This window comes from Etheostoma spectabile, chromosome 18 (assembly GCF_008692095.1).
Source record: "Etheostoma spectabile isolate EspeVRDwgs_2016 chromosome 18, UIUC_Espe_1.0, whole genome shotgun sequence".
In the NCBI taxonomy this organism is placed as follows: domain Eukaryota; kingdom Metazoa; phylum Chordata; class Actinopteri; order Perciformes; family Percidae; genus Etheostoma; species Etheostoma spectabile.
The window spans coordinates 8,165,249-8,298,771 of NC_045750.1; the positions used below are offsets into that span (position 1 = coordinate 8,165,249).

A 133,523-nucleotide genomic window follows, 5' to 3' on the forward strand; every position below is an offset into this window, starting at 1 on the left:
AAATCATACAACCATTCCAATGACTCCGAAGCTGTTCAAAGGTAAATTAAGCTAAAAAAAACTGCATAATTCCACTTTAAAACCTGGACAAATAAACCAAAACTATCTGTACGGCCACATAGATACCACAACACTATTTTGTTTTTGGTATTTTTGTGAACTAACACTCACTTCAATAGGTTTATTTCAATGTTCGTTTTGTTTTCCTTGGCTAATTAACATTTGGATTACAATAACATACTTAGACAAAACTATGAAGTATGAATTTAATTGGATGGTGATGATGATGATGTTAACAATGTAAAGGCTGATTGTAATGTTAACAATAATTGCAGCGTGACCTTTGTTTAAGCTGAGCACTGAAGTTTTCTTGCAATAGCTGATTGTTTCATTCGTGCTTTCCAATCCCTTAATCAGCTGTTTGGCTACCAGCTGACCAGTCACATCCAGTAATATTCATGCAGGTGTACAGCGCAGCCATTTTGGCCTGACATTGCTGACAAGCTTACACCAGCATGCGTCAGGTCCCTCCATTTCCACCTACTCCTCACATTAACGACAATGATGATAATGATAATGGTGATGATCATTACGAGATTGATGAAGATGATGATACGCTGACTGCGATAATGATGACGGATGAAGAAGGTAATAAGGTTTTTAATAATAATAGGTCTATATATGAGTTATTTTGAGGAGTCCAATGTTTGCCTGACTCACACAGGTTTATTTCTGACCTGCACCGGTTTGGTATTTCAGGGATTTGACACAAGCATGACTGCAGCAAAGTGAGAGGAGGCAGTGGGGTTTCTTATTTGCTATTTACTTAGTTTGAGCTACGATATCAGAGTGTTATATAAAACTAGGTAATGTCTGGGACTGTTAAAATGTAAAATCGTGACATAGCTTAAATTCTGATCTTTTTCTGGCCACATGACACATGCATGACACAGTTCTTTTACCCTTGTAATTGGACTATGACATCTGTGAAGTGAATTAAACCTGTTTGGCTATAGACTAATCTCCTTTTTGATTTTTGAGATGACGCTCTTGTGACACCGACATCACAGCAAACCGAACATAATATACTGTATCTTAGTGAATGCACAGATTCTTGGATTGATGACGGTTGGCAGTCACCCCAGGAAATCTATGTGGATGTTGTTCAGTCATAAAAAATCTGAGGTCGTTTTGGCTTTAGGAGAACAATATATATATCACTGTACCACTTTTGTCTAACTACAGGAGGGGTGTTAAATGTGCAGTAATTAAGACCTTGTCAGCATTGCATAGAACTTGCCAATTTATGGTTATAAAGTGACAAACTTGCAACCAGATTAATCAGATTAAACACTTTAATCACATTAGGTACCATTTAATTATTTAATTTGTTCTCCACAAGGAAACATGTTTGCAGAGTGCTTATATTTACAGATGCTGCATAAGAATTTTAATGGAGATCATTTTATTATTAGATTATATTTTAAATGAAAATTTGATTCTTTTGCTTTCCATTTTCTTCCAACCGACTACATTTCAACAAATATTGTGGTATGCAGGATCTCATGTTATGGCATTTAAAAAAGTGAAATCCTTCAAATGCAGTATAGTTACTGTGCACATTTACAGGTGATATGCCACTGGTGGCTTGTTTTTCAAGGAGACCGCAACATTTTCTTGAATAAATATCTTCTGAAAAGGAAAAAATCTTTACATAATTAATTAGGATATTTTGCGCACAACAATGTAATACTTGATTGTGTCATCATGACCCATCCATACTTTTTCCTGTACGATAATTATGACCTATAGGTTGTTGCTGATGAACAGGAGAATCCTGGAGAGTGGACGATTAAATGGGAAATATGATGATGATAATGATAATGATAATTATGAAAGTGGCTCAATGAATGACATATTGAAGAGTAAAAATACCTACAATAATGTCTAAATCAGAGGGAACAGAAATAATGGCAGGCTAAACTGAATGGAGGCCATTTTGTGTCTAAATAAATCCTTGCAAGACAGCAGTGGATCATTTCCATGTCAGAGAAATGGCACTAAAAGGCTGCTCCCTCACAATTTAAAAAACTAATATGGAAAGCTGAAAAGCAACCTTAGCAAAAATGTATCTCAGTACAAAATTACTGATGGCACAAGAGTCCAACTAAGTTACAAAGCTTTGATTCATGCTTGCATTTAACTAATTTCCCACTGAATTATCATCCCAATTTGTGGCATTCCAATTTGACTCTCTTTTTAAGGGATTCATTGGGGTTCTGAAGCAGGCCTATTCATTGCAGATATGCATCTCCAAGAAGACAGATGCTGCGTTGTTTGCCTCTCCGAGGGCTTCTAACCCCCCACAGATGTGTCATTTCCCTAGGCAAGGGGAAATGTTATGCCTCTGTGCAGAATTTGGACATATTCCCCACTAATAAAATAGAAATACACCACTAAGCAATTCAGCTGGGGACAGATTCTGTCTCATTTGGCAATACTTTTGTTTATATGTATACAGCTCTATGACTCTGTGTCCGTATGTCACTTTTAAGTTCCAGTGGTAATTAGGTTGAAGTTAGAGGAAAAACACCCCAATGTTGTCCATAGAATAATGTCTCAAGGACTTTAATGAATGTGCAAATGTGAGTCAAATTGAAAGAATAACCGTGTCTAATGCACCTCATCTGCCATTGATTGTGGTTTCTTCGTTTGGCCGTAGAAATTATTTTTCTAGAAGTACAAAGAGAGAGCCGCTGACCACAACCTTGCCCTGGGATACGCTGCCAGCAGAATAATAATAAAGCACAGGCAGAAAATTGAGAGCAGCCTCTCCAGTCTCAGGTCAGGTCTTTCATTTGACAAGAGTCAGACAGCAGAACACGTTTGTACTATTTTGTGAAACCTAAATAGATGAGAGCAAGCCCCCAGTACTAAGGACTTTGTTTTAGTGCAAAGAAAGGAAGAAGGAGAATTTAATATGAATATAATGAAAGTAGCATTTGCATTGACTGTGTTGATTGTCCGTAAGAGAGGGGTTTAGAAGAAGCTAGGCCAAACTGAACCACTGGAGTGAGCTCTGGGGATAATATGAAGGATTAAGGGGAAACAGAAGAACAGGGGAATGTGAAAGAAGTTTCGAAAGAGAGAGAGAGAGAGAGTGAGAGAGAGAGAGATAGAGAGTGAGAGAGAGAGAGAGAGAGTCTATACCGTGCAGAGAAGGTGGGCGAGAAATGAAGATGAAGTGAGGCAGAGAGAGAAAGGGAAACCGTCTCGGACGTGTTGAGACAGAGGATGAATGTTTGAGGCTCTAGCTTTTAAAAACTCCAATACAGCCAGCTGGATCCTGGCTGCATTGGAAAATGGAAACGGAGGCTTTGAGTGGCGAGTCCAGAGGCCAGTGGAGCGAGGTGGGGTCCTGTGAGGCCAGGCAGCGGGGCAGCCTTCCTTTTGTGAGCAAGAACTCATTTACAATGGTTAAGTCAGGGTGAGCTGCACTTAGCCAGGCCAAGACAGAACTGCAGCTTTCATCTGCAGCCTTCAACACAAATCTAATCCATCATGCGCTTGTTTGGGAAAAACCGGATATTCACAATATGCAGTTATTCTTTATATTGCCACAATATGAATATAGGAACAATTTCTTTTGTGCCTTTCCCTTTTACCAGCTCTATGCATGACTTATATACAGTACAAAGCATTTCCTTAAAGCAGCATGGGGTGAAGTTGTAGAGGAATTGAGCCTGCTGGGCGATGATATGAGTAAGAAGATGCTCTGCTCACAGTAAACAACAATCCTACATGCAATAATGACTAAAGAACCCTGCTGTGGCCCCACTGCCCCCTCCCTTCCATCTTCGATATTTACATAAAGTCAGGCAGAGACAGGGAACACATCTGATTGTGAGATTTTGTTGTTCAACCTCAAATATGAAGATGTTGTCTTTGAGCCAGTGCTTCCCAACCTTTTTGGCATGTGTGATCACTTAATTAAATTAGCATGTCTTAGGTTGAAGATAGGGGGAAAACAGCTGGCATGGGTCTGTTTAAAGTGATAAAAATTCACCAAACACCTCTAAAGCTCAGTTATTAACACGCTCTGTGTTGTTTGTGTTGGTGTAAATGTGACAATTTGTAGTTTCAGTGAAGTAACATGCTGGAAATACTTTTAGGCAAATTACATCAAGTTCTGTCTTCACAGCGACATTCCCAGGTTTCAGAGACCTTAATCAAATCAAATGTGGCAACGCATGAGCCTGAGATGCTGCAGAGAAGTACTGAGCACATCAATAAACTGTTTGTCAAGCTGACATTTAAACCTGGAGTTAAGGTAAATGGAAAAGTACCCACAACAAAGGTTTTGATTTGTAGTTCAGTGTCGCAGCACTAGACAGTTGTATCATCTTGCTTTGATTATATTCCCCACAGTAAATGTGTTTACTGCTTTCATTTACTTTGTAATACAGAGTGATGGTAGACTAAGGCATACCTATAGAACTGGAGATAAATCTAGATAAGTTCTGAATAAGAGACTACTGTGAAATTGTGCAACAGTTTACTCTTTTATTCATTGCTGGCGATGATCAGGAGGTTTACAGTGGAAATGGCATTGCTAAATGTGTGCTGCTGAAAGGATAAGACTTCCGAGTTCACATTGTTTTACTCTAAACAACCTCTACTGGCATCAGAAACTTGTAAGAAAAACCCCAAGCAGCCAACTCACCAATAAATCAATCAATTAATCAATCTTAGGTGCCATACAGCCCAGACGTATAACATTTTGAGGAGGTGCACACTAGCCTATAGCTGTACCCACTTAACAAGAAACCATCACTCCAGAAACTTTAAGAAAGAGAGTAGAACTAGCAAACTCTTGAACTATTCCCGTAAAATAATTCTAATTCGACACAACGACACATACATCTATGTTTAAAACCAGGTCATAAGGAGATTTTCCTTTTCTGTTTTATTATTTAGAGGCTTGAAGAGTTAAAGTTATTCAGTGATAGACAAAAAACAAGCAGAAAACTAATATTTAAGGAATTTTGTATAGCATAAACGTTGTATTGCTTTCATATTCTATCAATGATCTCACTACATCTAGGTTGGGGGGTGTTCTAGCTGGGAAACAGTGCTTGTGTCAGGAATCTACTCTTAAATTGTTTTGCCATGATGATAAACCGCAAAAAAATGGTTTATTTTTGGGGCATGAACACAGCATTATCCAGACTGAAAGCATCTCCTAAGGGCATAATCAGGGGGATCTATCCCACTTTAGCTCGCAAGTGAAAACGGTAGTGAAGTATCTCTCCATGGTCTTGTGTTCTTGGCAACAGGGCCTTTTCACAGTGATCTGCAAACAGAGCAGGTTTCATGAGAGGAACTGCCATGGCTGGTGCAAAGCAGTGCAGACAGAATGAAGAAACACTGTATGACTGAGAACATCTACAGTGCATGAGTCATAGTGATGTTGCTTTCACAAGCAATCCGATTCTTTTCAACAGCTCTTTGTAACAAGCGAACGGAACCGAGACGATCCTTTAATCGTAATACTTTATACTTGTTTTTTTATTGTGCTACTAAAGTTCTCTAATATTAAGTGTTGCATGAGTTGCTTTCAGGGCAACGCAACAGTATTTCCATGACACTATTCACACAGAGGGTCAATTCAAAGTGGTAAATATGAGGCATATGTTATGTTGTCTTAAATTTAAGATGCAGATTATTGAAATTAGGTCTAGAAAAAGAAAAAGTAATGAAGTGCTGCTAAACCAAGACTATGCATGTCAAATGAAATTATATAGGGATGTCCAAGTTTGAATCTGATCCAAATATTAGCATATCATGATTGACTATGTTGCAGATACCATATCCACGTAAAAAAGAAAAGAAAAACTGAATGACGAGAAGGAGATCCGGCTCCCTTTAAAGAGCCTTAATTCCCACATCACTAGTGAGTCAGTGGATTTGGCACGGAATTAAGAGCCTGTGCCCATTGAGAGATGGGGCTCACTTCGTGGTTACCCATAAATCCCAAATGCTCTCATTATTAAGTGAATTCATCTTGTCAGAGGCCGGGACGTGGCTCAATTTCGGCTCCAGATTGCCATCTAGTTTTATTGAGTGCTCTGTCGATTCAGTCGGAGGGAGGAGACGCTCTTGCCAAAACGAGCTTATAGCTTCATCCTCCACCGACTTTGCATACGTTTACACCACATACCCTCACGTTGTGCTGAGTCACAGTGATTTGGCACCAGGGATTTGTTTTGTTATTGGTTAAATTGTGTAAATGTGTGTTTGCCCATTTATCATGTGGAGTTATTGTTCCTTTTGTTTTTGGCAGTAAAAATCCCAACAAAATGACAGCCAGTCAAGTTGCTTTGATCATTTGAATATCATGCTGTTGTTTGCTTTCCCTGCAAATGCACCAGCATCAAAGTCCAGACACACAAGTATACAACTCACCATCCTCGTGTGTCTGTAGGTGGCTTGTCATTATTCTGCTTTGCGTCCTACACAGCTATCAGTGGGAGAGACCAGCCCTGTCTTCAATCCTGCTGGTTAGCAGACTGAAGCCAGCATTGCCACTGTTGCATCCATGCTTTTTTACTCTGGGTGTGTTATCATTAATGGAAAGCAGATAGCAGGAAGGAACGAAACACAAAGCCACTCAGCCGTCGATTTGGCAGCTGTCTCTCTCTTTCTCTCTCTCTTTCTCTTTCTCTCTCTCTCTCTCTCTCTCTCTCTCTCTCTCTCTTTCTTTCTGCCTGAAACTGTTAGGCGTGTTTGTCTTAGTGTCGTGGAATGCAGTTTGTTTTATGGTTGCTCCATGTTTTTTTGTGATAAGCTTGGGAAAGGATTTATATGTGAGTGTTTTTTGTCTTGGGTCAGTGTACTCTGCTAGCAGAAAATCTAATTCAATTTAGTTCTGTTCATTGGGGCTCAGCTGGCCATTGGGTTAACTCCATGAAATAAGTTAAGGGGGTTTGGTACGATGAATGTTGTGGCCAGGTTTAAAGGAATGGTTTCTGCTTGTCTAGAGCAATGATTCTCACAGTGGAGTTGTGACACTTTGCCAGGGGGTCCTTGGTTTTTTCACATAACTAAAACTATAGAAGTTTAGAAAAGATTAAATTATTCCAAGGATCATACATGAGGGGTCCCTGGTATATTCTTAAAAGGCTGAAGAACCTCTAGTTTAGAGTACATATAAGATGTTTAAGACTTGAGCAAATGGGTTTTTAATAGTTTTTCATACTGTAGGAGCAGATGGTATCTCCTAAATGTACCCTGTGAAGTTTTCTTGTAAACAAACACAGTTGTATGTATTTAGTGTTTCTTATCAAAGTGCATTGTGTGGATTATTGTAGCCTAACAAGGATCACAGTGAAATCATTACTTTTCATCATAACACATTTGCAAAGCAGATTTGTTTTTATGTATTATGAAACCTGCACTGTGTGCATGTTTCAGAGTAGAAGTCTTTGTTTCTTCGTTTTGGTGGTGCATTGCTACCTTTCTTTGCGCTTTACCATCACCAACTGCAGGTAGTGGAATAGTGTGAAACCAAGGGAGGCGATCATTTCATCACATTGTTGGAGCCCTTTTCTAATTAGTAGATGCCATGTATGAGTTATCAAAGTTGTCTCTAATTACAGTCCCTTTCCACCACAGGAACCTTTTCAGGGGCTCAGGAACCATTTCAGGAACAAACCTTACCTGCACTTTGAACAGGATCTGAATTTAGTTCCTCAGCCATTGTAGATCCAGGGAAAGTACTTTCCAAGGGTCAATGTTTTGGTCAAACACAAGACCTGCTTTCCTGATGCAGTAAGCAAATGAAAAGCAGACTTTTAGGACTCTTTCATAGCTGTAGTTTGGTATTTGGTCCAACAATTTGCTGCATCTTTGTACCAAAAGATGGATTTATTAGTAGTTTAGCTTTTGAAATCATGCTAAAATCACATTTCTACTATCACAAAAAACCTGCCTCCACATTAAGGGTGGGACGATCTTTATTTGCATTTGGATGCTTCTCTCCAGAATGTTTGAAAAACTGTGAAGAAGATTAAAAGTCAAAGTCACTCTCTTTAATTCTTCCACACTGTCTTTACTAAACACAGAGCATTTTGAAGTCCCTGAAAATAAACATACTATCTACTCTCTGTGTGCTTTGGAGTTTGCTCATATAGTCTACAACCTGCACAGGCATGCAGTAAAAGCTGATACCTGCCACACACACGGAGAGCACACAATACCATGTCTCTCCAACCATTCACTGCCGCTGCACCTCCCATCGACAGCATGAGATCTCCCAGATAACCCACTATCTCACAAATTAGAATAGTCACTCAGCCAGCTCCTCTTCAGCACATTCTTTAATGGCTGCAGATTTGTGACAGTCGCAACCACCAGGATTCAATTTAAATCTCCACTTGACATGCTGAGTATGAGATGGTACTTTAACACAATCTTTCTTATGGAGGTGACAAGGATTTTCCACCAAGGCAAATCTTGGAATACAGGACCCTATTTGGAAGTGCCCTTACAGAGTTAGACCTTGCATTCTTGTTTTACAATGCAGTTAAGTTGGTGGCATTTTCAAGCATTTGTAGACTGACGAGTTTCATAGTTACACAGCTTTATTTCCTCATAACGTCTAAATCTCAGGCGCTGCCACAGATGGAAGAGCTTAAGTCCTTCAACATATAGCTCTTGACAGTAAACACAGGTACTGCCATCAACCATGGTGTGTTACAGGCATAACCATTTGGGAGCAGATGTCAGCTTGCCAATGGAGAGCTCTTGAAATCACCAATTATAAACATTGAACTCTCTCAACTTGGTTAAAAAAACTGAAAGTTGTTGATCTCGAGGTATTGTGGAGCAGTGTGCCACTACAGTCATTCACTATATTTACTCCGCAGTGCAAAAACAGCCATGTGACTCAGCAGCTTTTATGAAAAACAAAGGTGTGAATTAAATTGGAAATGCTGGAAAGTGAAAATGAACAAAATGTACATTTAATGAACCCTCATGAATGACTTGTGAAATGTCTGACAAGCTACACAGTAAGTGTGTGCAGCGTTTCACTTACTTAATACAGGAGGGGGAGAGAATGTAATTTGTTTTCAATTAAAGTTGCAGCTAACATTATCAACTTATCTATCAGATTGACTATTTTATACTATTCTGTTTGCAAATTGTCAGAAAATCTTAATAAATCCCATTACAATCTTCCAGAGCCCAAGGTGTGTCTTCTAATTGTTGCTTGTTGTCTTTAACCAACAGTCCTAAAACCAATGAGAAAAGAAGCAAGTTCCAGCTTTATTACATTCCAGAAAAGGAGAAAAAAATTGCTTTGGGTTGTTTGCATTTCTTTAAACCAATCACAAGCGTCTTGAGCGGTGCTAAGCTCCGGTCGCAGAGACGGTTACTCTGCAAAATGGTCTTGGGAAGGAACTTGCATCCTGCAAAAGGAAACTCCACATCGAATATTAAATAAAGTTAACTGTTCACACAATACAGTAATGTGAGCTATTTAAATGAGCTGTATAATTGGTGAAACGTAATTTGCTCTAACCAGTGTATTATCGTGTGTATTTTGTCTGTGGCAAATCCCTGCCGATCGGCTCCAAAATGTCTGTTAGATAGTAAATGCTGTAAAATTAACATATTCTTTTTAAATCTTTACAATCATTCCCCAAAAACAACCAAGCAGGCCTGCTTTGTTGCATGATATAAATTGTCTTCAAATTTTCAGCATCTAGCTTGGTAGCTTGAAGTTTGTTGTTTTTTCCCAGCAGTGAATGGAATTAGCAAACAGCAACACACATAGCCGGAACATCTGGGATTATCCAGGAAATGAACTGTTCCAGACTAATATGTGAGTTAACTAAATGTCTTTTGGTTTTGGACTGTTAGGCAGACAAAGCAAGCTATTCGAAGATGTTATCTTGAGTCTCTGTGAAAAAGTGATGGGAATGTTGAATGATGTCTGACCTTTTTCCGGACAGATATTAACAGAATAAGCGATTATGAAAGTAATGGTTAGCTGAAGCATATAGTTAAGGGTTTTCAAAGTGACAGTCTCTACTTCTTACCATCTTGCCTATGTCATTGCACCTCGGTAATCTTGCAATCTTCGTACCATATGTGCAGTAAATGTTGTATATGCCATCATGACTCACATAATTTGAAAGATGACAATGATGATGATGATGATGATGACGATAGTGTTGATGGGTAGTGGGTAGTGAGAGTAGACAAAGATAAAGACATGTTCACGGATGTGTGGTGGAGACTGCAGTGAGAGCTATGTTGATGCTTCAGTGACACCTGCTGGAGGCATATACCCCCGAGAGGGAGCCTTCTGTCACTGCAACATTTATCTTATTTTGACAGTAAGGTGTCACTTTATTCCCCCAGTTATTCAAACCACTAGCTATTCATATCCCAGCAGCAGCCATGGTGGGGTAGTATACGTGAAACGGCAAAATAAACAGGGATTACGGAGAGTGCGTAATAAAAGCAAGGATTGGATAATCAAGGCACACAGTCCAGTCCAGCACCTCACACAATTGAAAGATAAAGACCAACATGTTCAGAGGCTGCTGTGGCCTGCAGGATTTACAGTGTGATGCAGGATTGTGAGTGGGCTGACGCCATGCAGACATGATGTAGCACTGCCATCTACTGTTTAAAAAGTAAATGTTACTCCAATGACTTCTAAATGACATGCCATGTAATGACTCTCAAGTGACACTGAAATGTGGACCAACCCCAGAGGCTCCAAAAGCTTCGTTGCATTTAATTAAAATGTGTTGAGTACATATCATCTATTTTAATTTATGCTTACCCTCTGCTTTATCATGTACTGTATGTTTGTGTGTTATACTTTGTTGAGTAATACTTATTTTAATAATACTACTAATAACTAATATTAGTAACCACTAATAATATGTAATTACTACTTTTGTTTTATTTATCAATAGTTATTTATTTATTTTATTTTTATTAACTTTTCCTAAAAATAATTAAAAAGGACTAGATAATTATTAAATACTTTCTTTCTAACATGTTTTATCAGAGTTCAAATTTACAAGGTAATATTTTGCAGATAATCGTCTTTGTTATTTATTGAAAACTGTGCTTTTAGAAAAGGCTTTAACTAGTGTTACGCTTTAGCAAACAAGTTGTCCTACTAAACTGTACAGGCTAAATTAATGTTGCATTTATATGTATCGTGATATGCATAAAATGTTAGCCTGGCTCTGCCCTCTTACCTACGTCCGTCTGGGTTTGCGGTATATTCTTGGGTTTTCTACGGTCAAATCTTTACCGGTCCAATCAGCGGACAGAGGGAGTGGCTGAGAATGATGACATTGAGGTTGTGCGCCAGTTTGAGTTGTAGTTTCGTAACCAGAAGTTAAAGCACGAGAAAGAACAATCTTTGTTAGTGGTGGAGTGTGCTAAAGGGGAACTCTCTGTACAAATGAAATGTACGAGAGTCTGGTAGGACCAGGCTAATTAAATGTACCCTAGGGCCTAAAGTGCCATGGGATAATAATACAATATAATTAGTGTATCAATAGTAGAGTCATTTTGCAATGCCTGGAAAATTCTCTTATGAGATACTAGGGAATATGATGTGTATAAAATGCATTTAATGGCATAAAATCCTTGAACACAGTGTATTTGATTTCATATTGTGATCTTGATGGCTAATTGTATACAGGCCCAGCTTTACTCATACATTTAGGGGTTAGGGTTGGGGTTTAGGGTTAGGGTTAGGGTTGGGTTAAATGCCATTTGCCTAAAATGCCATGGGATAATAATACAATATAATTAGTGTATCAATAGCAGAGTAATTTTGCAACACCTGGAAAATTCTCCAATGAGATACTAGATAATATAATGTGTATAAAATGCATTTGATGGCATAAAATTCTTGAACACCGTGTATTTGATTTCATATTGTGATTTTGCTATATGTATGTCAACATATAAACCCAAACCTCACACAAATTGCAGTTTAGTGGCATTCAATGCTCAAGTGTTATGAAAAAAATATCACACACATGCATGGTATGGCATCAGACAAATCTCTTCACACATATAAAACAAAAAACCTTGATGACTGATTTCCAAATTCTATAATCACAATTTACTTGGATTAATTTAACAACAAGAGTTTGTAAAACACTAAATACAAAGTTGATGTACAGTAACATTGGGTTATTTTGGCTGCCCTTGATGGCTAATTTTATACAGGCCCAGCTTTACTCATAAGCATCTGAATGTCAATACAGGATTGTATCAGCTGTGATGGGAGAACATCACAGTGGTACAGCCTCACTCAATGCACACCGGTGAATCCATCACCATACATCTGTTTCTGATAAGTCCTAACAACTGTTCTATTCATCCATTCAAATCCATTAGCTTCGCACCTATACAAACGGAATTACACGACCTGGCAGCAGTAATTCACACACTGAAACTAAATAGAGGACACTGCTTGCAAACCTATTAGCATAAGATAAGACAGAATCCCAAACTGTTGCACTGCTCATTAAACCAGCAATAAACATGAAATATGTGATTACAAACCGAGTGAGCTGTCTTACCTCGGGGCAGGGGTTTGTTCTGTGTGGAAGCAGACATAAAAATTCTGAGGCACCGAGCAGATTTATTTTCTGGTATTAGTTCACCCTTTAAGACAAATGTCCCAACTTTCTGCCTAAGCCTACATGTTTAGACCTCCCGACTTGTGCTCAACATCTGGATTTTAACCATCTTCCTCAAGTCTTTTTATTATTTTGCTTCTTGTTTTTACAATAGACTTGTAAATTCATTTCAGTTTTCAACCACTTCACTTTTGGCTCATTCCAATTCCATTTCTCTGTTTTGTCTGCCATTTGCCTTTGTACAATTAGTCTTTTTTCTTTGGCCTTTGTACAAATGGAACAAGCTCCATGCTCTTTACTCAGTGTGTGCAGCAGTGCCACCTGGTGGCGGCAAGAGAAAATACATGTGGAAAAAACATTCACCCTAATAAATGCCATGCCACTTTAAAGTAGAATGAACAGAGGTTTAGCACCCTTTACACCGATGCGTCAGATACCACATCCAACCTTAGTAACAGCTGGCTTGACTTTTCGCTCTGCACACTTCATTATACAAGTCATAATAATCCTTCAGCCATGGGAATTTGATGGTTCTTTTACTGTAATTTGCAACAGCTTTGTTGCAGTCTTCCTCTTACAGTGGTGCAAATACGTTTTTGAACCCATGCTAAAGTTGACTAAAATGAGGAATGAAAAAAAAAATCATCTTTTGGAAGTTGATCTTAATTAAAAATATTAGGATGAATCCAACCTTTAAGGACACCAATGTTGTGTTTCGTTTTTTTATCCTGCTTCTTTGTTCTGTTTTCTGTTATTTTCCCGTGTCTCCTCCCTGGTCTTGTGTGGTTGTTCCTGTCTGGTGTTTTCCTTTTAATGTCTGTATGTGCTGTTTCCTGTTTTATTTTGATAGGCTGGTTTTCTGTGCTGTCTAATCTTTAGTTTTACTTCCTGTGTTTTCCCGCTCATTTGATTACCTGATGTTTTTCACCTGTTTTTCACCTTGTGTTTAATGTGTCCTAATGTTTCTATTTTGTTTTAAACTGTCTATTCATGTGTTTTATTGGTTTTTAATGCTTATGATTTTTAACTGTTTGTACTTGTGCTTTATCTGTTTAACTGATTTTGTGTAAAGCACTTTGAATTGCCCTATTGCTGAAATGTGTTATACAAATAAAGCTGCCTTGCCTTGCCTCGCCTTACCTGTTTCCCAGCCCTCTTGTCACCTGCCTCTCCTCATCTTGTTGCCCAGTGTATTTAGTGTGTGTGCTCCCTTCATCTCTTGTCAGATTGTTTTGTGTGTTGGTGTACTGTGTGCTTGTTCGACCTTCTGGCCGCTCCGGCCGCTCCCGTTGACCCGCTTTTGGTCCCTTCCCTGAGGTATTTTTCCCTTTGAGTTTTCCTGTTTTCTCTTTGGCCTTCTTTGTATTTTCCTTCCCTCACAATCAGCAACCCTCTCTCTCTCTCTCTCTCTCTCTCTCTCCATCTGCTGAAGGAATGGAAGGATATAACGGTACAATAGCATAAAGACAGCTAAAGTTAAGCAAGTAAAAGTCATAACGGTTTCACTCTGTATCACTCACTGTGTGCAGTAGCAAGTTCAGACCAAAGATTCACAACAAGATGAATCCTGCAGCTACTTGTAACGCACCGTCCTGAAAGCTGTCAGTTTACACCATGGATGTGTTTAGAGAACTGGTTACAGTTTGGCGGTAAGCCCCGTACATTCCAATGAGAGTGCTCAAAAGTGCGTAAAGCAGTCATGGAGCTTGGATCTTCCGCGTTAACTGGCCCATGATGTCATGCTGGGCATGCGCACTAGCAACAGTTTGTTTGTGTTGTTGTAGCAACCGGTAGCAACATGCTTGTTCATGAGCTTCTCTCTCTCTCGTGTCTTTTACAAGTATAGCTAGTTTGTTGGTATGCAAGGCGTAAAATGACTAGATTTCTCAGATTAAATCCAGGGACATTTTCAGCTCAGAAGCGTAAACATGGCAGCACGGTGGCTAAGTGGCTAGCACTTCTGCCTCACAGCAAAAAGGTTCTTGATTCAAGTCCAGGTTGTTCCGGGCCTTTCCGTGTAGAGTTTGTATGTTCTCCTCGTGTTAGCGTGAGGTTTTCTCCGGGTGCTCCGGTTTCCTCCCACCATAAAGACATGCATGCTAGGTAGGACTACAGTTAAAAAATAGCAGATTGGCTAACACTGGCGCATGTGCGTTGACCTAATCAAATAAGTATTTTCAAACAAAACAAGACTATCTTGCCCCTCCCTCCTCCTCATCCCGTCCCCCCCTAACTTCTGTGCTTCCATGCACTAACCCCCCACCCCCAAATTCCTTCTTGTCGGATATTAACGCTTGTGTATGCTTTGTGGTGCAGGTGGGCACAGTTTATTTTTGTTGCCGTTTGTAGACCCTGGGCTGTCTACAGAGACCGTCTTTTTTATTTGTGACAAACAAATGTTCTAGCCTAAAACACAAAGGACATCACTTAGAGCGCCTTTTAATGTTTAAATGCATCATCATCTGGTAGCCTGGTCCTACCAGACTCTTGTACATTTCATTAGTCCAGAGAGTCTGGCCACTCTCCATTGACATGTGCTAACTTCCTTGAAGGCAGATACTCTGTTGAAGTTTAAAACTATTGGATCTGCACAGAGCCACTCGGGATCTGCCACAACCAATCGCTAATGTTTGGTCGTGAAGGCTTAGCATCTGTAATGGAGTGAGCTGGAAAAACAAACTTTTCCCGAACCCCGAGGGGAGGAGGGCCACAACATTATGGCCACCAACAAGACTCAGCAAAAATTGTTCTTGCTCGGGCTTTAACTTGTGGATATTCGGCAGCGTTGCCACAACGGACCGAATGGCGTCGCTCCCATCTTTGTCCGCCATTAGTACAGAACTAACCAAAGGTTACCGAACCTCAACATCATCGCTCTCAGCCACTCCCTCTGTTCGCTGATTGGACCGCCAGTTATTTGGCAGGAGAAAACCCGCTAACATGCACATTGGGGGCTCCTCCAGGACACAGATCAACAGCTATCATGTGAAGGTCAATTCTATTTAATCTTACAGTGATAAACATTTCTATTGTTCTTTAGTCTCAACACAGCAGGGGTGGCTCCCAAATGGTTGGAACAGCAGTTACCCTTCCTGTGAGGCAAACGTTTTCTTTCCGTACATTCAATGCCAGACATGACTTGATCAACATCTTTTAACTTTTTTAAAATACACTAGTTAAATAAACAATGGATTTATTTAGCTAGACAACCAAGGAGATGTAGCTAGATAATCATCATAATCAGCTACTAGCTAGCTGATAGCCCCGGCAGTTTGGGAAACGCTAATGAGGTTACATCCACATTACAGGCTTTACAGCATTCATACATGCATCCATATATACCTCGAATGTATCATAAGATAATACCATGAAAATATTTATAGAACACATGGCGAATTACAACCATTGGCCATATGAGCGTGCGCAATGCAGAGACCAGGGCGCAGTCCGCCGGTATGCTTGTGTCCATTATGTACGTTCATCATGCCTAGTTTAATAACTCTGGATTCGGCTACTAGTGAATGTTTTAAACAATTTTAAAAAAAATTATCCGCTGAAATATTGAAGTTTCTTTCGCCATGTAAAGTCTATGTGAGAAGTCTTTCTGGGCCATGGGGTGCAGTACCACACTTATCCGCTAAGCCCATGGTGGTTTTCAGACGGCGCTCTTCTTGGGGGCTTGGGTTACACCAATGAGACGAGACAAGACGGTGTATCATCTTCACAGCCACTGACTCTTTGTACTTCTGTCTAACGTTTGACTTTCTGGCTTTTTGTAGTTGGATATATTATTTGTTGTTTCTAAATATCCATCCATCCATCTTCATCTGCTTGTCCGGTCTTAGGTCGCGGGGGCAGCAGCTCCAGCAGGGGACCCCAAACTTCCCTTTCCCGAGCCACATCACCCATCTCCGACTGGGGGATCCCGAGGCGTTCCCAGGCCTGGTTGGAGATATAATCCCTCCACCTAGTTTCTAAATATGAATGTGGATAACGTATAGCAATAGTGAGACGCTTGCTACAGTTGCATGTTGAGTGAGAAATCGGCAAAAAAGTTTTATTTCTCTGATTTACTGCTTTTGTAACCGGGTTAAAATTATATCTTTACTTTTACGGTTGAAATGTCACCAAATCCTGATGAATATTGTTTTGTATATGTTTAAGAAGTGTTTTATTGCCTATATTTATGCCTGAATGTTATATTCAGACCAAGGTGTTAATACCTGTACTGTCACTTTAAGAGCTCGCAGGCCTCGTGCCGTCATTCAGGCGCTTCTGTAAGTTCCCGCCAGACCAGCTGAGAGGTGAAGCTTGAGACCTGTGTGCTGTATGCATGTTACAGAGCCTCATGTGCTTTTCTCTTGATTTGTACAGACAATTCCACTGTTCTGCCTTCACTAACCAGCAGCTGGTCCTGGTCCTGGTCCTTCCTTCACTCAGCACAATATAGAACACAACGCAGAATATGCAAGAGTTAATGCACGTGCATCCAGCCGAATATGAAACTGTTCAACTTTGTTTTAAAGGCACTCTCTCTCTTCAGTCACATCTCCACCTCGCTCGTCCACACCCCGTTACGTGCACCCAAGTGCTCATTAAACCTCTGGCTTTGCCTTTTCCACCAGTTCGTGAAATAGGAAATAAATTGTTTTATTTTTTGGGGGCACTTAGGAAGATTTTGGGGTGGGTTCAGCAACCCTAAAATAGTCCTCAAGCGTAGGTTTGTGTACTAATGTCATAGTTTATCTCAGTGCCTAACTCTACAATCAATCCTAAAATTGTCACAGTTGGATAATACTTTACATTTCAATCTTTTACAGCTTCACCAGGTATTAAATCTCGGACTACCAACTCCAGGAGCTGAATTCAAGCTTACAATATCTTGCTTTGCTAACATTGTCTCTTGAATGTAGAGGATCTTATTACTACCCCCCCAAAAAGAAAATCTACTACCACAATGCTCCCCGGCCAGAATTTAAGTAGAGATGTTGCAGTTACATGTTATGGATCTATAATCTGAAACTACTTTTAATACATTTCTTGTTTTAGGTGCCACACGTTTCCTGAAATGTTTTGCATACATAATACATCACAAGTATCATGATGATGCATTCCTTACCAAGTGTTACAAATGAATATGCTAATGATACTCTCATGAGATTTTAATTATTCTGTTCCATTTTGTTTCTGTTTGATAGCATGAGATGCATTCCGTGAGGCATGAAAAGTGACACTTGCCCAGATATGCATTTGTGTGAGCCTGCTTACGGAATTGCTGCCCACATCTCTGATCTACATTTGCATACATAATGTGGCATCAGATGCTTGGTGCTCCATATCCTCCATATTGGTTCTGTGCTATTCAACTCCAGCTTTTGCTTCAGGTGAAAAGAGTTCACATGTTCTCTTTTAGAAAGCCTTCCTCAGTGTCTCAATCTGAAAAGGTCAGCAAATACAAAAAGGTCAGGGGTGATCGACCTGCCTTCGCCCACGCAGAGAACAACACTGATGATGATATCACAGCTGACTGAAGAAATTCTATTGTGTGTGTGTGTGTGTGTGTGTGTGTGTGTGTGTGTGTGTGTGTGTGTGTGTGTGGTTGGTAAGGTTGTGGGGGTCGGTGTTTTTCTGCAGGAGTGCATGTACGGTTGGTGTCCTGCATGCGTGTGCCTGCTACAATTATTGGTGACCCTTTTAAACCATGAGTCATGAGATCAAGCCTGGTTGATATACTTAAACTGACAGCTCTTCTGAGTCATATTTCATCTTTAAACTAACACCTACACTCAGGAAAATGCTTCAGAGTGGTTTTTTTCCCCCCTCCCTTATCAGGGACAGTGCACTGGGGCCTTTGCACCACATGAAGGCGCTACTTCATCAGCTTTAGGAGTCAAGACGGCTAAGTGAGAATGGAAAATATGTGTGCACCAAATGTAGGAGGTGGTTGTTATTGTGATTCAGCTCCTCGCCACGGGAGTGAGACCTCTCAGAGGCACGCTGGCTTTTTTCAAAGATGGATGGGAACACAACAACAAATGAAAAGCCTTTGGGTATTATGAATTTGATTTAGTGGCTTAATTCTCAAGTGAGACTAAAAAAGGCGGATAGAAAAACATCCATATGCGGTAGTTCACAGAGAGTGGTACAGTAAATTACATGTTCAAGGGCAACAAATTACTACCTGGAAGCCTGTTTACTGTTTAACATAACCCATCCACACACACTTACACACACACAGTCCTTGGCTTTCCTTTTGCTGGGAAACACACTTGATCCCAACTGGGGTTAATTTATGATTTGTATGTTGTGGAAAAATACATGAAAAAAAGCAAATGTGAAACATCTTTGAGTCAGTTTCAAATTAATAATCATTTCTGTTGTATAAAGTTGAGCAAATTAAAATGAATGTCATATAATCTGAACCATGACTGTGAATTACTGATTAAGCAGGTCTCCACAGGAAGACTGCTCAGCTCGATTATGTCTGGTGATTTATAGCTGCGTAACTGATGACTTGTCCAGAAGCCCTGTCCACTCAGTTACACTATTTACAAATGTAAATGACACTTTGCACCAGGTCTTTGACAACATATAAATAATCAACCCCTCAAAAAGCTGATCTGCAGAACTGTAAATTGCATTATGTAAAAAGACATTGACTGGCATTCAGTACTCATCCTATAACTCATACTTAACTTATCCAGGGAAAACCAATGTACTGCTCTTAGATTACTTTCATATTTTTCATTCAAATTGTCATTGAAAGTAAATATAGTTATTACAGTTATTAAGTAGTTAATTAGTTATTGAGTAATTGCTCTTACAACATATATATATATATATATAACCTTCAGAGGTGTCAAAAGTCTTCGGATTCATTACTCAAGTCGAAGTATAGATACTGGGGTTTAAAAAGACTTTTGTAGAAGCTTTTCACTCAAGTAAAAGTGTAAAAGTACTAGTTTCAAAACTACTTAAAGTGTAAAAGTAAAAGTAATGTAAGGGGGAAAAATAATATCAATATGCTTTAGACGGCGAGTTTGGGAAACGATTAGCTCATGATATTTGTGAGGGAAGAGCTTGCAGAGCTTTTTAAAGGAATTGTTTTTGCATCCAACCCTTTTGAAAACTTCTTCCAGGTATGGCCAGGGATGTAGAAGGGTTGGCTGGTCTTCCTGGCTACCCACCTCCTCGCTGATGCTTGGCTGGGACATTTTGCTCGAGTTCTCACTAGGTAGGCTACATACGTCTTCTATTTCCTATTCCATTTATGTGGAGAGGTTTCCGGGTTTGAACGATGACAAGCCAGAATGAAAACAAGCCGAACTGAAATTGGCGTGACAAGGCTATTTTTAAAATGTAAAGAGTAGAAAGTACAGATAATTGTGTGAAAATATAAGGAGTTGAAGTAAAAAAGTCTGCTGTAAAAATAATTACTCCAGTAAAGTATAGATACCCAAAAAGTAAAGTAACCAAGTATTTGTACTTGGTTACTTGACACGTCTGATAACCCTGCAAAGACTTTTGCTTTCACTTGGGATTTCTGACATCACCTCAACACAATGCAGGTGAATGGAATATTGCCAGGGGTTCCCAACATACAATAAATGACACATGCTTTCCTTGAAACAAGAAATAGTAATTATAAAAACCCTTTCACTTTCTGTCTCTTTGTAATACTTCACACGTTGTTTTGTTTTTTGTAATTGAGTGAGCATTGCAATGATGTTAATTCCATGGGTATTTACCCTCAACCACTGCATGCCTTTACCCTAAACAAAGGTTCTTTACTCTGATGGTTTTCCGCTAACGCACCAATTTGTGTGTCTACATAATTATGATGTGACTATATGAGTACATTTTTGTCCCCACAATATAATTACAAGTAGTCCAACGCACTAGTGCTATGCAGTATATTGATGTTATATCGTGATATGACACTAGATACTGTCTTAGATTTTAGATATTGTGATATCGTAAATGGCTTAAGTTTTGTCTTTTGCTGGTTTTAAAAGCTGCATTACAGTAAACACACACACACACACACCACACACACACACACACACACACACACACACACACACCACACACACACCACACACACACACACACACACACGCCCTCCATCGCCCCAATAGCACAATAGCATCAGGTCTGTATGACTATAGCCCGACTGCAATACAACAACCTGACACTGGTGCGCGCACTGCAGCTTCCACGCCATCCTACTCATGGATGTATAATAAGAAAAGTCGAGTTAGCCAGTGAGAGTCATGCACAATGAGGAAATCAGACCATCATGCCTTCAAAATAAATTACCCAATGATTTAACACTAAAAAAAAGTAGGTAATGGGGGTAAAACAGACTGTTTCAAACGAGTCCCCATTAAAATGTCTGAATCTGGACATGAAAGTCAAGTTAAGTTGTATAGCCATTTTGAAACAAAGAGTCGCTTTTACGTATTTGCACAGCGCATACATATATTAAGCTATTTAGACATTTATGCAACAAATAAAATAAATCAAATTTAAAAAAGAAAAGGATTGAGAAAAAAAATTAAAGTTCTACAATTGTGGTAGAAATAGCCCCAAATGTATCATGTACTCATATAGTCACATCAAAGACGAGACTTAAAACTCGGGGGGACAGGGCCTTTTCTGTGGTTGGACCTAAACTCTGGAATGCTCTGCCCCTCCATGTCCGAACAGCCCCAACAGTTGAGTGTTTTAAGTCTCGTCTTAAGACACATTTTTATTCTTTGGCTTTTAACTCCATGTGAGTTGTGTGGTCCTCTGATGGCTCTTACTGTTTTATTGTATTTTAGTATTTATTATTTTTATCTATTTTTTTTATCTTTTTAAACCAGATGCTCTTATTTTGTTTTTACAATATTTTACATTAATTGCTTTGTATGTTTGAGTTTTCTGTGCAGCACTTTGGTAACTTTGTGTTTGTAAAATGTGCTATACAAATAAAGTGGATTGGAAGTGGAAAGGAAATAAGAACTTATATTGGAATTAGTATTATCTATTATTCGGTTGCCTACGTAGGCCTATCAGAAATACTGCTAATATTAATTAACTACTGCTGTTATTAATTTACTTAAACCTGTCACCAAACGCAAAATGGGAATACCAAATTGTCCAAACATTTACCATAAAGATCTCATTTAGAGCACAGCTATTTGTCTTTATTTATAGTGTTAAAACTATAATTAGAATTGAAAAAAAATACATAATTCCCACACAGCTGCCACAGTCAACTGCACCTTTCTAACTAAATTCTATCTGTTGATAGCAGAAACAATGAAGTTGCTTTCCTTAGTGACCACAAGGAGTATTATTTTGAAAGGTTATGACCGGATATGAAGTTTCCCCCCACTCTGGTCTGCGTTGACACACCGGCCATCCAGCAGATCCCCACAGAGCAGCCTCGACAGCCGTATTCAGAGATCCCAGCTCTCCTAGTTCCTGTTTCCGCCGCAGCCTTTCCACTCAATTTTCTGGAGCACAAATCTCGGCTGCCGCCGCGTCAGACCTCAGTCTCCACAGCCCCGGTCGGATGCCGCTGGTAGCCGGTGTATCATGTCAAGGTAGGTGATAATAATCTTGCTGCATGGCGGAAATGTAGGAGCCACGGAGGTTGAGCTCAAAGATTCCTCCGCTACATCCCGGCCTGTTGACTGCGTCGCTGCTGAGATCACGGCGACGAAATAGCGGGCACGGTAGGTAGGAATGTCTGGTCCCGTTATACTAGCGCCGTTACTTGGATTTTTTTGCTTGCTGTTAATGGATGCTCCGTTGATACTTCGGTTCGTTCTGTCCAAATAAACTGCCTCGCGTTCTCCTTTTGTTGCTTATTCACGTTGGGTAAAGCAAGTGGGTATGTTCAAAACAATGCACAGTGTTTCCGTGTAACGACCACGGCAGTTAGCCTGAAGCCTTTTTTAAGACCGCAGCATTACCTAGCTTGACCGTGCAGTGTAAACGAATGGGTGTGAAAGTAGTGTGCCTTATTCAAGGCTAAAGGGCATCAACAAGGCTAGAAGCGTGTAGCTTGTGTAAGCTAACTGTCTGTCTGCGTGCGTTTGTTTTCTGCTTGTCGTTCACTCGCAACGTGAAAAGTAAAGACACATGACATGGGGAGGTGTCTGACAAGTTTGTGTATCCTTCACTGTCTGACATGAAATGTCTTTTATGTGTGGCGAGCAGGAAAAGCAGCTGCCTGTGTTTCAGCTTCGGTGCACTGCTGCTAGTGTCAGGAAATTGCTTTGTAATAGTCATCACCACAGCCAGGCGTGCGTTTGTTTTCAGTATCTGGAGGTGTGGTTAATGTGTAATAATTCCTTCTCATATGTAATTACGATATGAAAACGGCTGAGCTCAGTCCAAGCGTCATCTGCATCACATCTAGGGCAGTCAGAGGGAGCAAGTAGGGTGAGTTCTGCTTTCCTCCTCAAAAACACTTTACAGTGCTGGTGATAATACAGCACAGACGGTCATGTGGTTCTGTGTTCAGTGTAGCTCAACTGATAGAGTCAGGCGTCAGTGCTGGTAAGGCTAGAGGTTCAATTCCCCATCAGGGGCACCCATTAGAAGATGTACGCCTTAATAGCGTTGAAAAGTGCCAACAAATACCTTGTGATGATTCTACACAGCTCAGTGTGCACTCTTTGGATGGGTGTAAAATTTCCATGATCTCAGAACTGAAGCTGAAAGCATGTAAAGGAGCAGTATGCTATAATGCTCTTTTTTGATCTTAATTGATATGACAAAGCCAATGGAAAATAAGTACAAAATGTCAATGCTTTCACATGAAAGTGATTTGTCATTTGACTGTCGCTTAATGTCTGCAGGTGTTATTACAAGACATATTTCAACTCTGTGAAGCACATTGTGTTTTTTCTTTTTTTTTCTTTGGCGGCATATTGTCTGATGATAAATTATTATCTCATAGTGTTGTATATTGCCACAATTATTCCTAAGTTTCTATCCATTTGCAGCCAATATCCACTGTGTTCTCATTTGAATTATAGTTGCTGACAAGGGAGAAACTCAACACCTACAACTAATGCATCATTAATGTTATCTAATAAAGTCAGCCTTGGTAACTGGAAGCAGATTGATTGAGTTACCCATTCATGAATACGTAAACAGCCGTGTGTGTGTATTATATATATATATATATATATATATATATATATATATATATATATACACACACACACACACACACCACACACACACACACACACACACACACACACATTTTGGGAATGAATAGGCATAGCCATGGGTGGACCCATTTATATCAGTGCACATAATTACATTAGTGCAGTTCATTCCAGGCTGTGTAATTTTGATAAAACACTTAAATTAAATAGTAGTGATAACACTCAAACTAACCCTTAAAATTTACTTGGCAGGTTTTGAGTTTTTTGCAGAGTGCTTCCCAGATAGTGTTGTTTTTGCTTGTTGAGTTGATTGCATTGGACAAATGTTGCATTTGCTACCATTTTGCTGCATATGAAGAATGTGCTTTCTAGAGAGGCAGCCCCCCTGCTTTACTAAAGCTATTTTCTCTCTCTCCCCCTTCCTTCGTTTCCCTCTCTCTCCCTCTGCCCTTTGTGCTTCCACCTTCCATGCCTCATGCCACTGTCTGTCTTCATTTTTGACTAATGAGTTCATTAGACATATTAGTGTTGCTCTGCCAAAGAGGTTAGATGCGGTGCGGTGAGCAAAAATGGGCGGTGACTCATTTCATAGTTTTATCTGTATTTAACACTGTGCACATTTGTCACGTGGCGAGCTCCATTTCTCTGTTTAGTTTAGCACAGCAAGCCACTGCCAAGTGGAGTTTTATTTAAAATAGCAGTTTGATTTGTTTTTCATTTCAATTCTGTCTGCAATACCAGCCTGTCACCTGCACAGCAAGTGCCTCTGTTTGCATGTAAAGCCATTCTAATTTCAAGCATCACAGTGTTTTGGCTCACTGTACAGTGTGTGTGTATAATGCTTGATATTGGCTTCAGTGTGCTGTTCATACACCCCTTTTTTGCACCCTGTTGTCCCAGATATATCCTTTTTTTTTTTGAAAACGTAAGATGGATGAGAAGAGAAGGCTAAATAGAGCTATGGAGGAAACAAACAACACATTTTGAAGACATGTTCCCAGTTTGAGGGCCTCATGCCACAAACAAAAAGAACATTGAAGTGTCTATGCAATACACGGCGATGCTTGTAGGGAGCTATGTAACACTGTTACCAAAAGAGGAAGGCTCATCTGGAAGCATTGTTTTGTTGGTTTTGTTCATCTCTGTGCAGGGTATTTCTGCTCCTCGATTCCAGACAATGTAATGTAAATAGAGCAGAAGCCATTGAAAAGAAGTGTGTGCCTTTGTTGTATCTTCTTAGAAGAAGGGAAAGACTGAACTTATTATGTATGGATACATAGACACAATTTAATTTCTGAGTCTTATCAAACACTTGGTTTGCCAAGACAAGAAAGATGAAGAGTAGCTGGTTCATGCATATGGTTTAAAAAACAATGTTCAGTGTTGGCATTTAGCTGTCATTTTTCACGTGAGAGTGGTGTTTAATGTCTGTTTTCTGTCTCCTCTACCCTCTAGGCTTTTTGAAGACCCCAGTAAAGAGATGAGAAAATAATCATTAACCTCTTAAGAGGTTAATGACTTTGTGAAGAATCTTAATGACATCTTTTGTATCAGAGTAGGGTGTGTGGAGCTAGCCAACTGCACGCCTTGTGCAGGAACATACCCGTAGTCTCTACGTTATTGTAAGCTCGCAGAATGCAGCCTCTCTAAAGGGCAACATCTGCAGGAAAAAGGTATTTCTGCCATCACTCTTCTCCTGCTCTCATCCTACCAGAGGGCCGTTATTATCTGTATTGTAAGACGGAGTGTCTGTCTAGTGATCATATGAGCCAATCACAGGGTGAGTGTGGGGCAGGTTTCCATGGAGAAAAGCCAGCCGGGCCATGAGGCTGCTGAAGCTCAGCTTGAGCAGCCTAGCCTGATCTAGGCTGATAGCATTCTCCGGCAGCAGAAAAAGAAAAGGCCCCAGCAGGCCTGCCCTGCTGTCTGTCTGTCTAAATGTCTCGCTGCTTGTCTACCTGTCTTACTCAGCTGAATGTCTAAAGGCAGGGTGGAAGAAAGGGAACTCTGAATAGGAATTCAGTCAGACAGGCACAATAGGAGTTTGGCCCAATAGCTATGTGGCATCAGATTGGATTTGTGTAAGAACTGGATCTAGATCACATAGTGCCTTAGCCACAGCTGTCTTAGGTGGGTTTGGAAGATGTGTGAATGTGTGTTGGGTTTGGGTTGAGGGGTAGACCAGTCAGAGATCCTGACCTGAACTCCCCCTCACAGAGAGTGGGCTGCCTCACTTCTGTTTGGCCTTGCGGGGAGGCTGCCCTGCCCGCAGTGCACTCCCATTAGACAGGATGTGTATTTGTGTTGGTATGTGCGCACTTATGCGTGCTTGCTTTTGCTGTATCTCGGGGAGCTACTGCTGCTGCAGCCTGAGCCGGGAAGTGGGTCTTACGACATTTCTTCTTGGCTCATTGGAGCCGTCCAGAAATAGGCATGTACTCATCCACATGCAACGCTTAAATTCTCTCCTTCCCCTTTTATCTCCTGCCCATTGTTGCGCAGCCTTCTTTGTGCATTTCCATAATGTGGGTCTATGTATACTCATATACTGTATATCTATCTGTGTATTTATTCTAGTTTTAACCATATCTCTGTGAATACTCAGGACCAGAACAAAAAGAAGGCAGTGAAGTTTGTGGCATCTTCTCTGACTGAGGAACCATATTCACATGGGTATGACAGACACTGAGAATTTATAGCTCATGAGAGGTTGCTGAGGGACTCACTGTGGGACACAAACAGCCCCCCTCTTCCTGCCAACACCAACCACCCACCCACCCACCTACCCACAAAATCCCCTGATGCTCAGTGCCTATGGCCCGTCAAACAGCCTTGTCAGCCCCTCTGAGTCCCCAGCTCAGGCCAGGATCACAGCACGCATGGAGGGCTGGAGGGATTCAGGGATGCTACTAAAAAGGCTCAGCCGCATGACAATATACTGCACTGTCTGAGTCTCATGCATCCCACAGCGTCAAACTTAAAACAGGATCTTAACTTACTTCGGTCTCTAAAGGGCTCTTTCTAGCATGGGAGCATCCTGGAAGTACAAACCCACACTAGTGGCATCTATAGATGGAAGGGACAGAAATTTGGAGTGTAGAAGAGGCAGATGGGTACGGAGGGGAAATTAGGAGAGAAGAGAGAGGTAGTAATTGGGACAGCTGCGCAGCTTGAGGCGTAAGCAGTCAGATCACCCACCTCACTCCCAACCCCCACTCTCCCCACCCCAAAATATAAAAAAAAATAGCGCCAGAGAGCCAGATGCTGGCCATTAGGATCACAGTGACAATAGCCCAAATTCATTCTGCAGCCAGAACACAGAATGCACAATCCCACAAAGACACACACATGGGGATGGAAAAGAACAAGACTATGAGCTCATCTGACAGAATGGGTGCATTTCCCACACTTGGGTAGAAAGGTTGTGTGACAGCCTTGCCTCTGCATGGGGGTTTGTGGATAATATTCTGTTTTTAACAGGACGCCCAAATTCCCAGCAGCCACTCCACCTCTACCCACACACATGAAGACTATTGAATGGCCTCCATTTAGCCAGTGGTATCTGATCCAGTACTGGCCAGTACTGGGTTGCCTGTGTGTGACCTCCACACAGGTCCAGAGAGGATTCAACCCCAGGTCCCTAGAAGGCGGTACCTGGACCGCGACAAAAGGCCTGCGTTATCTTTCTCACAGGCAGGGGCTATTTTTGTCACTGGTGCCAGTCATTCTTCCTGGAGGGTTTGTTTGCCATGATGGGGGGGGGGGAGTGTTTGTGGATTTTTGCTGTTACAATGTTGATCCCCAAGGGATAAATTCATCTCTGTGACCTCAATTGTGAGGTCAGAATGTAAGGTCAGCTACACTGCAGAGTCCTCGCAGCTGTAATGGACTCAGTGTTTCGCTTAGCAGTAAGCCCCCCAACATCTGTACCAGAGGAGGCGAGGTGGTTAATCTGCATGTGTCCGTCTCCATAGCTATCAAAGAGTTCATTGTCTGTGTGTGTGTGGCAAGTGCAGTGTGTTACCGATGGTTGGCGGTGTACGACGGCGGCTGAGAGGATTGTGTGGGATCGTAGAGGATTGGCCTGATTGGATTTCCGTTGCAGGAGTCCTGTCACCTGGCTCAGCATGGCACTCTGGAACACAGCAGGGCAGCAATCAGACAGCACTTGGCTACCGTAGCTCTGAAGCGGGTAGTTGTCACAGCTAATACGTGCGCAAATGCCAGGTTGACAATGTCAGTCTGTTGGTGAAATCACCAACCATATCAATAGGCTAAAGCACCGCTTTCAGCCCGTTTAAGGATTATTGTTGGTTTTTGGTATTGATGGGCCCGCCAAACCAGACTCTAACTTTCAGCGGGCCAAAGTGAAGTTGACGGTGAGACCCTGCTCTAATGGTTTGCGGTCTAGCCGGTGAGCTGCCAGGGCTTCAAGTCGGTTTTATTAATAACGGCCAATATCACAAATCAGAAATTCTTAAGGGGCTTCACAACCTCCACAGCATACAACACCCTCTGTCTTTAGACCCTTGATTCGGACAAAGAAGGAAGACGTTGGTTAAATTCCAGGTAACACCTATAGCTAGGACCTGAGCCACTCAACCCTTTCAACCTCGTCACTATGGAGACCTGGGAAGAGGACAGACAAAGCTCAAGCACACCTTTCACAGGAGAAAGGAAACAAACAGAGGGACGGACGGAGGGAGGGAAGGAGGGAGGGACAAGCATACAAGGGAGAGAGAAAGTATTCTCGTTTGCAGGACAAACACGGACTATAACTGCTAGGGTTAATAGATTCATTGACACAGAGACTGACTAACCAAAAGGATAACGTTATCAGGTACAAGGCCCAACGTAATTAAACAATAAACAACTAACTGATTAAGTTAAGCTAAGTTAAGGTGGAAAGATGTGTTTTATGTCTGGATCTAAATGTCTGATGTGAGCAGGGAGGGCATCCCAGAGGCAGAAACATGATAGGAGAAGACCCTGCAGTCTGCGGACTTTGTTTTGGCTGGACCGGGGAGGCCAGCCCTATAAATGCAATAGTGTGCCACTTAGTGAAGTTACACCATTGGTTAAAGTGAGAGAAGACGTCGGTCAAGTTGAAGCTTCTAAATTGTCTGTTGCTGTTTCACAATACAGTACCACGCAAAGTCAGCTAGTAACGGCTTTTCCTTGCTTCCGCTATTGCTGATCAACTTTCTAAGTACATGGTTGTTTTGTTGTTGTTGCCATCGCCGCCGTTAGTTGTGTGTGAGCTACGACTGGGATGGGAAGATAGACTACCTAAATGACCAGGAGTATATGAAGAAATGAAAAATCCTCTTTTAAATAGAACCATCTGAAATTAGTGCAAGGAAACAATGCCAGTGGAACTTAAGTTTCTCTCTCAGTTTCCACATCGGTGCACCCCTGAAGAGAAAGAGATGGTGGATTTGGAGCAGACAGATGTTGGCAAAGGGAGCTTAGGAGAAATAAACGGTAGAGTTGTCAGGTGGACAAAAAATGTACAGTGTAGATTTTAGTTTGCCCATGTTTAAATGCTGCAGTTCCTCACGACTTAACATTTGAGGCTGTGGTTTATAATCGTCATAGGGGGGAAAACCCTAGGTCTGGTCTGTTTAACAAAGTAACATTATTTACACAATTACACTTCAAATGAACTATCCAGAACAATATTTTGTTGAAAATAGCATGATTATATTGTTCAATTAAATTAAAGCAGTTTTTAAATATTTGATTCAAAAGTAACTTAACCTTGTCATGTGATATGCTACAAACAAACTGCTAGGACCGCTACAGATGAACATTTAATATACAGGAACTAATGTATAGACACCACCACTGGCGATCTCATTAACAATTTGGCCACAATTAAGCACATTGAATATACACCGTCCAACCACATGCTAGGTTTCAACCTGTTTTTTTTTTCTTTCAGGGGACAGACAGGTGCCTTGTGTTGTGAGAGCAGAGTGCAGGATGGAATAAGTTTGAGGAGATTAGACCGGTATGAAGGGCAAGCACATTTACTTAAATGATCAATGATCTCTGGCAGGAATACATTGTTAACCAGACTGATGCTAATTTCTCCAAGTTCTCCAAGTAGCCTCAAAAGACCAGAATGCAATGCAGCAACAAGACATTTTGTGTTCTAACTAAAGTACACTGTTCTTGACTTAAAAACAACAACAAAAAACTCTGATATGCTTACTATTCCCCCCCCCCCCCCCCCAACCACACACACACATACACACACACACACACACATATAGGTCTACAACCCATAGCTGTATAAAACAGCCTGTTCAATTGAGCTTGTCAGGACTTTTCTCTGGGGGCTGTTGAAATGCACTCTGGGAAGTATAGGAAATCACTAAGTGAAGTCAAATTAGATGAGGAAGGCTGAAAGAAAGTGGGTACAACAAAATCGTAATTATAACAATCACAGAATAACTCCTGGAATGCATTGTTACCACATATTGATAATTTTCAACAGCGTAAGAATATCTGAGGGTGGATTGTTCTCTTGATTTCTTTTCTCACAACTTTTCCGTAGGGCTGAGGTGGATTTAATTGAGGATGTCAGGAAAGAATCAGGGTGGTATTTTACAAAGAAGGAGTAGAATTTTAACCAGATACATGTGAATGGTGTGTTCATTTGCAGTCATCAACGTACGTGACTGAAACCCAACATTTTAGGTCTCAAATCAGACAGACAGACTCAAATCAGTTTCATTAGCATATAGCAAATACTTGTATACTGCTGTTGGATATACCTAATCTTTACATGTAACAACAGTACTTTGGTGGACAATTCTGGTGTTTCTACTTTTGTTCCGTCCAATAATGAAGAATGAACGTAATATGTGCAAAAGGAGGGATCAGAGAAGTTTTAAGGAGCAGATTATACCGTGATCCTCCCACAATGATTTTATATTAATTCACACCTCTGCAATTTGCTCACCCAAAGACAGAAGAGTACCACAGAGAGCTAGACTTGCAAAATGTCGACAAAAAATCACATCAGCATTATTTTGACATACAGTATATTGCAGTTGCAGTGCATTTGAAGAATTGATTTAAGGATATATTCACTTAATGGATGTGACTTGAAACAGTTCCCAGAGCCCTCTTTGGATGAATGTAGTGATGTCCAATCTCTTGTTGCTTAATGATATTTCAGTGTTCTGTGTGCCAAGCAGCGTCTCATTCCCAATGTTTCAGTTATTGATTGAGTAATAAAATTAATTAATTTTCATGTTGCAGACTTTTCATTATTTATATATACACACTGCAGTATTGAGATGTACTTTCAACCCTTGTGCAATGCAGACGGCAAGCGTTTTTGACCGGGTAGTCCACATACTAAATAATGTCCTGTGAAAAGTAACATGCTACTTCTCAGGACAACACAGATCTTATTGGCTACCAGGATTTTCCCTCAAAAAGGAGGAAATGGATTTTTCATTTCCACGTGACTTCTAAAATAAATAGCTGCAGATATGAAAAGGGCTGGTGCATTCTTGTGATAACAGTAACCATTATGGTGAGACCAAATTGAGCTGTGCATCTGCTAGAAACCTGGGTGTAGGTTTGACTCATTATCTTTGTCACATGCAACCCTCTGGCCTCTGCCATCTTCCTGTATTGTCACATGTTGCAGAACCATTGCTTCACAAATAATGTCTAAGAAACCGATGTCTTCCTGTGTTATAACAGCTTTTGAGTGCAGTGTGTGAAGTCTTCAATGCAACTTTAACCATCTGTCTGCAGGATTGTGTCTGTGAGCCTAGAGCTAGTGCCAGATACAGGGTAGGGTTAAGTGTTGTCTAGTATCTCTGAAGCATCAGTCGGACATAGTCCATCCATAGTTTCGCTTGTTGCATGTGGGGAGAAGTGTGATTTTTACCAGCATGAGCCTAAGCCTCAAGATTTTGAAGAATCTGTCTGAGGGGCAGGAGGATAGTGTGGTCTTTTATCAGTTTGGGATCTGGGAGGTACGGTTGCTGCTTCTCTTTGAAGCTTGTTGAGGCTTCATGGTGCACAGAAGGGGTAAAAGAACAAAGCACTCTCTAATGCCTAATGTTTGTTTTTCCCCCTTTCCTCCAATTCGACTTTGTCCGTATTCTGGTGAACCCTCCAGTGCTACACCCTTGTCCAAACCCAACACCTTCACTTAGCTCCCAGATTCATACAACCTTTGCTTTACTACATCAGCACAAGAGTTGGGGATGCGGTACCATTCTGTTGAATCCAAATCCCTCCAAACCCCTCATTGTTTCCAAGCATACTAAAGCTGATAAATAATGATAAATAATAAGGAGAGAGAAACGGTTCAAAAAAAAATCTGTTAGCATCAGAGTAGACCTGCCCAATTAATTGTTTTAAAATTGCAGAAATAAGATTACAATTCACCCCATGTAATTTTAAATAAACATCAGAGCTTAACATATCCGGGTTTTTGCCGACTAGGACCTATTGGGCATTGTTCTACATGCCTCCCTCTGCCTCTGCAAGCTTGTTGACACCCCTCAGTCCTCCTTCAGCATTTGTGCGAGTGGCAGCACTGGCATTCACTTATGGCAAAGCCCTTGGCAAACCAGCATGAGACCATTAGCATCTGATGTGTCTGTCGTGTAGCCCCAGGGGTGTTGCATCACACGGTGTCAGCACCCTCTCCTTCATCTCTTTTCATGTTGTCGTGGTACCATCCTCCACCGCAAACCCACTGCACCTCAATGCCAGTGCCATCAATGCAGAGGGGACTTTAAAGGGCCTGCTTGGCAGACCCATTCCTCAGTTTTAGCTGTGGTCTCGGAGAGCAATAACAACATGCCAGTCAGATATAAGAGCCCCTAATAGGACTCAATGAGATGACACAGCAGTCCAAGGCCTATTATGCTGTTGTAGCTGTGGGACAAACGGGGAGAGGAGAGGAGAGGGGAGAGAGAGAGAGCAAGTGACTGACCACATGCCAAAGAAATCATGAAACATTCTTAATGGAAACAAGAAAGTGTAAGACTGGATGGACAGGATGTAGGTGGTCTGTACCAATGGAATCACAGGTCAAATTGGGCCAGAGAGTACCGGAGCACAGCTCCCCCTCCTCAGGTCTACGACACACCCTGCCAGAGCTCAGCTCCGTCCCCTTCAGCAGCAAACATTTTGCCCCAAATTTATTTTAAAAAGTTGACTGACAAATATGAAACCTGACGTCGCTTAGTGTCCATTCTCACTCTAAAAAGCGGTGCAGCTTCAGGTTTATGGACACGCTCTGCCTTCGACATGCTGCGGCAGATGTGTCGTGTTTCTGTTCCGTGTATTTCTGCCGTAGTTCCAGTTTTTAGAGCAGCGTACAGCTACTTCCCTAAACTTTGTCTCATTCAGAGACCAGAGATCCAAACAGGCCTCTGTGTCTGTCTGCAGGTCTGAGATCTACCGCATCACCAGAGCAATCATGTATTACACAGCAGACCATAGTGCAGGTAGATTATTGTCTGAAATATAGTGACTTAATTATTGTAATAGCCAATTATAACTTTATTTTTCACAAAATCGCTCTACTCAATCCTCAGAGAACACAGATGGGATGAGTTATATTTTGAATGTGCTCAAAGTTTTGGACATGAGCAGAAATCTTGCTCAAACACATCTGAAATATTACAGTCCAGGGGTTTATTAATAAATTAAAATGAATAATGTATCAGTGAGGTGAATAATTGTCATGCACAGTTAAGGAGGTCACATCCCCAACAAAAGATGCAAAAGAGGGGAGAGTAAATGATGCCTGAGCTATGTGTGCTGACTCAGATATTATTACATAGAAAAGTCCATCTAAAGGAGATTAAATACAAAGCAATACAGAATGCATGAGAGCCTTACTGCAATATATTCCATTATGTTTTATATTCGGATTGTAATGCTTCCCTTTTACATAAAGATATTTCAGGCATATTGATTCAGATAAAGATAGAAATAGGTGCATAAACAATTCATCAAAATGCAGGAAATGAAGTGCATAATGCAAAAAAAATCCCCCCCCCATCATAAGTCACAGTGATATTGAAATTGTCCCTGATTCTCTTAAATCAACATGATTTTCTTGTTTAAAAAGATGTTTACACATTTGCCGACCAGTATTTTCATCTGTTTTCCGAGGGGAAAATCTGTTACCTGCCTGTTAACATCAGTCTAAAGGCAAAAAAGTAAATAATAAAGTAAGTGAATTGTAATGCATGTATGCATAACTCGTGTGTAAAACAACAAGCTCTTACGGCCGATTATAATGAAATAACCCCGTTGGTGTAAACACACAAGTCATTTTACGGCGCGATTTTGAATGATGATGATTCACCGTAAATAAGGGCTCCCCCTCCCTACGGAAAGCCAATTTACCCACTGAACGGAATGTATGCTGTCTGTGTGTCTGTGACCCAGAGCTAGTTTTGACGAGGATGGAAACGACACTCTTGTGATGCCAACCACACTACCAGGTTTTCAAATATGCATCTGTAAAATAGCTGTGTGACAAGCCGCTCCAGAAAACAGCCTCCCCTAGCCTGGTTCGTACTTTTCTTTGATCTTGTGACAACAGCAAAGAATTGAAGTTGGCACATCAACTCAATGAGGAGCTCTAAACACCCGGCGAGGGCTTTGCCTCCTCACTTTGATTTGTGGAGAAAATGAAGGATTATTATAGATGAATCCAGTGTTATGGTTGTCCTCCAACTCTTGATGTTTAAACAAAAACTAAAAGAGTGCAACCACCTGAACTGCTGTGCTGTCACATTAGAGGATGAATGAGGTAAGCCATAACCACGTATGGCACACTTATCATTATTCTACATTCACAGCATAGAGAACATGTTCATTCAGAGTCATAATGGTACCCTATTGTCCCTGTCTGTATTTTAGAGGTAATAACATGTACTTGTACTAGAGAGTGGGGGAGTCTATACAGCATGGAGAGGGTCAAGCCTGGCCAAGGCCAAGCTGTGAGGGTCAAGCTTCATCTGTAGGCTTACCCTTCTATTGGAAAACTGACCCATCCACTCTGTTGAAATAACAAAACACCTGCTATGAACTCCTCTTTTTTCGTTCGTAGCAGCTTCACTGGCCCTTACCCGGTCTTTGCTCTCCTCTGGCAATTGGCGCCCTAATTGAGGCACTCTTGAGCCATGTTTATCACCGTGGCAACGTTGCCCTGCAGATAATCATTGTCTTGTGGATTAGCATAACAACAGAGGAGAAGCTTTGCTTCAATTCCACTAACGCTGGACCAAGGTCCTTTGTGTCGGTTGCCTGCCGGGCTTGTCTTAACTAGGATTAGAAGCATTGGCTCTAAGCACCACCAAGCCCCCACATTGTGCTCCCAGTGCACAGTGAAACCCTATTCGTGCCCTTGGAAAATAATAGATATATATCTATATAGATATATATATATATATATATGATATATATATATATATATATAGATATATATATATATAATATACACACACTATATGCTCACACATATGCTTTAGCACTCTGTTCCAAAACTTTTAATTACTCATGTCCATCTACTGGCGGAATAGTCTGCAGACGGTGTCTCGTGCAAAAGAGAGGGAGTAAGAGCGGCCGTGAGAATTTAACTAAACCTTTCATACGTTTACGTTCTAACGCTCTTGTTTCACTTTGGTGATCGTCAGTCACCAAAGTAAAACAACTGAACAGATGTCCAAACCCTGGAGGCTTTCCTCGGCTCCTCACACCGGACCAATTCCTGCTTGAAATGGGCATGTTTTTCGAATTGTGAGTTCCAAAAAAGAATTTCAGAAATTGTGTCAGACAATCCCTTTAATTGAGATTTGGAAAGGTATGAGGAAGGGGATTTCAGAGGCTTTTTGATGCACCAACAAGCACTTTGTTTTAAGCACATTTACACCTTAATCTTTATTGGAAATCATAAAGTATTTGTCACCCAACTGTAACTCAAAAAAAGAGATTATCAATTAAAATCATGTCCATGTGGCATTTTAACAACATTGAACTGGCATGCAGAGCTGTCTGGCTGGTGTTCTGAGGAACGTATCACAGTTGGTAGCGAGTGGGTTTGGTTGGCGGCAAGTTTAGAGAGAGGAGGCAAGCCTGTAGCAGGAGCGTGCCATGCTGTCCCATCCTGATCTGTCAGTGGCGTGCAGTAGGGGCTCCGCGGGAGACTGGGTGTAACCACGTCTCTTTCTGCTGGCAGAGGGGAGACGGGAGCTAGAGAGAGGCGGAGATGTGAAGGGGAGAGGAATGGCGGAGGATGGAGTGGAGGCAGCAGCTAAACCCGTAAACACATAAGATTAAGAGGAATAATATAAAGAGGTCTTGGCAGTGCTTCCCTAATATGCACGGCAAGTTAAAGATGCAGTCCCTTTCAGGATTTCGTGGCCTTTTTTTCGAGATGGTTGCAGGCCCAAAATGCCTGATTTTACAGCAGCTTTGTTAAAAAAAACAAAAACAAATTGCGATTTTAAAAAGTTGCAATGTCCTCTGTATTTTACTTGCGCTGAAATTGCGGGAGACAGTGAGAATGATTATACCTTTTTTTTTAAATGAGAAGGAAACTTCTTTCAGGGAGAAATAATCTACTCTGGGCTGAGTTTTCCTAGTAACCTTTCCAAAAAAGCTCAAGATGCTGCAAATGCCAGTATAATATAATTAACAGCAGGAGGATTTATGACACAAAATAATAAATTAAATGAATAATTCTTTTAAAAAACATATCTGCCAGTGGCTGGTTAGTGTCTGCATTGTAAAAGGTTAATTTCCAATCCTGGTCTGGGATACATTCACCTTTGGTCTGATAAAAAAACAACTTAGGGCATTTACGAAAGGCATGTAAGGTTTTTGAACTTACAATAACAATCGTAGCTGTCCTCAACTGAAGTCCGCGTCTTATAACCGTCTCATCTCCGGTTTCTCCTGCATCTACTATACGTGTGTGTGAATAACTGTGTGTTTAAGCCACGGGGAGAACTGATCAGCAGCCCCGCCCACTGCAGAGATCAGACAGGATTGAAACAGCAGTAGCTTTTAGCGACTTAGGAGGCACAAATAATTACAGTGTACTACTTTGGTGTTAAGATGTGCACAGATTGGCAGGACGGTTGTTGTTCTGCAAGGTCTTTAACTGGATGTTTTGTTGGTAAATGTGAGGTGTCCATGTCCCACACTTTTCACCTTCATACCAGTAACAAGGAAATAAGGTAGGCGACGTACAAGTGTTACGTCGGCCGTTTCACTCCCGCTTGGTCAGTGGCTCTTAGTGTCAGACACCGAGGGAAAAGTCTGGCACGGGGGACTGCTGTGATTGGTGGAAGTCGCGGGAAGCTCCAGTTATTGGTCAAAGTTGCAGTGATTGGACAAAATTGCGAGTTGCACTAAATTCACAGAGATTGGTTGTATTCGCAATGGTGGTTGCAATCAAAAGATTGCAAAGTCCTAGATGGAAAAGTGTGTGTGTGTGTGTGTGTTGTTTGGTGGGTGTGGGGGTGTGGACGCACACGTCCACAATCTCCATGGAGGATTCCTGTGGTAAATCATAGCAAACAAGTGGTGAGGCATGCAAAAGGAATTTTTGGGCCCTCTCAAAAAGATGACCACACAAGTGCAAGGGAGCTCCTTTTGAAAGATTAGCAGTCTATATGCTCTTGCCACAAACAGACACACATACAAGTACACACACTTCTTTGTCTCATATTTGATTTACTTTGTGGGATGGTGGTTTCACACTTTTTTCTTGTGGCTGAAATAATCTCAGTAGTTGTTCCTTTGCCGGGCTTCTTTCCAGGCTAATTTGCTGTGTTTAAGGCCACCAACCCACCAGCCAGCAGTTTAACTTTGCAGTGTCAGTACTTGGCAAGGCCATGGCAACATTAACATAGCCAGCAGCCCTGGATAACATTTCTCTTAGTTAATCTGAGCGACTTGTGCTCATTCTGTGACCCATGTTTGAATCTGAAAAACAATATGACAGAATCCAAATAACTAACAACACTGCAGGCCACTTGTATCCGCCTCCAGTGTAGTGCTGTTTAGAAGTGGCGAGGGGGGGGGGGGAAGTGGTGTGAGGCAGGCTGCTGGAGCAGGTGACATCTGTGACCCAGCACAACAGCGGTGCATGCCGGACACATGCTTCTTCCTCAAAGGCTACTGGCACCATTTCTGCCTCATTGGGCTCATGCCATCACACACATGCCCTTAAACACACACACATTTGAACTGCTTAATCGGAATGAATCCACTGTACATAATCTTATGTTGAAATTACCATGATTCAACATGGCTTTAGGATATAAAGGCAATACAAATTTCCCCCATAGATAGTCTTTTTGTCCATAACTGAGACTGGAGAGAGTCATGCTTTCATTTTAGACGGTTGACCTACACTCTACAAGCTGCTAACAGCTACTTTGTGAACGTGTCAGACTGCCAAACATCAGCGTCATCGGTTTATAGAAAATGACCTCTCGATATGTACAGCTAAGAACTGGACAGTTTTCCTATTTCACACAAACATCTAATGGAAAAAAACAACATCTCAAGCATGACTGCTGCGCTCAAATGATACAGCAGCACACACACATAAGTTCACACACGCATGCGAACATACTCCACATCAGGGCTTCAAGATATTTTGTTTTTTTATCGTCATCTCAATATCAACTGGCTCAATATACACATCACAAAAGGCTGCAACATATCGCGATTGACCCAAAACAGATTGTTTGTGTTAGTTGAAAGAAAATATCGGTAGAAAACTGCACTTTAAACTGTAACAGCCATTCTTTTTTTCTTTTCTTTTTTTTTAGTAGTACCTTTTGTATATTCAATATAATGTTCAATTTGTCCATAAAAGAATGTCGGAAATAATTTCCTAATTTTAAAATGGGAACAAAAGAAAGGACAATTAAAAAAAATATATTTACGTATGTATCATATCATTTTGATATTATATTTATCTAAGAACTTCATGTCTTAATGACTTTTTTTCTGAATTTCATTAATAAAGTGCATAGAAGTTGGCATGGTTCCTGACCATTTTTCCTATGGATGTGGAATTTTCCAAAAATAATAAATAAATGTATAATGTACACCATGTCATTTTCAATCTTATCTTGGCAAAAATATAGCATCATATCAAACATATTTATTTCGATATTGATCTTAAGTTTCCTTTTTAGAAATGTGTCCACCTTAAGAACATTCTTGTGTATATAAAGTGAAAAGGAAGATGGGAAATACTCTCTTCTTCTAGTCCACAGAAATCCCACATATAATCAATATCTAGTTTGAATCTTTGTAACACAAGTTTAGCTGGGTAAATTCTACATAATATCTGAAAAGACACTTCCTTAAACATGTTATTACTACAGTATTTATAACAAATTCTCCATGCCCTATCATTAAATAAGGAATACCAAAAACATTTTGATGACGGGACAGTGACATAACTATGTGTTTCTGATATTTTTTGTTAGAGCACTTTTCTTTCAATAGATCAGTTCCACCAATATAAATATTTTCCAGACAATCTTCAACATTGAAAGGTAGACGTACAGCACCAGTTTCGTAGAAGTATAAGGACACTTTCTGGTATAGAATCGACAACAATAGCATACTCCTTTGGTTTTTATAGGTATTTTAAATTAATCAAGCAATTCTTGCAATCAGTCAAATGGTACTTGGGTATGATTTTCTTTTAATGGAGCTCTATGTAATTTTTGAACTCAGCTCTCCCCCTCCATATTGCCCTCCACCTCTCCCTGGAGGGAGAGCGTTGCTCCTCCTGGTTTCTCGTTGCATTCTGATAAAGCAGACTCTCCCTCTGATGTCTCTTATCTCTTCTCATCTCCTGCAGTTAAGACGGTCTCTGTTTGTTTTACGCTTTCTGACAGTTTTTTTCTCTTTCCATTCATTTTTCTCTCACCCCTCTCAGGTGTCACCCAGTGCCTTTCCCCAGTACTGTGTGCAATGTATCAAAAATTGTCAGAATAACTTAATGATGTGCTGACCTGCCCCCTGACCCCCTGTTGTTTATCAAATTCTATCATATATTGTAGCGAGATACCCCCTCGCACACTCTCCCATTCTGTGAGAGGTATAGATTTGTTGCTCCGTATCTCTGGCAGTGCAGTATTCCTGCTTGCTTACTGCCGTTGACAGAGTGTGTGTCCAGTGCTGGCTACGCTTGGCTGCATCAAGGTAATGCTGCTGGCTAGCTCAGACCCAGCAAACAAACAACATATATTATATTGAAGACAAGGAGAGTGGTTCTGTAGCCAAGGGGCCTCACTGTGTATGCATACCTGTGCGTTTTTATACAATTGTTAGTGTGCACATTGACCTACAATGTAGGCAACACTGCAAGAAGCAGTTGACCTAGAGCCTGCTCTAACCAGGCCTAGGCAGTAGTATAATAACAGCAAAGTTGAACTTGCCAGAAGTAAAAACAGTCAAACACATCACAGCGCACACATATGTGTAAACTTACTGCTTCGCATTGTTTGTTTGTTTGTTTGCACTCCATGGAATGAAACCAGGAAATAAAGCTGAAATAGTTAAATGAAAAATTGACGGAAAATTGAGAGACCTAATATTATGTAAAGATGTGCTGCTTTGCTTTGTTGTATTTGATCATGAACATAGTATTTGGAAATTCTGTTGGGCATTTATCTTCTCTGTTTTCTGACATTTTATCGACCATGATCTGAAATTCAGCAATTAACATAATTGTCAGTTGCAGACTTGAATTTAATATCTTTGGGTTTTAAGATGTTGTGAAACAAAATAGGCTGCTTAAAGGGGACTGAAATATAGGCATTTATTGTATTATTATTGTGACACTACATAACCTAAACAATCAATTGATTGATTGATTGATTGAAAATAACTGATTAAATATAATAATTGTTCCTTTATCGTTATTTGCCGCACTACCAGATAGAGCTTAAGTCTATTTTACAGCTACACAGTTAACCAAAAACCTAAAGAAAAAGAGCTGCTCTGGTGAATTAGCAACGTGGGCAGTTGAGGGAATACTGGCGGCCATAAAGGTAAAGCTATCCTTTTAATAAGCTAAGCAAATAATGCCCCAAAATGATTCATTTTGAAAAAGCTGACTCAAGGATATTGGCAAAGAGAAAAGGGAGGGGGGAAAAAAGCACTCAACCTGAAGGAAATAGAAAGTGTCTGCAAAGCAACATTTTATATTTAATAGAGGTACATATGAACTATAAAAACAACCCGAGTATTTCATTAATAGATCAACTATTTGGATGAAAGTGTGCATCAAAGAAATTAATTCACAAAAGACCATACTGTAAGCCTCATAAATTAGATTTTTAACTAATTTATTTATTAAGTATTTTCAAATGGGGGGAACTCATGAGGACATATAAAAAGTATCAATTCTGGTATCTGAAACAGAAAAATGTATTTTCTGATGTATGTATGAGTATGAAGGTGCCTTATCAGCACCAGTGTTGTAAGTAATGTTACAGATACCGTTGGTGCACTTCTGATGTTTTAGTCCAGTTGCACTCTGGCATGCAGCGGGAACCTGCTTGCAAAGGATTGACTGGTCCAGCCAGCCTGCCTGCCTGTCAACACTGTGGAGTCTAACTCCTATACAGGGCTTTGTTTTCCTTCCCTAACCCTAACCCAAATGCCACCTTCCGTCCGTGAAATTATTTTATTTTACAGTAAGTTTACCATTGGCTTTGAGAGGAGTGAACTCTGAATCCTGCTCCAAAATTAAGGCGGTGAAGGATTTTAGCTAGTTCTCTGTCCACCCAGCCATTTCATTTTTTGGGCATTTTTTTATTTTCTCATCCTGGAATTTTCCCTTTCCTGCTACACCATTGTATCCTTCCCACTAATAATATTTGTCATTGTCGTACTTAGATGTTCTGTGGCACGTGAACACAAATGGAAGAACAGTAGTTCTGCTTCAAGACACCCCTGTCAATACGATCTGACACACTTATGATATCTCATTTTCCGTCCATCTGTCACTGTTCCTCAGGCTCTTTCTATTTCTCAACCCATTTTCCAGGCAGCTGACAAATATGTAGAGTTGTATTAAATGGCCTTACAAAACCACCCCTCTTGATATCTGTAATATTCCTTGTACTCAATCCCTCCCTGTCGCTCTCTCCATGCACCCACTTGCACAAAGACAGACACTGGCCTGAGATCAGGTGTGTGTATGAGGTAACAGTCTGCTCTCACTGTTAGGTCCTCATCTCCCACTAGCCTTCCAGATGGCCATGGTGTAAGCACCACGCCTTTTGCCCACATGACACTTCCTGCATCTTTCCAACCCCCACCCACACCCGTTGCTCCCCATTACATAGTGCGCAATTTCAATGAATTGAAAGACGTCTTGTACAGAAAGTATCATTATCATTAATCTATCAATGATTACAGTTTAGGGATTTCTGGCAAAACTTCACGTATGTCCAAGGTGCACATAGAAGTGAAATGGTCTGAAGAGGTCAAAACTTGTACAACTTGTAGTATGAAGAAGTAATTTGTTCTGAGACCAAAATGCCCCAAACACGCTCATAATATAGTTGATTTTCGCTACTGTAGATTGCAGACGAAAATATATTAATATGTAAGTTGTGTGTAAATTGTCTGGCATGTAGCCTGACATATTAGCAGAATTGAATATAGTAGCTAGTCTGTCACAACATGGTGTCCCTCTTTAACGTGAAAGAAGAAACTAAACAAAAAGCAAACATAAACCCCTAAAATTGTGATATATATATATATATATATATATATCACATTTTTTTTTTTTTTTCAATTTTCTTCACACAAAACTGAGAAGTCTGCTGACCTATTTCAATTTAATAGTTTGGCCTTACTGTTTTTTGGCAAACATGTATTTATCTTTTTAAGCAATTTGTTTAGTTGACTAAAAATCATGGCAGACACTGATTTGTTTTACAAGAGTAAATAAAATGGCTTGAAAATGCGTATAGACTGAAATGCCATGGCGTTGTATCAGTCAGCAACTGAAAATAGAAAAACAGACTTTTATTTCTTAAAAACACAGATCATTAAATTATTCAGTGAAAGTTTCCAGATGATGTGCACTCTTTTCTTTCTGCAATGCCCTGTTTCGCATTCATGCAGCAACTCCCATTCGCTGGGGGAGTTCTGCAGGACAACCACACATTTGATTTCTTCTTATGCTACAGGAGCAACTACACTGGATCCGACTGGACAGCGTGTGCTTTGCTTGGGATTTAGACGTGGGTGTTGATGGGGGGGATATTTATTCTCGGCCCGGCCCTTTCTGGTCATCTCTTTGACGTGTTGCTGATTTCAACTTTGATTCAGTTGACTTGTTTGTCTTTCAACTCTGCTCCCATCATCACGTCTTTCAGTCATTACTGCTGCGAGGTTCAGCTATTGAAAAGGTGTATTTCCATTCGCTCAGCAGCACTCCCTTTTCAGTAACGTGCTTCATTCACTCCGTGCTGTTCTCTATTAATACATACCTCCTTTCACCCCCCTTGGTGAACTCCCCTTTACTGTATAAACTCCCCATTTGTTGTCCCTATCATGATCATCTCTCCCGCTGTCCTCTCTTCCTCTTCTTCCTATGCCTCTTCCTTTCAGTCTTACTTCTCTTTGCCATGTGCTCTCTGTATCCTTCCTCCTCCTCTCCTTGCATTGCTGTGTCTCCCTGCCTGCCTCCATCCTTACTGCAGGGTTGAATCATCCTCGTTTCTGCATGCCTTGTCACGTTTGGCCCCCCCTGCGCGTCTGTCCAGGCCTCATCAAACGGCGATGTCGCGAGCCGGGCTGACATCTCGCCACAGCGCTAAGGGGCTCTGATGTCCGTGACGCTAGTGCTGACCTGTCCCTCACTTCTCAAAGCACTGACATCATCAAAGGGGGTGGGACACATTTCTGCTCCAGGGGCTATTGATTGCCAAATTTTGGTGGGAGACATATTTTCATCCATGCCATTTCCAGATTAGAAGGGGAAAGAGATGAGGGAGTTTTACGTCTTTGTCTTTCCATTTTCTTTGGTCTGTTATCAAAGAGACATTCTAGCTGGCTTCAGGTTTTTAGGCCTTTTTATGTAGTTTGTATCCTGCTGTCTTCTCGCTTGGTACTATCTGGCTGTTGTCGGAGAGAGGGACCACATCAGCACTATTCTCTTCGCAGCTTTCCCTCACAGGGGAGCCACTTCTTCCCCACACACTCTGCTTCAAACGGCACACCTCAGATCACACGCACACGTATGCTCACATGCACGCCTTGAAGTGCACAAAAATGAAAGCCCCAGCATCCTCCTTGGTGGAAAATTGAGTCATGGTCCTTCTGCTTGCATAAACTGACAGACAAGCCAAGCGAAAAATTGAATCAAAAATGGCCCTATATTGGGGACTGTGTGTGGGCATGAGCAGTGGCACTGTGTGATTTTAAAACAAGCACATGCAAATCAAGTCAAACCAACCCCAGGCTCATTAAATAAAACATGGGAGTAAGGACAAACGGCTGCTTTCTACTGCAACCTTGCATATTCACAATGAGCGCTCTTTCCTAATGTGGAGTGGATGGATGTAACGCAGGTTGACATTATGTGGCTGGCTGCTTCTTTGGTGTGTGCCGTGCAGACTCTGAGCGGGATGTAGTACAGGGTTTTTCTGTTTTCAAATTTTTCAAGACGAGGATGGAAGACTATGTCACACTTGTTTCGACTCGGAGTGGTATCAATACAACAAGGATCTTGACAATCCAGAATGGTTGATCTTCACTAACTTTTTTCTGTTCAGGCTCTAGCATAGAATCAGACAACTCCCAATAACTTGCCGTGTTGTAAACAAAAATGTATTTACTGTAATTGGTCTTCAGCCAAACTAAATGCACATAAATGCAATGACTATTTTACATTCATTTATAGCAGAGGTTAGTATACATTATGGCACTCAAGAGTACTCAGTGTTTTGGTATTATTCATGAAACAAAAACAGACTTCATTTTAATTGATTGTCGTTTCCCTGGTTCTGGAAAGGAATAATTTCATTCCCTTTAGGAAATGGTTTGGAAACAAAAATATAACCCCAAATTAAAATAATTAGAGTTGCTACGATGTGAGTAACACAAGGAAGTAATGCCAAACTTCTTAAATTTACATTAAGTGGAGATGTTCATAAACCATCAATATTTGTAGACCTGCGCATAGTGTTGTTGTTTTTTTAGGAGATTGTGGCCCTAGAAAATGAGTTACAGCAAGCACACTGTAATTCAATGAAGTCAACTAATAGCTGAAACAATGTTGTAATAACACTTGAAATTGTATGTGTGGATCAGCAACATCTGATCCACTTAATAAGGTCAACCTCGGTGTGGATACTGATCTGGTTCATTGTTTAAGTGCATTCCTGGTTTTGTTTTTCCCATCAGGCAATACAAGTAAATGATCACATGTTGCACTGGCGTTTAGTCTAAATCCTGAAGAGCAAATAGACAAAGAATGCAAATTTTAGTAGATCAGATTATTGTAGCACATGTAGAGACATTTGGCGGGCCAATGTCATTTTCCAAACTTGAAAACAGAAAAATAAACGCACTTTGTTGGGCTGTGTCAGTACCAGAAGGTTTGAGGCTCAGTTTACTTTGGTCCTGATTTTGACTTCAACACTACCGAGGTAGTTGTATCAAACACTTGAGGGAGCTGGGCAGAGAGGCCGGTGAGAGGCCAGGATTAAATGCCTCCACAGATCTCGGTGATCCTCATCCAGCAGAGCAGGCAGCGGAAGGAGAGAGAGAGAGAGAGAGAGAGAGAGAAAAGTAAAAGAGAGGCCATTTAGATCCGGCTACGCTGATCCATCGCCCAGAGTGATGGGTGAGCGATCTGCAAAGAGGACTGTGACTGTGACAGGCAGTGTTCATTAATGTTCCAGCCTCTGCTGTAGAGTCCAATCAAGGGCCTCCACACACAAGCACCCTCAAACACTAAAGCTCTCACACACACACAAACGGCTTTCCAAGCAATGAGACAGGCGGGCTGAGCGTGGGCACTGATGGCTTCACTGCCTCAATTGATGGGTGCTTAGAGGGGAGCTGGAGATACAGGGCCAGAGAGTCTGAGCGTGAGAGAGATGGAGCGGCCGGTCTGCTCTGTCGATGACTCTCTGATAGCCTGGGTTTAGCCCTACTTCTGCTCAACATGCAAAGCCATTACGTTAATCCACATGCTGCCCAGCTGTTTCCATTAAACGTTGCGGTCCTGAAAATCTCTTTAACTGTTGCCAGATACACTACAACCCTAATTAAGCTTTCTCACTTCCAGGTGCTGAATTATACTGGTAAAAAGCTGTTATATTTTACAGAAATTAGGCGTTTAGCCAATGGTTGTATCCAGAGTGAGTCACATGGAGGGCAACGATAGAAATTAGTGTATAGGCGTAAATTGCCAACATTAGAGGGAACCAATATTGCATAACTATCAGTCTCTACAAGGAACTGGCATAGCTGCGTTGTAGCAGAATGCGCTTGTGAATCTACAGATGCTGCTGTGTGACAGACTCGGCAAGGCACCGAGCGGTGTCTGTCACAGTACTGTGTCTGTTTGTACTGTCATTCAAATGTTTACCTCCCAAATACCCATCTGAAATGTAATCAGCAGCGTGTGCATTGATTGTAAGCCTGTTTGGTGGTGTGATTGACTCAAACGCAGGACAAACAGGCAGAGAGCCTGCGAGCATTTTCCTTAGATAAAAGGGACAAATGCTGACTGGAGGCACGTCGCCCCTGATCTGTCCTTGACCCAGCTGGCAGGGGAGACAGTGAGAAACCCAGATTGCAATGCAGAAAATGAGAGCAGTTTGCTTCATTCAGGGAATAAGAGCCTGGATACATTTTTTTCAGGAATCAATTCCAGTTTCATAGTTTTTCATGTATCCCTGCATTGCTTTACCGTTTTAAATCACCAGTCATTTTCTTGTTTTTTTTATCATATAATGAGATGTTTGCTACTTGTTTCAATTTTTTCCTCCACTGTCAGTATGTAGCATCAAATTCTGCATAAATATCACAGTGAAGAGCCACTGTGGGTGGCTATTTTTAAGTCGTAATTATGTAAATTTAAGCGTTACTTTTAAAAACTAGTCTGTGAAAGCGTGTCTCTTTGGCTTCTCTGTTGGCCTTAACAGGAGGTAGATACAGAGATAACCACAAAAAAACATTTTGTTTAAAAAAAGACACAGAAAGAGGATGCAATGCACTTCCCCCTCCTGTCTCATATCAGCTCTTCATCGTTCTCAAATATGGGCATTAATATGAAACAGAAGCCGGCGCTTCTGATAAAAAAAAAAAGCAAGTTTATAGCCTGATGCAATTTTACTTATTTTTAATGGTTTAACTGAAATTCAAAGTCTTGAGGGTATTTTATTTTTGACATTTGGAATGAAATGGCAATAAGGAGATGCAATAAGGAGATGTTGTTAACTGATGATGTTAAACATATCTCTATCGAGGGTGCATGCATGGAAAATATTTCAAACTTTATTTTACACGTAAAATATGAGCAAGCCCTCAAATTCCCCAGAGAGCACTTAACAGCACCAAAAATAGTTTCCCAACGAGTCAGACGGCTGCCTTCCCCCCATTTAATAAAAAAAGAAAATGTTTTCAGTTTTCTTATTGGTGACTATTAACAGCCTTCACCGTCTCATGTTTGTTGCTTTGAATCTGTCACTGACTCCCATTCTTTCAAAGGGCTAAGTGAAATGTACAAATTAAGATTATCTCGCGCCGGCTTCCTCTGATTGGCACAGGTCATGCTTTTTTGTGCGGTCACATGAGACAGCAGGAAGCACAGACGAGACTTATCAGTGTGATTAGATGAGCCTGTGTGTGTCAACTGTATGTGAGTAGTTTGAGTCTCTGCTTCCCAAAGAGTGCGTCCCTTTGAGCACTTGGGAATGAAAACAGATCAGGTTTTGCTCCATCAGGAGTGCAGCGCCGAGCGGGGTAATGAATTCCAGGAGGCTGAGCATGCAAACGAGTTCATTATTCCAGCGTAGTTTAGGAGTAATTACCATTTTGCATCCACAGCCATTCAAGACTGAGTTGCTCTTGTCAAATAAAGCCAAGTGTGAATTCAGATAAATATTTGCATAAGCGCAAATGCACAAGGTGGGCCTATGTGACGGCCAAAGATTTGCGTGGCCATTTTGGATTTCTTTCACACCCTCACTGGTGAACTGATATCCACCTAGAACTGAGGAGCAAGAGGCAATATCTCTGATTGGCTGATAGTTCCCAGGTTTATGATCTGATAATGAGAACAGCACTAAGAGGCCCGACATGAACTTGTAACACCCTTCCTTTCATGCATGAGATTGATATGGCATCATCTTAATAAGCAGCAGTGCATGGAGTCTACATCAGATAAGCATACTCTTTAAGGTCTCAGAAGAACATCATTTATTATGAAAAAAAGAACAGTCCCCTCTAGTTGTCTGTGTTGGTACACTTATTCTGTGACTTCCCTAAGTGCATAGTCACAAATGTGCAAATGTATCCACTGCAAGCACAATAACTCTCCTGTGCATAATTAAAACCTCTTACAGAAGTTGTCCAATCTATTTTACTGAAAGGATAGATTCAAGTATATCCCAACTGGTGTGTAGGAAGAGAGACCAATGCACTACAATGTCAGTGATTTACCACTTTCTTCTGCGAATGTGTAGCACGGACAGCAAGTTTCTTGCTAAAACTGGTGTGTTTTGGCCTCTTTCTGTCATCAGGGTTCTCAAACAATGATTGCAAATTCGAATTTGCCAACATACCATCTTCATTTTACAGAGACCAGCATGTATTGCTAAAATATTGATAGTTTTTGCGCTCAAATTTGCAGCTCATAACCTCAAATTAAAAATGTGTCTATTAACTAGTTATTAATTTTCTTTAATGTATAACTTGTACCCTCAAATTTGTAATCTTTGTTGTTTCCTTGTCTTTTTTTTCATTTTCATTATGTGTACAATAGTTTGTCTCTACCTTGTATGAAGCCGCACTACTGTTGTACCCATGATTAAAGTAAATTATTCCTCCGCAACTGTTAGTAACAGATGCACAATGTAGCGGCTAAGAAACATGCTGTTCAGAAGAGTACAACAAATGAGCCATCATCACTGTTTTTCTCTCCAAAGCTTTGAGTTACCAATCTGCATAAAAACATACTTTCACAAATAAATTGTTCACATTGCTGCCTATCGCATGAGACGCATCCTGCAGTGGTCAGATACACAGTCTGACTGGTAATGATACATTACCGCAGTGTTGACTGTGTACATTGTGAGTCCCCACCCAATGGTATTTATCACAGAGGGCCTTTGTTGTCTTGAATAAATAAACATATTACTGGGAGTCCAGAGTTCAGCCCACACTGCCTTCCTGCCACAGGCACACACTCAGTCTTTAAGGGAAAGATATGTTCATTGCTCGAGCATTTGGACGGGAAGACCACAAGTTATGACAACGTCGTAAAAATAGTCGAAATGTAAAATTTCCTAACAGAGATATTATTTATTTTAACAAAGACAACAGCTTTGACACAAGGATCACAAGAAGTTAAGTTTTTTAACTATTGCTTAAAATGAATAGCCTGACTCCGCCCTCCATCGTACTTCCACTCAATTTTCATTTTCCTTCAGTACACCGTCTGGGCTTGCCGTAGAGTCTTGGGTTTTCACCGGCCAAATTTTAACCGATCCAATCAGCGGACAGAGGGAGTGGCTGAGAACGATGACGTTGAGGCAGAGTTGTAGTTATGTAATGGCGGCTGAGAAAGATGCAAGCGAAGCCATTTGGTCCGTTGTGGCAACGCTCCAAAGTAGGCAGAAATTAAAGCCCGAGCAAGAACATTCTTTGTTGTTTTGTTGGTGACCATGATGTTGTGGCCCTCCTCAGTTTGATTTCTCCAGCTCACTCCGTTAGTGGTGACGGAGTTAGCTAAGGCTTTAAGCCTTGTCAATCTCCCCTCTTGTTGCACATGCGCATGCCATACAGTACGTCACGACCAAACATTAGCAATAGCAATTTGTTATGGCAGATCCAGAGTTGCTCTGGGCACATCCAATAGTTTTAAACTTCAACAGAGTATCTGCCTTCAAGGAAGTTAACGCTTGTCAAGACTCTCTGGACTAATGAAATCTACGAGAGTCTGGTAGGACCAGGCTAATGTACCAGAGTCTGGTAGGACCAGGCTAATGTACCAGAGTCTGGTAGGACCAGGCTAATGTACCAGAGTCTGGTTGTACATTTCATTTGTACAGAGAGTCTGGCTATGAAATGAACACATTTAGAAGTTAAGTCAAGCAGTGTTTGACAGACAGTACATTCTGGCTTGTGCATCTCACAGGTCAATAAAAATCCCTTCAAGTTCAAATGCTCTTTCTAATTTAGTATTGACTTAACATCATCATCTGTAATGTGGCGTTAATAACCGGTACCTTTGGTTTGTTATAGTGGTTATTAGCACTGTTCTAATTGGCACATCTGCCCTAAAATAAATGCGTGGTTGCTGCCACTGTTTCCCTCTGTAGTTGTGACGGAGAGTTGTGCATGTCATTTGAAGAGCATACCACTGCTTGTGTACCACAGGGATTTGTAAACTTGAAATCACAAAGATATCTTTTTTTCTCTCTCAGAAATGTGAAACTTGGAAAGAAATAATAATATAGCGGATTTCTGCAGACTGAATATTTTGTTGCTATGCAACAATTTTTGGTATTTGATAGGAACCCTCAAGTGAAAGAAGTGCTGAAAGAGCCTTGCAGGGTTGTGTTGCGTTTGCGGCAAAACGGAAACATGAGTGAATCAAAATAAGCTGTATGGACAAAATGGCAATTTCCCCAGGCCTGAAGTGGCTATGTTGTTTTGACAAATTGGCCCACATGCAGGACAGTTGTTCACCAAACCAAGGCCATTTGAACAGTGTGGCCCACCATTATTGCAGCCATTTTAGAGAACACTTATTTGGAGCCCTAAACTTTAGAAATAATTTTTTCTTAGATTTGTTACAGTGATAACGCTGCGTTTTAAAGTGCATGTAACGGTTTTGATTGCTTAAATGTAGGGGGTCTTGCTAGACACAAAGCTGAAATTTTGTATCTTCTCTTTGCGTGTCTTTAAAATTGATTCCTCACAAAACTCCCCCAGCAGGAACTATTGCTGTCCATGTAAACTCTCTCTCACCATCGCTGTTTTTCTTTGTTCCTTCATCTTTTGCTTGTTGTAGCCTCTATTTCCCCTTTGGCAACCAGTGAAGAAGTCCATGACATTGATGCAGGATTTTCTTAACACGGTTTCCCATCCGAGTCCATTTTCTTCGTCAGATTGGGAGTTTGGATATTTATAATCTTGGGGCACCAGCTAATGGTATTTGCAGAGCAAAATCAGTTTAGCCCGTGTTTTTCAGTAATGGCTTTGACTGCGTGGCATTGCCAGCGGCCCTGTCTTGAATGGTGGAAGGATGGCTCTAATTTGGGCTAATGGGTGACTCAGCCGTCATCATCATGTGTCCCTCAGTGGGCGGCAGACGGCTGGTGAGCCATGGGTGCAGCGGAGCCACCGTTGTACACACAGCACTACACAATGCATCAAGTCAGTGACACATGCAGCCAACGCTGACATTTGTAGAGCCGCATCTAGTGAGATAGGGCGGACCGGGGGGGGGAGAGATGAAATGAGACTTGCTTAGCTATAGGTGCACAAAACACAGAGGAAAAGGTTAATCAGTGGCCAAGCTAATCGAATCATTTGTCATCAGATTAGATTAAAGCATTGAACCTCCCCTTGGGCAATCATCTAGGGAGATAGTTGTGGCTGTGCAAGGCACAGGTTTCAAATAGCTGTGAAATGATGATGCATGGTAAGTGACTGCTCGCTTTTGTTCAAACTCTACTTATCTACACATGCTTGAAAATGGAGACAAGGCAAGCGAATCACCGTGGCAACTGGAACGCAGGGTGGGTGCTAGGCAGGCAGTTTTAACAGGGATGGCGGCCCTGTGTGCTGGATGATCTATGTGATGGGGGGGGGGGCATCGAACACCGGATTCCCAGTGGGGCAGCGTCTGACTGAGGCCAGGCAGGAGTGCTGCAGTGGCTAGTTTACATTCCACAGAGTCGGCTAAGCTTCACCAACCTCTGTTCTGCTTACACACACACACACACACACACACACACCACACACACACACACACACACACACACACACACACACACCGCGCGCCTGATATATTTTCAATTTCTCAGAAACATACATATTTGCTTTTCCTGTATGCCTCCATGACTTCAAAATTCCTATACCTCCATCAACCCATCACTACCTATAACACCAGGACACAATCCCATCATTTTGTCTCACATCAACCATGTAGGCCGATAACAAAAGCACCTCATCTGTACTACCTAACCCCCGCCCCCTCTCATCACCAAGTAACCTAGGCAACAGCGTCACTTCTGCTTAATTGCGGTGGAGGGTAGAGATGGGAGGGAAGGTGATGGGAGCTTGCATCAGGTCAGTCCCAGGGGAGGGTCCAGCCAGTTTACATCTGTACAGAGCAGGATAGTCTTGGCTCCCCCCCACCCTCACCTCCCCTCAGAGACCCATTACCAGGGGTCAGAGCTCTGGACTTGGGGCGGCTCTGCGCAGGCCGCTGTGTGCAACCTGCCAAAGATCAGCTGCGTGACCTGAGTACATATGTGGGGCATGCCTGGATTGTGACTAGGTAACTGGTGTCTGCTGCGTATCACAGGTGTATGAGCTACTGAGGTAAACAGGAGGCTAACACCAGCTGACATTAATCCACATAGTAAACTGAATTTTGAAAAGTTATAATAAACACAATATGAAGTTAAATGCTTCCAAGTAGCTAGGTTTTTTTTTTGTTTAGTGTAGGTAGAAGTGTTGGATATGGTTCAGTCATTTTTTGAGTCATATTGTGCTTCAAAAGAGTTTTAACTTGCTAATGTGTAATAGTACATTTTGTATGTTTGTAAGTTTTCAATCATCTTTTTTTTCCTCACAAATCCCAACAAAGATTTGTTTTGAGCAAACAGGCAAAATCCATGTTTTCACTAAAACACTGACAACATCATGGAATCCAATCCAGTACCACCACAAACTACAGCCTCAAAAATGACTACAGAGTTGTGTCAACACATCTCTGACACACTGTCAACAAAAAATATTACAACGTTCAAAAGAAGCACATATAGCAGGGCTGTTACATTTTTACATTATTGGTCTTGATTTAAAATGTACCAAACATATAGTTTTTGTCCACCTCCTGTATGGAAAGAGCTGTCATTAGGCCATGCATTCAATACAGTGATGTTTGAACCACAGCCTGTACAAGATGCTGTGGAAATAATTGATGGTATATTTGTTTCAAAAAACTTGCGATGATCAATTGGGAGTATAGTAGTCCAGTAAATTTGCATGAGCAAGTTAGGTAACGCTTTTGTCATAAGCTTATAATAGAGTGAGAGACTTTTGTGCCTGAGCAAAGATGAGATATTGAGCTGACTAAATGAAATATCAACAAAAAATGCTGCCAAATTACAGCCCACTTCAATATGGACACACTAAGGAAAATTGATGAAAACAACTGTCAAACAAGTGGTGGGCTGACAATTAAGAGTATTTTACAAGTCATCAATAAACACATCCCTTGCCTCCCTCTGTCCCCCATCACTGAAACTGACTGCCAACTATTGGGAAACACTACACGCTTGTGGGCCTTTAGGAAAGCAGAATGTTCCTCAGTGTGTGTCTGTGTTCGGGGAGATGTTTATTTTTGTGAGCATTTGCGCCTGTGTTTTGGCCGGGGCCCTGTATGCTTGAGTGCGCATGGGCTCTATGAGTCCTGTCTCACCCTGTGTCGCCCCTGGCTCTAATGGAGCCACTGGAATCAAATCAAGGCTAACTCATTACCCCCCCCCCCCCCCAACACCAACAACAAAGATATAAGACGACATTAAACATGAGTGCAACACAGAATACATGCATGCACACACACACAAGCATCCCAACATGAAGATAATTAAGGTGGTGACATGGGAAAGGTTGTGCACATACTGTTCCTTTCTCTCTACCCCTGTAGTCCCACACTGTCTAGTTGAAAGGAACTATAGCCCAGCGTCTTCTTTCCAAGAAGACAGCATATAATGAGAAAGCACCAATATGGGTCCAGCAGGAGCCTGTGCCTCTGTGCTGCTGCTGCTGCTGCTACCACAGTTACCCATGAGGTCTTTCTCTTTGTTAGTTAAGGGGAAGAGCAGGCACTGACGTCCCTTGCTCTCTGGTTGTTAACCAGCAGTAATGACTAGGCTGTGGGGAGCCAGCCTACCAGGCCAAGACGCTGGAAGCCAGTTCCCCTCTGCTGGCCTTCAGCTCACTGACAGGAAGAGGAACAGAAGCAGACACCACAGAAGACACACTGGGAGGATCAGATCCGACAGACTGAAGAGGCAGAAATGGAGTGTGGGGGGGGGAGAGAAGATTTCCACCCCTGGACAGACCAAGCTAGACCAGTACGGACTCCCACACAATCACCTGGGACCCAGCTACCACCCCGGCTGTTCACAGACCTGGTAGTAGATCAATGCTAGCTGAGCAGCGCTAAGATCAATGCGTACTTTGTACAAAATGTGCCTCGTAGGTTTTCCAGGATCATGTATTCACAGGGATGTGATTAGAATTTCTAAGCCAAGCGGCTGTTTGAATTGGAGAACTTTGTAATAGGCAACGTCTCAGCCGAGGATCTTCCACCACAATCAAATAAGACTGGCTTTTATCTCAAGATACAAAATGAAATAAAAGCAAGCTCTGCCTGTGGTGTTTTAGTACATAAAAGAAATTTGCAAGTGCATTTCACAGTTGTCTTGTTTCTATGATCTCATGTGTTTAAAAGTTTCCAGATGGTCTATGTTTATCTATGATTAGAGATCTATACACACTCATATCCTGTGTGCTGTGATAGAGCGGTATTATCACATTGGTTTATTGTGTTTGCGTTACACATGAGCAGATCAATAATTTAACTGGAGACATATGAGCCATCTGCATTACAAGGCAATATAGCAGCAATAACACAGAATGGCCTGTTTGTCACCATGCCCATTAAATGGTCACCAGGAAAAGCAATGGGAATAACTCTTTTGTATGCCGCTTGGTTAATAAATATGGGCATTAAAATGTTTAAAACTATCCATACAACATCCATATCCACACAAACAATGATCAGTGTCAAGGACAAAATTCCAAAGACAAAAATGCAGTCAACTGCTTTTTTGCCTGCAAAGGTTTTAGTTTGCAGATTCTAAGATGAAACCATCAGTGCTCGTTGCGGGGTGGATTAGCTGTTGAGGAAGCATTTAGTTTCTTAGCTTGACTGGTATCGATAGGCTGTAGCAGGCATGTAGTTGTGAACCAGGGCAAGAGAGCTGGGAAAGAAGTACAAAGACGGGCACAAGCAAGACTTGTATTAGCGGTTTATATCAAATTGAATGTATCAAATGAAGTATTTATCACAGTGTGAGTGTATCAGGGAAGATGGTAGTGCTTTTATCTTTATTATTATCAAAAGGTGCTATCTACTGCCTCAGCCCAGGGCAATAGTCTCCATCCCTTTTGGTGAATTGCGGATCAAGTGCAACGTTGTGTGATGATTCACAAACAACATCTGCAGCAGTGGCAACCAGGCACTCCCTCTGAGCCTCATTCTCCTGCCAAGTCCGCCCACGTTCGCTCTCATCTGCTCAGGCCACCATCTCTTCTTCCCCTTCCTTGCATTTTTCTGCCGCCGTTGAATTCGAGAAGACTATTATTCGTCTGGACTGTTGACTTAGCACAGGCTGGTCCGGCACTGTGGCTTCACTTGAATGCAACTGAGCTGAGCAGACTGCAGTGCAGAAACACAATAGGCAGTGCATTATTGATTATGTTTGTGATCTAACCTTGATGCTCAGGACTACCACCCTCCTCCTCCTCCTCAATGCATAATTTTTGCAGCAAAGGGTTGCATTTTTTCACCCCTTAATAGAAAGTTGGGTGAACTGTAAGAGATTTCCATTAACTATGGATTCGGCATTCAAGTTCAGCTCCCTCAGTTTACGCAGTGTTGGATTCTTGTTCTAGGCCTGTCAAAGGTCAGCATGGCAGGCTGAGAGAAATTGAGAAAGAGAGTCTGTACAAGAGTGAAAAGAGAGTGCTCTGTTATAAATAGATGCCATCAATCAGGGGAATGTCCTTCATTTGGCATGCGTCAGTCCTGGAGGGAGAAATGTATATTCAATCTTGAACAGTGAATGTCAATCACACCACTTTCAACCAGACACATGACAGCTGTGCACAGTGGCTGGTTACACACTTAGAGAATAGGAGCTGCAAGCAAGTGCGTGGGTGAAAGCCCAATCACTGCACAAGGGAACTGAGTAAGCAAAAAAACTGGTACCCTCTCCAGAGAAAGATTGATGGGTCCCCTGTGCTGTCTAGACAGAACCGATGTTAAAGACGACTGACAAGACGCACGCAAAAGATGGCATATATGGAACATTGATGTGATGCGCTACTTGGCTGAGCGTCCGAGAGCTCGGTGAAGGAGAGCAACACCGCCCAATGAAATGTCTCTCGATGGATCCTTAGAACCGGAATGGGGGCAGTGTGTTGTTGGTGCATTAATGAAACAAGGATGCAGCTGCTCCCAGTTGGATCACAATGTTCAGCCAGCAGTTGAAGTGTTTAGTCTCTTCCTTCACTTACAGCGTGTTACAAAGTCATGTTGTGTAAACTCCTGCTCTGGCTTTACCAAGTATTAATAAGGCTTTAGCTGTGTCTGCACTGGATAGAAGGAAGGGTTGGAAAGAAATGCTCTCTTTTGTGTCAACGCGTGATTTTTATTTCTCTATTTTCCTGTGCAAGAGATGGAATAGAAAAGGAGGGATTGTTTTTGTAGGTGTGATTGCATCAGCTCAGCGTTAGCACTGCCTGGCACGCTGTGTAGTGAGTTTTTTCATCTGCTGTTAGTTCATGTGATTTGAGCAACAGGTCCTGCTTGGTGTCAGGGTGTGTGGAGAGATGGCTTTTTTTCTCTGGATCCCTTAATAGGGGTCAGGAAAGACAGTGTGCCAGTATTTTTCTTTAATCGCATTTAGGAGACTTCATCCCCTAGAGGTGAGGCAAGATTTTGTTTTTCAATGAGTCTTGTGTCTTTTTTATTGTCCTCTGGAGGAATGCAGAGTTGAACCATTTAGGGCCAAGCCCGAATGACTACACTAAAAAAGCCTCTGGTTATAAAAAGCCACAGAGGGAATGTTTGCACCGTAGCCTGTAATTGTCATTTTCCTTACACTCACTAACAAACAATGGTATATCCGAGTCAAGGCTGAACGTAGTGGATGTGATTAGTGTCTCTTAAAGCAGAAACCCTTCAGCCTCATCACAGGATTGTTTTCCCACAACACCAAAATAAAATCTTCTTGAACCGGTCAAAGGAAATCACGCCAACCATCGCTACAGTGCTATATCTCAGAGAAAAATGACATGAGGGTTTACACATGGAAGTGTTACACAATCTATACATTAACTACAAAAGACATACAAACAGGTCACATCGAGTCGAAGGAGCATCCAAGCTGAAGCTGAAGGCCTGAGCAGACACCCAGTGCCAGACGTAGAGCCGGAGTGGAAGAGACGGAGGAGAAGTCAGGCACGGACCCCAAGCAGAAAACACAACCTGACAGGGACGAGGAGTTCCGTCAATATAGCTCGTGTTGTGACGCACGCAGGCTGCTGTGGCGGAGGGACAGGGAAGATGTGAGGCTCTTTAAAGAAAAATGGAAGAAGGAGAGGGGTAGTGAGTAGGGCTGCAAAATTAATCAAATTTTAATCATGATCACGATTTAATAATAATACATTTTATTTGTAATGCACTTTACATTTAAACAAATCTCAAAGTGCTACGGGTAAGATCATAAAAGCAAGGTAAAAAACAACGATTTTGGCTTCCCACAATCAAATTTGCGTAATCGAGCGATATTTTAAATGTGTCATTCCGTTCATAGAACGCTCCGAGTTTTTTTTTTTTTTTGCAAAGCCATTCTACCACTCCGTAAACCACTGTCTGACCATGAGCCAGTCAGTTGTTCCCTGCACCGACAGCTTAGTTTCTAGATGGAGACAGTCACAGAGGACAGAGAAATGGGAGGGAAATTCCACAACAGATAGCATTCGGTCATGCGTCAGTCACAAGGTTTACCAGTTTACCAGTAAACGCAACATTGTCTGCCGTCTGTGTTGTTTTTCAGACAACAGCAGTGACCAGTGCTAGTTAGTGTCTGTTAGCTCACAGGGCTCTAGGGTGCGACTAACATTTTTCCTCTAGGTTGCACCGGTGCACCTAATGTCCTTGCTGCTTCTCCACAAACAAAGCAATGTTGTTTATATCAATATGGTTTAATTATGCGTTACATGACCCATTTCTATGGTAAAGCGCCTGTGCCTGTGTTCGGGCCTCTCCTCTTACTCTCCGCACCCCCCAATATTCATCAAAATAATCGTGATTATCATTTTGGCAATAATCGTGCAGCCCTAGTGGTGAGCATAGGTGTGAAGGTGCAATAATAAGAGCTGTGCCCAAGCTTTCATTTAATTTCTGTCTAATCTACAACCAAACTCGGTCACATCCAAACCCCCTTAATCCCAACGTTGCAAAGTAATTTCTCATCATTAAATTACAGTAAGAGTATTTTAACATTTTTAAACAATCCTGATCCAAAGCAAAGCAATTTAATGGTAAATTCAGTGCAAACTTACCCAAGGCTGTTCTGGGCAAATCCCAGTCGGTTTGGGTTTTAATGTCAAGCTTTGACAAAAATCTGCAAAGATGAGGAAGAGGAAATGGAGTTAAGAGATAGCCAGCGACCAGAATAAAGCAATATGGGAGTGGAGCAGAGCTGAGAGGAGGACAGCAGTCGGGCAGGAGCGTGGCACAAAACACCCATCTCAACTTGTCAATTATTAATTTCTTAGTCTGCTTCAACATTTATTCATGCCAGTCGGCAGTCCATCACAGGGCCAATACAGACGGACTAATGCATGCAGCTGTGGGCAATTTTGAGTTTTCATTTCATCTTCCATGCACGTCTTCGGAGTGTGTGAGCACCTGCAGGAAACTCAAAGGGAAGAGCAAACATGGAGGGTGAAGTCGATGCATAAAAGACCAGTGAGCGGAGAGTCAGGGACTTCTTGCTTGGAGATGACATCCTGACTGTCACTGAACCACCAGGCCATTTTCCGTATTTGCACAGCTGTCTTAAAATGCATTAATTAAAAGACAAAGAGTCATTTTAAACTTTTTTTTTAACATCTTACGCAAGAATTCATTTAGAGCGGTGACGTGAAAACATAGGGAATGGTGTGTTATTTGAAAAGGAAGGCATTTGTTTCAACAAATGTTATAATCAACGGCCTCCTGCATGTTCCAGGTTTTTTGCCTTTCTTGTCTTGGAAAAGGGAAGATTTCAAGGCAGAGCAGAGGATGACTAGACATGTCACCTGTCTCACTACTGACGTGTTTTTGATGTGTGGGGATTTAAGGTCGCGGAGCAAAGGTGCTAAGGGTTGAAGACAAGAGAAGAGAGGTAATGTAACAGACAGCAATGAATCGGTGGGAGCTGTGTGTTACTGCTGTTTATAGAACTCCTCTGTATGTGTCAGGACTCGGGAGCCTCTGGGAACTCTCTTCGGCTCCCCCTCTGTCTCTGTGTCTACAGCCGCCATATTTCTTCCGATTACCACCTCTCTGGCTCCCACTTTTCCTACCGCACTCCTGTTTTATTTTTATTTTCACCCTGTCTTTCTCTGTCAATGATTTTCTTCCTTGGTTTTCTTGCTGTCTGGGCATTCTTGTGCTGTTTACTTTTTGCTCCTCCTTGTTTTTTGTCTTCCTCCTCTGCTGCTGTCTGGATCTGTTCTGCCACAGCTCTCCTTTCCATTTCTTCTTTTCCCGTGGCATTGCTTTGTCATTCAAGGCTCGGCCTCTGAGAGGGCACTTGCCCCGAGCCAGGGTATAATTGGAGTTAACCGCTGGCCGTAAATTCTGTTGCAGAAGATAAGTGAGGTAGGGAGTGTTCAGGGTTGGGGTGCACTGCCTATTGTGTTGGAAATGTAACGTATAGCACAAGAGACCGCCAATCCCCCTGCTGTAGTCCATCTTGGCTTTTATTGGGAGATTGCGATAGGAGATCAGGACAATTTTTCATACTGTCTTCTTCTTTGGCTGTGTCCACTAAGACACATTCCTTCTCTGACTGTTCTCATTGCGTTGCCATTTCCTATTTTCTCCCTTTACTTTCATGCCAGCCCTGTCACTTGGACTGTGGTTACACCTCAGGGCATTTCAGTGTGATTTAAAAAAAAAAAAAAAAAAAGAAATCTGATCACAAAGCGTTTTACATAGTTAAACATAGCTGCGCATCTGCCCGGCGCAAATCGCCTATGGTTGTAAAAACTAAAATGTTTTTTTTACGTTTAGAACACCTCCACATCTTTTTATGTTGCTCTCATGGTGGATTGTAGCCAGATTACATAGAATTGTAATCACAATGTGAGCCTGACCACTTTTAAGTCTTGTTTCAAAGGTCTGATTGTAATCCGAGCAAAATCCATATTCAGTGGATCCAAGCGTATCTCATAATGCTTCACTGCATATTCAGATGATAAAATCATACAATTTAGCACAGTGTAGAAGCAGTGAACAGTAGCTGTTCTCTCTGGCTGTCCTCTTTATTCCTCCTCCTCTCTCTCCCTCTCTTGACCACTGATTTTCTCATATCTTTTCTTTTCGCTCTCTATTTTCTCTTGTGTATTCAGTCACTCATTAGGCCACTTTAAAGTAACTGAATGAAGGTTGGCACCCTCTGTATGGGGTCATCACAGGCTCATCCACCATCCCTCACTGCCCCCACCTCTCTTGCTCATCCCTGGCACCCTAGGCCGTGAAAGGTCAGCTGTCATCGGGACTCATTACGAATAACAGAAACTGGAATAGACTGTGACTGTGTGTGTGTGTGGTGGGTGTGTGTGTGTGTGTGTGTGTGTGTGTGTGTGTGTGTGTGTGTGTGTGTGTGTGTGTGTGTGTGGTGTGTGTGTGTCCGTCCAAGAAGCAATGTAGCTCAAGGTAGATGGATAACTCAGACCTTGAGTTTCCCCCTTTCTGTTTCTTGCAAATCTTCAACTCTGCTGTGCCTAAAGTAAATGATCAATATGTAATGATGTTTAGCCCCACAATTTCTCTGCAACCCTCCCAAATAAACACTTGCACCTTTTAATGCCCTTTCTGCTCCAGGCATGATAAATGCAGCTGCTTGAGTGGCATCGACTTTGGCTCTTTTCCCTTCTCCCTCAAACACACAGACACACACACACACCGTTGCAGAGGCAGTTCATCACCCTCACTGACACGGTGAATTTACAATGCTGTCCTTGACCATGTCTGAGCCCCGAGATCCACCTTCACTCGTCAGGAGACAGATTGGCTTGGCAGTTGGGGCCTCCGCCCAGGTCCTCGTTTTATTTGGACATAAAAAGTAATAAACAAAGGAATGATTGGTGCTTTTTTTTTTTTTGGATCGTTTTTTTTTTTAAACTGCAAATCATATTTCCCTCCATCCTAATTAAAAACTTGTTTGCATAACCAGCAGCCCAAACATGCCCCCCGCCCCCCCAAACACCACCATCACCAATGAGGTGAGTGTGAGTGTGAGTGTGAGTGTGAGTGAATGTGTGTGTACTTATCTTTGTGTCGCCGCGTGAGTGCATGTGCGTGTGTGAATGCGTGTGCATGTGGATTCTGCTGTCAGCGAATTCTCCACAGAGATAACCTTGAAGGAGAGGCTGTGTGCTTAACTCTGATACTGAATGCCAAGCTGTAGCGGGCTCAGCGCTTGCGTGGCTAGAAGTTCTCTGAGACCTTTAGCCACTTCTGCGAGACTTAATCTCAAAGTTACGAGGAGGTGGGCTGCCTTCGGTACTTTCAAGTGGAGGCCTCGCTCAGATAGTCGGTGCTCAGGGATGGAAATGTGTGTATGAACACTGTGGCCTCCAAGTTAAGTCCCATTAAGTCAAGTGCAACCAGTACATCAATGCTGTGATAAAACTATATGTGAGTTATGATAATTTGATTAGATAGAAATTACGATGCATTATGTGAGCACAATTTCAACTAAAATATCAATGGTTGTAAATATAGATTTCGACCTATCGGGTGCTTCTACAAAATCAAGATAGGCTGTGTGTATGTATGTACTGTATGTATGACCTGCACAAGCTCCAATGTGCTCATAAGCTATTACATGTTGAAAATCACACATCTTAAATCCTACATGTTATTTTCCCAAAGTCTAAGTTTCATATACACATATTTTGTACAAATACATATACTCCTCTTTTCTTTTTCTTTGAAAACGCTGGTGTATGCAGGGCTGTATAGCCAGAATTTTGAAAATGATTTAAAAAAAAAAAAAATACTTGTACTTAGGTCATGAGACCACCACAAGTGTTCGATTGGATACCAAAAAAGAATTGTACATTTATTTCCACTTATTATTTCATTTTTCTTGAGTTCTGCTTTTGTAGATGCTATCTACCTACACTATGGTCGAAATGCTGTTTTAAAGACGTCTCTCTACTAGAAATATCATTCTGGTGGAGAACCACTATATCTTTCTATTTAATTACAATTAATCGTAATTGTTTTGCCTAAAAACTGTAACATTTAAAGGTATTGACTCCACAATCAGCTTTTTTTTCTGTGTGTAGGTGTGTGTGAGTGTGCGCAAGAGAGCCGGGTGACTACCGCACACCCACGGTCATCTAAGCTTGAAGCTAACCAAGAAGAGGGTACAGCCGCCGGGAGTGGGAGCACTCTGCTACTGAATGAGTCAGATGTTTGCTGATAGTCATATTGATAAAGTAAAAAATAAGACTCAAAATGTAATCCTAACATTGTTTTTTGAATGCAAATGGCAGGAAATAAGGGAGAAAACATTCAAGGTTATCAACCTCCTTGAATAATTTGTGTTGTTCTTCCATGTTGCTGCAGCTTTTTGGACTAAATACATTTGGATCTGTTTTAAGTGCCATCCGCTGATTCAATTTTTTTTTGTCTTTGTTAGAGCTACTATGTAGTGTCTTTGGTTCTGGTACTTGTATTTGAAACTTGTCAACCCCTGTGTTCCCTGCATCCATTACTTGGGAACTGGGGTAGAGGCTGAAAGGTTGCCAAATTGAACCTCCAGACCAGCTGAGAAAATAGCTGGAAAGGCTGCTCAGTGGCTATTTGTACGAAACTGTGGCCGCACTAGGCAGCTATCAGGTGAAAATAAGTGTAGCTTTATGGCTATAAAGAAGGCTGTTTCGCAAGAACAGCTTGCTCAGCAAACCATCCCTGGATAAATAACAGTTAGAAATTGCTGCCAGAGTCGACAGAGTTGATATTTCCTTTGCTGCATTTCTGTAGTCCAAACACCTGCAAGCTGCCCCCTCTATTGTGCTCATAAGCTGACAATGAGATGCAGACATCTCAAATCAAACTGGTCATATACTGGGCTTGAAAATATATTTCAAACACTTTTGACAGTATCAGCATGAAAATGCAACTCCTGTCCAATAATTTTTTACCTTTGGTATCCTTTCAATGATACATTGCATTTATTCCTGATCTTCTCCTACCTGTCTGTTTTCCAGACAGATCCCATCTCTGCCACTATGCTACATGCCATAACATGTAATACATCTTGCATATTCCTCTTAAGCCGCCTGCACATAGGTGATTTGCTCTCTGCGCGCTGCTAGGCAGGGCACAGAGCAAAGTGCAGAGATCCAAGCGCAGCACAGGTATTCGTTATCAAGGGTGGCAAGGAAGCTATTTCCTGTTGCTAGGTTACGACAGCTGTTATCTCATTGGTTGCGATTTCGAAAGGTCAGTGGCAATTACATCCAAGTTGAAATAATTTGAACTTTGAGCGCAAAGCAGCAAATCCGAGTGGCGCGCAACGCTAGGGGTAGCACAGTGCATAGTTGGGCGGCACCGCCCTCCCCATAGAAATTCAATGGAACAGCCAGCGCAACGTGGATTTGCCGCCTATCAAGTATAGGTGGTTTTAGGGTTGCCCCTAACAACACATACCAAAACACCCTGCTGCACCAACATGGACGAGAAATGACATATCTGGTACAAATGCAGTCCCATCCAGTTGTCCCAGAGCTGGAGTGGTTGTGTTGGTGTAATAGAAGCCGTCGTCAGCCGAGCCCCATGCATAATTCAACAGTATCCCTCATCGCGGTGCTTATTGCTTGGAGACCAGAGCCGCTGATGGATGACCTCTGCTGTGGCGTGAGTCATGTTGAAGATTAACCAGCAGGACTGAAAACAGGTCATCTCTGCTTACCCCTCAGGCTGCTGCATGTTGCTGCAGCACACAGGGATTTTGTGACAGCGGTGACAGTCCGCCCCGCAGTGCCACATGGACCACCAGGGGCGTAGCACAAAATTCCGAGGCCTGTAGAAGGCATTTTCTATGGGACCCTCCCCGTATCCATAGTAGGGTGCGGATGCCTGACGGGACCCAACAGTACCCGACAGGCCGGGGCGGGTTCGGACAGATATTTAGAAATGATGTTCGGGTCGGGCTTGGTCACATCAGCGCAATAAGGCACTTGTTGTAAAGTGCTGCAGCTCCTTTAAGAGCGCTCAGTGTGTGTGTGTGTGTGTGTGTGTGTTGTGTGTGTGTGTGTGTGTGTGTGTGTGTGTGTGTGTGTGTGTGTGTGTGTGTGTGTTGGAGAGAGAGAGAGAGTGAAGTGGAAAGAAGAGAGAGAAAGAGGAAGCAGACGTGTAGTTGCGACCGGAGAAGAGTTGGTGGAATAAGTTTAAGTTTGTACGCAGTGTGTGCGGTGTCCGAAATAAACCCCAGGCTGAAAGCCAAGTTCATCAATTTGCTACTTTGGATTTTAACCCCCATGTTATTCATTTTATAACGTGGGCCCTGGAGGTATCGAGTCTCCCCTGGTTTTCTGACCACGGTCAGAAACAAAACAATCAGAAAGAATTTAACATTTCAAATTAAACGGCTTATTAACGTGCGCTTGTTGCTCCGTGTGCGCTGATGCGCTTATCTGTTGGCATTTCCGAATGCCTTCACTGATGCTTAATAAAAGCAGACTCTGCACACAAACGTAGCAAATGTAGCCTACATGTGTCATTAGTATGCGGGAAAAAAAAATAGATTTTTGTCGGGCTCAGACATAAATATCTTAATGCCTGTCGGGTTCGGGTTTGGTTACAGCTCGGATAGAAATATGCGGCCCGATCAGCACTCTAATCCACAGCTATTCATTCTAGCATTTTTTTAGGCCCTCCTCACATGGGGGCCCTGGGTACTCAGTCCCCTTTTTCCCCCATTCCGAAACCCCTGTGTAACACATCAGCCTTTACCGGCCAAGCAGCCCCTTCGGTTGCCGCGACAGCTAAGTGATACATGTATGTGGGTGAGTGATGATGTTTGAAGTGCAAGGTCGAGAAGAAGATTTGGGGAGCGAGTGTGAAGGTGGAGCAGCCCATTAATAAACAGAATTCCTTCTGTTTATAAAAGTAGGATGACTGCACATTCAAAAGGAAGCTGTGACATATTTCATTTCGTCCATAGTAGCCAAGACCTTGCAATGATGCTTGCATTTGACTGTAAAGAGGAGGAAGGAGGGGCTTGGAGGAAGGAAGTGGAATAAAAAATTTAAAAAAAGAGGCCCTATATGGCCAATTTGTCTAAATTCCCACTGTCAGCATATCTGTCCGACAGTCCAACTTAGAAATGATTGTGCCATGGTAGGGAACTTTAATTTATTCTTTTAACTGTCATTATTATAATTTCCATTTTTTAGGCCCCCAGTTCATGGTGAAGGGCAAATGTGAGAGGTTTGAGAAAATGCAAAAATCTTCAACACTTCGCCTCAGTAATATCGCTCATGAAGTATTACACTACCAGATCTTCATCGGTGGAATAAATTGTAGTAGAGTATCATTTTCTCTCTAATCAGGCCACATTCTGCTGACACGGGACTCAATAGAGGTCTCCTCATTCTTTTAGTTAGAAAACACAGCGATCTATGAATGTGTTTCTTTGCCACTGCATCACAGCCAAGGCTAAACTAAAAGGCATGTTGAAAAGAAACGGTTAAACCATCTTCACTCATTTTCTGAAGCCATTCACTAGATTTGATAATTGTCATAATATGCAGTTAGGTAAAATGGCTTTAATTTTAAAACGGAATTAAGAAATTAATCCTGCAGATTGATACCCTCTGAAGTCGAGTACATCTCTTTAATAATGATTATTGGGTGCTTCCAGCATTTAATTGCAGGCAGTTGATCTCAGGTTCTGTTACCTAACCTCTACACACTGAGCTAAGGTCACAATATTCAGAGAGCACACTCTGTATTAAAACCTTTAGTCAAACAGTAGGGCGAATCTGCTTTGGCTATAAATGTTGCACCAAAAGTGTGAGGTCAGCAGACTGAAAATGGTGCCATTTCTAACAATCAAAAACCAACATTTATGACCTTTTAGGGCACTATTTTAACGATCTAAGTGCACGGCATGAAGCGCATGGCACAGGTGTGTTTAGGGTGTGTCCAAATCCACTTTTGCTAGTTTGACGGTGGAAAAAAGGGTCTCTGCGCCAGGCACATGGTTCAAAAGGGTTGTACTTAATGTCTTCATTAATTCATAGGTGTAGAGCCCAACCGATTTTTAAGGGTTTTCATGCTGATACTGATACGAATATTTGGTTATTTAAAAATGCGATATGCCTATATATATAGTTTGTTGAGTTTGTTAAATCGTCCATTATAAATACCAATAGATCAGGAAATACCTAATATCGGCTCGCCGATATACATGTATCTGCCGGGCTCTAAATCAGAGTGTCATCTCCTATTCCCTTTAAAAGGCAGGTGCGTTTGTAGCTTGGCACATTGCTATTTTGATGGTGGATTTGCATTGTCATATTTTGTGTGTGTGTGTGTGTGTGTGTGTGTGTGTGTGTGTGTGTGTGTGTGTGTGTGTGGTGTGTGTGTTCAACAAGCATAGTGTACGCGCTGTGCATAAGCCTAGGCACATTTTACTAATGCGCTGTTAAAATAACAATCATTGGGCTCTGTTCTGCGCTGCACCGGGTGCAAGATAGGGCCCTAAGTGTGATGGATGTTTTTCTATGTGCTTTGTCTTTGATTACGCTGATCCCTGTTTTTTACATTGTAAAATTATGTTTTGAATTTTAAAGCTATTAAATGTGGTGCTGAAGCAATTTAGAAATGCACTTACATAAAGACGGTGTGGGGCTTGCATAAGACAAATAAAAAAGAAAAGAATCAAAAGCTAATCAAAGCAGCAAAAGTGAGATTTTCTGACTTTTTGTCCCCAGTAGGAAATGCTAGACCCTACAATTCTCAGTTTTTCATTGGACCTTCCCTCAAGTCACAAGCCAAATTGGAGACAATTGATGACAGTATCAGTGCCTTGATGACATCATCAGCACCAGTAAATACAACTTTTCCTGCATGTGTTCAGGTGTCCTGAATTGATATCACTGAGAAAGAGTGTCCCATGTAGGCAATTAACTGCGAGGACTTCATCGTAATTTTCCCAGAGTTCTGTTAATATGCCATACATATATTACCAGCTCAGCTTGATGTTCAAGTATAAAGCCAAACAACTAGCTAGAGGTGTTATCTCAAAAAAATGTCCCATATCCTATTCGGCAGCAGTTTCCTGCTTCATCTAACAGTTTTATTTTTATCAGTTTTAGTCTACTGAGCACAAACCTCATTATGGCTCCTCAAACACAGTGACAAGGGTTTTTGTAGCCTGCCTTTTAGTAAAGTCCCGGTGGTGTAATAGCTGGTTGAGTATTACCCTCTTGCAGCTCTTTTTTTTTAAATAATAAAACACAGCTCAGCACATCCTTGTGCTGCATGCATAAAGAAGAGCCACCTATGTGTCAGCCTAGGTTAGTCACAACAGGAGCACCAGCAAGGAAGTAACGTCTGCACAAATTTCAATAATCCCATATCAATAAGAAATGAAGGAGAAGAGTTTGCACCTAATTGTTCCAATGATCTCAGCTCAGCTGTTACATTCTGGGCAGTTTGCGCCAGCGATCCATGAACAGTCTCTATGGTATTACAGCATGACAGAATACATCCTACCTATTAACTGTGCTGCCATGGTAAACATGAGGTACTGTTAACCTACTTCTGTGCTACCAGGCGAACCCCAGCAGGACCACTTTCCTCTGTCTTGAACACTCACAGGCAGAGGCACCAGTGATACTGCGACATGTCAATCAACCACACCCCACTATTGCCAATCACAGGAAGTCTAAGATGCTTGCCATTATTCCAGCACGCTGTGGTACACACTCTGAGATGATAGCACACGTACACACTTGGATGTCGTGTGCACCGACACACCTGCCAGTCTTCATCCCATCACACGACTAGTCTCAGTTGCGTGGCAGGGCTTTGTTGGGGAGTTGACAGCGAAGGTTGCTTCTTGAACCCGGCACGCAATCTCATGTCCCCCGCTGCTTCGGGATGAAGGGAAGTGATGATCCAGGGATTTTTCTTTTCCTCTGCTCCAGTGAGCTCACCGTATTACCTTGACAATGTTGCATTCTGTCACGGAGGCTACGGGGATGGCAGCGGGCATTTGGGAAGGAGGAAAATGCTTGTGGAGAACTTTGTGGGTTTTAGCTGTCTTCAAATAAATCCATTAACTGACAGGCTTAGTCATGCCTTAACGTACAGTGAGAGCGAAAGTGTTGGAAGTGGGTTGTGGTAGGATGTGGTTGAAGATGCGGTATGGGAAGTTGAGGAAATAACTAAATGTATTTGTGTGTGTGTGTGTGTTTGTGTGTGTGTGTGTGTGTGTGTGTGTGTGTGTGTGTGTGTGTGTGTGTGTGTGTGTGTGTGGAATGCAGGCAGGACCCGTAAAGTTGAACATCCCTGTCCTGCCTCAACAGCAATGCAGCATAGTTCAGGAACTGCACATCGCTATGTAAATGCAAATTGCACTGTCATGGTGATCAATCCTGTAGGCTGCTGAGACAGGGTTGTGTCAGGACCCGTCTGCAGCGTCTAAGTGTCGGTCTGCCTGCCCTGTTCTGTGCTGTCTGTTTCTGTGTGGCATTATATGAGACGTGTCATGCTTGGCTCTCCTCTTCAGGAGTATTTGTCTAACTGGTTTTATGATTTTAATTTGCTTCAAGCACAAAAAGTATTTGCAAGTCAAAAGAAAATGCTCAACTAATTTCCATGTCTTTCTTTGTTTTACAGGAAACAACTCCAATAAAAGACTCCTGTGTGGACTGGAAGGAAACAGCAAGGCGGTGTGGGACAGGCTGGTCAACACGGAGCTGGGTGGAGGGGAGGAGTCATCAAACGGGACATCGAAACACAGACATCAGAGCATGCTAGCCATGCTTTAGCACACGCAGGAAAGGCTGGTTGATCGCTGGAGAAACACCGGCTGCCTTTTCTTACACACCCCTGAGCCACAAACATACGCATCGCCCTCTCATCTGTCATTTTCTGTACACCATCCCTGCAAAGATGCCGATGCCAAGGGTGGCGCTGTGGCACTTGTGGTGACAGGGCCCAGAGCGTGTGTGCACATCCGGCAGGCAGGCCGGTGGGTCGGTGGGTGTACAGGCACACCAAGAGGCATTTCTGGGTGGGCAAGGTTGCACCATGCGGCCCTGGGCGGGTTCATGGCGTTGGATTACCCTGGTGCTGTTGGCCTGGGGCACGCTCCTTTTCTACATCGGTGGCCACTTGGTGAGGGACAGTGAACACCCAGAGCGGTCCAGCAGGGAGCTCTCCAAGATCCTGGCCAAGCTAGAGCGGCTCAAGCAGCAGAATGAAGACCTGCGGCGCATGGCCGAATCGCTCAGGTAACAAGCTGTTTTTTTTTTAGAACTGAGTGGATTGACTGTAACAACACCAAATGTAACTTTACTAAAATAAGTGTTTATAAGTGGAAATGTGCATTAGTATTCTGTTTATGTGGTTACAGAAATCATATCCTAGTCTCAGATAACTGGATAAACCCATACCTGGCTTTGAGAAACCTGAATACGCTAGCTGGATTACTGTGATTGAAACCAGTATACGACATGTGAGTCCAGGCAGCCAGAAACCAAAGAGACTTCATCATCAACCACAGAGGAGGCTCCGGAGAGCCGGTGCAGAAATAATAATGTGGCCTAGATGTCGAGGAGTGAAAATGACCTGCATGCAGACGGAGTTCAGAATCCTTGACACTGTTAAAATCCTATATAAATTACAAGGTTTCTCCTTCTATTACTATGTAAACGTACAGTACTGTATATATTTGGGATATGGCCACAAGTGATCAAAACAAAGTAAAAAAATAAAAAATAAATTAGGAAATCCATATTCAAGTCAATGTATTGAAAGTTAAGCAAGGTATTTAGAAACAAACATCACCAACAGAAACCGCTGAATCACTGTCTTCCTTTTCCATTAAAAATCTACAGGTCAGCATATCCATCTGCTCGGCTCTGGCAAGGTCTTGCTTGGGCCAGTCGATGTAACATCACAGTTTGAGTGCTTTGGTAAAATGCATCAGTTCCCAGAATTTAGTCACTACTGGATCTGTTGATCTAAGGTTTTGCGCAAAAGCACAATTGAGCAAACAAATGATATGTGCCTTTTTTTGTTTGCCTGGTCAGTATACTTTTGTTTTTGAAGTTTGAAAAAAAAAAATAAACTATGGTGCAATGCATCATTCCCTTAAGTTTCTGAAAAGTCCAGCAATTAAGTATGGCTTCTAGCTCCCTGGTAGTCTAATCAGAGTAATTTTACAAATCCCAGAATGTGGCGATGAGATGATTGTTTCTTTCGTTTTTTTGTGAAAATGTAATCAGCATATGATTAAGTCAGTATATTGTGCCCCATACGGTTAAACAAACGTTGCTGCAAAGTTTCATCAAAAGCTGATCAGTGGTGGCGGAGATACTGTGTGTGACAGACAGATGGATGGACTGTCATACACCTCACCAGATTTTATTGTGTTATTTTGGCAGACAATAGCACATTGTACGAGCCCATTAACCACACAGCATCATTCACACATTCAAGCTAAGAGTAATAGAGAGACAGATGGTTCTGCTCTCATCTCTGCATGCTGACAGCATTTCTCTCCGCGCATGCACTCTGGGTTTGTACATCGGCGTGTATGTTCGACTGAGTGTGCCTGCATGTGCAGGGAATGCAGTAGTGTGTCCTGGTGTGAGTCATATTACAGGGGGTTTGAGCTTCAGATGTTGCCATTGCTGCTCTTCTGTGATATTCAAATTCTCTTTGATGCTGGGCCCCTTATCAGTGCATGCAAACATAAAAACACAAGCACACACGTTGCTTCAGACAGCTGGTCCCTGATTAAATCCCTTGCTTTTGTAATTATTCAAAATTGGCTGAGAAACAAAGGTGTAATTTATGAGATAAAAAACAAGTGCAGCTTTCAGTCGACCAGTGTCCAGATGGGTCCCCGACACACTGCGCGCTTGTTGCTTGTTATTGAGTTCAGTTGTTGATCTGGGACCGAGGCCGCCACAGTTGTTCACTGGGGCAGCGCTACAGTGCCTTCTCAAGTCCCTCTAAGCTTCAGCTTCAGCTAAGTATATAGCACAGCAAGCCAAAAGTAGGCAACTGGCTGTCTGAGGTTAAGCTTTGTGAGCTATCGACAGAGACGTGTTGGTTTGTCCTCTGTTCAATTTTGTGTCTTGGTGTGTGTGTGGGTGGTGGGGGGGCGTGCAGTGGTCAGATACAGGCCCACGATTGAACTGCACCTCCCTGTAGTGTCTTTTATCCTTATATTAGAGCTCTAATTGACCCAAAGAGGCTGTTAGTGAGCTGCCCATCATTCCTGCCACAGCCCCTCCCTTCTCTGTTCATTGCCTCCTCCTGTTCCTAGTTTCACTCCTTCTTCACCTCCGTCCTCCCTCTTATTCCACTACCAAACTGCTGACAGAGGCATGGAGCCGAGCCAGACTCCAGCTTGCAGGCTGTCACAGACTGACTGACTATGTAACAACTCACTAGTTTACTTATCGACTAGCTCAACGCATGCCCAACCCAGTTCACTGACATGCCCGTTCTGCAGATTTGGACAGAGAACATGAATCTCTGAATGTTGCACAAGTAGCAGAACCAGTTGTTTGCAAGCAAAAAAACTGACATTAGACCTTTATGTTGAGTTGAGCAGTAGAAACCCAACTGCATTGAGGTTCATTTATAGTTCAGTAGGATTTAACTTGGTTACTGTCATCATCACACCAGAGCAGCACTAGATGGATGTGTAATGCCTTATTGGGCAGTGTTGTGCATTCGTTACATACCTGAAGGGATCTTGTTTACATTGTCTCGTTTGCTTTACGATAGAGAGTTATAGTCATGCTGAAGCAGTGTGCATGGGATATTGATTTTCTTGATCACAAATTGCAAATTTGTGTAGCATCACTGAGAGGAGGAAGATACTTAGTTATTCAACCTGCTAAATGGATTCTTCACACACGTATGATCACGGTTTACCTATTTTCGCTGAACTCTCCATAATTTTTAGAATTAGAATCGTCATGTGAAATCAATCACTCTATCAATTACCGTTCAGATTCAAATTAGTATCACCTGGCTGGCCCACCGATTCAATCCAGTGGTTCGGTTATTCAGGCCATTCCTGAGTGACTTGAGTGACAGGTGGAATGCCAACCTACCAATCACCCAGCAGCATTAATGAGAGGTGAGCACGAGGTCAAGTTGCTCGGTCTGCCTGGCTCCGCCCTCTCTGCAGCTGTCAGTCACCTCGGGCATGGAGCCACGGCTCCTGTGGAGACAACGACACGCGCCGGCCTGATGGTGTGACATCAGAGGGAGCGAGTGGTAAGAGTGACAGCTGGGCTGAGCGATGAGGACCTGATCGATCCCCCAAGCATGCCAACAGAGGCCTGGAGGGAGGAAGGGGGCGATGCAGAGGAGGCCAAGAAGAAGGAAACATGATGGATGATGTGAGGACTGCACTAAGTAAAGTGCAGCAAGGAGGAAATGGAAAATGAGGAATGAGGGGATGAGAAGAGTTGTGGAGGCTGCTTTCATTGCACTTAAAGCTTGTCTACATGTGTTACATTACATTTTGCATATATCTGCCTTATTTGGGTCCGTTTCTTTCAAGTAAAATAAAAATGCAAACTTCAAAAATAGTTTGGTGCAGTGAAGTCACTGTCCACGCATGTACAAGAAGACCTTGACTCATTAATCCTGTAATGGGTTTAACCCAGTGCGGCCCCACCAAACCGATTCTGCGGCTGCTTCACGACCTGAACTGCCATCGACCCTGCAGTCGCTCAGGCACGGCGAGTTACGGTCTACTACCACATACACTAGCCCCATTGTGCGAGCTGTCTGTGGTCAGGACATCTCTGTCAAGTAGGGCTCGGAGCGGAGCTGGCTCGCTCTGAGTGTACTGAGGCGTTGAAGCATTCGAAGCAAGAATGCACCATTCAGAATCAGTTTACTTGGAATTATATTGTTCAGTCAGTGGACATGACATGGAGACAGCAAAGGAAGGAGACGTCAAGGCAAGATGAACTGATTTGACACAGTGCAGAAATATCCACACAAACAGCTGATATGCATAATTACTGTAGTACATATACAATGCAGTATTAGACAGTCATACAATTACTGTTCCCAGTGTCTTCAAACAGGTCTTTCAAACTGCTTCTGAGCAGCGGTAGCTGGTTTTCATGGTAATGACCACACCTTTTCACACATTTATAGTGTTGGTTTGTGTTTTGCCACTGGAACATTCCTGTGGTTCATAAGCTTGACTTATTGGAGTCAAGTGGTTTTGTTTAACACACAGTGAGTGTAAAGGCTGGAACATGTCAGTCCAGTCTTTGATGCATCACAGTGTGGTCATTTACATACGCACACATACATACGCACAGACTATGGGAACAAAGTTTCCTCTTCATGTTTTCCTCTTGAAGGCAAATTGTGTTAATGTAGCCTGCTTTAATCTACAGCTCCCCGAATACTTTACATCTCCATCCATATGTATGGTTTCCCAGGTCAGCACATAACAGCAGGTTTTCTTTTGAAGTCGAGCAGATTATATTAAATCTAACCACGGAAACATGTATGCACTGCAGTGCCACCTAGGCTCTGTTCAAACTGCTCCGCCTGGCTCTGATCACCCTGTTTACTCCATGGTTATCAGGTGCGGGTGAAGGAGGCAATAGAGCGACAGCTGGGGAAGCATTTCAGAGGAAACTGGGTTGCATGCTGAACCTCACCTGCTTTCCGGCTCAGTGCTTAGTGCCGGTGGGGCTCATCACCCCGTGCTTTCATAGCTTTAGTCTTTCGCTCCTCAGTATTCCCCCCCCCCACCTTTCTGCCCTGCCTCCCCCGAGCCAGAGTTTTTCTCATCTGTTACCTCTGCTATATCGTTTGATTAAGACACTGTCAAATCCAGCTGCCTTATCTCGTCTCCGCTTCAGGTCCTCTAGAGGTACCGTCAGGGATCATTTGTGTATTTGTGTACAGTATTTGCTTCCTTCCTGCGTGTGTGTGTCTGTGGGTTTTGATACCGCTGAGTGTTTGGATATATTTTATATCTACATGTCTTGTTTGGGGATGCTTGTGGTTTTTCTGCACCAGTATTGTGTCTCAGCAGTTTATGTCTCTTTGGAGCATGTTAGCTAACCTCTGTATCACGTCTCTACTTATTAGCCTGTGCTGGTCTGGCCTATTTCTTCTGCCTTGTTCAACGATGTATCATGTTGCTTTATGTTACAGTTTTAGCAGCACTTAAAACCCCTGGGAAATGATGTCACATAGGAAGTTGTCCTACTTCCAGCACAATTGTGTGACAAGCAGGTTAGGGTGTGGCCTTTGGGAGATCCTGTTGAATATTGTTTGAACAGACTTCGCTTTGACAATATACAGCAAAGATGACACTTGGAAAGAAAATGCACCTTGGTCTTATTTCGAGAGATGCGTGTCCGGCAGCTAGAATTGGCATTTACAGATTTCACAGAGAAGGGGAGCATTCATTTAAGACTTACATATATAGTAAATACCCATGATGCAAAGGGATCCTTGTCCATCACACGCTTACATAATGAAGAAGTTAACATATCCATCCTTTTCTCTTGTTATTTCCATTGCTTTGAAGCACAATGCTCAGTTAGTGCTCAGTGAAGTGGAAGGACAGGGCTTCTCAGAGACTGAGGCTTGAACAGTCAGGGGGGAGTTGTGCAGCAAGAAGGGCTGTTGCAACTTTAAAAGTCTCATCTTTATGCCTGCCAGCAACTGATGTTCCTCACTGAGGGAGCAAATTGAGTTTGCATGCCTTGATGACTCATTAACATGGCCTTTGCAGCATTTCGCCAATGCCCCTGTGCATTCATACATATTCAATTTTTAATAGTTTTATGTAGAGGAATTGATTTGGTATAATGTCAGTGGCAGGTTGTCTTTTCTCCTCGACTGATTTGAAATCGTTTTTCATTACATGCATAAAAATGGTTATTTATGTATTTGATTTGATTAGGCCGTTTTTTTTTTTGTTTTTAGTTTTTTTTAAGCTCAATTTAAACAGGGGTCCCCCCCTAGCGCCTGTGAGCGGAAAAAACACCCTCGCAACTTTCGGCCAGCGAGCCACCGGCCTCAGCATCATGAAGGATCGCGTGGTATCAGGTCTCGCAAAGTAACGAATTGCATCACGGCACTGCACACATACGCCCACTCAGGAACTGGCTAACAATGTAACAACCGTTACTTTAACACAGACCCCTTTACATATTTGCATTTGAAAATAGCTTATTAATTATTATAATGTGCAATGATGGACTGAAAGACTGCCCGAACATTTTCAGCTATAATGAGCAGTTAGCATGATTATCAGCTGTTAGTTTGCCACGCCCTTTAAATATGACGCTTTTGAGCACAAATCTCTGTCATGCGTGCTCACATTAGCCACTGCACCAATCATACATCATACAGTATGTACAATAATGTAAGGGGATATTCAGTTTGGCTGTTGATAAATGGTCAAAGGACAGCAACAAATTATGTTTAATCTGACTGCACTTTAATAGCTTTGATGTAATTGTGTTTTTTGGAATTTGTTATAAGCTAATTCTATCCTAGTCTGTTTCACCTCATGTATTAAACCTTCTCACTGCTTCTCCAAACCCCTGCACGTTGTTAATAACTATTAAAACTAGGTGTTAAAAAATACAAAATGAAGCAGAATCCTGCACTATTTCTTGAAATATTTTATTCAGACACTGATTTTGGTTGATGGTGGAAGAGGACTTTGAAGCGAGTGGTGTGGTCATCCAGTCAGGTGTAGAAATGGTTAAGGTGGAAGTCTAAAGGCGTTTTCACACCTAAAAGTCCGGACCAAGGTCCGAACATACGTTTATGTTTAATTACATTGTACACATTTGATCCTGTACTTTTTTTGTGATCAAATTCTTTTTTTATATTCAGAAATTAACAGATACAAACAATTACGAACAATACACTGAGACATGGAACGCGTCCCACAGAGAGGAAAGCTGGGAGGGAGACAAAACACATGCAAAACAATTTGATCCCGTTCTTTTTGGTTTCCCAGAGTGATTTTGTTAGCGCAGTAAAGAACTTTCCATGGCATACTGTACGACGTACTGTCTGACTTTGCCATGTTGTCATTTTGGCATTTTTTGGTGTGTACTTTTCCGTATGAATGAAAATGAATTAACAAATGAATGAGCAAATCCTGTCTGCGTTATTATGGTATTACTACTAGCACCAAAAACGTCAGCACCAACCACAGTACTCGCAAGAAATGTACGTTCTCGTAGTGCAAACAGTATGTACAATTTTCTGTAAATGTCGGCATTTTTTGTAAGTGTTTTCTAATTGACTCTTAATGTTTTCGTCTGACCAAATTGAAATTAAATATCTAATCTTTTAGATCTTTTTTTTTTTTTTTTACCCGGGTTTTTCTTCTGCTTCTATGGTACGCAGTTGCCAAATTAATTGGTAATTGGTCTGAATGTCCAGAAAGTGTTTTCATACTGCAAACGAACCAAGCCATGGTTCCGTTTGGTCCGGACCGAGACCATCTCTTTTGATTGGATCAAGATTTGGTCTTTTGAGGCACCTTTCTCACCTGCAATTTTGGTTCAGACCAAACTGAAAAGTCCGAACCAAATTAGGTAGGTGTGAAAACGTCCTAAGTGAGGGAGAAAACTGTCAATCGTCTAATCTGCAGCCTACTTAGAAATTGTGTATTTCTCAAGCTAATTTATCCATGGTGTTGCCAGATCAAAATAAGTGAAGCAGAAATTCAGTCTCTTGTCTAGTTTGCATTGCTTTGGAAATATCACGTGTCATAACATGATATCCAGTAGTTTTACATGCAGTGAGTGCTGAACCATTTGCTTAGTCAGCAATTGAAATTATTAATGGTTGTTTTAGTTTTTTAAGAAAATTAAATAAAGGGAATTAAAAATGCCAAACAGTGGCTCAAATTTTAGGATTTGTTGTTTTACTAAATATGCAACTTGGTCTTTGGAAACTTATGGGCAGGCTTTTGTCTTTTTTTTTACTTAATTGAGTAATCAAAATAGATTGAGAGCTTCTCTGAAAAATGAATTTATTTATTACTTGCAACGCTACACTGAGTATAATTTTTTTTTCTGATTAGATTTTTACTGAGATACAGTTTTACCATTTCAGCTGGGAATTTCTGCAGAGTAAGACATGTTTGCGTTGTGTTCCTTCTCTCGTTGTACACATGCTCCTATGCTCACCCATCACATTCTCTCATTGTGGTTTTCTCCCCAAGGATACCAGAGGGTCAGGCAGAAGCCGGCTCCCTCGCTGCAGGGAGACTGCGCTCCCTGGAGGACCAGCTAACCAGAGCCAAACAGAAGATCCACAGCTTCCAGAAACTCACTGGAGATGGTAAGCAGGGCAGGGCCATGTAAAGGTCCGCACCAGTCTTGACTATATATGGTGGAAACCAGTCAATGTCTCATGTGAGCTTAAGCTACAACGGGAATCTCAGACTGACAATGATGGCAGAGCTGTGCCGCCGGATGGGCAGGGTTATCTGTGTATTTCCCACTCTAAGCAGTGGTCAGAGGGGAGCGAAAGCTGTCAAGTGAGCGGGTAAAAGAGTGAATGAAGTGGAAGCCGCCTGATGGCAGAATGGAGGATAGAGAGGAGAGAAAAGACAGAGAGAAAATAAAGGACATGTGAGCGTAGAGGGCAGCAAGGGGTCAGCCTTTCCATCTTGCCGCAGGGGAAGAAAAAGCTAAAAATACCCTCAAGCTTTTTTCCACCCATGGAGAGAGTGAGGAGAGAAGAGAGTGCAACATTAGGAAGGTAAAAAAAAAGAGATTTTCCCTCACCACCACCACCTCCTCCTTCTTGACGCTTGAGGCTGTCCTTCCCATTCCTGGATTGTTTTTTTGTTTCTCTCCGCAGAAATCAGAGCAGTCAGCTGTGTTATGCATGTGGGTTACTCCACATTGTTTGGCTCAGCTGGGGTATATAGTTCCTTCCTGTTGTTAGAACTGTGTGAGAAAAGACATGAGAGAGGCAACACCAAGGGACAAAGAATAAAAGAGGAACATTTAGTGGTTACATTCCGGAAGCTTGGTTTGTGCCATTAGACTCATGTAATCTAATACTCAAACATTCCTTAAGACCTTGCATCCTTTCCTATCTTGTTCCTCCCAGTTATATTCCCATGGAGCTGCTTTGACGTAAACATCATCGATTCATTGTTCTAGATCATGCCTGTGTTTAAACTGTCATGCCAGCTGAGTATCTTTGTTATGTTATGTTGTGAGCTGTTCTCGCTTACTTACCCCCCATCCCCCTGCAGGCCCAGGGCCCACTCAGGAGGAGCTGCGGAGGACGGTGGAGAACGGTGTTAAGGAGTTCTGGTACTTTGTTCGCAGCGAGGTGAAGAAATTGGCCAACGCCGAGCTCAGCGAGAGGCAGAAGTACGCCGACACGCTCCTGCAGGACCTGGGACACCAGGAGAGGTTAGCATCCTTCAAAGTGGAAATGTTAAAATGTTCCACAGTGATTTGAAGAAAGCCATTACATATGTGGCAGAGCTGACAGTGAAATCCGTAAATCAGACTGTTGTTATTGGGGCAGTGTCTCAATGAATTACACTGTCTCCTCCACAGAGGAGGTTGAAGCAGACCTGGCTGGCGGGGCTTTTCTGTGTGGAGTTTGCATGTTCTGTTGTCTGCCCCAGTAAAAAGTAGTTTACATTTGGTGAATTTGAAACTCAAACAAGCCCATAGATGTGAGTGTGATTGCTTGTGTTTCTTCTCTGTGTGTCGTTTCTTCAACTTAACACACTCCCATCAAGTATTGGGACTGATTCCTTAAGGATGTTTTACCTTTTTTAGTAAATGTAAACCCTACCAATGTTATCACACATCACTAATCTCTAGGTCCGTGACTCCATTAGCCTAACTGATATTACTAAGCAATCAGCTGAACCCACATGGTATACACAGGCCTGGGTATTGAATCTCAATACTTAATTGGTGTCGAGCTAAAAACAATCAAAGATTATCGAACTGTCAAGTACCAAAAGTTGACATAAGATGTTTGATTAGATTTTAAATTTGTTTACTTTACTTCTTGCTTGCATTTAGACAAATGTAACATTTAGGAATGTTGGTTACTTTGAGGTAAGAAAGTGTTAGCATTGAAACTGCGTCTCTCTGCCTCAAAAGCTACAGACTCAGAAATTGCACATACTAAGGAAAGCTCATTGTGGGACTGGCTCTAGTGGCTGTAGTGCTGCACCAAGGCTGAATTTTGGAAAAGAGACTTCAGATACAGTATTAGAGGACCACTAAGGTCTATATCAAAGCATCCAAAGAGCACCATGTCATGGGGCCTTAAACGATTTAACAATTAATCGGTTATTTGAACAAAAAATCCCTAGATTCATTGAGGATGAAAATTGTCAATGAAATAGCGGAAGTCCTAGGTGGATAGGTGTTGGTGTTCAGAAAGTTGACACTTTTGACAGATCTTGAAAGCAGCACTGGCGGTGGTTGCTGAGAAACAAAGGGCAAAGGTCATAGACACACTCTCTCTGTCATGTGGACAGCTTCCACACGGCTGAATGAAGAAAGGCCCGATGTTACTTAGCCAAGGGGTTCATTGTAATCCTGCTGAAGTGGCTTACAGGGCCCATTGTTTAGTCATTGGTGCCCAAACAGCTTTCCAAAGACATTCCTCACCCCCATACACACAGACATGCACGTACGCACACACATACAGTCTTTCTTAGTGCTGAAGGCAAAGGCTGGGAGAGCCAGCACAGATAGGGGCAGAGGTGGAAAGAGCAGTGAAATGTTTGACTCCTATAAATGCACGGCACCCTCATTTAAATTCTGCTCAGGAAGCGGGTAAGGTCCTTGTCTGTCATACTTCCCGACCCGAGTAAAATAGAAATGTAGCACACTTTAAAAAGTATGCAATTATTTACCCGCCCTCCCAATGAAAACGATCGCTGCGTTATGAAGAGCTGTTAGTTTCACAACGTTTCAAAGACAGTTGGAATGACACGCCGTAAAAGTTCGCAAAAATTGCAGCAGATCAAAGTTCAAATATCGTAAACAGGAAATCAACACCTCTGCATCACAGAAGAGTGTATCACCATATAGTTGCCTGTGTATCAGTAACATATACTGTAGTAAACCGCCACATCACAGTGCCTCTTCATACCAAGTCTCAGTTAAAGATGAACTGAAACAATCTTGTTGAGTTTCAAAGTTAGAATGTACTTAAGGCACTCAGGAAAATCGTATTAAACATCTACGTATATTTCCATGACAACTGGTCATATTCCATCTGCTGACGGAGATGAAGTGATGAAATGGGTTGAAAGCTCTAGAAAAGTTAACACATGGACAATCTGGAGAAATTATTAGGGTTCAAACCGCGAAGCGATGGAGCCCTTCTATGTTTGTCTGTTTTAGTTATTATTATTATTATTAATTGTTGTCTGCTGTGGCGGCTCAAATTTCCGTGAGCTGGAATGAGCTGGAAATATGAAAGTTGGGGGAATGACTGTAAATGGTGTGCATGTGCTTCTGTGGAAATATGAACCCAATCGGCCACATGGTGGCACGGGAAGTAAGGCTTCAAAATGCAAACTTTGTAAGGCCACGCCCCCCCACACAGCAAGTCCGATTGACTTGAAATTTCTCACACAGGTGCAGCTTAATGTGCTCTACAAAAAAGCCTTAAGGATCATTAAGGTCCACCTAAAAAAAACACATTTTCGAGATCTACTTTACACCGTAGCTCTGATTGCCACCAAATTTTCAGTGAATCTTCAATGGATCAAGCTTATTACAAGTTGTTTAAAGCATGTCAATATCTCAATTACTTTTTAAGATATTGACCAACGAACTTTGAAAGGGGCATGGCTCTGGACATAAGTTAATACAAATCAGCAACCGTAAGGCCAATCATCACAAATCTCACAGGGTATGTTCAGATAAGTGTTTCAGATATACCCAGACAATTTTATATACATACGCCACTAGGGGGCGCTACAAACACAAGATAGGTGAGTGGGATTACACACATTTCATTATAAATCACATATTCATGGTCCAATCATCACAAATCTCTCAGGATATTCAATTCAATTCAATTTTATTTATAGTATCAATTCATAACAAGAGTTATCTCAAGACACTTTACAGATAGACCACACTCCAGAATTTACAAGGACCCAACAGTTCTAATAGTTTCCTCCAGAGCAAGCAACAGTGCGACAGTGGCGAGGAAAAACTTCCTTTTAGGCAGAAACCTCGGTCAGACCCAGGCTCTTGGTAGGCGGTGTCTGACGGGCCGGTTGGGGTTAGAATGAAGAGTGGCAATAAAAATAGAAAAAATTAGTAGTTTGTAGAAGTTCTTTGTAGTAGTTCATGGCATAGCAGGACGCTGTGCGGCATTACAAGGCACAGCAGGACGTAGCAGGACGTAGCAGGAGTAGCAGGGCCGCAGTGTAGCAGTTGAACATGGCATCACAGAACGTGTAGCGGGACCATGGCGACAGCTGCTACCCTGATTTCGGAGCCTCTCTGATCCAAGGGAACATGGGGAAAAAAAAAAAAAAGGATATGTTCTCATAAGTACCTGAACCATGCCCTGCAAGTTTAATTCAAATTGAACACCAGGGGGTGCTATAAATGCAAACAAACTGCAGGTGATAAAGCGTAAATCAGGCTGTAAATGACTAAATGTTTGTCCAATGAAGACAAAACTTCCAGGAAATGTCTACATAATGAGCTCACACATACACTGCAAGTCTCATACAAATTGACCACTAGGGGGCGCTTTAAATGCACAATAACTGGACGTGGGATGACGCAAATCAAGGTTTGAACTTGGAATCGCAGCTTGCGGCTTTACTAGCAGATGTTTTTGTGTTGGTCATCTGCTTTTGTCAAATTGCCGTGAGCTGGACTGAGCTACATATTGAATTGAAAATAAATGTTTTTGACAAATCAGTTGTAGGCATTTCAAATAAAGTGCACTGTTTGTCTGATCATTACAAAGCTTGCAGGATAGGTTTCATAACGACGTTGGACCACATGTGTGAAATTACTTTGAATTCGCTATTGAGAAAAAAGGTTTGAACCTGCGAATCGCCGCTTGCGGCTGTATTTCTTATTATAATTTTTAACTCTACTTTCAATCTGCAACTATTGATTATTTTCATTATTGATTATCTTGTTGCTTATTTTTCCGATTAATAATTTAGTCTAAAAAAAAATATCTTTAAATATAATTTTATCCAACCAAAAGTCCACAGCTATATAGTAAGCTGAAAGCAGTAAATATTTGCAATTTTTACTTGAAAAAAATGACTGAAGCAACTAATTAAAAATCCTAAGTCTTACAAAGTAATTTTCTGTTTATTAATTCATTGACAATTGCAGCTCTAATTACTATTTAACTTACTCTCTCTACTATGTAATACTATCTAATACTCTAACCTATGAACTTAAAGCATATTAAGAATGAAATATTGAATTGTGGGCCGAGAAAAGTGACTAATATGTAGATAATAATGACTACATGTTTGAGATATTTAGGGATTTCTTTATAAATTGCATTACACAGTACTGTACATGCTGCAAACAAATGCAATGTGTCTCCTGAACTTACAGTATATCACTACATCTTTAGAAAATAAAGGTCTCACTAAAAACCCAAAATTAAAACTGTGAACAAACATGATAAACTTATTAAACATATTTGCAGTAATTTGTATACTTAACCCAAAGACGAGAAGCACAAAGAAAGAAGAATCACCCACTAAAGTATGATAGACATAAACTGTGTTACAATTTAAACTAAGAGTGAATCCTAAAAACTCCAAATAGTATGTAAAACACTGATCATTGATGCAACAGGATGGATAGGAAACTATGGCTGAAACTGTGTTGTAGGGTAAACAAGGAATGAAATCACCCCCTTTTTAAGGGCTCAGTGTTAAATAGTGTAAACTCACTGTTCAGTTCCCACCAAATGGCTCACATTGTGCCATAGAAGAGCTTGCTGTGGGCCTATAGGTCAGTGAAAAAGCATCTTTTATCTTCCCTCCCTTCTGCCTATCCTCTGGCTTACCTGGCCTGGTGATATTCATGCTGTAATGTTAGCCTGAAACCTTGTAAAAGCTCTCTCGTTGGTGCAGCATCAGTACTTAGGAAAGCTGTGCTCTGCTGCCAAGCCCAGTGGCTGCAGCCAATCAGAAGCACTGGGGAAGCCCACAAGCTTCATATATCCCCAAGACCACACACATTTAAACACACATAAGGGCAAACACTCCCCCAATGCATAGGGACATCACGGCTGTGGGGTGTTCCCCTGTCTTGCTGCCAAATTCCTCAGGGCTTGTCTGTCGATTCCTTCTTGTTAAGTTTTGCGGCCAGCCAGGTTAGCTTTTCCTTCCCTCAGAGGGTTGGTGATTGCTCCCCCGTGTGTTTTTGGAAGAGAGTTTGACATCCGTGCACACACTGTGGTTCCAGCTTTAAAATGGGTCAATGAGTAATGATACTGTCCTATTTGTAGAAAAAGGCACCATTCACCCTGCCGCAATGCTAAAATGGGATATGTTACGTTTATCTGCTTTATGTGTCTGTATGTGTCTTTGCATGCACTACTGAATATATGCAAAATAACTCTCAGTCACACAGGATGTGACTGATTTGGGTCAAAGAAGTGTGTAATAAATTAAGCTTGTGTGCGTGTGGTGTGTGTGTGTGTGCGTGTGTGTGTGTGTGTGTGTGTGTGTGTGTGTGTGAGAGAGTGTGAGTGTGAGTGTGTGATGTGTTTGTATCTGCTCTTAGCTGCAAGAATTAGAGCTCTTGGGCATGTTTGTAAGTGGATGGTCACAATAGTTGGCGATGTGTGACATGGCACAAATTTGCTGTCAGAGGCTTTGCAGATGGCAGACTTAATCCAAAACCGAGCTAAACAACCAGAAAGACGTTGTTGTCATCAGTCAGCGTGACACACTTTTTTTCTTGAAACATTCTGAAACCATGATGAGCCTCGGAAATGTTAAACATACCAGCTATTAACATATGCTGTGTAGTGGTTGTTCTATCTAACGCCTTACGTAATGTTTAGAAAAAAAGAACTTACTTATTTACTCACTGAATTCCAGACCAAAATAGTACCTTCAATCATCTGACTGAAGTTCCTGAGCACCCTGGACCGTGTTGTCTTGTAATGTTGTAGGGACTTATGTAGGTGAAGGGTTTGGTCTAGCAATCTTCTTGCTGGAGAACACAAGTCACATGATTCAGTAGTTTCCTATCATCTGTCTGTATGTTTTGTTGAGGAGAATTTCTGTGCAGAAAATCACATAAGGTCAGTTAAAGTTAATTTATTCTATGGGAGGAGAAGAAGTGTCTGCATATATAGATAAGAATCCTATCTGGACTAGAAGTAAGGTCACAGACAAGATATGTAAGTACTGCAACAAGTATAAAATATGCAAGTTCACTTAATCAAGATCATGTTGACGAAACTCGTCTGCATATTCAAAGGGGCGAAATGCAGTGTTGGCCATTTTTTTGCTGTTTTCTCACTTTTTGCTCGCAGGTTTCTCTATAGAGCTCCCCCTACAGCTTCGGAATAGATATTTGGCAGCTCCTATTTTTAGTTGTGTCTGACTCCTCACTTGGATAGTCTGCCGTTTCTTCTTTCTCTGTTCCTCCGACAATGCTTTCCCAGCTTTCTGCTTCTTTTTTGCCGGCTCAGGCATGACGATAGTGTGAAAAACTCAATCGCTACCGTGTTAGCCGGTTCCCTAATGGCCGTATGTGTACAATGCCGTGAAGCAGATCGTTACATCGCGAGACCTGATATCATGTGATCCTTCCTGATGCAGAGTCCGGCGACTCACCTGTCGAAAGTTGCAAGGGTGTTTTTTCCGCTCACCGGCGCTGGGGTAGAGCGAGACGACCACCATTCAACTTGAAAAAAGTCATATAACCATTCCAATGACTCTGAAGCTGTTCACTTAAGATAAATTAAGTTAAAAAAAACTGTATAGTTCCCCTTTAAGTAGGGTTGGGCAATGACATGGACAGTATATGTCTTTTGATATTTTGATGTAGCTATACCATCATATCGTATATTGTCTTTCTATAAACAGTTTAGAAACGGCCTATTTTTGTTTCATCCTGTGAACTAGATAACTGAACAATTAAGTAACCTAAAACAATCCTTCTGATTGATTTGCTCTATAGTCTAGTTTGTACTACCAGCAAGTAATTTAATTATGTTGTAGTCGGTTCTGAAATGGACACCTGGAAAACATACCTAACCTAACATTAATATATTAGTTAAACAAAACAAAAAAAAGACCCCATCTGAAAGAGAGCAGGAGCCAGTTTGAACCAGACACTATCAAAAATGCAGTTGACCCAAACAGAGCCAAATAGAGAAAGAAGATCCAGGGTCCCTGGTCGGGTCAACTAGGAACTAGTCTCGCATTGCCAGACCTTCCTCCACAGCGCAACAGAGTTTGTTGCAATCAGTGTCTTTGTTCATCTCGTTATAAAGCATACATAACTAAAGTTTTGAAATGTGTATGTGTCTGCAGGTCCATCATGACAGACTTGTACTACCTCAGCCAGGCGGACGGAGTGGGCGAGTGGAGAATAAAGGAAGCTAAAGACCTGTCGGATCTGGTCCAGAACAGAATCACCTACCTACAGGTATCTACAGACCCACCCGCTGCTCAGCCAACTGGCCTTGCACTCTCACACTCACACACACAGAGTCATAGACACACCTACATGTAGGCACAAATACATGGTAAGCATTTATGCGAATGGGTCTCTCACAGATACGACTGCGTATATATGCATTTTTTTAGGACGTCTTTCACACTTGCTTGTCTCATCTCACCATCCATAACTGTCGGCATCAGTTTCCACGAGGAGCAGGTGAGGGGGTGTGATAGCAGACTGTCTCAGCAGTCGCATCTGACAAGCAGAATTCTTGTTGCTTGTCAGCAGTTTAGTGACACACACAAACACATATGCCAAAACACATAGACACACATGCAGACTTGCAAAATAACAGATTGGCAGACACACAAATGCAGAAATGCAAAAACGTCTACGCTGTACAAAAACAGACACACACATATTTACTAAGGCTGAGGTAGATGCAGATATGCATAGAGCAACAACCTGAGACCCATGACACATCCACTCAACCCCCGGCAGCCCTGCTCCCCTCCCCCATCTCTGGTGCTGCTGGGTTCCCGGGTGGGGTGGTGCGCCCCAGCACTGGGCCCTGCAGCATTAATGAGCCGGTGTGTTTGATGAAGAGGACCCAGTCAGTCTGGCTGGGCGGCGACAGCACCACTAACAGCTGCTGTCACCACCGCTGAGGGATCACACCGCTCCACCAGCTGCCGTCACTAATTCATCACACACACACACACACACACACACACACACCGAGTAGTGCACAGATGGATTCACCCACACCTATGCGGGCAATTGCTGCACGCACGTACACATAACGCACAGCCACAAGATTGATGCACACACTTGGATGCAGTGAGTTGCCCTGTGTGTGTGTGTGGTGTGTGTGTGTGTGTGTGTGTGTGTGTGTGTGTGTGTGTGTGTGTGTGTGTGGTGTGTGTGTGTGTGTGTGTGTGTGTGTGTGCGTGTGTGGTGAATGTGAATGTGAATGTGTGTGTGGCTTTCTCTCTCACACACACTCATACATCTATATGTACACACAGTGACAGGCTCCACCCTCCTATCCTGCTGTCTCTGACACCCGCACCAGCCTCTCCCTTCATTCCTGGTTTGACTAACTCCATCTCTGCGTCTGCTCCATCTGTCCACTCACAACATTCGGTGAACATGGCTGGCTTCTTCAGATGTATTTCTGTTGGACACTCTTTTCATCTATTTTTGCACTGTGAGCCTTTATATGCTGGTTATAATTGGTAGTGACAAAAATCGTGTTTTTTTGTTTGTTTTTCTCGATCTTTGCCGTTTCTGCACTGCATTTCCTGAAGATCACATTCTCACTCAACAAGCGTGTCCAGTACCTTAAAGTTATAATCCTTAAAGCAGCTATGATCAGTATTTTTATATTGTTTGTGAAAGAGGATGGTCAAATTCATGAACTCTTAGAGAATTATCAGCTGACTCAAGCAGTCCCCCTCATTGTTTTGGTTATAACAGCCACACCGTTACTGTTTCTGTTCAGTCTCTCAGTCTTTTGTCTGGGACCTTAGGTGTTGCAGCAACTTGAATTCCGCTACAGCGAGAGGAAAGGCTCCACTACTTTCTTAGTGTGTTAGCTTTAATTCTTGTCTCATTTGTTGGATGAGGAACAAAGAGAGAACGAGAGAAGGGCAAGTGGGAGGAAACAAACAGATATGTCATATTTCAAGCAAGCTTTCTACATTGTTTTTTACTGTTTGGGCTTTGACTGGTGCTCTTTTAATCACGTCATCTTGTTGCACCCTCTTTTTCTGCAGTAAAATGGAATCAACGCCACCCACTGCTTATCTTGATGAACCAATAACCACACTCTTTTGCAATACATTTGGATGTCAACCTGACTTGTGTTGTGTTTACAAGTTGTTAAAATAAGGTTGTTGGAGCTTTAAGATTTTATTCCTGGTCGATTTGGCGATACTGGTGGTTACTGATGGTATGACGTATTTGAAAAGTCAAGAAAAATACTTGAGTATCAGACTTACTGGCAACTTAGTGGTTATATAACAGTCAGGTTACAACAGTTCATACAAAGGACGAGTTTTTAAAAGACATTCATATTAATGCATAGGCCTTACTAAAGTGTGCACAGCTTCTTTTCATCTTCCACTCTTTTTTTGGAATGTGGGCATCACAGTGGATAATTACCTGAGCTTGATATACTATTTCTCTTACCTGGTTGTTTTCAGCCATATTTCCAACATAAACAATATCACTGTGGTTTCTTTGAACTGAATCACTTGCTATGGCCCTCAAAAAGCTCACCATTTAAACAGGCACTTAACATACAGTACAGAGCGGTACTCAGATGCTGCCTTTGTGCATGCATCTGCCGTCATTATCCTAGAACCGAGTCTCTCAGTGCTTCGGAGTCATTCCAGCCTCATCACAATCAACCATGGATCCAAGGAGGGCTTCTACGCCACATAGCTCATGCCACATATTGATCTCCTGCAGACATTGCGGCTCAGATTCTTTTGTCAGGATGCCAATGTAGATTATTAGCACAGTAAGTTAGCTTACACTTTTGGGGGTAGTAGTGAACCGGCAGCCTGTAACTCCAGGGAAATACCTGTGTGGCTTGTTGTCAGTTCAATGGCTGCTGTACTCTGCTAGCCGGTGGGTGCCGCGCGGCCTGATTACTGTGAACCCTCTACAGATGCAGCAGCCTAATGAGGAAAACACTCCCATCAGCCCATAATTGCTGTTTAGGAAGCTGGTTGGCACAAGCGTTGTGGATTCGATCAGACTGGCTGCTGAGCGAATTGCAAACCGCCCGGGGACACATCGACAACACGGCATGTGTGACTCTTGGTTTCCCTGTTTGTTTGTTTTTACGGAAAAAAAGTCCTAGTTTCTTCCCCCAGCACCTCTTATTTAGTATTCTTCCCCTCAGAGTGTGTGTGATATTGAAGCTAATTTATGAGATGAGGAATGGGAGTGAGACAGGGAACTGAAGAGAGAGTAGGAAAAGGAGGAGGGGGTATCAGAGCATAAAAACATAGGGAGAGAGAAAGAGAGAGAGAGAGAGGGGAATAATGAGAATAAGAGTAAGAAATAGACGGGGAAGGAAGCAAAGAGGGGCAGTGAATGAGAGAATGCAAGAGCAACAAAAGGGAGATAAAGAAGGAAGATATTAAAGGATGAGGCTGGTGATTTTCTTTATTTTTCTCATCGTCAACAAATTCCAGGAAAAGACCAAACCCAAATATAAAATCTGGCTTTGTTTACCAAGACAATACTTGTTACCATAAGATGTAAATGTATAGATCATCACCAGTTTTATCCTTTAACAATTAACCGAGGCAAACCGAGAAAAAGAGTGAACAGGTATACAATTAGTCCGGAGTGGAGTGCGAGACAGACAGGCAAAGGGAACAAAGAAAACAATATCAGCCATGTGTTATTACAAGTCAGAGAGCAGGGCTTTGAGCGATACAAGAAGAAGGTCAAGCAATAAAAAATGTTGAAACAATCCTTCCTCTTTTCCTCCCAGAACCCCCCTGACTGCAGTAAGGCGAGAAAGCTGGTGTGTAACATTAATAAGGGCTGTGGTTATGGCTGCCAGCTCCACCATGTTGTCTACTGCTTCATGATCGCTTATGGCACCCAACGCACGCTCATCCTGGAGTCCCACAACTGGCGCTACGCCCCCGGCGGCTGGGAGACCGTCTTCCTGCCTGTCAGTAACACCTGCACCGACCGCTCTGGGGCCACCACTGGCCACTGGTCAGGTAGGTCTACACACACACACACACACACACACACACACACACACACACACACACACACATACAGCCACACATAGCCTCAGTACTGTCTGCAAATGACTGTGATTGGTTACTTAGTAATCAAATAACCCTGGATGTTTTTTGGTCTATGTCCGCTAAAAGATAGGGTCTGCCAGACCCCTCTTTTGTGCTGCTACAGCGAAAACAAAGTGTGAATTCCCTGGCGAAGCACGACTGTGCAATTCCTGTTAAAGCACTTTGGCAGCCAGTGTAGCAGCAGCAAGTTACTGTTCAAAGGTTTCATTGCCAAGAAATCTTGTGACTTGATTTTAGTAAACAGCCTGCTCATCTGACCTATTGTAATTTTTTTTGTCCATTAATTGTTAAATCCTTGCACAGTTTTGATTCATCATTTCCCGTTCACTGAGAACATCTATCGTGGACTATCCACAACAGCAAAATGTATGGAGTCTTAATCTGAGAAAGACTGCATCCGTTTCTCTTGCAGCTGCAGGTCGTTGCATAGACTGCCTTAAGGGCCTCAGATTTTCACATTCAAAGCTTGTCTTGTGCAAACTAAACATTTCCCTGCCAAAAATCCACTTTGACATCAACATTTAATCTAGTGTTCAATGAGAAATTTGTGCTTGTCTTAATGCATGGAAGTGAAAATCTTGTTGAACTGACAACCTCCTGAGAAACGACTTTACTATTGAGCAACTGTTGTGTAAGAAACAATCAAATATCTCGAGTGTTAAGCCATAAATATCACATTTTTTATTTATTTTTTTTGCAAGGTCAGTGGGGGCCCCAAAGGAGTGTGAACATCTATTCAAGGTCTTGGCATGTAATAGGCTTTCAAACTGAACTTCCTGGTGTCTATTTCATGTTCTCACTGGTATCGGTAGCATTTTGAACAGCATGCTGACAATGAAATTGTGCTCAAAGCACCACTGTACCTCCTCAAGTACCGCCTCACAGAGCTGCTAGTGGGGCTCTAGACCTTTTTTTTTTATTGTTTTTTATGTGTGTTATTAGAATTCTGCACCAGTCGCTGACTGTCCATATTGAACACCATGTTGAAGCATAAGGTAGTTCATATGTATACCTGGTACCAGAATACGTTAGACGGTAGATCGATGTGCTTGTTTGGGGGGTTTGTTTGCACAGGCAGCAGAATCATTTACGAATAAGATTACAAACAGACCGAGTCAAAATGTTGGTTGTGATATGGTTAATGGATAATCCTACAGTATGGGTGGGTTTGGCTCTGTTAAGAAACCAAAACAAAATCATTTTTTAATGTGAATCAGTGATTGATTTGGAGGTTGTGCTATGAGACTGTGCCTGCACCTCTCTATCTCCCCCTTTTATCAGTTACTTTCTCATTGCTTTCTTGTTCTCATCACTGCATCCTTTCAGCTCCATATTGTTCTCCTATCACTTCATTTGACTTGTGCTCTCCGGGGCTCTCCCTTCTTATCTCTTGCTCTCCTAGCACTTTCCCTTTTTATTCTCCTGTCTTTCATGTGTCCTTTTCCACTATCTATCTACTGTCTTTCTCTGATGTCTGTCCTACAAACAGCCTCCTATAGATCCATATATGCCATCTGGCTGCTCGCAGCAAACTCACTACAAACGCCACTCCCCAGGCCTTTTGGCATTCTTCTATTACTTATAAAGTCTTGTAATTGGCAGAGGCAGTCTTTTCTGTTGACCAAGCCAGCTAACTAGCTAGGCATAGCTAATGTAAGCCTATGGGCATGCCTATTTTTGTTAACAGTGCAAGCACTAACATTCCTTGGGGCACCGGTCCAGAAAGAATGCAAGAACATTGGATTAATAAGTAGATATACATTGGATATTTCTCAGCAGATGCCATCCCAGTACATGTAAAGCATTTGAATGTACTGAACTTTTCTTATTTTGTTACTCCTGAAACCTTATCCCTGATTTATCATTTTGTGTTAAATGTCACCAATCCTGGTACATGTGATGATCATACTACTTTCAGTTATATATACTTAGCAATTACTTGCATTGTGTGCCTAACCTCGTTGTTTGTGTGGGAAATTGACAGTAACTAAGTTTCCATCCACTAGTCAATCAAATTATCTGAAGTTTGGTTAAAAAAAAAAAAAATCTCATGCAAATAAAGCTGGTGAAAGTGTGTTTCCATCCAAAGGCTTTAAAGCGAATAAAAACCTGTGCGTGATGACGTCACATGCTGTTTTGCGATCAAATTGGTATATCAAATTGATTTTAGACATTTTAAGGTGTTTCCATTCATTTTTGCACTGAATCGCACAACATTCAAGCAAACATTTGCAAACAAAGTTTTTCTAGACAAAAGAAGTTGCCCTGTCTACCAACACATGATCATTATTGCACAAGTTGTAGTGCTTATGTGCCAGCTGATAGTGACATATCAAGTTATAATAAGAAAACGATGCTATCAACACATTGCTATGGTGATGCAGATGCAGCTTGCCTTTATTGTCCCTCCAGCACCACTGCAAGACAACTGTTTTTTGAGACATGTCTCGCTGTTTGAGCGCCTTCCATTTACTTTGGAAGACGTCCTGCAGCTTGTTGTAACCTTTGTTAGCCATTTCTTTACGAGTTCCTGATAAATTAAATTCATAAAGTCTCTCATCTCCTTGTTCGTCCACTTCCATCTGTCTTTATTGACGCCCGCCATGTGTGCAGACAGAGAGGACATACTGGGCGGAAATGAACTGAAACTTCTTCTTCGTTTTGTGTCGGGTTGCAACCATAATATGACCTAAAATTAATCACAATTCATTATTTATTCGGCAAATAACGTTTCCACCATTGTTTATCACGTAAGCCGTAAATCGATCAAGATAAAATCCGATGAGAACGAATATATTTTCTTAGAGTAGATATTCATGAAATTCCATCAAATTTGACTGTTTCCATAACGCATTTTTCATTCAATATCACTTAATTTGGATAAAAACGTGTGGATGGAAACATAGGTAAAGTTGGTATTTTATTTATCTTTACAAGGTTAGCCCACTTTCTTCTAAGTGTTTCCCTTAGGATGCCAGTCATTTATAGACAAAGAGAGGAAGCATGATATATGCATCTGTGACAGGGTATTTCTGTCTGGAAAACATATAGCTTCGGGATGGAAATCAAAGCATCATTATGGGACCTGCTGATTTTCTTCCCTCCAGTGGGAAGTGGGAAAAACAAAACATTACAAGAAAATCCACATTAAAATAATCATACAAGGTACCCCTCTATGATTTGCTTTGTGCCTGAAGAAGATAATAATTGAGCAGAGAATACAAGTTACAGTACCGGTCAAAAGTTTTGACACACTTTCCCATTCAAGTGAATGAGAAAGCTTGCCCAATTTTTTGTTCTTACAGTATGAAAGAAAAGTATACCTGTTTTTAGATGATCATATAATTAAAATATTGATACAAAATGGTCTTACCCAGTGGCCTGTCCCTCTTTAAGGGCTGAACATTATTTGAATTTTATTTTACTAGTACAGATACAACCCTCAAGTTTCACTTTTTACTAGATCATGATGTAATGGAAAAGTTGATAAAGGTTGACCCATGTTGTCTGTCTCTTGGGAATAAAAATTGGATACTTATGCTACAAGCAGCTGTACAAAACCTTGCCAGATTAGAACTGCATAAAATTGCCAAAACTCTTTTTAGTTTTAGTTTGGAGCTATGACTACAAATATAATCAGACCGAAAGTAATGGTGGGTTTCAGAACCAGACCTTCTGTCTATTAACTCACTGTTGCGTGTTGCTGTTTTACTACTTTTACATTCGATGTACAGCATGAGAGAGCTTAACACCATCTTGCAGGCCTGGTATAACAGACTACAGTCTGAACACACAAAGGGGAAACCAGTCTTCTTGTGGAACAATGGTTCGTTGATCAAAGAGCTAATTTGCCAAAGAGAGTGTATTCCTTTGAGGTTCTCTGTAAAGATATTACTGCCTTATGAGTGAGTCCGAGCAGTTGCAGAAACATAATGTTCCCTGCCATGTAAAGACTGGAATAAGGGCGCCCGGATGGCTCAGTTGGTACAGCGGGTGCCCATATATAGAGGTTTACTCCTCGACGCATCGGGACGGGTTCGACTCCGACCTGCGGCCATTTGCTGCATGTCATTCCCCCTCTATCTCCCCTTTCATTGCTTCAGCTGTCCTGTCAACAAAGGCCTAAAAATGCCCAAAAATGATCTTAAGAACAAGAGTTCTCAAAGTTCATAAACTCTGTTTCCAATATATTACAAATGGAGGGGCATTTTGTGTCTTGGTGGTGTCACTCTTGTTTTCTATTTTGTGTCAGTGCACACCCATATGTGTTCATATCGCATGAAGAAACCATATGCAGATGCTTTGGAGTTGTGATGCAATTTAAAAGAGCTTTGTGATCTAATTAAGTAGCTGTGGGAGGCACTCTGTACATTGTGCCAAGAAGTGCAGACCTCAAAATATGCCCATTCCCCCTTATGTGAATCATGCCAATGCCGTTATATAAGCAAAGACAGGCCTGGGAATATTTTTTCTGTTGAATATTTAATGCTTCCACCAATTTATATTCAGTTCATGCTCAGGCATACATACACATAAATTGAAGCTTCTGTTTCTGTCCTTGTTTTTCACATGTTTTTTTTATGTACCCTTTCTGTGAAAGGCCATTTTTAATGACTCATTATGCCATTTATTTGGAAGTGTGTTGTGAATGTGTTTGCAGCTGTATTAGGGCCTGTCTGTGGCAGTTAGGAAAGCCACTTTAGTCTGACAGAACACAGACCTCAAACTTGTTTTTGCGTAAATCAGGGTTTTACACACGCACACACACACACACACACACACACACACACACACACACACACACACACACACACACACACACACACACACACACACACACACAGACAAAATATTCTTCAGGTTTTAAGACTGAAAGAGAGCGAAGGTTTTGTCTGCCAGGCATATCCCTTCTGGTGCAATGAGATTAGCGGGTGCTCTTTGTGTGTATTTGTGTCTTTGTGTGTTTGTGTGTGTGTGAATGCACATTTCTTTTTACTGTTGTCTTTTTTTGGATCCCCTTTAGTTGCTGCTTTTGGATCACCTTTTTTCCATCTGTTCACAAGACCCTGTACATATGCATTTTCACGTGTGTGTATTTTCATGTAGTATTCTGTTAGTGGGTACGTACATGTTTGCATGCTTGTAAGTGTGTGTTTTCTACCTTTTGTTAACACATGCAGCTGTGCATCATGCACATGCATGTGTCTTTGTGAACGGACAGTTGGCCTTGAGGTGCACGGAGGTCTGGCAGTGCAGGGGGGCTTTCTTCTGCACAGAGATGTGACCTTCGTAATCAGCCCTGCTCAACTCTCTGCCCAGGGCTTTTGCCAAGCAGGACTCAGCCCAAAAGGGGCCAATGCCAGACCACCAGCCCCTTCTCCCTCAAACTCCTCCAATCCAGGTCCTTGCATCAGCCCCTGGCCCTACAAAGCCTCAATAGAAAGGAGCTTGCCTTGGCCTTTAAGCAAGGACAGGCAAAGAGCCGCTGTCAATCACAAAAGCTGGACTCACGTGGGGTTGGGGGATTTGGATTCATCCTGGAACAAGAATAGGAGTTAATATAATAGGGCAAAGGAATAATGCTGACATATCTCACTACATCACATCATATTTTATGTTGACAGAGTAGCGTTATTTATAGTAGCTATTTCAGTAAAACACTGAAAGTCTCAGCAATCCCACAGATGGAAGTCAGTTTTGTTTGTTATTTGACAGGAAGCTATACTATCAACTTGGTAATGTCTCTAAACTCCATATACAGTACCTAAAATAGAATTACTTTTACATAGCTCAAAAGAGGGCTTTACAATCCATACAAAATCATTTTTACGTGAATGATAATAAACATAATCACTCATTACAGCTCTATACCTGAGCTGTGCTGTCAAATATGTTGAATAGGTATTGAATATCAAGTGTAAGCACAACATGCTCCTCTTTGGACCATCCAGGAGAGGCCCACGATAAGGACGTCCAGGTTGTGGAATTGCCTATTGTGGACAGTCTCCACCCTCGGCCCCCTTACCTGCCCCTGGCAATCCCTGAGGACCTGGCCCCGCGCCTGCACCGTCTGCACGGCGACCCCTCCGTCTGGTGGGTTTCCCAGTTTGTCAAGTACCTGGTGCGCCCACAGAATTGGCTAGAGAAGGAGATCCAGCAGACCACCGCCAAGCTGGGCTTCAAACACCCCATCATCGGGTAAGGACACTCAGCTATCACTTCTGTGTGTGTGTGTGTGGGGGGGTCTCTCTGCTTAACAATAATAATGAGTTTGTTAATATAGCATATCTCTACAATAAAATGAAGACATAGCCATAAGGGCTGTGGTGGAATACAAACACTGCTCTGGGTGAGGTTAATACGAGGTTAATACAATAGTATTTAAAGTTACTCCATTTGATGGTGGTGTTTTGTTTGTCTTTATTTATTCTTGGAAGGTATTCACTTTTTCATTACTTCCCTCCTTTACACTCATGCAGCTCCTGTTCATTCAAATTGACTCGATTAAAAGAAATTTCATCCCTATTTACTTATCACTATCACTATGGCTGATTCTGCTTTGTTTTATGTTTTAATGTCCCCACGAGGGTTTTTATTCTCTAGTCCAATCCAAGTCATTAGATGCTGAAGACCTCCTGATCTAGTATTGTTGCTAAAGAAATTAAATAGATGAATAGTTAAAAGCATTTCTGACAGTTTTTAAAATCAGTAAAACTGAACAAGACAAGGTAAGAGGAGCTTATAACATATTTAATGGCCGCATTAAAAATGAATAGCCTGGCAGCTTTTCTTTTATCTTCAATAGTTTTTGTTGATAAAAGGATAATTCTGGCTAAGGTCTATATTTTTCTTATTGTCAACAAATCCCATGAAAAGACCAGAAAAAACAGTGACTGTATCCCACTAACAATTATTGTCTATGTAGTCAAAAGCCTGATATATTAATATTCTTTTGTGCCAAAGAGCTCTATTGTTGTCCAAAGCCTATTATCATCACATATGTAAATGAGGCTTACTGTTGCAATGACTAACATGTTCCCTTATTACAAGAAATATGGGCACCGTAGTTTATTTAGAGTTGACCCCACATACAAAATATTAGGATATTAGGATTAGGATGGCAACAAGATCTTGGTTGCAGCTGTTGCTGCTGCATCCCACTACGTCCACCTATGCTCCGCTATACCACGCTACACCCTGTAACGCCCTGCAGTGCCCTGCCATGACTTGAACTACTGCGACTACCATTTATAATCACTGTTCCATTATCTTTATTGTGACTATTATTGCCATTGTGCATCACAACCCCAACTGGCACCGTCAGACCCTGCCTACCAAGAGCCTGACAGGTAGAGAAGTCAAAACGTATTATACACATGAGTAACACTTTCTTGGTTTTGGTCTTTAAGAACTAAATTGCGGTAATGCTCACGGCTGTAGACACAGTGGTTTTTAGAGCTAAATGCTAAACGTTAGCATGCTAACATGCTGGTTAACCATGTTCACCATCTTTCTCTGTTTTTCTGTGTGTCTCTGCATTCCAACAGAATGCCCCTCAGTGCCCTGATATCTGACACAACCCAGATATTTTGAAACTTGGCATAAATAGTGCAGCTGTGGCGATACCAACTGTTCCAAATGTTCCATTTTCGGGTCTGATTTCAGTCTTTGATATCATCCTGGCTTTGATTGTGACTACTGTACTTTGTATTGTGCTGTTTCCAGAGATTCAAACTAACTTGGGACTTCTAATGGTCCAGTGTCCATTATTGTAAAGTATTTATCAGTGTGAGGGGCTCCGTTCCCAGGAGGGCCACCCTTGTGGGAATGTATTCAGTCACAATGCTGGAAGCCACTTTTGGTATCAGCTTCTAAGAAATGGGTAGTACATGTTTATCAGTTTAGCTTTACTACTTTATTTTACTTTGTCAGGCGTTCAGTAAATGAACATTCATGTGCTATCTGCCAGCCACATTTGTCTCATGAATAACTCCACCCGTCTTTGAGCAGCACTTTACACCTGGATCAAATAGGACTTTGCAAATACAATAATTCCCCGCAGTTGTTAAAACCTACTTGGCCTAGCAGATTGAGGGGATTTACCATATTAGGACAATGAACGTGATCACTGGTTAACTTCCAGTCATGGGAAAGTTAATGTAATGACTTTGAGATACTTTGTTGAGATTGTCTAAAGTTTCTGCACCGTCCCATAAGGCTGACTCCACCCGCCTGGTAAAGTAAGTAGTTTAAAACAAACGCTAAGAGTTATGTTCTATAGTTTGTGAAGTCAGCCTGGTTTAGTTCTGTAATCCCCTTCATAATTCTCACAACCATATGCTCATAGTCTCTGTGCCGCCTTCTCGCCCTTCATAACTCCTCTTTTCTCACCTTCTTCATGTTTTGCTGCAAGCGATTGTCACCGTTCTTCCTCACTTTTACTGTCCTGCTCTGCTTGGTTCTCACTCCCTCTTGTTACACGCTCATTTTTTCTCTGTCTCTCTCTCTCTTTCCTCAGATGCTCTTCTCTTTGGTTTTTACCTGTCTGCCTTTCATCACCCCAGCAGCAGTCGTCTCTTTCTTCTCAGCCCTCTTTGGCTCTCCACCTCGTTTTCCCTAATTTTTTTCTTTTCTGTGACTCATCTCTCAACTTTTCTCCCCGTTCTCTCACATCCTCTCATTTGCGATCGTTGCTCTGTCTTCATTTGTTCATCCTGCTTCGAGATTTTTCAAAATTTTTATACTTCACACTCACCTCTCCCTCACGTTCCCACAGGCGCACATCCCTACCCGCAGTTCTCTTGCTCTCATAGTTTTACACACATCTCTATCGCTGTTCTTTGTGTTTCCCACTCCACCCCCTCCACACACTCATATATCCTGTCCTCTTCTCCCTCCATATCACTGGGAAAAGGCTTATTGAAATGATGTGCTGGGAAGAACAAAGTTTTCATCCCTTTTTGTCCGGCTCTTTCTCAGCTCTTGATACGTCCTTTCCACTTTGCACTGTGTTGTAACAAAGTGCCTGTGCGCTTCCATCAGCACTGTGGGGGAAGGCAATATATGTGTGAAAAGTGAGCCGGGGAATGAGAGAGGTAAAAGTGGGGCTGAAAGAGACCCACAGTGTCAGTGCAAGAAAAAGATGAGAGGGCGGCAGCAGTGGGAGATGCAGCGGTTGATGGAGAGATTACCTAGAGGGATAGAAAGGCAGCTTGTCCCCAGAGAACCCAACAACCGCCAGCCGACCCCCATCACCACTCTCTCCCTGTCGCTCCCTCAGGACACGAGCTGCAGGGAGGCTGGAAGCCACCGACTAAAAGCAGCTATCAGCACAACTCCACCCTGCCAACATTTAATGCTTCCTAATGGTAGTAAGGATAGTCAGAGAGAGAGAGAGAGAGAAAGAAAAAATAGGGCTACTGCTTCTATTGCAGATGCCAGAGTAGCCTTATCGCCATGGCAATGTGGTTACCAAGTGATGAATTTACTGTATATTTATTTTTTAAATATCTTGTTTCAGGTCTGTTCAATATGAATAAGGCTTACAATATACTGTGTACATACAGTACGTCTTTAAATGTTAAATCAGAGAATATCTTAAAACATGTACAAATATGTGTGATAATTATATTAAAAATGCAATTTCGAGTGGAAACTGTAGAAAGGGTGCACAAAACTTTATAAATAATCCAGGTACTTTTTGATTAAAATCAGTAAATGTTGGTAGAGCAGGTGGCCATATATAGAGGTTTACTCCTCAACGCAGCGGTTCAACTTCGACTTGTGGCTTTTTTCTGCATGTCACTCCCCTCCCCTCTCTCATTTCATGTCCTGTCAATAAAGGCCTAAAAATGTCCAAAAAATAATCTTTAAAAAAACTAAAAATGAGTAAATGATTTGAGAAAAAAGTGTTATTCATGAAGTGGTATCTTAGTATTCAAATATGATTCTCTTAAACTGTCAACACAATATTGACCTTTTTAAGTTGATATGATGAACATTTAGTGACTGTTTGTTACTAAAAAGAACTGATAGTAAACTGTTGCTTATTTAAAATTTTACTTTATAACGATTTTTTTTTAACATTGATATGAGGTCCCCCAGCCTGCCTACGGTCCCCCAGTGGCTAGAAATGACGCTAGGTATAAACCGAGACCTGGCTGTATCCTGCTCTGCCTTTTAGGGCAATCTGGTACCTTGCCCCTTATGACCTCATAAGGGGCAAGGTTACCTCCCCTTTCTCTGCATTGCCCGCCCAGAGAATTTGGCTCACCCATGAGAGAGAGAAATTGTGGCCTTCAAACGAGCAAAGGGGCAGTTGGTCAAGGCCACACCACCAGCCTCCACCTTGCCCCCCCCCCCTCCTCCTCAAAAGCTACAGACTCAGAAATGGCACAAACTAAGGAAAGCTCATTGTGGGACTGGCTCTAGTGGCTGTAATTCTGCACCCAGGCTGAATTTTGGGAAAGACACTTCAGATATGGTGTTAGGGGACCACTAAGGTCTATATAAAAGCATCCAAATAGCACTATGTCATGGGACCTTTTAGAAAACTTCAATTAATAGGACTGGATTTAGTCTTTACTCAGAGAACCAAGGTTACAGCGTAACCAAGCGTTTTACTGCAGCAGTAAACAAGGAAGTAGTCTACTCTTGTATTGATTCATGACCATTTTAAGACGAGGGGAGAACATTTCTCTTTGTTTAATATCGTTCAAAGTAAAGTTTGGTTTTGCTTTCTGCTTCCGACTCATTTAAAAAAAGACAGAAGAAAAAAAGACAGAGAAAGCGGGCAAACTGCGAGAGTCAGCAAACTCCACTAAACTGCACGCTGCAGTCCGTGTGTGTGTCGGAGAGAGAGAGAGGAGAGAGAGAGAGAGAGGCCAAAAGTTAACTCTGAGTCAACTTTGGCGAACGTGCGATGGATCTTCTATGCTAATTTAGGGGTCCAAACCAGACTCATCTTCAAAGCCGGATGTATTATAAGACCGACCAGGTTAGACTAGCTTCTAAATGCTTCTATCTGTGCACCAGCTAGTCGCTAACTTTGTCTTTTAATTCGGTGCTGGGCAGGAAACCTGCAGAGTTAAAACAGTTCGGGGCGTAAGATGAGCTGATAGATGCTGAGGGGAACCGCAGAGTTGATGATAATCTCTCTTCACCAGGTGCTATCTTTAACATATGTGATTTGATCCATATTTGTAAAAAGAAAATAACTGATTGATAACTGTAGCTAACCTGAACATTTTGTACAACATTTTCACAATTCTCTACTCTGCTTACTTTGATTGACATGATAGTGGGGAACAAGTTTGAGTTTGTCATCTAATATTTTGCAAAAAGTAAAGCTTATGTTTTTTTACTTTATCTATATATAGAGTGACAAATTAAAGGAAAAACTTGAGTAGAGTTCCACAAATTTACAATCTAAGAGTTAGAGCTGGGCAATATATCGATATTATATCGATATTGTGACATGAGAATAGATATCGTCTTAGATTTTAGATTTTATCGGAATGTGGCATAAGTGTTGTCTTTTCCTAGTTTTAAAGGCTGCATTACAGTAAAGTTATGTCATTTTTTGAACTCACCAGACTGTTGTAGCTGTTCTATTTTTTGCCTTTACCTTTATTATGTCTACATTACTGACGATTATTTATCAAAACTCTCATTGTGTAAATATTTTGTGAAAGCACCAATAGTCAACACTACAACATCGTTGCAGTATTGATATCAAGGTATTTGGTCAAAAATTTGGTCATATTTGATTTTCTCCACACCGCCCAGCCCTTCTAAGAGTACTGAAGCTGTTCTGGAGGCTCATGGGTGGCCCAACACCTTAATAAAACACTTTAAGTTGCGCTTTCCTTTAATTTGTCACCCACAGTAAAAGTACACCTTAAGAAGAACTTGTTTTGATGTGCATGTTGCATAAGCAGTGATTTTACATCAAGTATATATTTAATATGGTAATATTCAGCAGATAGGCACCCAGAGGTCATTGTCAAACAAATCGTTTATTCAGTCTATGTGTTATTGTCACAATCTGCCAGGATCAGCACTTGCTGTGTCTGGTGTGGGTGTGTTTGATGTCTCTAATGTATGCTTTTACGCCCACCATGAGGATTGCCCTGTCTTGCCAGTGCTGTATGAATAGAGAGAAATGAATTGAATTATTGTGCCTGTAGTGTGGGAGAATTCTGGAGAGGGGAGGCGAGGGATGGAGGAGATGGCTTAGAGCTAAGCAGTGCAGTCTCTGCTGCTCTGACGGAGAGAGAAAAGGGCAAGACAAAAAGAGAGTTCACAGGAACAAACAACTATAGACATGAAAGACGTAAGGGAGCAGGAGAGAGGGACCCTGAGTCTGACAAAGGATGGAAAAGCCTTGAGTCAAGACCTCTGTCTGATCAGAGAGACAGCGAATGAAAGGCTCCGACACCACTGCCCCCCACTCGTCCACCTGCTCTCACTCCATTATTTTTGTTTTATTTGCCACATAAAGGGTCATTCCCAAGTCGTTGATTGATCACTGGCAAAGAGTAGAAATTAGGTACAGCCTTTATTCTCTTTCTCTGAACATCAGACTCTTTCTCTTTTGTATTTTCTTCCACCCCCTCATTCTCACAAAAGAGCTAGTGGCAGACTTGAGGTCATAGAAGCTGTTTGAACCCCTAACGCAACTGGGACATCCTGAATGGGGGTAGTGAAAGACTAAAAAAGACTAAAAATTTGTCACCAAAGTGTCTTTAAAAAGACCCATGTTCCAGTGGAGCTGCTCCTTGGTCAGCAGTAGACGGCCGGTTGTACTGGGGCAGAGCTGAACTGTGTTCACTCAATTTTCCTTCAATAAGTTAATAAAAATAGTTTTACTTTCCATCTTAGATTTTGGAAATTAATTTGCTCATTTGGCCAGAAGTCACAATGCATATGTGGCTGGTAGTTTTGTAATTGAATAGTTCAGGAGGGAATGAAATTGTTGTTGAGCATCAATTAGTTTGAGGGATGCTTCTGTGTCACGAGAGGGAATGTTTCCGTTCTCGACCATCTTTTGTTCTGATTACACTGGGCTCTTTTTCTCGTACGTACAAGCGCTGACAGCAGTCCTTGCTTACGGCAAGCGATGACAGTGACTCTAAAAAAGAAATACAGTTGAATATTTCTCTCTGTCTGTCCATTTTTCTGTCCCACTCTATTTCTCAAACTTCCTCTCTCTCTCTGTCTCTGTCCCAGCTTCACTTTTCTTTTTCCCTTTTTGTTTTTGTATTTCGCCCCATCATTTTTGGGTTTTGCGTTAATACCAACAATGGAAAGATTTCAAAGATATGCCATTCGCGTTGAAGTGCTGTTTGATTTTTTTTACAACACTTGAAAACGCGTCAACAAAAACCAACTGTAGAGTCAAAACTAGGTGATAAAAACACGTACGTAAATAAAATACATACAAGTACACTAATGTCATCCCCTTTTAGCTTCACCACTGTGGCTTTTTAGAAGCAAGTTCCTCAGTTTAAAAGAAAGAAAAGCTTCTCAGCAGGTGTAATACTAGTCTGTAACCCTGTCTGTGTCCCTGTCTGTCTGTAGAGTCCATGTGAGGAGGACAGATAAAGTGGGGACGGAGGCGGCCTTCCATCCCATAGAGGAGTACATGCTGCATGTGGAGGAGCAGTTCCAAAATCTGGCCAGACGTGTCCACATCGACAAGAAACGAGTTTACTTGGCCACTGACGATCCATCCCTGCTGCAGGAAGCCAAGACCAAGTCAGTGTCAGAGAGAGAGAGAGAGAGTTAATAATAATAATAATAATAATATATTTTATTTAACAGCGCCTTTCTGAGCACTCAAGGTCGCTTTACAGACAATGTCCAGAATGGGTCTGTCCAATGGGAATGCAAGAGTATTTACCCATATGTGTTCTAAGTGTCTTTTGTCTTGTGACTTTATCTTACTCTGACTCCTGTCCTATTGTCCCTTCCAGGTATCCAGACTATGAGTTCATCAGTGATAACTCCATCTCGTGGTCGGCAGGCCTTCACAACCGCTACACTGAGAACTCGCTGAGAGGAGTCATCCTGGACATCCACTTCCTGTCTCAGACCGACTTCCTGGTCTGCACCTTCTCCTCACAGGTCAGCCCACTCTTCTCAGTCAACATTTAGAAACACAAAATGTTATTTTCTTGCTCTATGTTGGATGGATTTGATCTTGGCATGAAAGCAGTCCAAACTAGCACGGAAGGTGGCCTGGAATTTGGATGTGCACTTGCTAGTAGACAAGGAAGCATGTAAGTGAAATAAAATTAATAATGTTTGGATGTACAGTATATCAAAATTGACCCTTAATTAATAGCACACCTAAAAACCGAAATACCAGGGCTTTAGAAAACAAAGTGGTTTTGGGTTAAACTGGCCTGTAGAAGCTGCAAGAACAGGCAGTCCTCACTTGATGTTTCCAGTTTGTCACGAGGCGAGCATGTGATGGTCAACAACCTTATTGTCCAATTTTCACTTTCATGATTCACAGCCTATTTATTACAGCTTTGACATTACAATGGCATTTGTCATCCATTATTCTAATCATGTCAGCTTCTAAAGTGCTGTTTTATAGAGACTTAAAATGTGGAGTGGATGGGCTTCCTGCCAACCTTAAATATAATGTGTGAGCCAAATATTTCCTATTCACACCCTGGGTTTAATGGTCCAATTCAAGGATCACTTTTAGGCCTTTATTGACAGGATAGCTGAAGACAGGAAAGAGGAGAAGGGGGGGGGGGGATGACATGCAGCAAAGAGCCGCAGGTCGGCGTCAAACCCGGGCCCGCTGCGTTGAGGAGTAAACCTCTATATATGGGCACCCGCTCTACCAACTGAGCTATCCAGGCAGCCATGTGTTCTCTAGTCTACAGCTTTGTTATTAAGACAAATACATGCATGTACATCTATAGAACGAAAAAAATTATCCCTGGTTCTGTTTCTGTCTCAGGTCTGCCGTGTGGCCTATGAGATTATGCAGACTCTGCATCCAGACGCTTCCTCTTTCTTCTATTCCCTGGATGATATCTACTACTTTGGAGGTCAAAACGCCCACAACCAGATCGCCATCTACCCCCACCAGCCGCGCAACAGCGAGGATATTCCCCTGGAGCCCGGAGACGTGATAGGCGTAGCCGGAAACCACTGGGACGGATACTCCAAAGGCATCAACCGTAAACTGAGTCGCACTGGCCTTTACCCTTCCTACAAGGTGAAAGAGAAAATTGAGACCGTGAAGTACCCGATGTACCCCGAGGCAGACAAACTGCTCAATTCTCAAAAGAAGTAGAAAAAGAAATGAAAAAAAATAAAAGAAGAGAAGGAGTGAGGAGAAACATGCAGACTCCGATTCTAAGGAAGGAGGCTGCTTTTGTACAGAAGAGAGAGGCGTACTTAGTGCGCAAAGCTGGGAAGAAAAGAAAAAGCCTGTACCCAGGGCTGATAGGAATGAGAAGGCACTCTGTGTGTTTATGTGAGAGCGTGCGTGTGTGTGTGCGCGCGGACGTGTGTGTGTGTGTGTGTGTGTGCGTGCGCACACTTGTGTAAATGCCTGTGCATATGTCAGGTCATGGAAGACCTACACCCTACTACTACTCCCCCTGCTCGATGCTCTGACGTCGGGTCTGTAGAGATGTAGACGTGAACAATGATTTTAAATAAAGCAAGAAAACAATTCAAATCTACACAACTGACCGAACTCGCTCTCTCGAGACAAGACTGGGACTACTGTAAGACTCGCACGCCCCAGAGTGAGCTTTGAATCAATGACTGAAAAAAAAAAAAAAGATGACAAACTGGGACTTCGATTTTTATTTAATTCTTTTCAGTGGTTTTGATTCTAATCTTGCCTTTCTTCTTTTTCTCCAGTTTTTTTGTTTTGTTTACTGAATGTACTGTATCCTCTTCTTGCCATGCTCACCGCTGCCCCCACCACCACCACCACCACCCCACTCCTCCTGCTTCACTCCCTGTGCTTCCTCCATCTCGTCTTTACACGTGCAATTAATTTTAAAATACCATATTGTGCTTTTATTGAGTGTTTTTAACGGTCTTAATTTTGTGCGTATGGGGCTTGTGGATTGTACACTGTACAGTGTGTTTGCGTGCGTGGATGGATGTGTGCGTGATCAAGTGTGCCTGTGTGTGTGTGTGTGTGTGTGTGTGTGTGTGTGTGTGTGTGTGTGTGCTGTTTAAGTCTAAGGGGCCATGTCAGGGCCTGATTAATGTTGAGCAGTGTGTGTTTTTATTCCTGGCTTTCCTCCTGACTGAATAGTTTTGTGTGGCCAGCAGGAGACTGGCAGTGACAGCAGGGACTGTCCTCAGCCCCTCTAGCACTTGGAACAATGGTGAACTCCAGTCACTCTGCTGGTGACCTCTAGTGAACAATGGTAAGATTATGTGGAGTATGGTGAACTCATGGTGCACGCACACACACAGACACAGGAGCCGTCCCGAGGCTCACCAAAAGAAGCACTCCACTGAGATAATGTCCTTTTTGGCATCACTGCTGTCTCTTCTGTCCATCTGCTTGTTTATTTTTAATTTTTTTACTCTTAACATTGCTGTTTTAAAATAAATGAGGAAAACTATGCCTATGTTTAAAAAATAATAATGCTATGTCATATCAAACTCAGAGTCCCCATCATGAAGGCTTTTTTTTTCATAACTTATGTTCTTGGGCATTGTCTTTGATAACCACAGATCGAATAAACTTGAGAAACGTTGTTTCTTTCTCTTTCGGTCTGATTGTGTTCGCCACCTGCTCCTCCATTTCTTAACGGGCAGCACCTGCTTGTTCAATCAGGCTGAATAGGCTTCAGCTGCATTACACACGTTCCAAACTGGGAATCAAGGCTTTTTTTTATATATTTGAAGAGTTCATTTCCTGAAGGGTATCATCTATTTTTGAAGAGTAAAAGTCATTACCTGAAGTTCATCTTTTGATATCTCCATAAAAAGGAGGACCCTGCTTCTGAAATTGATATAATTTTGGCATCCCAGGATTAGAGCTACACTCTTACCTTCAAAAGTACCCACAGTTTGTTTTATTAATCATTCAGGAAGACTGTGAATCCATTTTCAAGTCATTACAGAGCAAAAACTCATTTACATTTCAAACTGAAGACCGAGATCAGTACCTTCAACAGAGACATTACCGTCCTTCATTTAAATATTCCTTGTGACAGCAACATGACATTTCTGCCCCAAAAACCAAACATTTGTCTCCATGTAGCCAAAACGCACCCCTAGACTTCCTGCTTTCGTCTAGTGCCCTACTTCCTACTTCCTGCATGTCTCAATCGTTTATGATCTCGTTCTCTGTGTCTTGTTTATGGGTTGTCTTGTTGCTTTCTTATAGAGGGGGCTCGGGGAGTTTCATTACAGATCCCTCTTTAATTTCAACACTGATCTGTATGCTTCGTTGGAAACCCATAAGGAAAGCCGTGGAGATGAGCTTTTTCGTGTGCAAGGGAGAATAATAGTTTTATTGGGGTTTTTTTTTCTGCCTGACAACAATCCGCAACCAATTTAGCCCACGTTGACAAAGCGTTCAGAATGCACATGCAGCGTACAGCAGTTCATTAAACATCTCTCTTCACTGGGAAAGAGTCCCTCGTGGGCTTTATAAATGCACATGCTAACTGGAGGGCACTTTAATTAAAATGCACTCTTTGCTGTCACAGTGGCCTGTAACAGTCGTTTAAAAGAGACGTTAGTTCAGTTAATTATTCTGTTAATTGGACACTGCTCCTAATAGAGAGCATTCAGGTTTTCAGCAGGCTGGTTTCTTTCTCTGCATTAGTGGCTTAAAAAAACTCTAAGCTCATTGAGAGCAGAGTGAGGCCTCCTACATGAAGTTGTGTGTGTTGAAAGACTAGGGAACCTGTCCCATCTGAGTGCCTCATCCATCCAAAGGCATGTGTCAACAGGTGGAGTTGTTTTCATGTGTACAAGTCTGTCTTAAAGCAATACTCACATGGCCATAGGTGCATAGAAAGAGTTATTGGTTGCTTCCTTCTTTCCATACTGGTCATGAAGAGATCCTTCTCCAACGGTAGCCTGGATTACTGGATGTACAGTGCTGAGATAAAACCTGAGATGCGCAGGATGTCAGGCTATATCCAGGGCTTAGCATCGCCCAAGACATTTCTGATTGGTTCAAAGAAATACAAACAAACCAGAGGGCTTTTTCCCCTATCCCAGAAATGTAACTCATGCAGTCAAACCATACTTGCAGTGGAGACTACTGCAAGGTGACTGCCATGTAAGAGATGGAGCAGAAAATACAGTCCTTGTTTCATTCCATAGTCCTAGTCCATATTTATTTTGTTTCCCTAGGCAGTGTCAGCATGCTAACACAGAGACGCTTAAGGTATTTGGTCATGTGAAGTTATCCTCTTGGGACTATGAATATCTGACATCCAATAGTTGATGAGATATTTCACTCTGAATAATCAAATGTCAGCCTTGCGGTGGCACCAAAGGATCACCAATTTCATTATGGTTCATCCTATGAAGACCATGAATGTGGTTCGGATTTTGTCCCCGATCTCTTACAATGGAGTCACCTTAGAGATAAATCACTTTACAGCCTGTATGAACAATTACAGTGACAAATAACTATTGCAATGTACATACGGGCATGTGAGCTTTGCTTTAAGACAAATTAAAAAAAAAAAAAAAAAAGTCCTTAACTGCTTAATGCTTCAAGAACATGGACCATGATTTCAATGTGGCCGTGTAACTCTGATGGAATTCATATAATGTAGAGATAAGTGGGTATGCCATTGCCTTGTGGAATTCTAATCTTGTAAAGGGCAGCTGAATTAATTCCGACTGACTCATGAAAAAGGGAGAGGAAATGGAAATGATTATTGTAGTCCTGGCCGGCTCCAATCAGTACTCTGGTGGCGCAGCAGTAACAAGTCATGTCTGCCCTACGGCACCTGGCCCACATCAAAGCTGAGGGGAGGAACTCGAACAAGGAACTGTTGAGGCAAAGAAGATTGTAGGGTGTGAATCTCTCTCCTCTTCACCTTAAATCAACTCAGCAATCTGCCGCAGTTTGGCTTTTATTAGCTCAGTTGTTTTTTTTAAATCCCACCTGTTGTCTCAACTCACTATGAACCTGATTCTATAAACCTGATTCTTGGCACAGACCAGGTTCAGCTTAAGCCACTGGGAAGTACATCATTACTCAGAGGAACAAAGGCATTTTGCTTGGCACACGTACTATACTTAACTGTGATCCCTGCTGTGAATCCAACAAACCTGTGTTTCTAATGGAGTGCTGACACACCTGAGGACTATAGTGGAACTTGGAAAAAAGATAATTTTTCTTTACAAATGACAAAGAACCTTTATTTTCTTTTTTGATTCATGCAGCTGGTTTAACATTTCAACCACTCCTTTTGGAGGGAGAGGTGGAGGTCTGCCTGAATTAAGACCAAATTGTTTCTTTTTTATTGTCGTGCATTTGGAAATACAGGTTTCAAGGATGCATTACGTTGTCTGACTGCCAGACTGCTGTGATTGTGCACTATATTATTAAGCTTTTAGTTCTATACTCTGCCTTGCATTGTGCCTAGATTATCTTTTACTAAAAGACAGAACAGATTACACGTTCCTATTTATGAAACATAACAATAGCATTCTACAAAAGTTCTACATATTGCTTTCATCCTGCAAGCACAGAGGATAAAGGTTAAAACTCTTCTTTTCTTCCATCAGAAATAGCAAAAAGCTTGACAGCAGTTTCCTGAGTTGCATGTACGAGCAGTGGAGTTGTTGACAGTTTCATGAAGAACACAGCTGGCCTGAGAGCTGTGTGATGTCACACAGATAATGGAGCTGCAGTTACTCGACTCTCTGTAGCTTCCTTTGTTGTAAAACAGACAAAGTGCCTTGTTGTGCCTGATGAAGACCAAGTGTGTTATTAGCACTGTGACTATGATGTCATAACAGTGCATTTTAATACATGATAATGATGGCAGTGCATGTAATATTGTGATAGCATACGAAGATGTTTTAATGGATAATTGTGGTTTATTATAAAGTCTTATTTTCATAGTTTTGGCCACCACTATGAGTAATTGTTGAGGTATGGGAATGCATCTTTGAGCTGTCAGACAATTATCCAATCTTTTTGAAGGCTGTGAAGGCTTTGCTTCAAAATTTTAAGTAACATTGAATATTCATGACTAAACAAAAAAAAAAACATTAAACTGTGTGTTTTTACAGTGATAGTGACCAAACAACTCATCAGCTGATCCAAATGTTGTTAAACTATGATTAGTGTAGACAAGTATGTCACATCACGTTTTTCCAAGGAAGCCCCACCCCGCTTCCAACCTGTGAGAACAACACAGAGGAAAAAGACAAATACAGAAATCTCTGATGTGGAAAAAAAAACTGCTGTATGTAACTTTGGCTGAAAAGACAAAGAAAATACAGTAAGTTGTTAGAGCCTGTAATCAAACCCCCAGTTTAAACTTATTTTTGAGAGAAAATGAAGGCAACCTGTGAAATGATTCCACAAATCGTACATAGTAAACATGACGGTTTCAGACCAACTGCACTTACTGCTGTTGTGCGCACACATGATTCTCCTGTGCCATGTGGGATAATTACCATTTAACTTTGGTTTTTACCATTAAATAAAGTGCTTTAGATAGAGGTTATCAATTGCCAGGCAACAGACTAGTACTGGAACATGGCTCATGTGTTGCTGGGCTGCAGGAAAACAACATGGTTGGGGAATAAATGCTGAATATACTAATGTATTAAACTAATTATATAACGTTATACGCTATTAAGGGCAGTTCATTTTTCATGGTAATTAACTTCATGCAGTCTGTGTGTTCAGCACCTTTCCTCATGACTTCAGGAACACATGTCTAACAACAGTAGGTCATCAACATGCAATGTGCATAGTCTGTCAAATGCATTTTGCAGATAAACTGTGATGACATTATCTGAGTGTTGCTGAGAGGTCTACCTGTATGTTTATATTTGGTGAAACCTAATTACGGTTCTTTTTTTATGCTCATCCACACTCCCTCTCTCTCTCTCTCTCTCTCTCTCATGCTCTCTCCTTTCGCCCTGTCTCTTTCTGTAATTGTCTAACTTGTTATGAAGGATTGTGTGTTAGGAGGATAAACAAAGAGAGGTCACACCTGAACTAAAACTTGCATGATTGGTGAACCTGTGTATGAACCCAAACACACACAACCTAATGAGAGACACTTTTCTAAATGTATCTTCTTGCATGAAAAATGACTCGCGTTAATTAGTCACCACAACTGTTGCGTTTAGTTAAGAAACACTGGCTAAACTCTGGGCTCACTGACAACTTTTCAGAATATGTTGGCCCCGTTGGACTTTCCTGATGTGATGTGTCTTTCTCAGCAATTAGTTTAGTGAGTAAAATATTATCATAACCAATTAAAAATGATGGTCAAAACTCAGAAACTACAATCCAAGTTGTAACAAACAAGATTATTCTTAGTCTTAGGTCTTTAGTCTTAGTCTTTGGTGCTATACTTCTGCTTGGACAGGGATGTCACACTTTACAGTGACCTAATAGGCTTTGTCTCCGTTGGACTTTGGCTCTACTGTACAGCACAAAGACTGATGTTGCTGCTGAAACATCCACTGTCCCTCTGAGTGAAGCCCGCTGCAGCAGCTGTGGAGAGGAGAGTCCACAGCTCCATCCCCTGCCCCGCCTCCCCCTGCTGCTGCCTGCAGGGTTCAGCCCGCTGTGATGACCATTAGCGTCTGGCTGAGGCTGCAGGAGATAACAGGTGATTTAGGGCCCTGTACCCCAACACAGCCAGAGAGAAATGGCCGGCTGCTGCTTATCTTCCCCTTCGCCATATTCCACACACTTTTACATTAGGCTCCCCTATTCAAAGCCATCTGTCTTCCCAGTCAGGGTTTGATAAAACCGCCTGCGTACCACACGAAGGGGGAGGAGTGGGAGACTGAGGAGACACACACCGCCACTCCGCCTGCATACTTATACACACAGCAATGCAGAGGATCACGGTGGAAGTTGACAACATCATGCTTGCTGAATACTTTATTCATGCTGATTTAGAGCCCAGGGTGGAACAGTGGGACTCAACAACAATAGCTGAGCGCAGCACACAAGAGATACAGTACCTGGTTGTAAAAGAGAGACCTAAGTATGTAACATCAGCCCTGGACTAATTGCAAATCAATGTTCTTGGTGAGATGAATGTGGTGGGGATAATAATCGCCCAAGGCTGCCGTACATCAACTATTCATGCACAGTGCCAAACCATAATCACAATAGGCGTACCAATAAAAGCTCCGGAGATGTTATCATTCCTCAACATAAAAAGGCATTATATGTCGTTGAGGGCTTTCTACCTCAGAGCAGGACAACGACAATGACAGAAATATCATTCCTATTGATTGCTCAGAAGTCTTTGACATGCCAGGCAACGACAACGACAGAAATATCATTCCTACTGATTGCTCAGAAGTCTTTGACATGCCAATAGATGGTGATTAAATCTTAATGCTATAACATATTTGGGAGCCTCCAGCAGGAAACCGGATTACTTCAGACTTGTTGGTTTTGCATATGTGAGGAAAATATCCGGTATCCCTAGGGCATGTGAAAAAAATGCCTGTTATCTTAAGAAAAACGCACTAACGATCCAGAGGAGATCGGATGTAAAGAGACGTTAGATTCAGATGCGGAGCCGGAGTTGTATAATTGGCCCCTGCCTGCTGATTTTCACCGCTGTGGAGGCTAAGTGGGCAGTGGCTGTCTTCCTTTAGTCCCTGGTCTGTAATTATGGTGTCATTGTGTGATGGGAGAATAGCCTCAGCAACAGCTAAAGGACAAGTTATCTTGTGTGTGGACATAAGCTGAGAGAAGAGTTGGCTGTCCATGGAGCGTTCCTCTCTACGTCCATCTATTTCCTGTCCTCTACCTCCTAGACTTCCATCTCCCCATACTTGCTTTACCCTTTGTCCCTGCAAAAGCTGATGACCAAGCAGACGTTAAAAGTGCCTGTGCAGTTAACTGTATTGCACAGGTTAATACCCCTGATGGAGTGCTTTGTCATCATTTGCAGAGCTGGGATGAGGAAATATGGGTTCATCTCAGTGAGGAGTAATCAGAGGAGTTGAAAGACCTCGTTCAAGTGCCAGGGGTGCCTAATAAAACTACTAAGCCAGGGTGGCTTTGTACATATATCGGAAAACCCATCAAGCAACATCAAGACTAAGTGGAAAAAAAAGAACTTGTTGTTTATGTTCGGGTAACGGGGACCAGCCAATCAGTGCCTTTGTTTCGGGGTCACAAAGAGGACACCTGATAAGTTTCGCTTCTTAATAGCGAGAGTGGCCGAGAGAAACACACTAACACACTAGATATTAAGTGTATGGTTGTCGTCTGTGTTGCTATCTGTGCATAGGTGCGTTCAGCGACATGTGAGTACACTGGTGTAAATGTTTACAAAATGTCTATTGCCTTAGGTTTATATGAATGAATGTTGTGAGTTCTGGGATACAGTTGAAATGCAGAATGTTAGCATAAAGTTCGCTAGCAGTATGCTAATGCTTAGCATTATTGTTACACTAGGCTACTGTGCTTATGTGTGTAGGCTACTCAAATGCCATTCTTATCGTGTTTACAATGGTTGTCTATTAGAGAATTATGGTTGTGTATTAGAGAATTATGTTTGGGTTGCTGTTACTGAGATGTCAGCAGTAAGAAGGCTGTTTGATTTAATAAGAAGATGACGTGTGTTATTTGGTATATTATTCGATTATTTTGATATAAGCAGCTGTAGCGACTCAAAGTGAAGGTTATACTTATTATCATGTATTAGCCTTTATTAGCCATGTCACATGTTTTTTAAGCTACAACATTTTTGTCACAAACAGCAAACATCTCCTAGCTGTCCGCTAGCTGCCTGTCCCCTGACCACACTGTAAAAAACATCTCACTATCTATCTAGGTTGCTAGTTTGTTGCTACAAACGGCAACAAAAATAAACTGCGCCCACCTGCACCACAAAGTATACACAAACACGGTTCCAGCGTTCCCGCCAATAACCAACAAGAAGGATGTGGGGGATGGGGGGTTAGTGCGCGGAAGCATGGAAGGGAGGGGGAGGGGCGAGCTAGCCTTGTTTTGTTTAAAAATACTTTGAACGTCAACAGAAACTGCCATCCCCAACATCGCTTGAAGGACCTTTAAACGCAGCACGTAGCGAAAAGGAGACAGGGGCATTTATTTAACGGCTAAGTTAGCCTTTAGCAGCCATGTTCTTTGTTGAGTACCAAATGTTGTGGCTATCCATCCAATATTTTAAGACACAAAGGTGAACCTCAAAGTGGAGTTACGGGAGAAGTCATGGGATAGGCATTATGATTCATTGCCTGCCATAACTGTCTGTACCAAATGGTTTGCCAATTCATCCAGTAGATGTCTAGATAATTCACAGGACAGATACAAAATTTGACAGTGAAGAGTTCCATCCAGGTCATGGTACATCTAGTACATCTAGAAGTGCTAGGTCAAGGATCAAGGTCTTAGCACTAGATATAAAAAGCACTAGATATAAAAACGTTGTCCTGCTAGTGGGGATAGATGAGGTCTTCAGAGTATCAATAAAGTCAATAGGATTCATCCAATGGGGACCATGGATATTAGCATCAAATTTCATGGGAATCTGTCTAATAATTTTAGAGCTATAACCTCATTGGGTGACTGGAGAGGAACTCGGGATCACCAATGTGTCATCCTATGAATTGCAATGCAATCCTTCCAGTAGTTGCTGGAATATTTCAGTCTGTGTTATAGTGTTGGGCTGACCGACCAACATTGCCATCTCTAAAGCCAAGCCCCTTGCATGCCTAAAAAGATCCCAGCTCTAGTCCCTGCAGCAGCCAGACTAGCTTGTCCAACTCTGCCTCTGCTTATTTTATCCGCCTCTTTTAACATCTACTGTATATTTCTCTCTGTCTCAAACAAGTAATGCAGAAAAGCAAAATTGTAATTGCACAGCATGGAGTATGCTAATTGAAGTGCTCTAAAAAATGTCTTCCATTAACACGAGGGAAATGATGGACTGTGCTTGTGACATTTCAATGGAAAAGTAGCCACTTTTGCCAGTTGGCACCCAAACAGCCGAAGACTTATTCATTAGTTTCTCCTGCTATGATAAATTCACTGCCAGGCTTTTTTAATAGACCCCCCAAAAACCTAACTGGCATGAGTTTCAAAACAAAGATTTCACTGTCAATTTGATAATGCTAGTTTGATCATATGTTAATTTAGGCACATCTGACATCCCCCCACAATTATCCTGTTAATATTAAAGGAAGCGGGTCTTTAAAGGAACATGGATGAAAGGTATTACCTTTAAGCCTTATAATGAATAAGCCCTACTGTTCCCATCCATGTTAGTCAGAAGATATTTTCTCCATGATTTAGTTTTGTTTCTCTTTTGGGGGGATTAATGCAGAGTGCTTTTAGCTATTTACAAGGTGTAAATCTGTGATTTTAAATAACTAAAAACTTCATATCTAAGTGAGTTTTGTTATCTTTTTTGTGTTCAGCTTCTCCATTGCTCTCCATTGCTTTGTAAGGAATATTCTCCTCTGAGACACAAGCATGTAGTTCTGGCTTTTGAAGCTTGACTCGGTGAAGGTTGTATAATTCCAATTGGAGTTCCCCCCCCCCCCCCCATGCAGATGGGTGAAGTCATGGAGTCTGAAGCTTTGATTAGACACGCTGTTGGATTACTGCCTCAAGCTCCAGTCTCCCTATGATGATATAGCCCTTGACCCAACACTTACCTGCTTCCCTGTGATCCTAGCCACTGCCATCTCTGGTACAGTGAAGGCTGCTGGCTGCAGACTGTGAGAGGATTTGCATATACATGCGTAAGGACGGACACGTCTGCTGGGCAAAATGCGTCACACATGGATGAGCTCTCGGACAATTTTCTTTTTTCTTTTTTGATGACCTGGAAAAATGTCATATTATTGCTGTCTTTCATCTCACCCGCCTGATCCCTCCAAGTTGTCTATTGTTAGCCCTGCAGATAGTACATTGGATCGTATTTTACTGTGGCCTTGGTGACAGTATTTTCAAGATCGATGGGCCTTTTCGCTTGCTTTGTGGACGCTGTTGAAAGGACATACAGCAGTATAACTTCTATTCTCACTATGGTGCAATTTCACTCTTGACACACATTACAGTGGGTTTCAAATCACATTTTTCACATTTCCTAATAAATCTAAATGAAGAAAGAAAATGATATCAATTAATTCAATATTAGACAGATAGGTAGATGAAATACTAGAATACAATATACATTAAATAATAAATTAAATCAACATTAAGCAATAATACTTTGTCAACTGTACATTCAGATTGCGTTTGGAATTGAGAGCATAGACAGTAAAGTAAGCCAACACTCACACATGGCGTTCATGGTGTATTTATTGTCAGGCCCCAATTCAAAGCGGTGAGATCTCGCCAGCCGCCCCTGTCGGCCCCTCTCAGCATGAGAGTGAGTCAAAATTATGAGCAAGCATTTATTAAGATGCCTGAGCACGCTGTTCATCAGCCGCATAGTGGGGGTTATTTCATTTACCAAGTTTTGTGGAAAATTCAGGTTATTCATATCATCCCAGATGTTTGCCAATTTACTTAACATCCATAACATATGCGATACCCCATAGCAAACAAGCACCCTGGCTAATCACAGGTTACTCACTGAGAGGCAGAGTGTAGCGCTGTCAGTTTCCATGCAATATGACATAATTCTAATGTCAACCAGCCAAAGGGGCACACAGCGGAGGTTCAGTAATGAGTTGGAGTGGAACAAACTGCATGCCGCAAACACCTTTTTACTCAAAGCTCTTCAAAGGGTCGGTTCCCCCAAATTATATAAAAAAAAATATTTATTACACTCACCTCCAGTGGCATCTTGCCATACGGATACTTTTGGTTTTCTTTGTCCTGGTTTTACAGTGTGGTCTGCATTCACCCTGACACAAAGGTGGTGAATGCAATTTTGATTATGGTTGCTCGCTGCAGCGTAATTCAATCCTGACGTGTCTTTCCAGAAACAATAAGCTCCATGCAGTAGCTATTCATATTTACAGATTGGTTCTTACAGTAAGATGCACGTACAAGTGATTTAAAAAGACTTTTGACATTTACCAATTTTCTTGTATTTAGAATATTGAATTAATTTAGACTTCATTATATTACCAAAATCAACAAAAAATCAAGTACATTTATTTATTATTATTATTTTAACATTCTGTTTAGTGTGATTTGGCTTGCCAGTTTGTTTGGACTGTGACAGCAGGGTTTTTGCTTTCAGCTTGTATTGGCATGAGTATTTTGGCATGACAGCTACAACAATTTCATATTTCATACTAGCTAGGAGATTTCTCACACTCCAATAGCTGCCTCAGGGTGCTCTTGCAAGTTACTGTCAAGAGGAACTGAGGACTGTCACATCCCCTTGACTACCATCCTATCTAAATTATGGACCACTTTGCTTTAGCAAGACATTCTTGGCATCTGACTTAATGTCAAACCATTCCTTCTGTATTTCTGTCACAAAACAGCTCTGCAATGACACAGTGTTGACATCCTTTGTAGTGTTTTTTGTCCCAAATATCACAGCTGGCAGTGCTAAATTTGTAGAGTCTCTGTTGATTTCAGATAAGACCACTTCAAGCTCCACTGTGTAAAGTTGTTCTTTTTACTCTTGGGAGACATTTTTGTGAATGAAACCTCCCCCATATGGAGCAGAACAGGTAGCCTTATATCACATTTTGTGGGTGTCCGTCAGTGATGGAAAGTACTACTCAAATATTGTACTTAAGTACAATTTTGAGGAATTGTATTTTGTCAATCTGCAAAATGAGTGCTTTTTTTTAATTTGAATGCTAATCATTTTGTACTATTACTTAAGTAGGATTTTGAATGCAGGACTTTTACTTGTAACAGAGTATTTCTACTGTGGTGTTGCTATCTTTACTTAAGTAAATATGCTAATGACCAAAACGCTTAAATTGGCCCCTTCTCACAAACCGGTGGGTTTCATCAAGTTGAAACGTGGAATTTCATGGTACTGTTAGGATGTTTTTTGGGTATGACTTGGAACACTTTCACGTACAAACCTCAGAAAAAAGCTAGAATTGTGACATTGATACATTGTTGTTGTTGTTGATGTTACTTTTACCTGAGTAAAGAAGTCAAATCAGTACTTCTACTTTTACCAGAGTACTTTTTTTTTCTTTTTTTTTTACTTGAGTACTTTTGCCATCTCTGATCATTTTATACACACTTCTCCAAAATTTAACCTGACACATTTATTATTTTTGGAAACATTGGGATGTCCTCTGTTTCTGTGAGTTGGTTACAGCTTGGCTGCACAGCATGAGTTTGTAAGACTGATCCCCCCGCAGGTGACAATCAAAGGGTTAAAATAACCATGAGTGTATGCAATGTTCTAACATGCCTCTCAAAAACAGGACAATGTGTATTGTATTTGCAGATCAACATGTCCGTGATGGGTACATACTGTATGTGGAAATTCAACTAGAATAATGAGATGCAAAGCAGCAATGTGCAGAATTGTGTCTTCAGATTGTCACAGGATGAACTTAGTTGAGCCTTTATATATCCAGGGACTGTTTTTTGCTGAGCGGGCATGGATGTTCTTTTGCATACTTGTTCTTTTTTAGCTCTGCTCTACTTCACAGTCTAACTCCTATATACAGTAGATGCCCACTGCAACCACAGTCTTCCACTGTAGGATGCTGGGCAGCTTTACTTGGGAAATTCAGTGTCAATTTGTGGCCCAAAAGCACCTTTGAAGCAGTTAGTCACTTGTGCAGTGAGGTAGAGTCTTATTTGTTCTCTGACGGTTTTTTTTCCAGCTGGTCTGAGGAAGCCAAGAATGGTTTGTCTAGCCTGTGGGGGTAGGACAAGACAGAAAGTAAGCCTCAGTCTCCTTCTAGATTAATAATGCAGTGACTCTATTCAGAGTCTCCACGACTAATCAAAGCCCCCGAGAGCCCCACAGTATGTTGGTACCTGCATGTACAAGCTTTTCCTGCTTTGCTTTGTGGGCCACCATGCGTGCTTGGAGCTCATAACATGGAGCTAAAATCCCAGTCTAGCCGTTCCAAAAGAGATCCTGCTGTGTGCCGCAGCTGCAGAGAAAGGTCTGCCACACAAGTGTGTCATGATCAATATTCCTGAGAGTGCTTGCCAAGGCACCTCTGAGATGAGGTAAAGACAGATCTTATCTACTTTCTGTGTGCTTGCGTGTGTGTGTGTGTGTGGTGTGTGTGTGTGTGTGTGTGTGTGGTGTGTGTGTGTGTGTGTGTGTGTGTGTGTGTGTGTGTGTGTACGTGTGTGTGTGTGTGTGTGTGTGTGTGTGATGGAGTGGGGGTTGGGAGACAGAGCGAGTGAGAAAGACGGATGGAGTAAGAGTTAAATGGAGAGAGAGAGAGAGAGAGAGAGAGAGAGTTCGACACCGTCTCAACAGCCAGGCTCCTTCGGAGATAAATGTAGGGGGATGCACTCTGAATAATTTAAACACGCCAAAAATAAAATCAAAAACCTTGTTCTCGCTACTTACAGATAGATGAGTTCACTGGGATCCCGGGAGACCTGCAGACGAAGTAGCGAGAGTGGGAGACTGAGGACACGGTAGAATGCAGGTCTCTATTAGTGCGCGTCTCATAACTGGTTAATTAACATTTATTATTTATTTCATCATGGAATTCATTGTGATTCATTTGGCTTAACTTGTAAGGATTTGGGATTGAATAATACATCATGCGTGAACATAATTTATAATAAGCAAAAGCCCTACTTCAACTGTATCAACTGTCAAGGTGGGAAATAAACTTTTATGCCCAATTTTACCAGCCACTTATATTTTTTACCAGCCAATTTTTCCCGGAATTCAAATTTATAAAAAGTGCACTAGCATATTTTGAATTGCTTCATTATGTTATTTTGAAAACAATTTGTTCATTAGAGGAACAACTAACCTTAAATTAGAGGCAATAAGTGCATTAATACCTATTTTATTAATGTAAGCAAATAAAAAGTAAAAAATGAAAGCCTTTATTGCCTTTGCCTTTGTTCCTGGGGTCCCATCTTTGTATGGCAGTGCACTTATTGCTTCTAATTTAAGGTTAGTTGTTCCTCTAACGAACAAATTGTTTCCATTTTCTGAAGACAAGTTGTTCGACAGTAAGTACAGTCCATGGACTGGTCGTCTGTAAGGTAGGCTATAGGGTTGTGCCGATGGACGATATCATATCATTGTCCATCGTGATGGTCGACTGGCTGGATGGATGCCACGCACCCCACCCTGTCAGACACGCTAATCCTAGTGGACGGGAAATTGACAACTGCGTTGGTCATAAACTAGCAAAGACACTTGCATTGGGCTTTGTGCTGTGCTGCCCCTTAAGTGGAAGCTACTTCCCCACCCTTACATGCAACCTATTTGTAGTGGGAGTCTCTCTCTCTCTCTCACTCTCTTCCTGTCAGTACAGTAGCTTGCTCTTCCTGGCCTTGTAATGGATCAGCATGCGGTAAGGTCATGCTCTACGCCTCGGCTTGGACACAGCGAGCGACAGAAAAGGTGTTAACATGGAACGCTATCACACTTTCCTTTATCCCCTTCGGTCTAACTTTGTGGACACTACTGTGTGCGTGCATCAAGAAGTAAGTCTGATGTCGTGTGGGTATGTGACGATGTTATATAGGATTTATGAATGTACATTAGTAACAGTAGTCTAATTCACGAGGGTGCTATTTTATGTGTGAGCTAATACTGCCCATCTGATCATGTGCGCTGCAAGAGTTATGTTTCTGTTTATTGAATGCATTATTCAGTGCAAATATAACCAAGAATGTAGTTTAATGTCAGTAATGATGGTATATTAGGTTATTACTGTCACTCTGTTCACAGGCAAATGTTCACAGATCACGGCGCTCTGAATGAGTGAAAGTACATCAAGTTGTAATATACTGCCCTTACCAGCGGCAGCATTTAATACTGTCTATTTACAGAGGGCATTTAAATGTATGTCTGATTAAATGCCAATTTAGAGGACATCACCCAACCCTAGTAGGCTAACCGTTTCCTGGTTTTCCCTTTGCCACAATGCACCACTTGTTTGAAAAGTACCTTTTCTTTTTCTTTACTTCGCCCTCAACAGTTGCTACTGTTGATCTGCGGCAGGCCTGCTAACACCTGGGATATGTTGCCACATTTTTTAAACCGATGTCACAGACTATCGCTGAAAACCACTCCATCCCCCTCTGTGGCTGGTATACAAGACAAAGTCACATAAGATGCTAATTTCCCACCCTGTCGAGCAAATATGCAGAATGACACCAAGGTGTGTTTTTCATCTGTCAGCGCTGATACAGGGATGCACTAGTGACATGTAACTTTTAAAGATGAGCTGGACTGAAAGAATAAACGTTGATAACTTGTTGGTTATGACAATTAAAAATAAAAGCAAACCAGTATAGTTTTTTAAAGCAACACAAAAATTGCGTTTGTTAGTATTAGAACGCTGACAATTCTGAAGACGTCACAGGCATGGTAGGACCTGCAAAGGTATATAGGCAACGGCTGCAACATATTATATACATACAAAAATTAGTCATTTTAATGGCGTGGGTTACGCATTTGAGCCTGTGAGGGACACGCCTGTGTCTGACTACCACCACATGGAGGACGATCAGTTTCAGGCTCCACCTTCAGTACAGGATCGTATTGGCGGAGTGACAGTGACCTGTGTGTTGTGTGTGTGTGTGTGTGTGTGTGTGTGTGTGTGTGTGTTGTGGGTGTGGGCGCAGCCTATTGTCATGCACTCTCATTTATTATATCCAAGCACACTATACATTTTAGTAAATAGCCTGCTTATATATCGTGTTCATTTAGAGAAAATAGAAAAACATGGTTGAGGTCCTGTTCGTTTGAAAAATAGAGGCAGATAAATGGAAAATGTAATTGGACGAATTAATCCAATGGGATCACTTGTTAGCTGCACGTAGGAGTGTTACACCAGTTTGACTATAGATGCACGGAGGATTCACCTGTTTTGCCGTTTACTTTAGGCAAGTGCAGAGTTGGCAGATTTTTTTCTGCCCTGAGACGGTGAACATCAGCTAGCTTCAGGGTGAGTAGAGAGGGACGTTGGATTCTGGGGTTTAGTTAACGGCTAGTAAACGCACTATTATTGTATTTATTTATACAGTCTATGGTCGGAGTGCTAGCTTGTGGAGTCTGTCATAAGAATGCTTCCAACGTATTTAGTTGCTAGCCCTTTCCCTAGGTTGGATCGTTTGGTATCTTCTATTAGTAATTGAAACGTTTTGTGTCTCAGTTTTGTTGAATGCTATAAAGCCTATACATTGAGCTTTATTCTTATAAGTGAATATGTCTGTGTTTTGTGTATGTGACAACAACATTACATCCAGCCCTTTGCCTAGTAGACTGGATAGAATGCTGGATAACAGGTAAACATATCTACCTCTCTGTCCTCTGCATGCCGTGAGCGTTTCAGCGCCCTGTCTGCGGCAGGTAGCATCGGTGGTGTTACTTGCCAGTGGTCTGCCCTGTACTGGAGCTTGAAGGCCTCAGGTTTCAGTCGGTTGGACTTCACCCTCACCAGTGACGCTGTTGTATCGAAAGTACACAGCTCTCTAAATAGTCTGTTGCTAAAAAATGCTTGCTACAGACTCGAAATCCAGGGGCTGTCTGAGAGCTAGCTAGTTTTAAGGCAGCTAGCCATGAGTTGAGGAAAGGTAGCCTGTGGAAATGTAACCCCAGCTGCCTTAGCCATATACAATTCATTACTGCAGCCAGGGGCAATACCGTATGACTCAAAATTCTAGTTCACTTCATCTTTAAATGTCAAAAAGAGTGATTTGTATAAACTTGTTGATTACTCAAGAATATCTGTTAAAAGAAGTGTACAATTATGTTCACTTTATTATTTAGAGCAAATTTAGAATGATGGAACAAAAGCAGCAGATAGTGGAAAAGGGTGCTCTTATTTGAAAAGAGACTATATTCTGTTATCAAAGTTTTATTGCATTTATTAAAAAAGTACAAGGCACAGAGATGATATGTGATTATCTATATGATATTTAACAAGACAAAGTAAAAATACAGTAAAACTAAATTAAAGCTTCATGTGGTATTCGGCAACACTAAATTACATTTTAAAATGATTAAAAATTCATGGTGCATGGTGCAAAGTAGATTCATATATTAATAATCTTTTTAGACTGCACGAACATTACACTAGCTGGGGCCTCTTTAAGACTTCAATTCTTTGGAGAAAAAAAGATAACCCTGGTTATATAGGTATTCAGTGCACTCAAGACACAACGAGGCCCTGAGGTAGCTACAGGTCGTTGACACTTATCGGCCAGGTGTTAGTTGGATGTCTCGACCAACAACAAGCTTCTTATTACATTTCTAACCAGGGATTCTGACCTTATGGGCATCTCATTGCACCTTTTTGTCGCCCTGCCAATATTCTCAGGTCACAAAAGGCCTGCACAGTACAACTGCACAGTGACACGTCCAGCCCCACAGTCAGGTATATTTGCTAAGGATATTTCAACACTTTCACTCACACACAGTGGAATTTCCCTGACAATCTAATGGATCATCTTTCATTGTAAATTTGACCTGACCCGCAGAGTTGGACATCCAGTGGTGGCCATCCTCATAATCTGAAGTGAATGGGTTTCCCCCTGCCTCTCTCTGACATAAGTAGGTAACAGAACCATATTTCTTCTTGGGTTTATGAGGTTAATGTTAGAAAAATTTAAACATTCACATTTATTTCCTCTGTCACTTGTATCTCCACATTTACAGGAACCAGCATCAAACATGCTGAGCAGACATTTGAAACTTTATAAACACTATCTCTTGTCAGTTAAATCAAAACATGCTTAGATCATTTCACCTTTTCTTTAACTTATAACATGTTATACTTTCCATGTGGTAGCATCATGTTTGGAACCATTTGCTCTTAAATGCAAATCTGGTGTCTTCAGTCACTCTAATGGTCATGATACCATTTTCAAATCTTTAGAGAAATTACAGTTATTCTGTCAATTGTAATGTTCAATATGAATGTTATAGTAAGTTGTGTTCCAATTTCCAAAAGTTTGATTTTGAGTCAGATAAGAGATATGAAAGAGTGTTCTAGGGAAGGCAGCATATTTTAGAGGAGTACTATTTTTTTAATAAATGCAATATTTGAGTAAAACTTAATTTGGTTACATAGTTAAAGGTGCTCTAAGCGATGTTGGGTGAGGTATTGAGGTATTTTCAAACAAAACAAGACTAGCTCGCCCCTCCCTCCTCCTCATCACGTCTCATTCTGTGTTTCCGTGCACTTACCCCCCACGCCTTAAGTGTTCTTGTTGGTTATTGGCTGGAACACTGGAACACTGTTTGTGTATGCTTTGTGGTGCAGGTGGGCACAGTTGGTTTTTGTTGACGTTTGTAGACCCTGGGCTGTCCACAGAGACCACTTTTTTTACAGTGTGTTTTGGGGACAGGCAGCTTGCGGATAGTGAGGAGATGTTTGCTGTGACAACAAACGTTTTAGCCTAAAACACGCGTGACATTGCTTAGAGCACCTTTAATATTTATGCAATGTTGCCGTAAGGCAACAATTTAGTTCCACACAATGTGCCCCCTTTAATCCTTATCACCATATTTCAATGTGTTTTTTTCCATTCACATGAAGAAATGATCATCCACATACAATATTAATCACACAATGTAGTGTTTGAACTCTGCAGCAACTATTCTACACTACCAAACCCAGATGGAATTCAAGTATGTAGAGAATGTTTGGTTTGTTTTATCTGCACATCTGAAATAGACTAGAAATAGACACTGAAAGATATGTAGGAGAAATGACGAGAAAAGTTACCAAGAGATTAAAATACCAGATCCCTAATTGTGCTAAAAGTTATCACATCAATACCTTTACCCATCGCCCCACTCTACCGATTATTTGAAACACACTGCACACACATCACACTGATGCAGGTAAACAAAAGTAGGCAGGCCATAAAATGTAGCAATCAAAGCAAAAGTAGTGGAATAAAAACAACAGAACCAATAGTCTCAAGCCTTGTTAGTGATCCCATGAGGTTGCAATGCTCATTACAAACCATGGAAACAGAAAATGTTGAAAGATCTGAATCTTTACCACTAGTGGGGCAACACAAAATATTTCATCTTGAGGATGCACCTAGAAATACTAGGAAACTAGAAAAGGAAATGTACCGAATTTAAGGGTACTTTAATCAATTTTGGACATTTTTGACTGCACTTGTGTCCAAGTGCAGTCACAAAAACCATCCAGCGCTACAACGAAACTGGCCCACATGAGGACCGCCCCAGGAAAGGAAGACCAGGAGTCACATCTGTTGCTGAGGATAAGTTCATCCGAGTCACCAGCCTCAGAAATCGCAAGTTAACAGCAGCTCAGATTAGAGACCAGATGAATACCACACAGAGTTCGAGCAGCCGACACATCTCTAGAACAACTGTTAAGAGGAGACTGCGTGAATCAGGCCTTCATGGTCAAATAGCAGCTAGCAAACCACTGCTAAGGAGAGGCAACAAGCAGAAGAGATTTGTTTGGGCCAAGAAACACAAGGAATGGACATTAGACCAGTGGAAATCTGGGCTTTGGTCTGATGAGTCCAAGTTTGAGATCTTTGGTTCCAACCGCTGTGTCTTTGTGCGACGCAGAAAAGGTGACCGGATGGATTCTACATGCCTGGTTCCCACCGTGAAGCATGGAGGATGAGGTGTGAGGGTGTGGGGGTGCTTTGCTGGTGACACTGTTGGGGATTTATTCCAAATTGAAGGCATACTGAACCAGCATGGCCACCACAGCATCCTGCTGCAACATGCCATCCCATCCGGTTTGCGTTTAGTTGGACTATCATTTATTTTTCAACAGGACAATGACCCCAAACACACCTCCAGGCTGTGTAAGGGGTATTTGACCAAGAAGGAGAGTGATGGAATGCCGCCCTTCCACAGTCACCGGACCTGAACCCAGTCGAGATGGTTTGGAGTGAGCTGGACCGCAGAGTGAAGGAAAAAGGGCCAACAAGTGCTGAGCATCTCTGGGAACTCCTTCAAGACTGTTTCAGGTGACAACCGCTTGAAGCTCATCAAAAGACTTCCAAGAGGTGACAACAGGAGGCTACTTTGAGGAAACTAGACTATAAAACATGTTTTCAGTTATTTCACACTTTTTTGTTAAGTACATAATTCCAAATGTCAGTCATAGTTTTGATGCCTTCTGTGATAATCTATAATGTAAATAGTCATGAAAATAAAAAAAACTCACTGAAAGAGAAGGTGTGTCCAAACTTTTGGCCTGTACTGTATATTTATGAGCAATATATCATATCTGGTAAATTCATGGGAAATATTATCAGGGGTATAATGAAGAAAGTTACTATTGAGCCATGGACAAAACAAGCTATTTGCATGTGACTCAATTGGTAAACATTTAATAAACCATTTTAATGGAACTGAGATAATGTCCGTATCTTGGTTTTGCAGATTTGTTATATTTTACTGCATGTTTCTGCTGCCTGAAGATAAGTTGCAGTATAGATGAGTGCTGGTCCAGACAGAATTTCAATAACTAAGGAGAAGCTAAGATATAGAATATAGAAAAATTGTTGCTTTTGTTAATGGGATGGTAAAATGAATGGTTTAGCTTCAGATTAATTCACAAACCTGACAGTATATTCTTTTAGAATATTGTCACTATGACTTTTTGTTTTGACAAGATCTGAGTCAAGTTAGTAGGAGTTGTAGAACATAGCATTAAGCCTGTTTCTACCATATAGTATACCTATATTTCTTGTATCTCTATATCCCATTCTTTGATACACTGGGTCTTAGTTCAATTTGATTAGAGTGTTTTAATTGCTAAGTGCTAAACGGATGGCAAATGGCTTAAGCTGCTTCTTTTAATGGCTACTATGGGCTAGTTTCAAGAGGGTCACCAGAGAGAACAAAAGAAAACAAGTGAGCAATGACCACTTTCTTTTAAGAAATTGGCCTGTAATTATAACCAGCAAACATACAAGTAACACAATTTACATTGATAGCCATCAATCTTTCTATTTACCTCTGTATAACATATTACATTTTTTTTCAAGATTTTAATTTGGCAAATTGAACAGAGAGGTCACATAGATAATAATATGCACACTTATTTTTTTATTGCATGACTAGCGGTAGTAGGAAATGAAAACAAATGAAACAATATGATAGCCAATAAACAGCAGTGAATTCCTTCTTCTTCTAAACCTGTGTTGTTAGGTATATTATGTGAATGCTCTAATTCAGCAATTATTATTAGTGTGGTTATGCACAGTAATTAGTTGCTGTTTTCCCACTTGTCATGTGCTTGCTTTGTCCTCCTCGCAGTGTCTATTTCACATTAGATTTGATTCTCCCCTTCAGCCTTAAGGGGTCACTGAGTCATTTAAATTTTCAGATTTTCAATATTGGATTTTTGTCCCTGAGGGGAAAGCAACAAAATGATTTATTGTGTTGAGGGTTTTAACTGCCTGCACCCACTAAGACTAGACCAGTGTCATTGTGATGCCCTGAAAGTCTCTGACAGTCCGCTTTTAAAGTGTCCTTAAATCTGATGTTTTAACATTTCTGAGACTGTGCTTGGGAGGTGTGTTCTTGAATGAAGAAAACTCTTCTAGTGATAATATCTCCCTGTTTGGCAAATCAGACAATAGGTAAAATAATTTGTCAAAATCCTCCTTCACATGAAAACCCTAATGACGCCTCCTCCATCCCCTCACCCCCACTCACCACTCTTTTGCTGAGTGTGGGTACACGTGTATTCTGCTGACAAATGGAAATTCAATTATTTGATCTAACACTAAAGTGCTGATTTAATAGAGACATAGAGAGGCTAGCCGTCTGCTGGATCCTGGCCTGGGGACGCCTGTGTGTGTGTGCGCGCGCGCTCGTGCGTGTGTGTGTATATATGTGCGTGTGCGCGTGCATGCGCGCGTGTGTACACGCGTGCGCGAGGGTGCACCTGTATTAGTCATGTTGTGGGGACAGGTATCTATTCCCTCAATAAGGGTACTCAACTCCAATGTGGGGACATAAAGCCTTACGGTTAAATACATTTTAGAGGCTGTCCTCGCAAGAAAATCCACGGCATTTGTTTTTGTTCAAATGCATCCTTGTGTAATTGCTGTCTTCTTTCAGATGCAAAGGTAGAAGAAGCATGTGCCACGAAACCTCTTAGAGTTGAGGTCAAGGTAGATTTTGAGATGCGCAGTGCCCCACTTTGACACCGCACCATAGCTTGACATATAAACATCTTTTTAAATTGATAGGGTGAAGATGTGTGCATATATATATATATATATATCTCCACTATGTTCACCAGCTAGTTGCTAACTTTGTCTGTTGCTTGATGCTGGGCTGCTGCCTGATGCATCTGGAAATAAGGTTGAGCGAGGCTGAACCAGAACAGGAAAGCTGCAGGCTGGAAAAGATAAACAGTGAGTGTAAAAGTTGCTAAAACTTTCCAAAGAGGAGAGAAATGCTGAGAGAAATGCTGAGTCTGGTGATAAAGGTTTAACCGAGGAGTTGTAAGTTGTTAAACTTGACTTGACTAACAGGTAACTGATGATCATTTAACTTTAGAAGGCACTACCAAATTACTTGTTGTTTAAGCAGGATGATTTATTGAATTTTAGGGTTAAGACTTGGTTTTTAGTTAGATTAGGGTTAGTGTTTAGGGTGTAGGAGTTAGGGTTATTGCAGTCCTGTGAAAGTAGTTGTATTCAAATAAAGCATTTAGTGTGTGTGTGTGTGTGTGTGTGTGTGTGTGTGTGGTGTGTTGTGTGTGTGTGTGTGTGTGTGTGTGTGTGTGTGTGTGTGTGTGTGTGTGTGTGGTGTTGTGTGTGTGAGAGAGTGTGAGAAAGCAGAGTTGTTGACCTTTAGAGTGACAACATCCATCCATCCATCTATCCATCTTCATCTGCTTATCCGGTATCGGGTCGCGGGGGCAGCAGCTCCAGCAGGGGACCCCAGACTTCCCTTTCCCGAGCCACATCAACCAGCTCCGACTGGGGGATCCCGAGGCGTTCCCAGGCCAGGTTGGAGATATAATCTCTCCACCTAGTCCTGGGTCTTCCCCGAGGCCTCCTCCCAGCTGGACGTGCCTGGAACACCTCCCTAGGGAGCCGCCCAGGAGGCATCCTTACCAGATGCCCGAACCACCTCAACTGGCTCCTTTCAACGCGAAGGAGCAGCGGCTCTACTCCGAGCTCCTCTCGGATGACTGAGCTTCTCACCCTATCTCTAAGGGAGACGCCAGCCCCCCTCCTGAGGAAACCCATTTCGGCCGCTTGTACCCTGGGAGGTGACAACAGTTTTGCAAAATACGGTAAAGACCATTACTCAGTTGTTCAAGGCCCTGTTGGCTAGAATGGTTTACAGTTATAAGACTCAGGAAGCATCCTCACCTGTGTGTTTCAGTGTCAGCATTATTTTAGGGGGTCACAGACAGCACTCGGGATATGGGACTGGTACTGTGCATTAAATCCAACTTATAAAAGTCAATACTACAGATGGAAAATTGATTCTAATCATATTTCTGAGAGAAATTACAGCACCCATGTTTGAACAGGTGTGATAACACATTACAGTATTGTATGAATCATACATCATCTTTAAGGTTATTGTATAGGTTATGGTATAACCAGCTGCCTCCTACTCTGTAATAGCTTCCCAGACAAGTAAAAATGCTTGTGGTTATGAAAGACCCAATGAAAAGTTATTTTCCAGAATATCTATTATCAAAAATATTCTGCAGAGGCAAATGAAACTTTCTTCATTGCTGGTTTTATCTCTCTGTCTTTCCTGTTCTTATGTTTTTTAAATCTACATAAATCATCAGCTTCCCTGCTGAGGCTCTTAAATTCTTTCTTCTCTGGTATCTGTCATTTCTCTTTTGTGTAGTGAAAGCATTTGACTCTGTCTGACCATATCTCATAGAAAGATAAGCCAAGCACAAGCCGGAGAGCAACTTTCTGACAACTCTGAAAACTGGTCTTTTTATGATCAGTTCCCTAAACTTCTCAACGAGCTGAGGAAAGCAGGGTGACACAATGTCATGTCATCCTTTACAATAGTACACCAACACAGGTGCTTTCACCTAATGTGTCTCATTAGACCTTCTTTTCCTGATTGTGCAGGTGTGTCAAGAAAGACGGTGCTTGATTTGCCCTTTTCTGACTTTCTGTTAGCTTTGTTGCACCTTAGCTGGGTTAATTTACACCTTTATCATTTTCATGGTGAAATCAGATGGATTTAGCTTCCCATCCATTTCTATGGGAACAATCCAAGAAACGTGGCCTATTATTCAGAAATATTGTTATATTGCAATGCTTTTCTTCCTGAGGTCCTTACAACTCCTGAGGTCCTTACAATGTGGCAATGCAATAATAAATACACATACAACATCATAAACAACAACTAAATAAAAGTCAAAAACTAAAACTAAACATAACACTATAATTTCATGACAACACATAAAATAACCAAATACACATAAGACAAGAACAGACACACAAAATTAAAAAAAGACACATAAGACAAGGACAGACAAAGGAGCGATGCTGCTTGAATGCAGAGTGCAAAGCCAGTGACAGAGGTTAAAGACAATAACGTGTTTGATAAACACTTTGATTTAAAACTTTCATTGTAGTTGTTAGCCTGCTACGCTAGCCCCCACTATTTGTGTTTAAACCCTGACCACACCATTTTTTGTCTCCTCCTGCTTTTTTCATCATGTGAGTAACTGTCTCCAGGCATAATTTGGTCTGACTGCAGCTTTACTGCTACATCTACTGATAACTTTACATAAGTCCCAGCATAGCTCTACCCAACTTCAACCCAAGCAAAGCAAGAAGAAGTGAACATTATTACTGTAATATTGGATGTCACACTGAATTTGACTTTGTGTCCCACCAACTGAACTTCGGTGGATTGCTGTATGGCACAGAACAACAAGATGTGGTAGTGGCAGAGATGGAGGTCAGTTACTATTGGGAAAATCAATTACAACACAGAGAAAACAACACTATAAAATTGGAAAAGAGACAGGATCAACACCCTTTTTGTAACTCAAAGGTTATATGGGTGTGACAACACTCTAGACAGGTATTACTGCTTTTCTCTTAAAAGGATTTTTACCTTTTAGAGGTGTCATTGTTTGGATTAGTACAGTAACACTTTACAAGAGGAGTAAATAATTTTCTCTGGTTTGTCTTCAAGAAACTATTTGGAAATCAGTTCCTAAATACTTGACTTAGTATTTTGTGTTCCTTATTGTAATATGTTATTGGTTTGGTTATTTTGATCAATTGCATTTTGTACTTTGCTGCACCATCTTATTTTCACTTTTTCATTTCTCACGTTTTCTAACTAAAGGATGTAACTCATGTTTGGACTCAACTTATGTTATACCCAGTTGTGAACAATTTGAAAGGTAGTTACATTTTGAAAAACACTGATTTGATGGCTACATTTGTTTATGGTCATCACACCCAGTAGTCTGTCTATCACCAGATCAAGCCAATAGATTTGAGATTGCGCGTTGGTCTGGGGAGTCTGAGTCAGAGTGGGCGGGGTTTACCCAGTCTACACACCCAGTGTTCAAAGCTGACAATGGTAAATTAACATGTGTGCCTTATGTTTTTGCACTTTTTATACTTTAATTATTAAATTGTAATTAATATTAAAAAAAAATAAGATTATGGGTATTATAATTAGAATGTTTTTCTTTTGGGGGACATTTTTGTGCATTTATTTGATAGTGGACAGGTTTGAGGAATCAATCCAGTATATGGTCTCCGTCTTGACCAAAAGCCATTTGCTGGTCCCAAGAGAGTAGACTACCATCTGCCTACTTTAACACACAGTATATACAGTACACTGGCACAGCATGCCATGTGTAAATATTCACACTTTCTCCATCCGTGGATGTGGATGCAGCTTACCTCTTTCTTGACAGTGTGTACAGTCGTTCTGTACGGATGTTGGCAGAACAATGTTAAAAGCCAAGATCATTGGCCACCATGACACAAGCTTTTTTAGAGCCTCCAGTGTCTCCCATATCTCCCTGTAATGATCACTGAAGACAGTTGATGAGTGGGATCTGTCAGACACGGTGGAGGAGCCTGATGAAAAGTTCACTTGTCTCAGAGCAATTAAGCTCTTGGGAAGCTGGTGTCTCTCCAAAAGGTGAAGTAAGAAATAGTGTCTAGCTGCTTGGCTGTTTTTGTTACAGTGGACTGCAGAGATGGCAGTATTGTCAGAGTGTGAGGTAGACGGAGAGCATAATAAACCAGTGGAGGGCGGTTAGAAAAAGATATGCAGGATACAGCTTTGCTTGTGGGGGCGGAGGTCCCTCGGGTTTATATTGATGATGATAAATGAAAGTCTGTTGTAACAGAGCCTGAACACCAGTGGGTATGAATAGGGTGAAGGAGATTCTCGATCAATTTACTGTGTTGGGACACTTTTATAAAAGTATCCTGAGAAAAATAGGTAGTATTCAAGTGTAATTAGGTCTTTTAAGTTTTTAATTAAGAGCAAACTGGAGCAGGGCCCATGGACCCAACAATTTGGATTATATTTACTTTTTAGGTTTATGTAGATTTTCTCCAATCTTTTCTTTATTCTTATTTTTTAAGATTTCTTTTTTGCATTTAGGCCTTTATTTGATAGGACAGCTTAGACATGAAACGGGTGAGAAAAGGGGGAATGGGAGAGAAGGGAATGACATGCAGCAAAGGGCCGCAGGTCGCAATTGAACCTGCAGCGGCTGCAGCGAGGATTGAGCCTCTGTGCATGGGGCGCACACTCTACCAGGTGAGCTACTCAGGCTCCTCTTCTCCAATCTTTTCTATTGTGAAATTTTAAACCTCTAAAAAAAATATAATATTCTGATAAGGCAACATCACGCTTTGGTGAACCGCTCACAACTCTCACACATAAGCAACCTGGGACAAGGAATCACAAGCAGTTTGTGTCACTTTAAGAGGAACCATGGGTGTAAAGAAAGCCATAGAGCCTTTGAGTGCAAGG

At 41.6% G+C, this 133,523-nt stretch overlaps 1 protein-coding gene and 1 long non-coding RNA gene across 3 annotated transcripts; one reads left to right on the plus strand and one right to left on the minus strand.

Moving 5' to 3' along the window:
- The first annotated feature begins 22,047 nt into the window (after positions 1 to 22,047).
- fut8b (fucosyltransferase 8b (alpha (1,6) fucosyltransferase)) lies at positions 22,048 to 106,280 on the plus strand. 2 transcript variants are annotated; one of them, XM_032542901.1, is made up of 10 exons: positions 22,048 to 22,282; positions 69,333 to 69,949; positions 77,923 to 78,041; positions 78,970 to 79,132; positions 86,257 to 86,371; positions 89,901 to 90,138; positions 96,183 to 96,429; positions 103,813 to 103,989; positions 104,208 to 104,358; positions 105,212 to 106,280. In XM_032542901.1, exons 2-10 carry the CDS (start codon positions 69,747 to 69,749, stop codon positions 105,548 to 105,550), a joined length of 1,752 nt encoding a protein of 583 aa, XP_032398792.1. In that variant the 5' UTR covers positions 22,048 to 22,282; positions 69,333 to 69,746; the 3' UTR covers positions 105,551 to 106,280. The 2 variants fall into 2 exon arrangements, with proteins under 2 accessions (XP_032398792.1, XP_032398793.1); XM_032542902.1 differs by lacking the exon at positions 22,048 to 22,282 and adding an exon at positions 22,310 to 22,414.
- Positions 25,553 to 33,338, minus strand: LOC116706209 (uncharacterized). The gene is made up of 3 exons (XR_004336172.1): positions 33,243 to 33,338; positions 29,648 to 29,653; positions 25,553 to 25,564 (listed from the first exon to the last, which is right to left on the minus strand). It is a non-coding gene; the product is annotated as an uncharacterized LOC116706209 (long non-coding RNA).
- Positions 106,281 to 133,523: the final 27,243 nt, after the last annotated feature.

Bases quoted from the DNA above. Each gene is read 5' to 3' on its own strand.
- fut8b (XM_032542901.1), top strand. From the start codon at position 69,747: ATGCGGCCCTGGGCGGGTTCATGGCGTTGGATTACCCTGGTGCTGTTG. The intron at 96,430-103,812 runs GTAAGGACACTC...GTCTGTCTGTAG, and splicing joins TTCAAACACCCCATCATCGG to AGTCCATGTGAGGAGGACAG. The intron at 104,359-105,211 runs GTCAGCCCACTC...TTTCTGTCTCAG, and splicing joins TCTGCACCTTCTCCTCACAG to GTCTGCCGTGTGGCCTATGA.